The 138,518-nt window shown below is 32.8% G+C and overlaps 10 protein-coding genes and 3 long non-coding RNA genes across 27 annotated transcripts in view; 8 read left to right on the top strand and 5 right to left on the bottom strand.

Annotated features, from left to right (window-relative positions):
* Window positions 1-1,583: 1,583 nt before the first annotated feature.
* LOC108477665 (uncharacterized) lies at window positions 1,584-7,539 on the bottom strand. Of its 2 annotated transcripts, none has more exons than XM_053023247.1 (9): window positions 6,390-7,539; window positions 5,748-5,793; window positions 5,560-5,638; window positions 5,406-5,451; window positions 5,235-5,333; window positions 4,082-4,150; window positions 3,649-4,003; window positions 3,388-3,536; window positions 1,584-2,950 (listed from the first exon to the last, which is right to left on the bottom strand). In XM_053023247.1, the coding sequence occupies exons 1-9, from the start codon at window positions 6,846-6,848 to the stop codon at window positions 1,943-1,945; spliced, it is 2,310 nt and encodes a 769-aa protein (XP_052879207.1). In that variant the 5' UTR covers window positions 6,849-7,539; the 3' UTR covers window positions 1,584-1,942. The 2 variants fall into 2 exon arrangements, with proteins under 2 accessions (XP_052879207.1, XP_017635670.2); XM_017780181.2 differs by having other exon boundaries at window positions 3,655-4,003.
* A 5,872-nt stretch (window positions 7,540-13,411) lies between these two features.
* On the top strand, window positions 13,412-18,976 carry LOC108479923 (alpha-1,3-mannosyl-glycoprotein 2-beta-N-acetylglucosaminyltransferase). 2 transcript variants are annotated; one of them, XM_053023259.1, is made up of 19 exons: window positions 13,412-13,670; window positions 13,823-13,873; window positions 14,010-14,097; window positions 14,215-14,277; window positions 14,999-15,033; window positions 15,114-15,190; window positions 15,290-15,335; window positions 15,490-15,552; window positions 15,706-15,772; window positions 15,852-15,920; window positions 16,024-16,093; window positions 16,219-16,280; window positions 16,589-16,679; window positions 16,767-16,860; window positions 17,363-17,425; window positions 17,521-17,559; window positions 17,643-17,813; window positions 18,365-18,490; window positions 18,682-18,976. In XM_053023259.1, the coding sequence occupies exons 1-18, from the start codon at window positions 13,662-13,664 to the stop codon at window positions 18,479-18,481; spliced, it is 1,275 nt and encodes a 424-aa protein (XP_052879219.1). In that variant the 5' UTR covers window positions 13,412-13,661; the 3' UTR covers window positions 18,482-18,490; window positions 18,682-18,976. The 2 variants fall into 2 exon arrangements, with proteins under 2 accessions (XP_052879219.1, XP_017638265.1); XM_017782776.2 differs by having other exon boundaries at window positions 13,413-13,730.
* Window positions 18,977-44,067: 25,091 nt separating this feature from the next.
* On the top strand, window positions 44,068-49,435 carry LOC108479792 (glutamate receptor 3.2-like). 10 transcript variants are annotated; one of them, XM_053023162.1, is made up of 9 exons: window positions 44,068-44,196; window positions 44,304-44,529; window positions 45,076-45,293; window positions 45,512-46,667; window positions 46,785-46,854; window positions 46,954-47,231; window positions 47,978-48,009; window positions 48,112-48,506; window positions 48,682-49,435. In XM_053023162.1, the coding sequence occupies exons 2-9, from the start codon at window positions 44,501-44,503 to the stop codon at window positions 49,159-49,161; spliced, it is 2,658 nt and encodes an 885-aa protein (XP_052879122.1). In that variant the 5' UTR covers window positions 44,068-44,196; window positions 44,304-44,500; the 3' UTR covers window positions 49,162-49,435. The 10 variants fall into 10 exon arrangements, with proteins under 10 accessions (XP_052879122.1, XP_052879120.1, XP_052879118.1 ...); XM_053023160.1 differs by having other exon boundaries at window positions 45,512-46,854; XM_053023161.1 differs by lacking the exon at window positions 44,068-44,196 and having other exon boundaries at window positions 44,237-44,529.
* A 2,644-nt stretch (window positions 49,436-52,079) lies between these two features.
* Window positions 52,080-54,805, bottom strand: LOC128285565 (uncharacterized). Its single transcript, XR_008276027.1, has 3 exons — window positions 54,701-54,805; window positions 53,664-53,735; window positions 52,080-52,275 (listed from the first exon to the last, which is right to left on the bottom strand). It is a non-coding gene; the product is annotated as an uncharacterized LOC128285565 (long non-coding RNA).
* A 2,461-nt stretch (window positions 54,806-57,266) lies between these two features.
* Window positions 57,267-60,995, top strand: LOC108478522 (mitochondrial phosphate carrier protein 1, mitochondrial). 3 transcript variants are annotated; one of them, XM_053023361.1, is made up of 7 exons: window positions 57,267-57,689; window positions 58,200-58,549; window positions 58,626-58,669; window positions 59,311-59,525; window positions 59,615-59,739; window positions 60,176-60,277; window positions 60,824-60,995. In XM_053023361.1, the coding sequence occupies exons 1-6, from the start codon at window positions 57,552-57,554 to the stop codon at window positions 60,228-60,230; spliced, it is 927 nt and encodes a 308-aa protein (XP_052879321.1). In that variant the 5' UTR covers window positions 57,267-57,551; the 3' UTR covers window positions 60,231-60,277; window positions 60,824-60,995. The 3 variants fall into 3 exon arrangements, with proteins under 3 accessions (XP_052879321.1, XP_052879320.1, XP_017636471.1); XM_053023360.1 differs by lacking the exon at window positions 60,824-60,995 and adding an exon at window positions 60,611-60,804; XM_017780982.2 differs by lacking the exon at window positions 60,824-60,995 and having other exon boundaries at window positions 57,271-57,689; window positions 60,176-60,528.
* A 2,564-nt stretch (window positions 60,996-63,559) lies between these two features.
* On the top strand, window positions 63,560-67,666 carry LOC108478355 (calcium-dependent protein kinase 26). The gene is made up of 8 exons (XM_017780807.2): window positions 63,560-64,229; window positions 64,463-65,477; window positions 65,653-65,796; window positions 65,897-66,049; window positions 66,332-66,447; window positions 66,643-66,810; window positions 66,955-67,179; window positions 67,338-67,666. Exons 2-8 carry the CDS (start codon window positions 64,724-64,726, stop codon window positions 67,458-67,460), a joined length of 1,683 nt encoding a protein of 560 aa, XP_017636296.1. The 5' UTR covers window positions 63,560-64,229; window positions 64,463-64,723; the 3' UTR covers window positions 67,461-67,666.
* A 4,647-nt stretch (window positions 67,667-72,313) lies between these two features.
* LOC108477316 (uncharacterized) lies at window positions 72,314-73,604 on the bottom strand. Its single transcript, XM_017779818.2, has one exon. The coding sequence runs from the start codon at window positions 73,361-73,363 to the stop codon at window positions 72,890-72,892; it is 474 nt and encodes a 157-aa protein (XP_017635307.1). The 5' UTR covers window positions 73,364-73,604; the 3' UTR covers window positions 72,314-72,889.
* A 6,763-nt stretch (window positions 73,605-80,367) lies between these two features.
* Window positions 80,368-81,852, top strand: LOC108477134 (cysteine protease XCP1-like). Its single transcript, XM_017779588.2, has 3 exons — window positions 80,368-81,138; window positions 81,251-81,391; window positions 81,472-81,852. Exons 1-3 carry the CDS (start codon window positions 80,437-80,439, stop codon window positions 81,685-81,687), a joined length of 1,059 nt encoding a protein of 352 aa, XP_017635077.1. The 5' UTR covers window positions 80,368-80,436; the 3' UTR covers window positions 81,688-81,852.
* LOC108477666 (exopolygalacturonase-like) lies at window positions 81,503-83,805 on the bottom strand. Its single transcript, XM_053022609.1, is given in 7 exon segments — window positions 81,503-82,292; window positions 82,390-82,618; window positions 82,690-82,979; window positions 83,103-83,279; window positions 83,350-83,381; window positions 83,384-83,489; window positions 83,611-83,805. Coding segments are annotated over 7 exon segments (1,257 nt in total). The 3' UTR covers window positions 81,503-82,064.
* An 11,569-nt stretch (window positions 83,806-95,374) lies between these two features.
* On the top strand, window positions 95,375-96,566 carry LOC128285156 (uncharacterized). The gene is made up of 2 exons (XR_008275581.1): window positions 95,375-95,534; window positions 96,338-96,566. It is a non-coding gene; the product is annotated as an uncharacterized LOC128285156 (long non-coding RNA).
* Window positions 96,567-101,164: 4,598 nt separating this feature from the next.
* Window positions 101,165-102,989, bottom strand: LOC128285111 (uncharacterized). Its single transcript, XR_008275523.1, has 3 exons — window positions 102,851-102,989; window positions 102,335-102,408; window positions 101,165-101,451 (listed from the first exon to the last, which is right to left on the bottom strand). It is a non-coding gene; the product is annotated as an uncharacterized LOC128285111 (long non-coding RNA).
* Window positions 102,990-108,735: 5,746 nt separating this feature from the next.
* Window positions 108,736-110,396, top strand: LOC108478798 (expansin-A20). Its single transcript, XM_017781256.2, has 3 exons — window positions 108,736-109,245; window positions 109,325-109,643; window positions 109,737-110,396. The coding sequence occupies exons 1-3, from the start codon at window positions 109,110-109,112 to the stop codon at window positions 110,041-110,043; spliced, it is 762 nt and encodes a 253-aa protein (XP_017636745.1). The 5' UTR covers window positions 108,736-109,109; the 3' UTR covers window positions 110,044-110,396.
* A 19,177-nt stretch (window positions 110,397-129,573) lies between these two features.
* The window catches only part of LOC108479436 (brefeldin A-inhibited guanine nucleotide-exchange protein 1), a 9,481-nt gene continuing 536 nt past the window's right edge, over window positions 129,574-138,518 (top strand). The window contains exons 1-11 of one of the 2 annotated variants that reach the window (XM_017782019.2): window positions 129,574-130,929; window positions 131,649-131,966; window positions 132,647-132,980; window positions 133,177-133,602; window positions 133,850-134,142; window positions 134,586-134,859; window positions 135,581-136,083; window positions 136,224-136,545; window positions 136,622-136,982; window positions 137,430-138,112; window positions 138,209-138,518. The exon at window positions 138,209-138,518 is cut by the window's right edge and continues 536 nt beyond it. In XM_017782019.2, the coding sequence (XP_017637508.1) occupies window positions 129,875-130,929; window positions 131,649-131,966; window positions 132,647-132,980; window positions 133,177-133,602; window positions 133,850-134,142; window positions 134,586-134,859; window positions 135,581-136,083; window positions 136,224-136,545; window positions 136,622-136,982; window positions 137,430-138,112; window positions 138,209-138,518 (4,879 nt within the window). In that variant the 5' untranslated portion in view covers window positions 129,574-129,874. Of the gene's footprint in view, window positions 130,930-131,648; window positions 131,967-132,636; window positions 132,981-133,176; window positions 133,603-133,849; window positions 134,143-134,585; window positions 134,860-135,580; window positions 136,084-136,223; window positions 136,546-136,621; window positions 136,983-137,429; window positions 138,113-138,208 lie in introns of those variants that run through there. The other variant, XM_053023110.1, reaches the window with a different exon arrangement.

The raw sequence follows: 138,518 nt of genomic DNA, 5'->3' as shown, positions 1-138,518 counted from the left end.
AATTTGAAATTTAATATTTTTTTCATTTATTAAAATAGTTAAACGTCAAAGACGAAATTTGCAATTAAACCAAAAAAAAAAATTGTAGTTTCGATTAAGCCAAAACTTTCATTGATTGAAACAGCTAATGTACTACTCGAGTTATGATAATCTACAAAATATTTTATTGATTAGAACAGCCAAATTTGTGTAGTTGAAGCCTTGAAGGTTTTATGATAATCTAGAAAATGTATTTTTATAAATCCTTTCTTTCTCGAAAGTTATACATGTTTAAAAATTTTAATTAAAAATTATATAAAATTATAATTAAAATGATATTTTTACATATTAAAATAACATATTTAAAAGTATTTTATTAATTATTTTATTAAATTATTAATCATATAAAATTATATAAAAATATTAACAATGTTGAGTGTTTTTCGTATGTCCCTTTAGATAGGTTAATTCTATGTATTTATATGATACAGTAACTGTTGACATACTAAGTAGGTATCCATGCATGATAACATGTACCATATCTTAAGGTTAACATGTGTATACATGAAGTGGTTTCGCATACACAAGGTTCACACCATGTGTAGGTAAACCCATATTACGTATTACGCGTCCTCATATTGGACTCGCCATATTATAAATGTGCGAACACTACACATGTGCAAACCCATACAACGAACTAACCGATCTGATAATAGTTAATATGATAACAAATAGCATTAAAAAATAATGGTTAAAGTTTTGCATCAACATCTCAAGTTTAAACCTTATTAATATAATTTTACTGGGCAATTCACTTTGTATTCAATAGTTATGAAAATATATAAAATTATATATAATCATAACAACACTAGAAAGATTCGTTTAGATTTGAATCTCAAAAAGTTGTATCTTACCTTTTTCTTTAAATCATTTTATGGTCAACTTTGAAGTACCATTCTTTTTCATACTACCAAGAAGTTGGATCACAATTAGCATAACTCAAATCCAGGTCACACCTGAGGCAATGAACACCTTTAACCATCAAGTCATAACATAAGATTCATAAAAATTTTAATTTTAATCCTTATGCTCCACTTAAATTTTAAATTATATAATAACCGGCTAAAATTTTAATCTACATGACAATATTATTTTATTTCTCTCTCTTTTTTAGGTATATCAAAAAGCGAATGATAGTATATCTAAGCAATCAAAGATTAATAGGAGAACATGAAACAAGTCAAGTACTTAAGATCATAGTCTATGCAAGCCACAGCAATTCAACATGCATTTACATAAGCAAGGAAATAAATTTCAATGAAATTAGTATGATGATGAAATTCAATTCAATGGTAACTTTATGCAATTATCAAGTTTCATACATAAAGTATGATGTTTTAGCTACCCATTGAAAGTAAAGACTTAAATCTTGAATGGTAATGCATTGATTTTGTAGCATAAGACTTAATTTTATATTATTGAAATTCAGTAAATGTGTAATTCATCCTGGCATGAATGGATACAATAATAGACACAACATGGAAAAGAAAATCAAGACACAGTACAAGAAATGTCATGATGAAACAATACGAACAGGACAAATATTTCAAAATCTATAAAATATAAATTATTAACATATCATAAATCATCTTAAACATCATTATCACACGATACAATACACAAATTGTTGAGTCTAATATATTGCTCTATGCTGTCCATGGCATTCATGTTCATTGTCAAATACAGCCTGTTCATTTTCATCTAGGAATGAATTAAAGACTACAATCATGGCTTCCAATGAAACCACTTTTGCTTATGCGCCTAGGAATTAGAATACACTAATCTGTACAAGAATAATCTATAAGCTTCAGCAGCTCCCATTCAACTGGACCTGCATTGCACCTCACCATTCTAAGGTTATCTTAATTGAAAGAGAAAAAATAGTTAATGATATCGATTATGCTCAGAGCTGCAAAGCTAAATCTGGGTGAGCTGTATCGGCTCGACTTGAACTTGGTGACCCAGGTGACTGAAATCTGATATTAAGATCTGGTGGAACTGAATCTGGTTTCTGTTTTGGTGACAAGCTTGAGTCTGGTTTTTGTTGTGGTGATAACATGGACTCCAGTTTCTGATGCGGAGATAATTCTTCCCATGATGGTGGTGGATGAATCCTTGATCTCGGGGTTGCCACCATCTCGCGCCTGGAATTTGGTGATGGAGAGCTGGGATTCATTGTGCATGAATTTTCTGATAATTTAGGGTTGTTTGGGTTCGAGTTTGCGTTTGCTGGATGCGCGAAGTTAGTTGCATTCCTCGAGACTGTGTCAAGCCTCTGAGATGACTGGAAACTGAACCCAGGAGGCCTGGCAGTCCCAATTAGTTTCGCCATATGAGCTGGGAGGTTAAAGCCATAAGCACCATTATTATATCCATTCATGCCAGGATGAATAGGGAAGGGAGGCCTCGGCTGGCCTGCTCCTGCACTGCTGTTTTTCATGTTAAAACCAGTATTGGAAAATCCCTCACTGGCTTCAGTCTTTTGATTCCATGATTCCGGAGATCTTTTAGCAGCTAAAAGGGATGATGTAGTAGTGGCAGAAGCAGGTATAGGTTTACTTGAATGGCCACCTGAGACAGATTGGACAGAAGGAACATGCTTCTCAGACAAATTATCTGCTTCAGGCTTGTCAGATTGCTTATCTTCTCGGGTTTCCGGGGCATAAGTTTCAGTGGAAGAGTATGAATTTTGACCAAATGTCTTCTGGCCTGGTGGAAGCGAGAGAGAAGGTAGTTGTAAAGGTCTGGGTACTGGAATATCATTTTCCCCAACCCATCCAGGACCAAAATTTACTCCAGCTGGCAAACACTTTTCTATCCTTTTAGAAGCAATTTTCCAGGCAACAGGACCAAGGTTTGTAGCAAATCGAGCTAGACTTCGTGTGTAACCATGCTCGTAGTATACCCCCACCTGTTTCAAATGGAAAGGAAGATATTAAACAAACACAGGCCAAACCTGGGATTCCCCCCCCCCCTTCTTCTGCTCCACCAGGAAGGATAGAGCAGCAAATCATATGGGCAGTTGTAAACAGTGTAAATGCAGTTTCCCAATCCGCATTCAGAAAATTGATGTAATTGGAAATTGTGAATCATACAGTTCACTACTTTTCTCTTTCTTTTTTATCGTTTATGATATCCTCAGATCCCAACAAACATGCAAAAACACACACTTCCACCACCTAGGGAAGAAAATAAGTAGCATATCCATGTTACCATTCTGAAATTATATGGCCTACACATATTCTGAAGTTTTATTTCATCATTAATGTTTCAAACTTATAGCACCGAGGAGCTTCAGTATCCTACTCGAAAAAATTAAAGATTATCATACAAATATAGAATACGTACAGTCAGTAGCTGCTTCCTCTCTCCATTAAAAGTATTCAGAACGGATGCCTCTCGTGCAGCAGATGATGGATTATAAGTGTTACGTCTATTCTCATCCAGCACAAAATGCTTTTTTCCATGCTTCATCATATAACCTACTAAAACAGAACCTGCAATAAAAGATGAATGCTTCAACAACAAGGGATATATAACAAGGGTGAGAACTAATGAGAACAATAAGAGAAGCAACCCAAAAAGGAGAAAGTTCTAAGACTGTTTTACCTATACCTTCATCATTTCTGTCAGATTTGTTTTCAGTGAATGAGCCTGAATAAACATCATTGTGAGAACTATAAAATTTTCCAGAAGAATCTGCAAAATTAGACTTGTCAGAAGCAAGAGGTCCTCTCCTCATATCATGATTGGACCATAGGGTATTCTCTTGACCAGTAGCAGGGGTGGCATCTGAGGCAAATTCTGAAGCAGCACGCTCCAAGGAAGGTCTGCCTGGCTGCTTCTTGAAATGTTTGGTTGGAGGTCTACCTCTCCTAATCACCTTTGGCTCTGCTTCATTATCATCACTATCTTGCCGTAAATTATCAAAGCTCTTTTTCGCTAGCTCTTGTATAGATCGTGCCTGATAACAAAATAAAATCTTCAGAGATAACATAAAGTTAACCTCAAATATAAATTAGAAGTAGGTTCCTGACCATACCTGTCGAAAATATATAGTATCAGGAGCATTATACTGCATCGCATTTGAACATATGAGGAAAACATCGTTCTGCAAGATAACAAAAGGAAACATCTATTCACAATATGCCAAAGTTTTAGCTTTTAATCGAGAAAAAACCAAAGCATCAATCACGGATGGCTGATTAACCAGTTTCAAATAAAGTATTAAAATTGCTTCAGCAAAAGTTTATTTGAAGTAACAAAAACAAAGTGAATATCTGAGTGACATTTTTCCTTTCTTTTCTTTTTATCAGCTTGGCAAGCTTTGTACGTAAACTATAGAAATCACCAAAAACACTGCCATCAGTGGATGGCCAAAAAAAGAAGAAACTAAATAAAAACATGTTCAGCTTTCATCCTTTTCCTTTTTCACACTTCATATGTCGCATCTATTATGAGAACAAAGAAATGATACCTAAAGTGAAGCAGGCAAGTTTAAGAAAATGACTAATAACAACAACATAACACCCACGAGTTTCTTGCATTCGCATAAGCTTGCCTTTTTATAACCAAAAGAAGGTGAACATTATAGCATATGCATTAAATGCAACCCAATACTATCAAGTAATTTAAAAACATGGCAATAACAGAATTTTGCTTGTTTGCCCTGCATTCAGGTTAAAAATGAAAATGTTCCAGCATGCTGAATTGCTTCTATCACCTTAAAGGAGTTCACCATCAATGAAGGCAACCAATCAAACAATAAACATGACGCAGAAAGACAAAGAAACACATCCCAAACCACATATGTGCAAAACAGGATTCACATTAAGCCCACTTGTTATGCTAATTGCCTTAATTTAATCTCTGAGAAGAGATAAAATATTAGTGTATTTACAATTATTAGTTTAGATTACCATCCATCACCTGGCAAATTAATAAGATCTCAAAGTTTTTGGAATAACTACTATTACGGAATCATGAAACATATAGGAAGCAAAATATTGAGACAAATACAGCACCGTCTTTTCCAACTGCCCTGTCTACCAAGTCCAAACTCGGAAAGCCAGTGCAGGATTGAACAAGAAAAAGGAATCCAGCTAAGAAGACAACAAAATCAGCAAGGTGCTAAGATAATTAAAAACTGTAGAAGATAGGAGGCAAAAGAACAAATGACGAACATGTTAACCAACCTCAAACTGTTCTAAGTTGGCATAAGCACCACTAGCAAGTTTTTTCCTAATAGTTCCAAAATCCATAGGATGCTCGATGACTTCATGGTAGTCTGGCAGCTGCATAAGTGAAACATAAACCAAATAAGAAAAAGAAAGCTTAACAACAACAAAGATATTTGCAGGTCATACCTCTTCAGGATCCACGGGCTCCGAAAACACGCCATAAGTGTCCTTCCTGAAAGTATTCAGTTTCAAAAGCAGCACAATTGAGACAAGTGGTCATCAAAAAGCTACATGTAATGTAAGAAATCAAACCAAATATCATAGGAGCTTATTGAAATACTTCTGAAGCCTGTCTAGAATGAACAGTAACAGCTTTTTGTCCGGTAAAGGCGTTGAGGGTCCAGAATCCAACTGACCACCTACACATATTGACATTGACAATGGTTCATAATAAATAACTTAAAAGCTTAAAATTCCCTACAAAAAGAAGTGCTTTTTAAGCAAATGGGTATCGGATCATAAGCAAACCTTGGCTATTACTTGCTGGGTTTGCACCAGAAACAGACTTATCTTCCTGAAAGTAAATCACAAATATAAAAAAGAATACTACAATTAGTATATGAACAAGTAACTGGCTTTATTTCCTTAAGTGGCTGAGGAACCACCACGCAAAGTAGCTATGAAAAAGCAAAGTAGCATAGCATTCAAACTTCATTGTCCCAAAAAGGCAAAATACAGTTACAATTACTGAAAAGAAAGGACAAAATCAAACTTTTAAAAACTATCACAGTCAAAATAATTATTATTTTTCTCTGTGAGTACAGACCCCAATTAACAAAATAATTTTTTATCAAAAATATATTTTATTTTATTTTATTTTTTGTAAAAAAACAAAAATAAGAAAAAGGGAATCACAAAAATTCAAGGTAGAAATTAAAAAGAAGAAAAAAATAAAGTCAAAACCCACAAATTTACTCAAAATTGTAGAAAACCCCACCAACTCTCCGGCCCGAAATTCAAGGAATCTTAATTCCGTCAAAAAAAACATAATTGGCGCTTTTTTTTCAAAAATCCGTTAAAATAGCCAAAACTAAAATGAAAAAAATACCTAAAGTTTTAAGCTTTTTTTCGTTTTAATTTTTCCATAGAAAACTTAAAAATTTTGCAAACCTTTTTGGAATCAGCAATTCCGGATCCGTCCCCGATTGAATTGATTTTCCTCTTCTTGTGACTCGAGCCCGCGTTACTGTCCTCGCGATTCGAATCGGAGCCGCGGGATTCGGAATTAACCGGCGATTTTTGCTGCGAGGAAGGCAACTTGAGAACGAGCTTCATCTTCTTCTCCCGTCGTTTTTTTCGGGCCAATTCATGCTCCCCCAGCTCTTGTTCTTCTTCTTCGTCGGCGTCGTCTTCTTCGTCGTCGTCATCGTTATTCCGATGTCGGCGGGTTGATCGACGGAGAGAAGTGGCAGTGGCAGAGTCGTAATTAAGAGTAATTTGAGGGGTAGAATCATTTCTTTTGGTGTTGTGTTGATTTTGCTGTTGTTCTTTAAGGTTCCGTTTTTGGAGATCTAAAAGAGAAGGTCTCCCTTTCTTCTTCTTCTGCTTCTTCTCCACTATCTTACTCATAGTTTGTTTTTTTTTTTTTTTTGGTTTTTTTTTGGTTCTTGGGCCTTTTCTTTTCTTTTTCCCCCCTCTCTCTTTTTTTTCCTACATAGAAATAAACCCAAAAGAATACAAAAATGGTGCACAATGCATTGTCTTTGGTCTTTTACTCATTTCTTTTCTCACGACCTTTGCGGGATTGGCACGTGAAGTGCACGCGATACAGACTTAGGTGAACACGTGTCGAGACAGGATAGGTAGATGTGCCCCCTTTGAGTTGAGAGTGGAGCTCAACGACAAGTCAACAAAAACAACACCGAAAGACGGTCCTTTTTTTAAAAAAAGTAAATATTTTCTCCTTGCAATTTTGTTACGCGGTGGTGGCAGTTCCAGGAAACGGGTAACTCTTTTTTTCAACCAAATTTGACCGTAAAATTTTCAATGGAAAAGTCAAACAAGGAAAACCTCAGTGATGTTGTCCGATCATGGCTGCAATTGCAAAAGATCGTAACGCCTTGTTTGTTTTATTCTGATTGGGGTCCTAAGAAAATAGTGGGTCTTTTGTTTTTGTTTTTTGCCACGAGGAAGAGATGGAGATTGGCTTTGCCTTTCACAACAAATGTTAGTGGAAAACTACGAGCAGAGCAGAGCAGAGCAACCCACTGTTGATTCAACAATTCACGTTTCATTTCAATGCTTGATTTGTATTTCATCAACTGTGATCTGTTTTCTATACTTGGTCCTGAGTTGTGACTGCAGTTTCCTGTCTATCGCCTTGTCCATTATATTGAAACAAACAGTAATTATTGGATGTATGTGGGGGACAATTGTAGATTTATAGCCTCTCCAATTTCATCCTTCGCTGCAATTCAGGGGAGTTGGTATTTAAGATCATTTTCTTTTTAATTTTCACTACAAATGGGAAGTAAACATATTCGTGAGTCGGGGTTATTTATCTACAAATTTCAAGGTTTTAAATAAAAACATTAGGCCTATAATGGGTTTGGACAAAAAATTAAGCTCGTTTAAAATATGGGTTAATCTCAAGTTTGAACATTCAAGGCTTGAGCTCGACTCGACTCATTTTTAAATTTATAATATTTTATATATTATGTTAATTTATAACATATAAAAAAAAGCATATACTAAATATATAATACTACTATAATATAAATATTAAAATAATATTAAGATGACAATTTAAAATTTTTCAATAAATAAAAATATATAAATTTATTAAATATTAAATTAAAATAATATAAACATTTTTACGAGAATAATATGTGCAAGCCTAAAATGGGTTTAGGTTAGTCTTGGACAAAATATTAGGCTTATATTTTGAGCTGGATCGACCTTCAATAAGAATAAAATATGTTAATATTTTGCTTAGACATGATCTAACTTATGAACACCTCTAGTGAGAAGTAAGGGTGAATGTTCAATCAAATCGAGTGACAAAATTTTGAGTTAATCTAGTTGACGAGTCTTATTTTGTCATCTTAACTCGATTTAAATTTTTTTCGAATCAAGTCGAGTCAAATCGAGTGAAATTGTTCGAGTTAAATTTAAAAATTAAACATATTAAATTAAAATCTTATTAAAGATAACTAATTTCATGTTAGAGCACATAAAATTGAAACCATTTGTATTTGAAAACATTTTTAAAGTAAAATAATAATAATAAATACTTTAGTATGATAAACTTGAATCATTAATTAACATATTTAGGTCCCAAAATTATTATTCTAGAAAATTTTAAATTTTTTCATATATTTTTTAAAATATAAATTTTGGAGTTTTATAAATATTTTAAATTTTTGTAACTTTTGTTGAGAGAAATATTAATTTGTTAATTTTCAAAACTTCACATAGAGCAAAATGATATTTACATTAATCATTATTGAATTATTGAATTGTAAAATTTAACTTGATTCAAACTCGGACCTCGAATTATTTATTCTAATTAACTTGAAAATTTTGAATAACTCAATTCGATTATCTCAAAATTTAAAATTTCTCTTTTAATTTTTTTAATTTAAATCGAGTTTTACTCACCCTAATCAACAAAGTTGAAATGGGATTTTTAATCTGGATCAGATGTAAAAGCTCCAATCGCTAACGGATGCTGTGGCACGGTAAGAAGAGTTCTAGCGTGCCACCATTTTCAACGTGATTGAGTTAAAAAATATGTCAATACTATCTGATTCAAGCATCAAACGTCTGCATAGGTATTGAGAATATCTAACTTTTCAAGATGAAATAACTACATTTTAATAATAAATTTAAATTAATATTATAATTTATTTATCAACGTAATATATAATGTATATTAAAACATTGAAGTGTTATACCAAGGTTGATTAAAACCTTGATAAGGTTAGGCTCGATGGCATGACTAGGAGGCACACTATTACTCTAAAAGAACGTCATGATGTATAAAATCCAAACTTCTCATATTCGCGAGTACAGTTAGAACATGTAAAAATATTAAAAGAGGGAGTGAGCTTAATTACTCAGTAAGCAATCCGAAACAAATAGTTCAAGGCATATTCTATGTCAAAACTATAATAAAGATAAATTAATCATTTCTAATTACCAATAGACAAAAAAATAACTCTTTTTTTTTGTTATGGTCACCATTAACCTCGGTGGCAAATGTCAAAAATTATAATTAATCTCAGTGTCAATGGGTCGAAAACAAAAACTACAATTAATCCAGTGACAGTGGGTTGGAATAAAAACCAAAATTCACCCAAATAGCAATTGGTCAAAAACCACTATTCTAAATAGGTGGCACAATTGAAACTAGTTTTTAAGCACAAAATATATGTCGACATGACCAATATTTAAACCCTATTAGCAGGGTTGAACATAGATCTGGAACAAATTTAGAATAAGGAAAAAAATTACCAATAATTAAATTTGATCATGGCCAGCCCAACCTGGAGGCCCGTACCAAAGATGGGAGGGTTTGGCATGGGCTTGGACAAAAACGAGGTCCATTTTCTAAATAGAAAGGGCATCAGATAAGCTTTTTTTTGCCTGGCCTAACCTGAATTTGCAAAAAAAAAAAAACCTAATATTGTTTCCACTATTTTGGTGTTGTTTTGCTGCTGTTTTGCTGTTATTTTGCTATTATTTTATTGTTATTGTTTAGATATTGTATAGTTCATGTTTATTGTTATTTTAGAGACATTTGCTTGTTAAGTTACACGTATCTTAGTTTTATTTAAGCATAAATATTAAATATTTTTAATTTATTTTTATTTGTTGGGAAACATTTATTTTAATATTTTAGTTATTTAATGTATTATATTTTTAAATTTATTTTATATAAAAATAATAATATAAAAATTTAATACGAATTAAACACCAAAGAAATGTCAAGCTGCTTACCTGGTCTACTAAACCAACACATGAGCAATGATTTTCACAAAATTCCAAGTAGCCTAATATTTAAGAATGAAACTTAAAAATTAAAGTTGATGAACAAATCAAAGGCTAAGGTCTTACAGAGAAACTATCGACTTCGCAAAATAAAATTGTTTAATTTAATTTTAAATTTTAATATATTTTTATTATTTTGATTTTCAAATTTTTCATTACTTTTTAAATTTTTTTGATAATTTTTCAAGTTTTCATAATGTTTAATATTATTTGCAGTTTTTTATAAATTTTAATTTTTTAAATATTTTTACAATTTTTATTGTATTTTTTAACTTTCATAAATTTCTATAATTTTTAAATAAATTTCACTTTTTTATTTTTAATGATTTTTTACATTGGCAGTCAACAACCCATCATCGATCAACAACTATATTATTAGTTAAGAGTGTACATATGGCATGTTTTGATTAGTTGATGATTATGGGTCAAAACTTTTAACCAAACAAAAATTCAAGTACTAAAATGAGAAAAAAGAAGTTTAGATACCAATATAAAAAAATGAATATAATTCAAGAGTGAAATAGTAAATAAAGCCTTTAAAGGAAGCCAAGCTATTACACTATGTTTGGTTGGGGGAAGAATAAATTACAGCCTAATTCGACGAGTCCACCACCAAATTTATGTTTAGTTGGTTGTAATAGCCTATTACGGCATGCATTGAATTAGGATTTATTCTAAGAAGTGGTTGTATAACCATTCTCTTCCTTCATCACTGAATAGTCATTCAACCCGGTGGAATAGGGAGATTTTTTTCCCATTTTCAAATTTTTTCCCTCATCTTTACCTAAAAGATGAAGACAATGTAACTAGAACTATCATCGTTCTCCCTCGATCTCACTAGTAACTTTCTTTCCTTTTAATCTCTACACTTCCTTTTTTTTTTTTCCTTTGGTTGTAGAGGAAAGCTAGGTTAACTGATTGAAGGCATCATCCTCCATTCTTTCTCTTTTTCTTTACGTTTTCTTTTTATTCCTAGATTCTCTCACCAATCTCTCACCTCTCCAAACTCCATTCAAATCAAACCTAAAAGGAAAACCAACTTTTTAGGGATTGTTCTGTCACTTTATGATGGTATTTTCCTCTCTTTGTTCTTGGATTTGATTAATGAGTTTCTTATTATTATTTTTCATCAGATTTGATAACTTGGTTTGGGACTTGAACTCTCTCCAAAATTTGATTCTTTTCTATTGTGTTATGTTTTTAAGGAAAGATCTCACTGCATTTGTTTTCTTCAAGTTAATAATTTAAACTAATACTGGTTGTATTAGAACCATGGAACTGTCTGGTATCTTGAACAAAGCAGGTAATAATTGGATAATGCTCCAAAAAGAGGGTGCTTTGCCATAGGTTTTGATATGATATGAAGCTAATCTAAGAGTTTTGTTGTGGAAGTGGATAAAAATGGATCCACCCTCCATTTTTATGTTGGAAGGTCTCAACTTCCTTATGCTATTACAACATCTATTCAATTCAACCAAACATAAGAATCTTATTACAACTCTATTTCATTCCATTAAATCAAACAATTAAATTATTGATTATAACTCTATTTCATTACAACCCTATTCTATTCCCCCAACCAAACGTGGTGTTAGTGTCTTTGGTTGTCATGATTAGCTAACCAATCCAGTGAGCTATACTAACTCATGTGCTTGGTTCACTTGAATATCATTGAACTGAGTAGCCTATTATAGCCAAATCACGAATAATGTTGCAATAACCATTTAGAGCTCACTTATAAGAATAACCTATTCAACGTTACAAGAAATAGTTTCAAAAAATTATTTTCGAAACACCCACAATACCAACATTCACAAAACTCAAATCTTAACAAAATATCAAACCAAAAATAATTCATAACTTCTCTCTCCCAATATTTTGGTTATGCATGTAAAGGAAGTTTTGTGTGCTCAAAAATTGCATAACTGAAAGAGGAGAAGAAGAGGAAGAACATAAAAACAATCTAGAGCTTTCAATTTTTTTTTCTGTTTTCAGTCAAATTTGTCAGGATTCTAGGGTGGTGCCGCCTATGCACCACCCTCCACCTGTTTGGATGTACCATTTTCGTACATAATTTTTTTAACATGCCATTTTAATAATTTTTTTAATTTTTTATAATATATAGGTAAAAACCCAAGTAAATAACATACATAAAATTTACTTTAATAAATATTTTTGGTAGAAAAAACAATATAAAGCGATTATAAAAAAAAAACACACACACACATCTTAAGAGCTATGAAAGCTCTTTTTTATAAACTAATAGAAGTTCTTGGACCGAAATCGGAGGTTCTTAAAAAATGACTAAATTTGAAGGATCAGATATTGTAAGCCTTGCCATATGATCAGCAACTCTGTTTTGGGATCTATGAAAATAGTGAATACGCACCTTCCATTCATGATTAATAATATCATGAATCAAATGTAACTCCACCATTCTGCTATTGACAAATCCACTAATCAACAATGATTTCACTAGAAGTGTATTATCACATTCGACCTCAACCTATCACAATCCTTTCCTACATACAACACACAAACCGTTATTATTAAATAATTTATATTTATTATACTAAATATAACTTTAGACAATTAATATTAAATAATTAATTTTAAATCCTTATAATTATTATTTTAATAATGACATTTTTAATATAATTGTAAAAATATTTTAATCGATTATATCTTTAAAAAGTTGATTATAGTTTTATACATTACCGAATAATTTAGTTATCTTTAAACAGTTGATAATAATTTTATACATTATCAAATAATTTAGTTAGATGTAAGATATGAACAATATAATTAAAATATTTTTATTTAAGAGTAAAATTATCAATTTAAGTGATAATAGAATTCTATGAATTATTTTACTTAGGTTAGGTTTGGATAAATGGAGTAGTGTTGTGCGTAACGGTATGCTTAACTTGCTTCTTGTCTTGTGCTATAATATTGTTATAATATTTAATTTCACTATCACTATTATTTTTACATTAACAACAAATAAACAAACCGTCCATCTAAATCCACTCTTAAACAAATAATTTACTTTATTCTATTCAATGAATTAAATATGATAATATTATTGCCCATTTATTTCAATCTCACCAAGTAAATTATTTTATTGGCGAACCAAATTGGTAGTAAATTTTGTTGAAGGAAAAGTAGAAGGCTCATGTTAGCCAAGTCTGCGTAAATTGTATTCAACCCCCTAGTCAAGGAAAACACAGTTTTTTTAAAATAAAAACAGAAAGGGCTTCCCAAGTCTAATATTTCTATTCACTGCACATTTTCTTCTACAATTCAATAAATGAATTGAAGATTGAATTACAATAAAAAATCAGATCGAAATCTGTAAATCTTCATCTCAGACAGAGGAGATTTATAAAAATGGCTAAGGTAAGCTGCGATTTCCGGTACCTTCTCATCCCCGCTGCATTCGTATTCATATACATCCAGGTAAATTTACTATACTTCTTTATATCTTCGAAATTCAAAATATTTCTAATTTACTTATATGAATTTATATGCTTCTTTCGAAACTTTTGTAGATGCGACTTTTCACCACGCAATCTGAATATGCAGATCGAATGGCTGAAGCGGTTAGTAAGCTTAGGTTTATTGCTCCTTTTAGCTCTCTTAAACTTCAGCTTTTCTTTTTTATAAAAAAACTTTGTAAAACTTAAGGAATATGAACAAGAGAAGTCTTGAATATGGTGTCTTTTTCATTTTTGGCAGGTCGATGCAGAACACCATTGTACGAGTCAAATTCGACTACTAATTGATCAAATTAGTATGCAACAAGAGCAAATCGTGGCCCTGGAAGGTGTGAATTTCCATAATATAATCCTTTATACATGCTTCTTTTCAGTTGACAAGGTCGAATTTGATATTGATTTTCATGGTATTCAACCCATTTACTATGATCTTGTTACAATTTCAGAGGGGAAGAAGCGAAAGGATCAGGAGTGCGCACAATTGAAGACTCTTGTTAATGATCTTGAAAGTACTTTCTTATCATAATAATCTGTTTATTTCTTGTTGCTTCCTACTTGATGCATAGCTATTACTATTTTATTTTGCTTGATTGCAATCATATATTACTTTAGAAGATCTTCTGTGGTTCCTAGGCATATATAAAGGCTTTTCTTTATAGGAAGAATAGAAAGGGATAAGGATGGGAAAAAAGCTTTTAATCTATTGGTTAGGTTTTATAAACTATTTTTCTACTTTGTAGCTTAACCATTGGAGTTCAAACTTTACCATCCTGACCCATTTCTATCCTTCTTACCAAGCAAAGCCTATGTGATGTTCAGGTCATATGATCTTCAACGGTTGTGATCAATGTAATTATTGAAGTTAAATTACGTGACTGATTTGCTGTTTATAAAGATGTTTAATTCCGAATAAACTTCATTACCATTTATAAGGTTATTATCCATGTTATCCCACTGAGTGTGGCTCTTTAACTGGGTCTTGATGAAGCCTGTTCTGCTCCTTTGTCAGTGCAGTTTGGTATTTATTTCCTTCTTATTCTCTAATATTTTTTTGCTAAGCAGCTTCAAAATTGTTCTAAACTGTGTAGTGATCTAATTATTTATTGGGTTTTCATGTCTGTATCTACCCATCTTTCTTTAGTATTTTCCCTTCAACTAAGGTTTTTCCTTTTATTTGGTGCTTGGAATGTTTATAGACACTTGGCATTCTTTCTTTTTTGGTTGTTTCAGAGAAAGCTCTTCAAAGAGTAATTGACAAAACAAAGGTTCGTGACATGGGGAGCATTCTTATACATTATCTCTACAAATTACCACGTGTAATAATTGAAACAATCTTCGGGTTTAGGTACCTGTGGCAGCTGTAGTAATCATGGCATGCAATCGTGCTGATTATCTGGAAAGGACAGTTGCGTCTGTCTTAAAGTATGTTCATCTTGACGCTTGTTTTCTTTTTTTTAGCTTCTCCTGTTTGACCTGACAGTAGCTAATTTTAAGCTGTCTTACTTTGGCTTAAATCTGCAGGTATCAGAGCTCTGTTGCTTCAAAGTATCCACTTTTTGTATCTCAGGTATTAAAATTTTTAATCTTATTTTATATTTGCATTAAAAGGTTTGTCCATTTGACTTGATTGTCACTTTATATATCATGCACGATAGACACTATTATTATTTTGTTGTAACTAAAAAAAAGCAATGCTTCTAATTGTGATAGTTTCTTATCAGGATGGATCAGATCCAAGGGTTAAAACTAAGGCTTTGAGTTATAAGGAGCTAACTTATATGCAGGTATATTGTGTTTTGTCTGTCCCCCTTTTTGTCTCCATTGGAGAAGTTTATTTGGATGAGTCCTTTTCCTTTTTCCCTACCCTATTCATATGATTTGCCTTATCCTTATTTATCAAAATCAATCCAATGAATGCTTACTTCAGCTTCTTTCAGCACATAGATTATGATCCGGTGCATACAGACCGGCCTGGGGAATTGATCGCATACTACAAGATTGCCCGTAAGGATTGTTTCGCTTTTTTCCTCAGTATTCACATGGCTTCTACTAGTTTCTGCTCTTATACATTTGGTTTCTTAAGGTCACTACAAATGGGCATTGGATGAGTTGTTCTACAAGCACAATTTTGACCGAGTAATAATACTTGAAGGTGAAGTTGTCTTCTTTTGGATTATTGCTTCAAATTTCTTCTTTTTAAAATTTCATACAACAAAATGAATATCGTGCTGACTGAGAATCACGTTTGAAGACAGATGATATGGAAATTGCCCCTGATTTTTTTGATTACTTTGAGGCAGCTGCTGCCCTTCTCGACAAGGACAAGTGTGTTTCAAGAATGAAATCTGGCTCTCTCTCTTCTTCTTCTTTTTTTTTTTTTTTAAATTTTATTTGAGAGTTTGCGTTCATTTTCCCTCCTTTTTCACCGTCCTATTATTAAATTATTGTAGGTCAATTATGGCTGTTTCCTCATGGAATGACAATGGGCAAAAGCAGTTTGTGTATGACCCATGTAAGTTTTTTCTCTCAATGGAATTTCTTTTTGAGGAAAACAATCAAGCTGAATGCATTTTTATGTTACAGATTTGGTTGGTTTGCTAGAAAAGTTGTTTGTTCTAGCTTCCATGACTTTTGATGTTCTATGCCATCTTTTAATCCTCCCATATGATGCTTACCTCAAAATTTGGGCTGCTGTGACTATGAGACACAGATTTTAAGTTTATCCTGGCCTCATTTGGATGTTTGCTTATTACCAGGCATCCATCTCCCTCCCTCCCTCCCCTTTCTATTTCCTAATTTGCTTGTAATTGTTCCATACAGATGCACTTTATCGCTCAGATTTCTTTCCTGGTCTTGGCTGGATGCTTACTAGATCTGTATGGAATGAGCTATCACCAAAATGGCCAAAAGCATATCCTTCTCATTGTTATTTCATTTTGCATTACACTAATGCACATTGATGTAGTTTTTCTATGAATTTTCCTTGACAAAAGTTCACTTACTGGGATGACTGGTTGAGATTAAAAGATAATCACAATGGTCGACAATTCCTTCGTCCTGAAGTATGCAGAACATATAATTTTGGTGAGCATGTATGTATCACCTTGTCATTTAGAAGATTTCTTGTTTGAAATTGTTGTGATGACAACTTTTATGAATGTTGTTAGCTTTGATGAGAATGTTTGCTTGGTATGTGTCTTCCTTGGGGATAGGAATTAGGTAGAACATGAATGAGGCACACAGTCCATATGTTTTCTGTGCAGAATTTTATGTGCTATGATTCTATTTCATTGCTTCTGAAAGAATGTACAGTGAACTTGGACAAATATAATGCCTCTATGGCTTCAGTATTTTTAGTTGAAGAGTTTCCTTCTTCAACTTTTGGAATGGCTTGTTTTCATGCTTAAAAAAAATTGAGATCCCCCAAATTAGGTGTGTTCTCATCCCTCTTTAACACTGCATAGGCGCAACTTCAGTAAATTTAAAGTTCCTCAAGGCTGTCAACATTTTCTGGCTCTTCAGGTGGATCTTTTTACCTCCATCTTTTATGACTTTGGGCTCATTTTGTGTTTTTCAACCTTTGATTTCAATCAGGGTTCAAGCATGGGGCAGTTTTTCGAAAAATACCTTGCACCTATTAAGATGAATGACGTCAAGGTTGGCATCAACATTTTCTATAATTTTTTATGTAAATGTTCTGTATATTGTTGTCATCACCATCATCTCAATGCTGTTGCTTTTTTGTGTGAAAGGTGGACTGGAAGTCACAGGATTTGAGCTACCTAACTGAGGTAAAATCAGTAGAACTGGTAACTGCTTTTTCTAGGTTCCAACTTTACAATTGTCTTGTGTAATTGTGTGTTCTCCTTTCTAGGAAAAATATGCACAATACTTTGCAGACATTTTGAAAGCGGCAAAACCTGTCCCTGGAACAGATCCTGCTCTTATGGCATCTAATATAGAAGGAGATATACGTATTCAGTATAGAGATCAATCAGACTTTGAATACATTGCACAGCAATTTGGAGTTTTTGAAGAATGGAAGGTAAATTATTCATCTGATAATTGGGGTATCTTTCTTTTCTTTATTTGCGAAAATGCTGAAGAGTTTTTGATGACAATAGCTGAGAAATGCCTGCATTATGGTACCTGTCACTGCAGCTGATACTATATTTTTGGAAAGTCATGTTTGGTAACACTTCAAAAGTTTGTTTTTTTTATGAGTTTTATTTTCTGAATACAATTTTAGCCTATTTAGTGGCATCTGGCAATTGCATATAGTCTTTGCCATGAAGTTGTATTGTTAGTTTTACCTGATCATTTCAACGTAACAAGAGATATCTATGGTTGTTCATACTGTCAAAATGACATCTCTGCCCACTCTCATTTCTCGTGCCCTACAAGCATGTAGAATATAATAATCTTACTTACACTTTCATATGATGCATGTTAGGGGAAAAAGGGCCTCTACTTAAACATCACACTTCTACTTCTGTTGTTGCAGTACAAATAAACTGCTAGAAATTCTCACATATCTAAGATTGATTGTATCCATTCTTTCCGATTCTCTAAAACTTTTATTGCTTTGTTATCCAGGACGGTGTACCAAGGACAGCGTATAAAGGAGTAGTGGTTTTCAGGTACCACCCACCAAGACGTGTATTTCTGGTTGGTCCTGACTCTCTACAGCAGCTTGGGATTGAAAATGCTTGAACTGAAAAGGTTAGCGACCATGTCTGGTTTTGATTGTTTCCATTTATTTTATGATCACACAGTAACTGAATTTGGTATAATAGCAAATTTAGGAGGAATTAGTGACATACAGAGTTTCAGCATGTTTTAGTTTTTGAAGTTGAAAGTTTGTAGTGATAAAGGTTTGTGTCGTAATCTTTGGTTTTGTAATGTGTGGTCAGTGATCCTGATGAAGTATTTCCAAATGTTGGACGGTAAAGAGGTTCCTGCCGACTAAATATTAAACAGTCAAATTTTCTCCCTTAGGGAAATTGATGTGAATACATCCGCACTTGCGCAAGCATTCAAGATTCTTACATATAGTTAGCACAAAAAAAGGCCTTTGGTTTTTTGTAGGTTAAATGTTTTGATACGATGATTTTATCTTATATTCATCCAGGTAGAAGTATGATAATATCCCAAAAGGTTATTTTCTGGTGAAACCTTTAATTTGAATAAAAGAACATTAAGAATGAATCATATTATTTATTTTGAAATTCCAAGTTATAATCTAAAATATTGTTTAAAAGATAGTTCTTTCCGAGTAAAATTAACCATTTTCTGAACTTTTTCCTTGATGTAAAAATAATAAGAAAACTGGTTAAGGGAACAGCCAAGTGCTTACTCCCCATTCTGTAACAACTGTGATTGGTTGAGCAAAATTACCGGCCTTTTGATATCTGTAAACCATAAGGAAATCCATTATAGCCATGCAATACCCCTCCTCCTGCGGCACCAATCATGTTATCCCCTACCTAGCTGTTTGAATTTTTTTTTTTTAATCCTCCAAGACTTGGTTAGAACTCCCCTCCCCAGTCTGTAGGTGAGGCCCAACCCTTGTTTGGTATATTGGATTCAAAGTATAATGGTAGGATTTCTCAGCAAGGTTTCCAATCCAAGCCATAGCCACAATAGTTACATCCCTGCTATTGCTATGCTCTGATTGTTGAAGATATGCTCTTTGTTGTTTTGCCACAATACGCAGCAAGAAATAGCAAACGGGATACTCCATTCTCCACCTTTTATACTAATATCACCAATATTCTGGATATTCCAAATAATCGACTCCTTAATCAACCCCAGCTCCACATAACACAGCTTCATTTGACATTCCCTTTTTACTCTCTCCATTCGTTAGTAGCCGAAGAAATGCTTAACTCAATGGGGACTTTTGCATCACCAAATTATTTGTCAATTCCTGTCTTTTTGTCTTCAGTTACCATTCGCTATATTCTTATAAGTTTCTGCCACCGAAAATCGATCATTAACGGTACAATTCCACTTAATATTGTCCACTCCAGCAATATCTGATGGCGGCTTGATCCCTGCTATGCGCATAAGTATTCATTGTGGCAGATTCGTCCTAAACTTACGCCAAACCCAACTAACATCCGCATCAACCATGTCTTGCACCACAGTGTTCTACTTAACTGGTTCTCTGCCAATAAAGTGATTCTTCAGTGGTTCTACATCGACAATCTAATTCTTCTTCCAAAAGTTCTCAAGACTCCTAGTTCCACTCTGGCAATTACATTGGCCAAACACTAGATAATGATATCCAAATATATGAACATTTGGGTTGTGCAATATTCAATGAAAAACTCCTAATGACATTGTATTTATTTCGCAGACACGAACTCATAGAGCTTCACCATTATTTAGAATACAAGCCAAGTTTGAGAAGAAAACTTTATTTTGTTCCTTTAATTTCCCAAAGGCCCCCATTTTCAAGTGGCATCCAACAATTCTCCCATTTCACCAAGGCCAACTTCCTGTTGTCCTTCGAAGATCCCCAAATGAAACATCGTGCTAGCTTATCAATCTCATTACAAACACCAATGGCTGTGTTCATAAAATAGTTCAGAATAGCTACCAAGACAACTTTAGCAAGCGTTACTCTACCTGTCATAGAGAGTTTTTTAGCATCCCACCCATTCAATTTCTTCCGAACCCTGTCACCTATAAATTGCTCAGTAGTTGAGGGGATCCTTTTATGATGTAAAGGAACTCCCAAGTACATGCCCTGGTCATCAACTCGAGAAAACTCCAGTTTTCGGCTAATTACCTGGCTAAAGAATCTTCCCTGTTGTTGGAAAATTACACCTAAGTCTTACTAGCACTCACTTTATGTCATGAATATGAATATCGGCAAAATAACTCCAAAGTTTGATTTAGAACCTCAACTTGGCCTTGATCTGCTTTACAAAATAAAATTAAATCGCCTGCAAAGAATAAGTCCGATATTAACGAACTCCTCCTGGAGAAGCCAGTTGGCTACCAGTGGTTGCCAATCTCTCCATCCCCAACACGAATAAGTATGAGGATAAACGATCTTCTTCTCAAATGCCTCGCGTAGATTTAAACTCAGCAATTACCTCACCCTATGCCAGGGGATTCTCATTGTAAAAGTCAAGATGCATTGCATTATCACTCTACTCTGAATGTTCAGTAAAATCACATCGACCATCAAGTCTTCAATAAAATCTCATCAGATTCAGTTGTATGCCTTCTACAAATCAACTTTTAACTTCCATCCATTTACTTTGACCCTTGCAAGTTCGCATGGTGTGGATTACCTCTTAAGCAATCAACATAGTATCAGTACTGTTCCTCCCAGCAATAAAGCTAACTTGATCATTGGTCTAAGCTGATTAACAATCATCTTGGTAATAACTTTATAGAGCACTGAACATAAACTGATTGAACGATACTGGGTTAATAATTTCGCACCTACAATTTTTAAATCAACAATAATATTCGGTCCAATTTTTCCCCAAAGAAGATTCTCTATACTAAATCGCATTCACTTGGTCCAATAATACTCTATTGAGACTAAAAAGAACTTTGCATGAAATCCGCCAATACTAGGGGCTTTAAGAGGGCCCATGACAATCTGGCTTCCTCATCCATGGCATCGGAAGTTAATGCACCCAATTATGAATCTATCAAAGTTGGAAAAAGACTTGGAATAGGATACAAGTAAGAGACATTACCTTTTGCAGTCTATAGTTTTTGGAAGAAATCAATTGCATGTGTTTTAAGGGTGTCACTATCAAAACACCATTCATCATTATCAAGACAGATAGCTTCAGTATGGTTAAACCTCCTCCTAGCTACGGTGTGGTAATGTTTCAATCTTCATTAATCAACAACATATTTCTCGATTTTTGCTTCCAAATTAGTTCCTCCTGATATAGAATCTCTTCAAGTTCAGCTCTAACAATAATTTCCTGCTGACAAAGGTTCTCAGAATCATTAATTTCCATTGCTTTTTGAAGCCCTTTTAGACGATTCGTGTTTTTTTTTTCTTCTGAACAAAATATTACTGTAAATGTTCTTATTCCAGTCCATAGTTGATTTTGTGAATTTTAAAAGGTTTGCCATGATTTCCTCTTTAGGATCCTAGCTAGGAGCTAGCTAGGAAGAAACTGGAAGGGTTTTTCATCTTTTTGCCGCCTACTAGAAGCCAAAAAGATGAGCAAAGTTCAATGATCATATTTTAGTTTGTAGAGAAGCTTCACAGTAGGGTCTGGCGCAGAAATCATTACAAATAGCTCTATTTCGTCTTTCATAAAGATTTCCTCTATTAGGTTGTGCTCAAAAATGATTTCTTGAAATATCTTGCAACTCATAGCACTGACTCTAGCTCCCCATTATTTTTCGAGCCATTAAGGGTAGAGTTGAAGTCTCTACAACTAATCCATGCTTCTTTCATACTGAGAACAATTAAATTTAGGCATTCCCATAGCATTTTCCTTCGCACCTTTTAAGGGCTTGCGTAGACAATGGTAGCAAAGAAACTATACTGTCCAACACATTTTGTAATATGCAGAAGGACAAATTGGGGGTGATTGATGACAATCTACACCTGTACAAAATCCTTCCAAATATCACCTACAACTTCAACGCCATGACATCTACTAACAACATATTAAGCTCTTTTTCCACTAGGCAAAAGTCTTGAACATGACCATAACTACCACAATCAAGTAGAGACTCGTATTCCACCATTTGCAATTTATCATTTATTTTAATTTTCGAAACCCAAGGAGATCTTAGATCAATGCTTATGGTCATCCTCATAATTTGTTGCCGATACTACAATCAGTTTTGATGACTTGACCGATAATATTGCTGGTAACCGCCTTGTACTGGCTTCTGATAATCCTTGCAATCAATCCATACCATTACCTAATGGGGATACTCTTGAGTTGTTGAGAAAGAATCAAAGAAGACGACCATGGCTGCACTATAAAATATTGTTACTAACCCACACATAGACCATCCATTAAGACTTTCGTATAATCATCAATATCTTAGAATTTCACCAGGTCATTCTCTAAGTTCATTAGCTGAATCAATATTTTTAGGCTTTCAAAAGGCCTAAATTTTATCCATCATATCTGTATTCACATCTCCTACTTTTAGATCAAAATCCTTATCCTCATGAGGAACATCCTTACTCTTGGAGTTACCCATAAATTTGTCTTTAAATGTTACAAGACTGGCTTTAGCTTGATCAAATCGCCGCATCCTCTACATCTGGCAGCTCCTCCTTAGTGGAACCTTTTTTAAAATATCCATATCCTTGACAGTTTTCTCTTTGTGAAAAAATGGGTAAACTGTAATTATGAGAGTTTTGGTTTTGTGAATTATCAAAACATGTGAAAATTTAGGGATGAGGTATTCGTCCAGAATGAAAATTTGACTCAACACTTAATATTACGTCAAGTTTTAAGTCTAACGAGACAAAATATATAATTAATACGTGACTCTTAACACTATAAAATAATAAATAGTACATGTAAAAAGTGTTAGCATCCGTAATAATAAGGGGAAGGATGAATATTATATTATTATTGAGTGTGAAGTATAATTACTCCTAGAAGCTTAAGGGCTTTGACTTTAACATTCTTATGAAAATAGGTTACAGACACATGATCACGATGCTATACATTGATTGGTGTTGAAATCATTATGTAATATATATTCGGTTAATCAAATAGAATAACTAGTTTAAAGCATAGCTTACCATATAATTTCAATTAACTTTAATATATTTTCACAAAGTGAAAGTTTAATCGCAAGACACTTTCATTTATGCAATTGATTTCCAATATTATCAAAATCTAGAATATTTTTAGAACATTTTAAAAATATTTATTGTGATTTCATACTTATAATTGAAAGGTTGCAAGTGATTCAAAAGTTATATCACTTGGTTACTAACCAAAAATTCTCACCATTCGAAAGTGATGAGTTAAGTTTCTTGTTATTAAAACTTATGTTACTTGAGTATTCAAGTAATATCTAATGAATAATCGTATTCATTGTTATTATTAATAAATGACAATCGTTCAAATTGAGACCTAATCGTTTAGGGTTGCTCATATAAAGGTCTAACCTTAACAAAAGTGCTCAAATGAAGGTTAAAATTTTCAAAATGGTCAATTAAGGACCAAACCATTTCGAAAGTTCTCAAATAAAGGTCGAGCCTTTTTGAAAATGGTCAAATAAGAACTTATCAAATATCATATGTCATGTTTCAAATTATGTTTTTTTTTATTAAGCAATTATGCATTCTACTTTTGGATAAATATCATAACTATAAATGAACTTTGATCCAATGTGTAATGTCATTCATTGAACTTTTATTTTGTGCAGTTTTATACTTGAAATTTTAATTTGATTCAATTTTCATAAATCATAATAACATTATTGAATTAGTACCATTTTACATTGATGCGCTGCATACACAAACAATTATATTAATCCAATATTATTAAATGTACGTATTTATTTATTTCTTTAAATGTGTACAATTGAATCAAAATAAAAGTTTCATGGATATATATGAACCACAATTTAAGTTACATATATATAATTGCATCAAATCAAAATTCATATATCAAATTGCACAATGGACCAAAGTTTATGTATAAATTTAATATTAAACCCTAATTTTAGTTTTCTTTTTTCGAAAAATCTAATTTTAGCATTTAACCCTCATAAATTAGTGATGTCACCGGTGGCGGAGCCAGGGGCTGATAGGGACTCTGATCCCCCCTAAAATAAAAAATTTTCCACTTAAACCATTCATAATTTATAAAATTTTAAATTAGTACTGGTAAAATTGTACTTTAATTCCTCGAAAATAATAAAAATTTAATTTAATCCTTTAAAATTATAAAAACATATACTATTAAAATGATAAAATTATATTTTAACTATCATAAAATATATAATTTAATTTTAATCTCTAAAAAAATTTTAACTCTAGATATCATAAAGGACTAAATTCGAAGTTAAATTTGCACATGTTAATGGTGAAGCTAATTTGGGTATGAATGCGGGCCATGCTCTGCCTAATTTTGCACATCCCCTTAGTGGGAATTTGGGACAACCTGCTTGTGAATTTTTAGCCATACTCTAATGTTTTAACTACCTCCTACTTTTACCCGAGAAAAAATCCTTACTTTTTCCATTCCTTTTTTAAAAGAAAAATCACGTCACTAAACAGACTGGAAACGGCGGAATCCAATAAGACACGTACCTTTTTGGGAATCAAAAGGTTAAATAAAATAACACAGTTATTTTGTTGGAATTTTAAAAAAATTACATTTACTTTTTATTATTATTTTGATAAAATAAGATACCAAACACTTTCACTTTCTTCTCCAAATAAAAAATATATTATTTTGACGATAATAACAAAATATTTTTATTTGAATAATTTTAATTTTATCATATTTATTCTTTTTATACAAAATTTAAAATTATTTATAGTCTCTCCTTAACTTATAAATAAGAAAATAATATATTTTATATACTCGAACTTATATCTCGTATATTAACAAGAATGCCAAAATTAATTCTATTAAATTGGGGTAAACATTGTACTGTATATAAAAATTTGGTGGTGGTAGTGGAGGTTCTACAAACTTGCTTTCCATGGGGGGAACTTCAAGCATCACCATTTCAGTGGACCACCGACCCACGTTCACAACGTCTATTCTTACTTTCTTTTTTTCTCTTTTAACGTTACCCATGATTATTTGTTTTATATATACTAGATTTTAGCATTTGAGGGAAACGAAAAATAATATCTAAATTATATTTATATAAAATTAATAAAAAATATATTTATATATTATTAAGACAAATATATGATAAATTTAATTATTAAAAGTGAGCCATATAAATGCTTTTTAAAATTTTAAAGTTGACACAATTGTATTATTTAAATATGTAATTTTATTATTTTATTTATTTTTAAATTATTATTTTATTTAAATTTAAATTTATTAATATTTAAAATAAAATTCCAATTGTATTAATCAACTTCAAAATTAATAAGATTTAAATACTAAATTTTAATTTATTTATTTAAATTTCAAATTGGTAATTTTTCAATTTAAATATGTTAAAAATAAAATAAAATAAAATAATATATATATTTCATTAACCTAAAATTAATCTCTTAGATCTTAAGCTCTTAAATTTGATCTTTTGATAAAATTAGTTAAGAATGGTTATATATATTTCATTAACCTAACATTTAATAATTTATGTATAAAATCATACTAAATTAATGTATGAAAGAATGGTTATATAAGTTTAAAATGATACCTTGATTGCTTAGTGCACAATCTCAATGTCCGAAATCTGACCATAGACCAATCTTGGTTTCTCTAAGACTAGATATTTTTAAAAGTTGTAGGCCTTTTAGATGTCTAGACAGTTGGATGTTACAATCTGAGCTTAAAGGACTTGTTAAGGTGCATTGGAGGAATGATAATGTGCTATGGGAATTTATTTGTAAGGAAATGGAGCATAATTACTAAACTGATTCGGGTGTAGAAGACTCTTGATTTAAGATCGTCGGTTAGACTTCTGAAATGGGAATTGGAAATTCGCCAGGAGATTGAGGAAGTTCTAAAACATGATGAGCTTCTATGGTTCCAAAAATCCAAAGCAAATTGGCTTAATTGTGGCGATAGGAATACTAGTTATTTCCATAACCGCACTTTGGCAAGATGCAAGCGTATGATTAAGGAGCTTAAGATAGGGAATTACTGGTACTTCAAAGGGAAGGAGTCGAAAAATCATGCGATGGAGTTTTCCAGAGAACTATATTCTATTGATTACTCAATTCATGGAGTCCTCTCTTGTCATGATGTGTTTCCTAAAATCACATTGATATATAAAGATGGTTTGCTCCTCACTGCATGTAATGCGTAGATTTATAGAGCAGTTTTTGATATGTCTCCCTTGAAGGCCCTTAGTATCGATGGTTTCCATGCTAAGTTTTATCAATCTAATTGGGATATTGTAGGCCAATCAATTTGTTGTCTTGTGCGTCAAATTCTGGGTGGGAAACCATTAGATCCCTCTTTAAACAAAACTTTCATAGTGCTTCTGTCTAAGATTAAGGGTCCAAAAAGAATTAACTAATTTAGACTTATCAGCTAATGTAACATGGTGTATAAAATTGTTACAAAAGTGCTGGCCAATAGATTGAGACCTTTGATGATAAAGTTTACGTCACAGAATCAAGCAAGTTTTTTTCAGGAAGAAGCATATTGGATAATATTGTTGTGGCTCATGAGGCTATACATTCCATGAGGGGGTTTAAAGGTAGCAAATTTGGGATGACCCTTAAGATAGACTTGGAAAAAGCATATGATAAATTCATATGGGATTTCTTGGAGGATACCCTTTATGAAGTAGGCTTACCATTATTATTGATCATTGTAACCGTGAATTATGTGTCTTCAACCTCGTTTCAAATTCTGTGGAATGGTATAGTCACTAATGCTTTTATGTCGATATGTAGAATAAGGCAAGGTGACCCTCTGCCACCTTATCTTTTTTTATTATGTATGGAGAGACAAGGACATCTCATTGAAGAACCAGTAAACCGTGGAAGTTGATAGACCTCAAGTATGGTGCTACTTGAGAATTTGGGTATTTATCTTAGTATGCCTCTATTGCATAAAAGAGTCACTACGAGTTTGCTCGATTTTATAGTGAGTAAGGTTCAAAATAAGTTAAATGGGTGGGAAGCTCGGAAGCTTTCTTTACCAGGCAGGATAACATTGGCAAAATTAGTTCTGCTTGCTATCCCTAACTATTTTATGAGCACAGTACATATTCTGGTTTCTATTTGCAATGAGATAGAAAAGACTGCCTGTAATTTCATTTAGGGTTCAACTTCGGAGTCAAGGAGAACACTTGTCCCATGGAGTGATTATTGCAGATCGATTGAATTCGGAGGGCTGGGGATCTAGAGCTTGGTTGATCAGAACATGATTTTTTTATGAAGTTGGGGTTCCAAATTTTAACCAAAACGGACGCTTTGTGGGTGCAATTAGTTAGGAGCAAATATAAACTTTATAAGGTGTTGTCGAATACCATTACTAGAAACAATTGCTTTTACATATGGAGATTTTTGGCAAAAACGTGGCCGAATGTGATAAAAAATGTGTTTTGGTCATTAGGAGATGTGTGCTTGACAAATTTCTAGAATGATGTTTAGGTTTGTCAAATCAGTCAACTAAGGGATTTTTTTCAAGGAGTTGGACAACCTAATGATACTCTACGTGTGTGTGATATGGTAACGACTAGTGGCGACTGAGTTGGTCTCATTTACGTAGTTTTCTTCCTGATAATATTGTTACTTATATTGTCTCAATGGTACATTTATCTAATGATGTGGGTAAGGATAGATTAGCCTAGAAATGGATGAATAAAGATATGTTTTCTAGTGCGAAAACCTACAAGAATTTGTACCAAAAGGACGCAAGTGGACCTTCTAGTTGTTGGCAGTTGATTTGGAAAGTAAAAACACCCCAAAGAATTCAATCGTTTTTTTGGATCTTCTGGAAAGATAGGCTTCTGATGAATGGAGGACGTGTGAGGAGACATATGTCAAATGAGTGTTACTGCCCTAGATGTGGAAGTGTCTTGGAGTTGAACCTCCATGCTATTCGAGATTGTTCTTTTCTAAAGCTGTTTGGCTCTTTGTGCTACCAATCTCTTCTTGACGAATATTTTTCTCCTAACTGTATAGAGATTGATTATTATAGAATTTAAGGAATTCCATGAACTTGAGGAGGAGGACTTTGAGTAGCACTCTTTCTTTTCCATAATATGTTGGTTGTTATGGAAGAACCGCAACTACTTTATTTTTGCTAATAGTAATAATTGTGTTCAAGATCTTGTGGATATATGTATTACTTGTGTAACACCCCTAACCTATCTCCATCGCTGGATTAGGGTTACGGAGTATTACGACACATATTAAAACAATTTACATTATTAATATATTCATTAATTAATTTAAATAACAACATTCGAATATACATTTCATTCATAGCAAAATAACATTTACGGGCATTAAAATGAGCTTAAGGGACCCTAAAAATAGGTTGGAAACAATCAGGGGAAAATTTGAATCAAAACAGAAAAATATGCAAAAATTTAAAACTTTTGGAAACAGGGGTCACACGGCCGTGTGAAAGAGGCTAGCCTGTGTGGCTTCAAACACGCCCGTGTGGCTACCCCACACGCCTGTGTGCTTAGATCGTGTAACTCATTGTGACCATGTGAAAAATCTTCCACTTAAAATTAATAAGGCACATGACCATGTGTCACACACGGCCGTATCGATAAGCCCAGGCCGTGTGCACCTTAAAAAGCTTCAAAAACAAGATATACTTTCATCCAAAACTTAGGTACCAAGCTAAATCAAAACCAACCATTTCCACATTTTAAAAACACATTTAAACAAGCCTTAAACATGCCAAAACAATCAACTTAAGTGCCTAATCAGTGTGTCCTCATTGACACCACAATTTAATTATCAACCTCAATTCACATGACACATCAACTAATTTGCATTCAAACTTAAGTTCATATATAAAACTCATACCAAACTTATCATTTCTTCTTATTCATTCACATTCATTCCTACCATAATTTAAAGACTTAAGTAAGGTCTATATCAAAAGAAAAACTTTATATAAACATATTCACACCAAGATTAAAGGCACATACAGAAGTAAGCTTATACTAAGCTTAATACATAACATTTGTAATAAGTATCCAAGCATATACAAGTACACCTATTACATATGAGCTTTATACATTCCATTTATAACCATAACCAAAACATTCAAAAACTACCAAAATAATTGGTGGATAGTGTGATAGGCTCCGACAAGATTCCAGCTGATTGAACTTTTCGATGATTTATAAAATAGAGGGAAACAACTACGTAAGCATTTGATGCTTAGTAAGTTCGTATAAAAGAAACTTAAACTTATCATTCTTTAATATTTAATCATTCAATCATGCTCATTAAATCATATAGTACTTGACTTTCCTAAACACCACAATTCACATCATTAGTAAACAACTTAACAATTCATCATCTATGAAACATAGGATACCACAAGAAATGAGTTACATTTACTCATATTACTTCACATATGTGATTAATGCCCTTATTCATTCGTTTTCATAGCTCATCTTACCATTTCATAAAATCGTCAATATCCATAATTTCATATCTAAACCTTTCTATTAATTTACTTACCCGTTGAACTGTATATGTAACACCCCTAAACCATCTTCGTCGTTAGATTAAGGTTACGAAGCATTACCAATCAATCAGAAATCATTTAACATCATAACATTAAATAGATTAATCTTATTCAAAATCATATCAAACATATAGATTTCATCCTTAAATCAAGCCTTCGAGGCCTTAAAAATAACTTGGAAGCAATTCGGGACTAATTTGAAACAAAAAAGAAGTTTTAAGAAAAAGTTACTAAAATGTGAAAACAATGGTCACACGGCCGTGTGACATAAGCTCAGGCCGTGTAACATTTAAACAAAGGGACACACGGTTGTATCCCAACTCCTGTCCTCACTCGTGTAACTCACTGAGTAGGGCCACACGACCGTATCGCAGGCCGTGTAACTCTCTGAGTTACCACACACTGCCATGTGCTAGGCCGTATAACTCATTGGCTCGAAACACTAAGAAATTTCAAATGACACACGATCATGTGACAGCCTGTGTCCCAAGCCGTGTGATCCCAAAAATTGACCTAAAATCAAGCCATTTCAAGGCCAAATCATGATTAACTAACCATTCCATTTAAGCACACATTCAAGGAATTTAAACAACATTCAAACACAACTAAACATACCATTTCAAACATCCTAATTTATCTAACCAATATGCTATTCAAAGGCACCACAATTGTACCAAAACATCTTTAACCTAAACATGCCAATATTGTCATATTCCAAGCATAAAAACCTAGTTCAATTACCCACCAAAGGATATCACATATGACCAATTACAAGCCATTCCAAACATACCAAAAAAGACCTTATATACAAGCACTTAAAAGTGACCAAATGACATAACTTGGTAAGACATTGAAGTTCACCAAATCAAACATAACTTCAAAAGCTTAAACATACCAAAACATCCATTACATATTCAAGAAATACCATTACAAATATCCTATACATGCCATTATTAACCTTGGCCAAAATACTTAAAAACTACCAAAATGGCCGCTGGATAGTGTGATAGTTCTCCGACGAGCTTTCAATCAGTCGAGCTTTTGATTATCTATAAAACAAAGGAAAGTAACTACGTAAGCAACGAGTGCTTAGTAAACTCATATAAACTTAAACATAACTTACCATTTCATTTGCACAATTTATAGCATAAGCATAATATCAACCAAACCATAAGCTTAGCATAAGCCTATACAAGCATCATCAACTCCCAAGTTAGTATACTTGTTCATGGTACAAATGAATTCAACCATAATATATCTAGATTTCGATATATATACATCATTTAACTCATCAACTTTTTCATAAAATCATGATTCATTCTATTTGCATACTTACCATTCATTTCCTTTTCTTACCCGTTGAACCATCTAGAATTGCATCGGATACTCGGGAATACTCACACACATTGTGTGCCTTTCTATATAACCATAACATTTCTTTTACATCAATGCACACACGAACAGTGAAATAGGTCTGCTTACACGAGCTGTGGGCTAGAATGTTAGCTACACGATGTTGCTCACACGAGCTGTGAAGAGTTTGCAACAAATGCAGGACCTCAGCTATTGATAGGACATTCAAGACCAGCACCTGAAACATGAAATCCCTAATGACATGTCATTCGTATCTTAAGAATTTTTAAGGCTCAAACGGGATTCATTATCCGTCAATTATTCATAACATTTGATACATTTATATTCAAATTCGTTTATATTAAAACAACATAGCAATTAATCAATTTAACTAACATTAATAAGATCATAGTTCATACGAACTTACCTCGATAATTAGGGTCGTAGTAGTAGAGTCGAACTAATCTTAAGCTTCAGTTTTTCCTTGATTTAAGTCCAATTGTGGTTTATTTTGATCTAAATAAATAATTTCATTCAATTAAGTACTTCTAGTATTCAATTTAATCCATAATTCATATTTATGTAAAATTACAAATTACCCCTAATACTTTAACTTTTCACAATTTAGTCTTTAAACTCATATCTTGAATATTACACATTTTAACCTAAATCCATGTTAACCAACGTTACAAGGGACCTTGAAACAACCATTATTATCAACTTTTCACAATAAAACCCATAGATTTACACTTTTAATAATTTAATCCCTATTTACAATTTCATAAAATTTACTTAACAAAACATGTTTATTTTACAAAAAGATTAATAATCTATCAAATAACTTTAAAACCTATTAAAAAACAACCATGGTAAGTCCCTTAACCTTTAAAATTTTTGTAAATCAACCCTCAGGCTAGCTAGATCAAGTTAAAATGAACTCAAAAGTATAAAAATTATTGAAAACATGATCGAAATCACTTACCATGCAAGCACCTATGCTAGCCGAACCTTCAAGCCCTAAAAATGGCCATTTCTTTCTTCAATTTCGGTGGAGAAACTAAGTGAGGAAGATGAAACAAATTTTGTTTTATTTAGTTTAAGTTTATTTATTAATTTACCATTTTAACCTTGGTTATTAACTTAAAATTTAACAAAATCTTACCCATAAATGTCCACTAACATTAAGAATGGTATAATTACTATCTAGATCCTTTATATTTCCTTTCCATAGCCATTTAGCCTTTTAAACTAATAGATACTCACTTTTCCACATTTTACGATTTAGTTCTTTTTACCTAATTAACCATGTAAACTTCAAAATTTCTTAACAAAACTTTAATACGACCTTAAAATAATCCCGTAGACATTAAATAAATAATAAGATAAAAATACTCTTGTCGGAATTATGGTCCCAAAACCACTATTTCTAACACCACTGAAAATAGGTTATTACAATATAGAATAACATCGGATACTCAAGAAGACATTTCTATATAACCATAACATTTTCAATGATACTCACACGAGTTGTGAAATGGGTCTGCTCACACAAGTTGTGGTTCGGGATGTTAGCTACACAATACTTCTTACATGAGCTATGGAGAATCCATAACAAATACAAGGCCTCAACCATAGGTAGGACATCCAGGACCAACACTCGAACATATAATTCTTAATGACATGTCATTTGTATCCTAAGCATTCTCTAGGTTCAAACGAGACTTTTGTCGTCAAGTATTCAATTATCAAATTATTATCTAATTAATTGTAAATAATATAACATTAACAAATAATCAACCAAAATAACATTTAATAAATATAAAATTCATACAAACTTACCTCTACCACAACAGTTGTATCAACAAAAGTCGAGAATTAATCTGAGACTTTCACTTTTCCTCGATTCAAGTTCGATTGATTCTTTTCTTGATCAAAATAATAATTTTACTCAATTAAATATTTCAATTGACTACAATTATCCAATTCAAGCCTACAATCCATATTAATATGAAATTACAAAACTACCCCCCAACTTTTTAACTTTTTTTATCGTTTAGCCTTTAAATCTAAATCTTATAATTTAACTAATAAACTAAAATATCATAATACCCAAATATTCTTAAGGTTCCAAATAGCCCTAACTTTTATAATTCACAACATTAACCATGAATTTTACTATTTTCACTATTAAGTCCTTAAACTTTAAATTCATCAAAATTACTTAACAAAATATGTTTATCTAACAATTAAACTTAATAATCTATCAAAAAAGTTCACAAATATTATTAAATAATTCATGGAAAAACCCTAAATTTTTTTTATAAATTTACAATTCAACCCTCGAGCTAAGTAGATTAAACTAAAACGAGTTCAAAATATAAAAATCATTAAAAACGGGGTTTAAAAACCTCACCATGCACCAAAGGAAACTTAGCCGAATTTTCTCAAGCTCAAAAATGGTGATTTTAAGCAAACAGAAGCAAATGGAAAAAGATGATGGCATTATTTTACTTGTGCATGCTTTTATTTATTGTTTTACTACTTTACCTTTTAATTAACACTTATAAAATAATCAACCCATGTACATCATTGTCCACCACCAATATAAATGACATAATTACCTTATAGATCTACCAACTTACATTTCCAAGGCCATTCAATCCATTTAATTAGTAGAATTTAACTTTTGCACTTTTTTCAATTTAGTCATTTTTACGTATTTAACCATTTAAACTTTAAAATTTCTTGAAGAAAATTTAATATGACTCTAATTTAACCCTATAAAACATAAGTAAACATTAAAATGTTTACTCACTTGTCAGAATTGTGGTATTGAAACTACTTTTTTTGACACCACTGAAAACGGGCTGTTACAGCTTGGGCAAGGAGTTACATATCGAAGGACTCACAGAGACCTTAACTAAACACCTTGGTATTGGTGAAGTACTGGTCACCTCCGGAGCCAAGATGGATTAAAATGAACATGGATGGCGCAAAGTATTTTAGTGATGATAACGCGTGTAACAGTCCGATTTAGACCCTAATTAGAACAGTGGTTTCGGGATCACGAATCCGAGTTGGAAAAATATTTTAAAATTTTTTTCTGTGTTTAATTTGTATGAATTTATATCTGTGAAATTTTCGTGATTTAATTTTGTTGTTTGAGTGTCCGATTAAATAAAATGACTTAATCGCGTAAAATAAAAATTTGGTAACTAAAAGTATAAAGGACCGAATTGTTATTGGCTTACTAAAAGGAAGTCTTTAAGTTGTAAATTGCCCATTCCCATAATAAGTGGACGGTAAAATGCATGGATTATATAGTTTATTATTATTATTTCATTAAGGTTATTTAAGTAATTTATTTAATAAACATATAATAGTTAAAATAAAGTTATGAAATTCATTATATTCATTTGTTGTTTTGACCGAAACTTAAGAAAAGAAAAGAATAAAGAATAAAAGCTAGGGTTCGACCTATTTGGAGCTCAATCAAGGTTCGATTTCTTGTCGGTTTTTGATAATTTCTACGTTTTTTATATCGTTGCTTAATAATCTTCAAAACCCAAGCTTTGATTTTTGATTTTGATGAATATTTTGAGTTGTGTCATTGTTGATAGCTTGTGATTTTTGTTGTTTGATGATGAAATATGAAAGATATTTTTTAGATTAACATATTTCGTATTGGAGTTTTTGATGATTTTGAGTAATTAGGACTAAATTACAAAAATAATAATTTGAGGGACTAAAATATGAAATTGATAAAATATATCGACTTGTATGAGCATGGGTACCATTCGGCCTAACATGGGTGTTGTGAAATTTTGTGTATTTTGTGTTTTGTGCAATAGGGACTAAATTGTAAAAATTGTAAATGTTAGGGGTAAAATAGTAATTTACTTATTTATGTGTTTTTGGACTAAATTTAATGAAAATATGTTAGAATGAGCTTAATTTGAATATGTTTAGATCAAGAACCAAATAAATCAGATTTAGACCGGGGAAAAACGAAAGTTGTCGACTAGCAACCCCGTTTCGTTTTATGACGTCCGAGGTAAGTTTATAAGCAAATAGATATGCCTAAATGTAGTTAAATGTTAAGTATATATGCTGGTATATAATGTATGAATTTATACATGTAAATGCTGAATGTGAATAAGCTTAGTAACTATGTTTGAGCGTTCATTTTGACCGAGATACGACGTCCAAAAGCCCCGTATGAACTTTAGGAATAGCTAGGATACATATGTCATGACATAGGATTCCGATATATGTATGCGAGTAAGACCATGGCATCGATTTGTGATTTTTGACATGTGTTTATGAGTAAGACCCTGTCCGGGACAGTGGCATCATTTTGTGGCTACATGTAAGACCACGTTTAGGACGTTGGCGTTGTACGATTTATGTGATTATCCGAGTGTCCTATCCAATTCTGAATGGTTCATCGGGAAAAGGTAATAGTGTACAGATTGTATGATACGAGCTAAATGGCCAAGTATGAGTTAGTTTGATAATTAAGAAAAATGAGGTAAGTGTAGTCGACCTATTGCACATTATTAAATAAGTGTAAATTTTGTGTATGTGTAATTATGTGTATTCGGTTATGTGATTAAAATATGTACTTGAGACTATATTATGATTTATGAGTTTATGAATTTACAAGCATGTGAACTAAGAACCTAGTGGTTATTCGGTCTTGAAGGTAAGATAATGAATTGTAAATTTGATCATACAAGCAATTCGGATAAAGTGATAATATAATTGTATACAAGTGTATACAGTTATATATAAGTAACATAGATGTATTCGTGCCTAGAATTAAATGTGAATTGATACAATAATTCTAGTTTAATTTAGTTAAGTTGAATAGTCAATGACTTGTTGATTTGCTTATGACTTACTAAGCTTTGAGAGCTTACTCCTTGTGTTATGTTTACTTTGTTTTATAGATTTTGAAGTCAAGCTACAAGTTCGAGGATTGTCAGCCAAGCTTATCACACTATCTACTGCTTTGGTACCTTCAAACTAAACTCAAGTTATGGCATGTATAGGCTGGTTTTGGAGTTAGTTATTTTGGAAATGAATGTATACTTAAGCCATTCGAAAATGGCTAAATTTTTAAGTTGGTTTTGGATGTGTTTTGGTTGAGGCTATTTTTCTCTATTTGAATTTGGTCATGCATGATCATGGTATGAGCTCATTAGGGTTAATGTGTTGTAAGTGAATCAAACTTTAGCTAAGATTATGTGTGTTTTGTGCATTGAAATAATTGATGAATTTAGGCAGCACCTACGGTTAATTCGATTATAACTTTTGCGTGAGTATAAACATATATATATAAAGGGTTGTTACATTTGTTAAAGTGTTGTTATATGCGTTGGTACCAGGGAATATTCGACCATGTCTTAGTGTGAATTGGATTGATTTTGTTACAGGCTTTTTGTGTTATGTATGGTTGCTTGGCATGGCTCACTAATGATTTATATTTTGATAAACTATTTGTCGCATGAGTTGAATTAAAATATAATGTCTAGGTTGGTGAGTATTTGGCCATGATGCTTAGATTGTTTTGGAAACTATGATGCTTAGATTGTTTTGGAAACTATGTTATATATCTATGAGATGATTATAATGGACAATATGTAAGAGTAATTTCGGTTTGTTAGATATGCGGTACGTGTAAGACTAAATAGTACAAATATGATGCATTGAAGATATCCTATATGACCGAATAGGTGATTACATTGTTGGTGGTGTGTATGTATTTCTATTCAAGGTAGCTTGATATGTGAAATGGGTGTACCTTAGTTATGATATGCGCCTAAGGTGATGATTTGAAATAGTTAGGTACATGGTTTGGTTTCGTTATTGAGTATAAGGGTTAGGTGCTTTAAAATGTCTTTGATGTTTGAAATGATTAAACAAAAATTATTTTTGGATATTAATATAGTACATGAACATATTTGTCCAATTGGTAATGATTAAAAATGTCCCACGTATGCATGCTTTATAAGTTATATAATATGTAATATTTAACCTTATATTTTGAATGTACTTGAGCATTTTATTTGTGTATTGGCCAATTAATTTAACGTATAATATGTGATAATCAAGGCTGTAATACAAATGCTTGGTATTATATATGAAATATGTTTGGTGTAATTTTTTATGTACTTAAAATTTTACTACATATAACTTTGAGTTTTCATTGACCTTGTATCATGATTTAAATCATGTGTTTAATGTTTAACAGATTTATGTTTTAGTTGAGCGAATATTACATATGCATATACGTGAGTGTCCTAAATTTAGCGACTCGTCTGGAATACCTCGTAATCCTATTTCGGTGACGATTACGGGTTAGGGGTATTACAACGCGTCAATTGCAAGTGTATTTAGAAATGTAGGTGGAAAATGGTTATGTGGTTACTCAATGAAAGTAGGCAAGGATACGATATTTTATATTAAAGCTCGAGCATTCCTTGAAGGTCTACACATAGCATGGAAGAAAGGTTATAGACAGTAGGAGGTCGAATGCGATAATGCACTTCTTGTAGAGTCCTTACTAGCAGGCAGTGCTTCCGATAGTAATTTGGTAGAGTTATGATTAATCAATGGTTTCTCAAACGAGATTGGAAGATAAGAATTCGAAACATTCCTAGATCTCAGAATATTGTTGCTGATCAAATGGCAAAATGTGTATATTATACTCCACTAGGCTTGACGATTTTTGAGGATCCCTCGATTTCTATTCAAGAGATCTTGAAGTCTGAAAGTGCTATCCTTAACAGGATTGTTTAATTTTATTGTTGTCACTTAATGTTGTTTATTTTATAATAAAAAAAAGTTACAAAAGCTATGAATATTGTTGCTACCTTAAGTTGCTTGTTTGCTTAAAATGAAAATTACAATGGAAGTGCTAGACTGCAATAGCCACTACGCCTTGGCACTGCGAAAATTGTGTAAACAAAAACATAAAGATCACTAAGGATTTGTTTACATAGTTCAATTTCTCTACATATGCAGAGTCTAGCTCGATAAGTAATTCCATTATTTTTTTTAAGGTAAAGTAATTCCACTATCTTTGTTTACAAATACAACAAGTGATTCACGCTCTATCACTCCTTAAGTATAAAGATCCCACCTTTGTACCTAAAGACTAGAACACTCACCGCTAAATCTTCTCCCTAAGAACGTGGGTAGTAAGCAATTAATAATGTTTACAATAACAATTTACATTCTCTCACAAAAATAGCTCCTCAATGAACAAATTAGAATGCACTCAATAATCTCTCATACAAAATCTAGACAAACCTCAAAAAATATATTCAATTTTGGCTTGTTAACATAGAATCTAAGTGAATACAAAGTAACTATTTGAAAATAGATATTACAATTATAACTGTCAAAAGCACAATCAATCAAATATATGATTTCCTAAACATAACACATCTCGATCGATCCTCTATGTTCCAAGGGTTGATTTATTCACTCGAATCCAATTCAATCTTCAAAAACCAAGAATTGGTTTCCATAGATGGACCAAAGCATCTTCAATAACATAGTAGATTAACAGGTCCACAAATTTTCTTTATTAAACTGACAAACCAAATAAGGCAAGTATTTACACCACCTCAGTGACAGTTTGTAGTTGGCATTGCTGAGTGCCGCTTGGCATCAATCAACTCATCTTACCTCAACAATCTCCCCCTTTGGAAATTTATTGAACAAAACCAAACAATACAATAAGCTAACTACCATAATTAACAACAGCTCCTCTACAACAAAATTCTCACTCTATTTAGCTCAACTTAGAACATAAAATAGTAGCTTTAACTATCAATGTTATGTCTAAAATTAGGACTCTAGTTTTAGACTATTTAAAGCGGCCATTGTATCCCTAATTCAATTGTAACACCCCTAACCCATATCCATTGCCGGAATAAAGTTACGAAGCATTATCAATAATTTTTTAATTTAAAACATTCGTTTACAGTAATTTATAAAACACATAATATTCCATTCAAGCACATGCATATTGTTCTTTTTTCGAGCCTTCGAGGCCTTAGAAAAACTTTAGAAACGATTCGGGACTAAATCAAAAACATTTAGAACTTCATGGAAAAAGATAGAAAAATTCATACTACAGGGGTCACACGGCCGTGTGACTCGCCCAGTTAAGACACACGTCCGTATGGGCATTCAAAGTAGGGACACATGGCCATGTCTCAGCTCATGCCCGTACCCATATAACTTTCTGACTTGGTTCACACGGTCAAGCCACAAGCCCGTATGTCAGGTTGTGTAACTCTTGAAATGCAACCTTATAAAAAACTACAGGGGACACACAGTTGTGTCACGTGGTCGTGTGTCACACACGGCTGAGGCGCACGCCCATATGGCCAAGACATAGACTAATTTCAAGCAATTTCTTTTACTCATTTCAAGTTCACACTTACAAGACATTTGCACATACAATCAAGCTTTCAAACATACCTAAAATATGTATAAGAAGACCAATTCAATAGGTCATTTATCCATACAACCAATATGCCAAAAGGCACCTCAAACATAATCATCAAATCAACCTAAACATGTGCACATTTACCATTTATCATCTATTTTGTTTCCATGCCAAAACTTATCACAATTGATACATATCAACCATACCATAATAAATTCATACCATATCAAAATAACCTTACCATTTGGACCATTCCTTTCATGCATCATAACCACCTAAATGACATAAACCAACCATTTCCAAATAGTACTAAATAACCGATATTTATATATCATATTTACATCATGCACGTTTAGTTCAAAACCTTTCCAAAGTAAACTATATCTTGACTATGTTGAGATCAACTTATCACATACCATTTTGGCCACTTAAAGATACATCAAAATAAACCAATTTTAGTCATTTCAAAACATGCATCAATTTGACCATAAAAACATCAATGATCAAGACATCAAATGGCAAAAGCACACCAACCATATTATCATATTTACAAGCCAAACATAACAACTAGTTCATCAAACACAAGTCCACCTATACATGCCATTATAACCTTGATCAAGATATCAAACCTACAGATATAATCGCTGGATAGTGTGATGGATCTCTGGCTAGCTTCCAACTTGATCGAACTTTCGATAATCTATAAAGTAAAGGAAAGTAACTACGTAAGCAATGGATGCTTTGTAAGCTTGTATAAACTTTAAACATAATATTCCATTTCAACAATGAACTTTATAGATTAAATATAAACCTATATCAATGCCTCAAGATTTATTAACTACATAACCATCAACTCATAAATGAGTAAATCTATCAACATCATATATATATATATTTATCATTCCTAACATCATAGGATTTTATAAATCATTATACACCGTCATTAACTTTTTCATAAAACTATGAATTACTTCATTTACTTACTTTCCATTTCATTTACTAGGCATAAACTTAAATAACAACATCGGTTTACTATTTAGTATATTTATTCACCTCATAGGTAAGGTCATCCATAACATACGTAATTTCTCATATATATATAAGTACACTATTCAACTCATCAATCCCTTTTTCATCATATCACATTTAATAATGAACTTACCCTTTCATTACCTTTTCTTAACCATTTCATTTGTATAATTCCAGATATAAGCATAAACATCAATCATAATCTCAAGCTTGACATAAGCCTAATCACCATAATCAATACACAAGTTAGTGCCTTTATGTATATAACTCATTTGGGGTCAATCACATGATAAACCATTTTATAAGAAAATACATCTTTGAATCTTACCACCCTTTTCATGAACATAAGCATATTTCCATTTGGTTACTTACTATTTCAATGTATACCATTAATATTAAACACGACATAATGCAACCATAAGCTTAGCACAAACCTAAGCATCATCCACAATTTCAACTAATGAATATATTTATGCTCAAATCAATATTCAATAAATAACAAAATTTTCAAATTTATTAAATAGATTATCTTACCGAGATTTTCCATTCGAAGAACAATTTACGGATAATAGTACATCGTCAGATAGATCGAACACACAAGGCAAAAGTTCATAAGAGCTAATCCAACCGAAATACGCCAAACAGAAGCTCATAAGAGTTGGTCCACCCAAAACACACTAACAGAAGCTCATAATGAATAGAAGCTCATAAAAGCTTAACAGAAGCTCATAAAAGCTGAACAGAAGCTCATAAGAGTTGATCCACCCGAAACACGCCAAACAGAAAGTATAATGCGAGAGTTCGCAACAAATGCTGAACCTCGGTTTAGTTGGGTAATATACAAATATCTGCCTCTAATACCATCTCTACTCCAAACCCCCGTAATACACCAAAACATGATTGTACTCTATCTCGCGTTCATTTCAAACCGAACATCAAATTCAATATTATAACTCAAATAATGATTCATTTCCAATATATATATATATATATATATATATATATATCATGTAATACCAATCACCAATTTATATAAATATTAAATTTTAACCGTACGAACTTACCTAGATAAATTGCAGAAATATCAAGTATAGGGGCATTTTGGTAATCTTCCATTCTCCTAGATTTTTCCCTAAAGTTTTACTTTTATTCAATTTAGTCCTTGAGCCTAAAACATGCAAATTAACCATTTTTACTCAAAATTGAGCCTAGACGAATATTTATGGCATCCAAAACAGCCAATTCATGAAACAATTTCACATCAAATCCTTTTACTTTTACTTTTACTATTTTAACAATTTAGTCCCTAATCGAAAAATTCATAAAAAATCACTTAATAAAATACTTTTAAATAACAAATAATATTTAAAATTCATCATTTAACATCTAAAATCACAAGGTTCATCGATGGAAATATTCAAAATTTTTAACAGTTTCAAAATCGAAGGTATGAGCTAGTTGGACCTAGTTGCAACGATAAAACATAAAAAAATTATTAAAAACGGGGCCAAAATCACATACCATGCATGAAATTTCACCATGGCCGAAACTTAGCTTCATGCTTTCATGGACATTTAGTTGTTGAAGAAGAAAACAAAAAAGATGATAAAAATTTAGCTTTTTGTTTTTATTTATTTTAATTTAATTTACTAAATTACCATTTTAACTTTGGTTAATAATTAAATAAAACACCAAATTCATGTTCATAATTGTCCACTAACTCCTTGAATGGTCTAATTACCATTTAAGTCCATTTTCCTTTATTCAATTAACCATTTAATCACTCAAATCAAATAGTGATCAAATTTTACATCTTTTACGATTTAGTCCTTTTTAATTAATTAACTATCGAAACGTTAAATTTTTTCAATGAAACTTTAATAACACCTTAATAGCACTCCATAAATATTTACAAAAATATTTACGGCTTAGTTTATAGAAACGAGGTACCGATACCTCATTTTTTAAAACCACTTGACCTTAGGGTCATACCATTTGAACTTAATAAATCGCTTAATAACATAAATTATCAAATCAAAAGCCTTTTTAAAATCATATTTCATTTGTAAATATTAAATAATAATATTTACGAACTTACTTATCTGATTTGGTGGCCCCGAAACTACTATTTTCGATACCATAAAAAAACATGTTGTTATATCGATATTCCAATTAAGAGGCAATTAAAGATGATGTACTACATGGCTTTTTGGGGGGGGGGGGGGACAACAAGATGTAGTCGCATTCATGGTAACTATGGAGATAATTTTGTATCCCTTTTGAGAGAACTTTATGAGAGTTAGAGTTTTATTTTCAGGGGATGGATTTGTACGTTTAGTGCATTTAAGTTTTTTTTTTCATATTATACTCATGTTTGTTTACTTATTAGTGAAAAATCGAAGCCTCATTTGGCTGTGATGTTTTATCCTATTTGGAGAATTTTTTACATAAAATATTTATATTCATTCCTTTTTATTTTTATTATCTCGTTATTTATACGGGTTGATACTCCATACTCACCTTATCAAATTTTGTTAAGTTTTCTTCACGTTTTTGACAGTCAAATTGTGGTATAGGAAGCTAAACCACACGTTGCGTGACTTGCCTATTAGTGCATTCTGAAAACAAAATCTCAATCGAAAAAGGTGCTCAATTTCTTTAACCAGTGTGGGGGCAAACCTCTTCCCTAAAACCACCACCAGTTGACTAATTTCCTTCCATTTTCAATTAGCTAAAGTCGCATGACAAAGAGGACCTACCATTATACCATAAAGAATTTTATGCTCTAATAAAATACTGACAAAATTGGAAGATCATAAGGCCAAATGTAACTTGTACTGCTTCCTAGAATTCTAAGCATTCTTCTTGTTCCTTACAAATTAGAAAAATACATTTTTGAAACCTCTTTCTACACTACTATCATTACTTTGATTTTAATCAATGAATCATAATTAAGACTTAAAAACCTTAGAAATCCCATGAACCCCATTTAGGTTTAAGCTTAGATAATCCATACAAGTGGCTTCCTGTCACTTTCACAATTTAATGGCCACTGCCGTTGTTTTCAATCCCCAGGGGGTCACTAACTATATATATTTGATGGTTTATATATTTGCTTAGAGGTGTTTCTCCACGATAAAAACTCTACTTTGTAATATTATTTAATTAATTGTTGTCTTCATTTAGACAGTCCCTTCACGTACTGACAACCGACAACTAACGGAGAAAGGGAGACACACTCGGTGAGTCAACTCCACTCTCGAAACCCACCATAAAAACCAACTTATTCCTTTTCTCTATCTTGAAGTATCGGTGTTCATATAAAATAATGGGTTATTTTTCTTTTCAGTGACGAGCACCTTATCCCTCAGTGCTTTTTTTACTTTGTGGACAATCACGATTCTCTGTCCCATTTTGCTGTTCCACTTACTGTTTCCATTGGCATGTCTATCATGAGCTCTGTGTATATTAAGGGTTCTTGCCTATCCATTTAGGAAGACTGGTGGTAGTCTGTTTACAGCCTCTTCTTCTGAATTCGACCTCCATATGTCTTTGCTTCGAGCTTGTGGTAACTGGTGGGTATTGGTTCCCTCGTGAATTTCCAGAAACCTCCTGAACTTTTACTTTTGCCGCTTTGGTTGCTGCTAATGTGGGTATTTATTGCTTTATTCAGTTTGCTGTCGCTAAAGTACGAAATTTCATGCTTTCTTGTTGTGTTTGTTGCTTTTTATAGCCTTAGTCCTCCATGCCAGAACTTCAAATGGGTTTGGCTTGTTCTTTTTTGACACTTTCTTTCATAAACTAACATCTCTAAATTGAATTTTGGTTTCTTAGCCCTTTGGGTTTGGTTCTTTTTCTTCTTCTTCTTCTTGTTACTTGCCTTGGAACTGAATGATTCTCTTTACGCCCTGTGGATAGTAATTTTCCCGTGACCTTTTGGATGATCATTGTTAGTCTGTTAATCTGATTCTAGTATTGGTTCAATATGACTGTCAATTAGTAGACAAATTTGAGTATTTCATTGATTCATTTTGTATTTGATGCTAGAAAATATATGGTGAGTGGTTAGTCTTGTCATTCATTGCAACCATGAACCTGGTTCTGCTTCTGTCAACTTTCAGTCTCTTTATTGGAGTGCTTTCAGAAGAGGGTTTGAATCCTGGTATTATGAATGTTGGAGCTATATTCTCATTCAACACCATTAATGGGAAAGTTGCAAAGGTTGCAATGAAGGCTGCCGAGGATGATATTAACTCCGATCCAAGTGTTCTTGGTGGAAGGAAATTGTCTATACAACTACATGATTCTAACTTCAGCTCATTTCTAGGCATTATTGGAGGTATACTAACTGTCAAGTCTCTTTATTCTCCTCTTATCTTTTAATTCTTTTTTTTTTTTTTTAATTTCGTTCAAATCCCATTGACCTCTATGTTATACTGTGAATTAGGATAAATGAAATTACTTATGATGAATCATTACGGATATTATACCTCATTCATGCAGGAGTATATTCATGGGGAAATAATGATATTATTTGAGTTTCTTTGCTATTCACAGCACTGCAGTTTATGGAGACAGATACCGTAGCAATAATTGGTCCACAAAGTTCGGAGATGGCCCATGTTCTATCAAATCTTGCAAATGAACTCCAGGTTCCGCTATTGTCATTCACGGCTTTAGATCCGAGCCTGAGCCCTCTGCAATACCCTTTTTTTGTTCAAACAGCACCTAATGATGAATTCCAGATGACTGCCATTGCTGAGATGGTTAGCTATTTCAGTTGGAGTGAAGTGGTTGCTATTTTCAGTGATGATGATCAGAGCAGAAACGGTATAATCACACTAGGCGATAAACTTGCTGAAAGACGTTGCAGAATTTCTTATAAAGCTGCGCTTCCTCCGGACCCAACGGCCAAAAGAGTTGACGTTTTGAGAGAATTAGATAAGATTCAAATGATGGAATCTCGAATTATTGTTCTGCACTCTTTCTCGAGAACAGGTCTCCTGGTCTTTGAAGCGGCCAAGAGCCTTGGAATGATGGGAAAAGGATATGTTTGGATAGCTTCTACTTGGCTGTCCACTGTTCTAGATTCCTTTTCCCCACTTAAACCGGAGATAGCAAACTCAATCCAGGGAGCACTTACACTTCGCCCTCATACACCTGATTCGAAAAGGAAAAGAAATTTTATGTCACGTTGGAACCAGCTGAGTAACGGTTCTATTGGGTTTAACCCTTATGGTCTATATGCCTATGACACTGTTTGGATGATTGCTCGTGCATTAAGGTTGTTACTGGACCAGGGGGGCAAAATTTCATTTTCCAACGATTCAAGATTAGATGGTATTAGTGGGAGCACTCTAAATCTTTCTGCATTGAATACATTTGATGGAGGGAAGCTGTTGCTTTCGAAGATATTGGAGACAAATATGACTGGTCTGACGGGCCATGTCCAGTTTAATCAAGACAGATCCCTGATAAATCCTTCTTATGACATTGTTAATGTGGTTGGAAATGGGCAACGACTGGTTGGATACTGGTCTAACCACACTGGTTTGTCCATTGTGCCACCAGAGACACTTTATTCGGAAAAGCCTAATCGGTCAAGTTCAAACCAACATTTAGACAAGGTGGTATGGCCTGGAGGAGAAACAGCAAGACCTCGAGGGTGGGTTTTTCCTAACAATGGAAGAGAATTAAGAATCGGAATTCCAAGGCGAGTTAGTTACCGAGACTTTGTCTTGTTAGTCAATGGCACGGATAAGGTGCAAGGATATTGCATAGACGTTTTCCTTGCTGCAATTAAATTGCTGCCATATGCTTTTCCATACAGGTTTATCCCATTTGGAGATGGCCATAAGAATCCAAGCTATTATGAGCTTGTCAATAAAATTAAGTCCGGAGTAAGTAGACTACAATGAAAACTGCATCTGTTTTCTTAAAAGATAAAATGATTGATTAATTATTTTTTTTTCTTCAGTTCTGATATTGTGTTTCTGTAGGTCTTTGATGGCGTGGTGGGTGATATTGCCATTGTGACAAACCGAACAAGAATAGTTGATTTCTCTCTGCCATATATAGAATCAGGGCTGGTTGTGGTAGCTCCAGTGAAAAAGATAAGTTCGAGTGCTTGGTCCTTCGCACGGCCATTTACTCCATTGATGTGGGCAGTCACAGCTGCATTTTTCCTCATTGTGGGATCAGTTGTGTGGATACTTGAGCATAGAAGAAATGATGAATTCCGGGGCCCTCCAAAGCAGCAATTTATCACAATTTTGTGGTGAGTACATAAACATATGAGATTTATCTTTGTATGGATATATTAGTATATGGCATTCATAAATGAAGAGAAAACACAAAATTTAACATCTGTTGACTGTCGTAATCACCACTCCCTCCCCCTCTTTTATGAAAGGACTATAAAACCTGGAATCTAACTGCAGATGAGTGATTCAAGTTCACGACTGAGGGTCATTCTAAATGTTAAAAGAAAATCAAGCATGATTTGAGCAGTTGCAAAGAAGTTCTTACGACATAGTGGTCTCTAAAAGATGCATACCGATGTAACCGCTCTGCCTCTCCCTTCTGATTACAACCTTCAGCACCCCTTTACTTGCATGTCTATCCTGTGTCGAAGAAGCTCTCCGAGAGCTTCCTTATCTTTTTAGCATTTTCTTTTGCTGGAGTGATGAAAGCATGTAATACCACAAAATTATAGGAGAAAACATGCCTGATTCTCTCACACTCACCTTTACCCTTTTAGCCTGTCAATGTATTATTTCTTCTATTTGTTGTGAATGTTCCCATTACCTGTGAAATTATGGATGTTCTTTTTTCTATACTGAACAAGAAGCACATGTACAATATATCTATGCTTTCATCTTTATTGTGAGAAATAATAGGTGCAAATTCAATAGATAGACAATTAAATGCAAAACATGCTTTCTGTATCTTTCCATTTGACGGATAACCTATTCATTGCCCTTCAGACCCCTTACCTGCCATGCTCTATTTTTCCCTTTGCAGGTTCAGCTTCTCTACAATGTTTTTTTCACATAGTAAGTTCTTTCCATTTTGGCAATGTCAGTTGCTTTTACCAAATAGTTTAGTACTCAGAATCACCCATCATACCAACTCCGGATATTTTCAACTTTTTTCAGGAGAAAACACAGTGAGCACACTTGGACGCCTAGTACTGATTATCTGGCTTTTTGTGGTTTTGATCATCAACTCAAGCTATACTGCAAGCCTGACATCATTCCTCACAGTGCAACAGTTATCATCACCCATCAAAGGGATTGATACCTTAATTGGTAGCAATGAACGAATAGGCTTCCAGGTAGGATCTTTTGCTGAAGGCTATCTGATGGAGGAACTCAATATTCCAAAATCTAGACTCGTTCCACTTGGATCACCAGAAGAGTATGCCCTTGCCCTTGAGAGGAGAAATGTAGCTGCAGTAATCGATGAGCGACCATATGTGGACCTCTTCCTCTCAGAACACTGTGAATTCTCTGTTAGAGGCCAGGAGTTTACGAAAAGCGGATGGGGATTTGTGAGTTATCTCATATCTATATTTTTAACATTGAATTGAAAGTAATTTTCAACAATGTGCACACTAAATGCAGAATTATGCCATGATAGAACATTTAATGTAAAAAGTTTTCAAGTCCCTTTCTTGATTCTATTACATGCAGAAAATGATCTCCAATGGTTTTTATGATTTGTAGGCATTTCCTAGAGACTCGCCATTGGCCATTGACATGTCTACTGCCATTCTTTCTCTATCTGAGAATGGCGAGCTTCAGAAGATTCACGACAGATGGCTGTCAAAAAGTGCTTGTAGTTCCGAGAATAGTGAGGATGATATTGAACAGCTCGACTTAAAAAGCTTCTGGGGGCTATTTGTTATATGTGGAATTGCATGTATGCTTGCTCTCCTTGTGTACTTCTGGTTGATGTTCCGCAAATTCAGCCGGCTGCCTCCCGAGGAACTTGATACTACTAGTCCTAGTACCTCCCGTTCCACTCGTCTTCAAACATTTTTGTCATTTGTTGATGAGAAGGTAGAGAAACCAAAAAGCAGCTCAAAAAGAAAACGCGAGAGTATGTCTCGAAATGGATATCATATAAATGATGAATCGCCCCATAGGTCTGGGAGGATGTACAGGAACATGTCCCAGAATGGTGATAGTTGGCTTACTCAATAATTTGGTCAGTTCTAACTGTATACTTCTCTCACATTTCATTTCATCCTCAGGTTGAAAAAGAATCGGCTTTTGGGTCGATTCCCCCCCCCCCCCAACTCTCTCCCTTTTCTCTTCCCTACCAGTTCTCCTGTATTTTCTGGTGAATCCAACCGTCTATACAGAGGCATTAGCTTAAAAATGTAGCATATGTGAGTATTATTCTTAAGAAACAGTGCAAAACCTATGTTTCTAAACTACAGCATATAGAATAGATTACTGCACTTCTTTCTTCAAATCTTACTGAACGCAAATCACCATCCCCTCTTCCCTTTTGTGTTGAGATTCGAGGTTCCTGACAGCCACCATTGCCTCAGTCTACTAATGTCAGAATCCAACGGTTTACGGAACTAGTGAAGCAAGAGTCGTTTCCCTGGAAATCATCTTATCAGAGACGTTACATTTAGTCCCATCCCATAAATCAGCTTTGATAGGTATTTGGCTTAGCAGATGAAGTTTTGCCATGATGTTGTTTCGTTTCTAAGCAGCAGCTATGCCTGTGGAGACAGATATCCTCTCTATTGAGAACACTGGAAGCCTCTCCATATCCTTTATTTCAGGCCATCAAAACTCTAGTTAGAAATAGATTTCAAGTCAGGCCTGCTCTGCCCCCACAAGAATCAATATTCCTTCCTACATTTAGGCGATCCAATATTAGATTCAAAACAAACTACTCTAGCAAAGGAACATATGATAAACAGGTGATCCAGGGTCTTATATTCATTTCAACACAGGGAAACAACTCATATCAATTGCTAAGATACTTTAGCCAATATCATACTCGCAAAGGACACAATTTGCGCTCAGCTTCCAAAGGAACATTACAAATTTAAAGGCAACTTACTGTTACTACAAAATTTCGGTGAGGATAATCTCGAACACACGAGCGGAACATGAACAACTCAAATAGAAAACAAAAAAGTAAGGCAAGGCTCCAAGGTGTATTAAGCCACTATCTTGAGGATACAATGAAGCCAATGACTATTTGTGGTTTATACTGACAAAAATAATTCACTAAGCGCTGAGTAATGTATAACAAGAAAATCAATTTCTATAAAAAATTACTGAAACAAATTCTACAGTAATTTTTTTATAGAACAATCTAATAATATTAGAAGATGGAGCAAAGATAAAATTTTAGAACTTGTTAATATAATTTCTAAATGAATTCTCATTTTCATGTCTCTCCATCTAAATAATAATATTATAACTATTTAAGTAATATTGTTTGAATAGTTATAATTCTTTGTAAAAATCGAGTGATATAATTCTTCACCACTAACCAAAATATTTGAAAATACCATTCTACACCTTCATAAGTTCAAGAAGCCTAAAAGATCTCTGCAAAAATTGAAGAACTTGAAAAATTCTAATGAACTCCATACTCATTTTGAAGAAAGCCAACACGACCTTTGAAGCAATTCACATTCATTCAATATCAAGTCAGCTTAACTGAAGAAAAGAATCAAAGGATGATTTCTTTGATTTTAAGAATTTTTCAAAGATTATAACTTTCTTTTTAAAATTATTAATAAAATTTAACTCCAATTTTTCAAATCAATTTTCGACTTGAAATTTATGTGTAAAAAGACAAATACCAAGTTGTAGTATTGCAAAGTCATTGAAAATGCTTGACATTTAATTGCATCTCAAGCTCCCAAAATATTCATATGATTATTATAGTGCCCCAAATGATCTTTGAGGTCCCTTTAGTCATTTTATACATCTCCTTAGTAGAGTTGGTTAAAGGGTAGATTTAGATTGAGTTTGCTTCAGACTTAGATTATATAATGTTATATTATATCATATAATATAATATATACAATATTAATAGTTTATGTATATGCATCAATGATTAAACATTATAATATAATGTAATACTATATATTTTTATTATATTCTATAATATGATAGTAGTACATTATATAATAAATATTATAATATATTATTGTTTATTATTATATTGGTTAAAATACGCTTTAAGTCTTTATACTTTTCATATATTTAAAAGTAGCCCTTACGCTATATTATATAATGTTATATCACATCATATCATATCATATCATATAGTATATACTACATTAATAGTTTTTATATATGCATCAATGGTTAAACATTATAATATCACGTAATACTATATCTTTTATTATAATATATATTATAATAATAATTATTATATATAATAATAATAATGCATTCTATGTTACTTATTATATATTATTATTTTTGTTAAAATATCTTGTAAGTCTCTATACATTTCGTATATTTGAAAGTTAACCCTTTTACTATATTATATAATGTTATATCATATCATATCATATATTAATAGCTTATATATATGCATCGATGATTAAACATTATAATATCATGTAATACTATATCTTTTTATTATAATCTATATTATAATAGTTATATATTTATTAATATTTTTAGTAATAGTTATATATTATAATATTATTTTATGTATTAATAATATACTAATTTAGTGTATCATTTAAGGTTAAATTAGGTAATCGGTTTCATTTCGATAATAATTATATAATATATTATATTACTATTAAATTTTAATTTCATAGATTTTAATAATTATTATATATTTATCAAAATATTTTACATTAAATTAATATTTTTAAAATTTTATTTCACTTAATAATTTAATAAAAAATTATTATTAATTACTTTTCCTGTAACGTCCCCTAACCCTATACCGTCGCCGGAACAAGGTCACGAGACATTACCAGTCAGTACAGTCCAATTTCAGTCATTAATTAAAATAAATATTCACACTCATCCTAGTTTTAAGATGTCGTCCCTTTAATGGGCCATCGCGGTCCAATATGAACAGTAAATTCAATTCGGAACTAATTTAGAATCACTACGAATTTTTAATAAATTTCAAAATTCATACTATATACCATTGCCAACCATAATTTACTTATTTCATCAATACTTTTACAACCTAAATGACTCTCATTAAACATCCTAGGTACATGCCATTATCAATACTCAACATACTTTACCTCATTGAATTCGGGATCGGCTTGGGATGCTGATTCAACAGTCTAGCCTTAACTTAACCTGCGCACGGAAACAAACCGTACGCTAAGTATACACTCAGTGGTATTTCTATAATCTGAACACTTAAGAAATTATAAAACTTATTAATTTATATATATCGAACTATTCAAACTCAATGAGTATTCAAACATTCACTTTCTAACCAATGTTTTAGTCTACTTTAAATTTCAAATCATTTATTAATTTCAATAGAAATTAATCAATCAAGAATGTTCATTAACAATCGAACAATTATTTATTCAAGAATCGATTATTCGGTAACAATCAATTATTCAATAATAACCAGTTATTCAAGATTGATCAATTGATCGGTTATCCGAACGATCAATTATTTAGTAAAATCGATATTCAAGAGCAATTAAGTTATTCAAGAATGATCATTTATTCAATGACAATCGGTTATTCAAGAATGATCATTTATTCAAGAATATTCATTATTCAAGAATCTATTATCCAAGAAGATCAATTATTCGGTAACAGTCAATTATTCAGAAATAATCAGTTATTTTATACATTTATTTACCCCTATTAACATGACTCGGACTCAGACGAATAAACAGATCCAACCAACACACCAGTACGGCACATAGTGTCTCATCGGTAAAGCCAAAAATAAAGATAAAGAATAAAGAGCAATACGGTACACAGAACAAATCCGGAACAATAACAGTAACAGTAGCAATATTCAACACACAAAGTGCTGAATCAATAACGGTAATAAGATAAAGATTCGACACACAAAGTGCGAATCAAGTGATAAAGATAAAGATAAGATGAGTCGGCACATAAGTGCCTGATCAGGAAGCCGGCAAAACCCGTACTCTTCCATATCCTATGGCATGCCAACTATATTCGACTAGCCCGACTAGTTAATAGGGTATTTAATTCAATTTTTAATATAATTTCTATCTTAGTTCAGTATCAATTATAATTCACTTTCTCAATTCAATAATTCTTTCCTTAATATACCATTCCAATAATTACATATATTCACACATTTTCACAATCTCATACATTTTCATTCAATTCAATATATATATATATATATATATATATATATCTCAATTATTCACATTAATTCATAATTTAATACAATTCAATTCACTTTTCATTTTCATATAATTAAATTCCACAATAAACACATGTTCATAACTATTTCACCACATTTTCATATCAAATCATTTCAATAAAAACACAATACCAATAATTCACACTTTAATTATTTACCATAACATTCAATTAAAATACAACAATTATTAATTAAATTCACCCTTCAATTTCAATCAATGTTCATTTTATTTCAAATAATTTAATCAATGCACCTACCATACATAATAAATAATAAATACAATAATTAAATATTAAGTTCGGGTTATAGAAATACAAACCGTAATTTTCGAGCTAACTCCCGTTGACTTTGTCTTGTCCTTTCTTAGCCGAGATTTCCGGTACCACATTGACTACGAAATTAATACAATTCATAATCATTAATACATTACTAATTTATATCTTGAGTTACAGAATTCTAAATTAAGATCCGCTAATTTTTCCTGAAACTAGACTTACAAATCTTCTTACCATAAAATTTTCAGAATTTTTGGTTTAGCTATTAAGTACAGTTTATTCTTTAAATTCACCCCTATTCTGCTGTCTGACAGTTTCGACCCTTCTTCACTAAAAATTAATTATCTCACAGTATAGAATTCGGATAATATTCCTGTTGATTTCTCCTAAAAATAGACTCATTAGGGATTTTAAACATATAACTTTAAGCCTCTAATTATTTTTCTCCAATTTTTGGTGATTTTCCAAAGTCAGAACAGGGGAACCCGAATTGATTCTGACACTGTTTCACAAAATTCATTATATCTTATAATTTACAATTCAATTGCTTATACCGTTTCTTCTATAAGAAACTAGACTCAATAAGCTTTAATTCCATATTTTATTCATCCTATAATTAAATTTATACAATTTTTGGTGATTTTTAAAACTTAGACTACTGCTGCTGTCCAAAATAGTCTTAGTGCAAAATGTTGATTTCTACTTTTAATTTCAATTTAATCCTAACTATATTCACTTACTTTTCTATCTTAATTCATACTTTATTAATTCATACTTTATTTCTACTCAATTTTAACCAAACTTAGACATAATTATCTATTTTCATCATAAAACCATAATTTCGAAATTCTTTCAATTTAGTCCTTAAAGCATAAAACTTATGAATCACTTTACAATTCAATCCTTATTTCATTTCTAACTTGAATTTCTATCAATTTAGCCCTTAATTCATCTTTTTATTCAAAAAGAACAATATCTAGAAATCTAACAACTTTCAAAATTTTCACTTAAATCAAGTAGTATTCATCTCTAGGATTTCATAAACTCAAAATTTACAAGAAAAGGGATTAAATTGACTTACCAAATTACCTTTGAACCTTGAAACCCGAAATTTTCCTTTTTCTTTTTCTTTCTTTCTTTCTCATCTGTTTCTTCTCTGTTTCGTTTCAATTTCATTATGTTTCTTATGTTTCTTTACTTATTTATATAATATATAATATAATATAATATAATATAATATAATAACAATTTCTTATATTTTAAGTAATTATTTAGTTGTATTACAAGTGTATGTATTTAATTTATTACACATGTATTTATAATTACCATACAATTATTAAAATAATATTATAATATTATTAATATAAATTACAATATAATAAAATAATAATATAGTCTTATTAAATAATACATTCATGAAAAAAAAATCTAAGAGTTTTATCCACATTTGCCGCCTCATTTATGGGACTTGGTATATTTCCTATATGGTCCCTTTAACTTTTCTTTAATTTATAATTAAATTTTCACACTTAATTCAATTTAATCCTTTCTACTAATTACTTTTAATTAAGCTAAATTTACCTAATTAAAGTCTAATTAACCACTCAATTGACTTCGTAAATATTTTTAATAAATATTTATGAATCCATTTTAAAAACGGAGACCCAAAAATTCACTTTCCGATAACCGTAAAATTTGGGTCATTACATTTCCTATTAATAAAATTTTAATATAAATATGGCATGCTTATGAATACATTTTCAAAAAATAAAGAATTTTCATTTATTTATTTATATTTTATTTTTATTTTAAGTAATATCATAAAATTATATTAATTATTAATGTCTATTATGGTTGTTCAGTTATAAATTCAAGGTTTCAGTTGGATTTATTTCGGGCTCGGGCCAAATCGATCTCAAACTCGAGTTTGTTATGGGCTTAAGTTTTCTCAGGCTCAGGTTTTGTCGGGCTCAAATTATATTCGGGCTTGGATCTTTTATGAGCTCAGGCTTTTTTGGACTTGGATCACTATGAGCTCGGATCAACACAGGTAGGTTTTCGGGATCGGGCCTATTTTGTTAGCTCTGCTCCTTAGGCAGCTTAAATGTCGAAGACATGTAATAAGCCACTACCTTCGACCCCAGAGACTCATTGGAACAATGCAAAGGGAATTTGAAAGGCATTGCATTGCGAAACTCTCGCATTTTTTTCCCAGTGCTTGCATCTAATCTTCAAACAAATTTTCCTATCTTTACGGATTATGTTCCAATGGTTGATACGTGGGATTTATCGGATTTACACTAGGCTATTGATTACGACGTCTATTGAGAAAAGACTAAGCTGTCTCTTCCTATTGGACATCGAGTAGAGGTTTCTACTATTGAGGGTCTCTATTTGCTCTCAACTCTTCTATGATCTTTTATTTCTCTGTTTAACTTCTTATTGGCGCTCTTTCTACTGTAAGTATAATCTTTGTTCTGTAGAAAGTTGTTCTTCCAGCATTCTCATTCTCTCTTGCATGTTAGTGAATTGCTGCGAGCTACAATAAGGGTATTGGGAAGTTCACCTCGGGGAGCACTGGTATTACCTTGGTACATTAAGGGTTCAGTTTGATGGCACTAACCATAATATCTTGGAGAAGGATATTTGGGATAATCCTTATAATAAGGACAGTGAAGGCTATACACACCATAAGGGTTATAAAGACGACTCAGTTGCGATTGCGGTTGAGTATATTGCTATCCGACATTGATTTGAGGTTTGTTTTGGGTAGTCTATGACTAGGTTTGAGTTTGTTGTTGATCTTGCTCTCTTTTTTTCTACTTTTGTGGGTACACCAATGGTGGAATGAGCTATGTTTGGTCCATGCTCACTGTACCAATTGTTAATACAGGAAAGTGGCGTAAAAGAGGATGTGGTGGAGATCAAAGACCATTCACCCTATTTGGGTGGAGAGCCTAACTATGTAGGTGGTAGAGATGGTAAAAGTAGTGAGCGAGACGGATGAAGGAAAAGAAAGAGTTATAGAGAGGATGAAGTGTTAAGTGAGTGAAGGCTGAGGAATGAGTAAACGTGCCTCTCTTTGAGATGAAATGGGGCTTATATAGGTTGATTTTGCCGAATACGTGATTACCTCTAATTAGTTGGTTGGTCCCTTCTAAGATCCTTGTTAGGTCTGCAATGTGATATCACTTAAATTGCATGGTATGTAGGTGGCAAATGATGGTTATTTTATCAAAACAACCAAATTGTTAAGGGTAGTTAGCTCGTATAAGTTTTAGCAAAATAGTATATATTACAAAATCAAATAGCGAAACTTGATCGGCAAAGTCAGGAGGCTAAAACATCGGAGGTTGTCTAGCAATAGAACTACTACACGTGACAAAATATATTTAATTTTTGAGCAATATTTTATATAATTTTGATTTTATTAATTTTAGAGTAAGAAGTTGAATTAAATCCCACATTTGAGTTGATGAAGAAAGAAATGAAATAAAAGAGGTATTTTGTGAAGGGCCCACATATTTAGAGAGTTGATATGGTAAGGGTAAGGTGGTAAAATGAGGTAGAAGAGATTCGATTAGGGCTTCGCGGGCTTTCCTAATTAATTTCAAGATTCACTTTTAGGTAAAGCAGAAGGAAAGCATCGCAGCTGAATTAGATTTTGGACCCTGTATTTTGGAACTGTAAACGTGGAAGCATTCCAAACAATTAAAACTAAAACATGGAAAAACCACCAAGTTTTTAGTCGTCAATGGCCCCCCTGCTTAATATTCTTTCACACCTCACTAACGTGCTATTAACGCACTCCTTAATTCCCTGAATGCCCCATTTTCCTTTTACACAGCTGATCACAGAAATGTGGGTTTTTTGTTCCTCCTGAATAACACAGTTGCGCATTGAGAGTTAAGTTTGAAAGAGAGTAAAACAAAATGAAAAGGGCGGAGAGGAGTTTCCGTGAGGAGTTTTCACCTGGGTATTATGGGATTTGTACTGTTGGAGGAATGCTTAGTGCTGGGACTACTCATCTTGCTGTTACACCTCTTGATGTCTTGAAAGTAAATATGCAGGTGGGTTCGTTTTGTTTTTATTTTTGATTTCAAACTGTTGAATATTATGATCTTAATTGTTTTCTCTAAGAATGTCTTTGAGGTTTTAAGTTAAGCTGCCTTGTTTTTAACCTTATGCTTATGCTTATATCTGTATGTGTATCACCCACGGTCCATATGCTTCTTGTGGACTTATGGCTGCTACCTCGTCTTGCTATATTATTGATTGGTTAGTGGAGAACATCAGCTTTTAAAAAGGGGAAATTTTGGAATGTCCCTCAAGGAAAGAGTTGTGTAGCAACCAGCAAGTTTGCTTGCCATGGTAGAACCATTTCACATAGCAGTAGAGAAATAAAATTCTTATATGTTATGTTTGACCTTTATGGCAGTCTGGTTAGCTCAAATATAGAGACAGCAAGTGCGTTTTAACTGTTGTATGTAGTTTCATTGTACTTCTTGGTCTCCTCAGCTTCCCACCATCTTTTATTCTTTTAAGGTTGCTTATGTAATTATTTTCTTTGTTTTTTTCAGGTGAATCCAATCAAGTATAGCAGCATATCATCAGGATTCTCTGCCCTTTGGAGAGAGCAGGGGCCATCTTCTCTTTGGAGAGGTTGGTCTGGCAAGTTATTTGGATATGGTGTTCAAGGGGGCTGCAGATTTGGTCTTTATGAATACTTTAAGGAGCTTTATTCCAATGTTTTGGCTGATCAAGACAAGACTTTCATATTCTTTCTCAGCAGTGCATCTGCTCAAGTATTTGCTGATGTGGCTCTCTGTCCTTTCGAGGCCATTAAAGTTCGTGTTCAGACGCAGCGCACTTTCGCTAAGGGTTTGGCTGATGGATTTCCTAAACTTTATAAAACAGAAGGGCTTGCTGGGTATGTTATGCTGATGCCTGAATCTTTCTGTTTGTCCTTCATCAGTAATTTTTTATCCATTTCAATTTGATTGCAGCTTCTACAAGGGACTTTGCCCACTTTGGGGCCGCAATCTTCCATGTAATGTTAATACTCCACTGCAATTTTAGAATTTTTAGTTGATTGTTCCTACTAGTAACAAATTTAAGAGGTGTTTCCCGGTGGTTATGGCACTGGAGAGCCTTCTAGTCTATCTTGATATGCCCTCAGTTAGTTTGTAAGCTTAAGCTGACAAATCGCGAGTTGCAAATATTATGCTAATCAGTTCTTGGTTCAGAATTCTCTCACTATTAGATTTGTAATTACCAACTAAACACGCCTTGCCAATATTTTCTATCTATTTGCAGTTGAGATGACAAGATACTTTGGCTAAATAGTGAAGATAATAATAGTGACATTGCATGTTTGCTGGTCACCTGTTTTATGAATACTCTTAAGTCACCTTTGTCTCTTTTATAGGAGTTTAAGAACATGGACTTTGAGCTTTACATTTCAGAATGTGGTTTAAAGCCAAGCTAGAAAACATAGATTTATAGGCAAAAAGGATATTTTCTCAGTTAACATTATTGTCAACAAGCAAGTTGCTACAAACTCATCTGAGTTTAGTGTTGACTGATTACTTGCGCACCTATATAAGTCTATTTTGGCATGTATTAGGATTGCAAATTCATAGTGCCTTTTATTTCTAACCTTGTTTCTAAATATGATGTTCTGATTGGCAGTCTCGATGATAATGTTCTCAACCTTTGAGCATTCAGTGGACTTTATCTATGGAAGTATCATTAAACAGAGAAAACAAGATTGTTCCAGGGCTCAACAACTTGGTGTCACATGCTTAGCAGGGTATGCAGCTGGAGCAGTTGGTACTGTAGTCTCTAACCCAGCTGATGTCGTTGTTTCTTCTCTTTACAACAAAAAGGCTGAAAACGTGTTGCAGGTAGGGCCCATTAGAAATGTGTTTCTTCAGCTTAATTTAAGTACAAGTTAAAATGATTAATATGGGTTATTCAATATCATAACTTTCAGGCTGTTAGAAAGATCGGGTTTGTTAACCTTTTTACTAGAAGTCTTCCCGTACGCATCACACTTGTTGGACCTGTTATTACTCTGCAATGGTTTTTCTATGACACTATCAAAGTGCTTTGTGGACTGTAAGTTTTTTCATGATCTCCAAATTCAGAAATCATTAAAAGAAAGAGTATTAGGTTGTATTCGCTTTTAGACATAGTAAATTCTGATTTTCTGCTTCATGAAATTTATAAATTCTTATAAGAGGATTGAAGTGTTAGTGTTTCTTTTCCTTTGACAAGTTTGCAACAAGGATCTATGTTGCTCCAACTTTTCCTTTTACTTGAAGTTCCAGTCTCTCACACATTTGGATACAGGCATAGAGATATGACCCTCCAAAAACTTGGAAAAAAAATTAAACATGCCCATGTTGGACACATACCCCTATCCAACACTCACACCCCAGTCCGAGTAGCATAGATAAGGATGTAATGTGGTTGTAGATACCTCCTTAGCACTGAGCACTGATCACTGATCACTTTTCTTATCCTCATTGTTCTAACAATGTGAATATCTTAGGCCTACTAGCGGAGGACTCAATAGACAACTTCAAGAAGCCAATTTATCATCTTAAGCGCTTTGGACAGTGGAGGGAAATCTATAAAGTTCCATCAGGTCAAGGTATGCAAACATCAAACGTTAACACTGCCTACAATGTTAGCATATGATACATTAGTTAGAAGGGTATTTACATATAAATCTTCAAAAAAGTTGTACAATGTCTTAAAATTGTTCTTTCAATCATTGGACCCCTCCCCCGGTTTTTAGCTCTGAGGGGGTAACATTGTTCTGTCATGATGAGTTCTACACTTGCAGTAATGGCTGAGATTAAGGATTCAAATAACAACAGACTAGTTTTATGATGTTGACAATCATGTGATCTGAATTTTTAGTTTCAATGATCAAAGTTCAGTATTCTTGAGTATAAAATGAAAGTAGTCAATAATATTGCAGGATCCTATAGATTTGGTTCAACGTGAAGTGCCTTTGTCAATTGCCATGCATGCTATTGTACGTAGTATTAGTAGCCTTGACTCGAGAAACTACCTACAACATAAACCAGCCTATGGAAATGGAAAGTAGATATATGTCAATGGATTTTTCCCGTCATTTAAAAAAAAAATGTTAATTTTATCAAATTAAACCTTTTTTTTCCCTTCTGTATAGTTGGTTTGGCTCGGCTGGAACTTCTATTCTAAAAGTGCTATCTGACTAAAGCTATTCTGGAAGTGCTTTAAAGCAAAGTGTAAATAGTATTTGACAATATTCACTAAAAAATTGCTTAGGCTGTATTTTGTTGTTTAGTTATTAATTAAAAATGAAATATTTTATGTGGAAATTTTTTGGTTAAATAGAATAAAACAAATTAAATCAATAAATAACGGACAAATTTAAAAAAAAAAGGTGAGATACTATACTTTTCAATTTGTTGAAAACATTCATTGAATAAAATATTAAAAATATAAAAATATTTACAAAAAAAATCAGTTTAATTAATTTGTGGATTAAACTTTTATTTCAAATTGATATTTCTAGTAGATTTTAATACAATCAATTTGATCGACTGATCTAGTTCAATTACGATTTTTTTTTTAAAATCTACATGAATATATCTTCAATTAGTTGAATTTTTCAAATAAAAAACATTATATTTTATAAAATTTTAAAATATTAAAAATAAAAGAGTTAATAGGTAGTTAAAACATAGATGTGTGTTTAAAAATAATATATAATAAATAATGAAATATATGGTTTGAGACTAATTAATAATAACATATGAAATATACACGATATTAAAATGAAAAGAAATAGACTATATTGTGAGTAAAACATAATTTAAACACGTAAATATATCAGATTAAGAATATTAAATGCACTACAATTATTTATCCCGGTGTTGTAGTCAATTTTTAGTTGGTGTCGAGTGAACTTGTGACACCAACTCAATCAACAACAACATTTTTACTACGTATACAAATGATGGAGGTAATATTGTGTGCATAATAAAATAAAAGTGTATATAAAAAGTCAAATAAAACTTTGGTTGAGGGATAAATTTAAGGTTTTATTCCATATTCATATTCTTTATTTTTATTAGTTTTTAATTAAAATAATTAAAATACACTCAAATAATATAACTTAATTTAAATATGAAATAATATTTTAGTAATATAATAGTATAGACAAATATCAAAGTTCTTGGGTTTTAAGCTTTGGTAATCTTTTTTCGACAATTTCTTTGGTAATCTCGTTTTACATATAATATATACATTTTTTGGTGAATTATAATATTAAGATAAAGCCCAAAAACAAACGTAATTAACGCAACTTAAACTCAGACTATACTAATAGCGATTAACACTTTTAAATATATATATATTATTTGTGTACCATAACTTGAATCTAATGCTTTGATGTTTCTTCAATTGTATTTTTCTTCTACAAATGGATGCAGGAGTAAACTTGTTAGGCACGTTTGCTTAAACTTAAATATAATAATGAAACCCCTTTTTTTATTATTAATTTGAGCTTTTAAAACAATGTTTTTTCCCCATTTTCTAATAATATATTTATTTTAAAAGATACAAAATTACGTATTTATCTCAATAAATTAAAAGAACATCCTTTTAGGAAAGAGACAACTTGAAGATGATGGCATGGCAATGACCACAACAACGTAAAAACTTGGTAAATAAGGAAACTAAAATGAAACTATAGATTGCTAGTGTTGGTTCACCTTACATTTCAAAAAAAAAAAAAAAAAAACTATTTTATTTTATCAATGAGAATTCAAAGTCTTTTAAAATTCAACCAAAAAAGTCTTTAAAATATAAATTTTATAATAATCAAATATTATATATTAATAAAATTGTGAATCCAATTTTTTTCATTAAAAGGAAATAAAATCGAGAGAAATTTTGGAACTAAAAGAGATGTTTCCTTTTTTTTTTTTTCATTAACGTGTGCATTTAGGAGATTTACCAAAAAGATAAAAGAGTATTAGGCTTGCTAGCTACGTTAAACTATAAAAATAGTTACTTTTGTTTGACTCAGATTACATTTTAATTATTTATGTTTGAAATTTTATGTTTTAGTCACTTACATTATCAGTTTGTTACAAAGTGGTTACTCTACCGTTAAACTCCATTACCTCCCTAATGGCAATCTAAATAGGTTTTAAATGTCAATTTGGATGTCCAGTTGCTAGGATTAAAATAGGTTTTTAATCAAATAAATTTAATTTAGGCTGCCACATAGGACATCCAAGTTGACATTTAAAACCCATTTAGGCTGCCATGTAAGACCACCGTTAGGGAGGTAATGGAGCTTAACGATAGAGTGATCACTTCGTAACAAAAAGATAACATAAGTGATTAAAATGTAACATTTCAAACATAAGTGACTAAAATGTAATCTGAGACAAACAAAAATGACTATTTTTATAATCTACTCTGAACTTAAATGTAATAATGAAACCCTTTATTAGTGTTAAAACAATTGATAGCCCAATGTAAGTGTAGATAGAGTTGTTCATGAGTTGGGTCAGGTTAGATTTGAGTCAGGTCAAGTAAAATTTTAGGTTCGCCTTTTAGGTTCGGGTTCGACCTAACCTGAAAAATAGGTTTAAAATTTTATCCAAGCTCAACCCGGATGAAAATGTTAAAACTCGAGTCCGGTTTGCCTGTATTTAAAAATTGTAATAATAATAAAATAGTAACAATATAAGAACGAAATGATAACAAAATAATAAAATAAAAATAATTTATTTTTTACAAATTGAGGCGAAACTTAGTTGAGAAAAACTTGCTCAACTCATTTAAAATCAAATTTTATTTTTTTATGCAAGTTTATTTTTGAGGCATATATTTTATTCCTTACCATCTCAATTTTCAAACGGATTTGACATGGACAAGCGTAGTGTGGGTTAAACTGCATGGTTCAAAGCCCAACTGCAAGTTTTAATATTTTTCTAAGATTAGATTTTGTGTTCTTTCATTTCTCCACAATATTAGTCGGAAGATATTTGACCAAAACAACGTTTAAGACAGACATGTCGTAGCATTTTCACACGGCGTGAGTGTCACGTACCAATCAACAACCTACAAACTCCAACGTTGTCGTGAGCTATGAGCAAGGTCAACCATGAATCCCCCTGTTTTGCTTTTCTGGTTTCCTTACCCTTTTTACCGTTCCTTTGCACTCTTAACACACACACACTGATTTGATTTGATTTGATTAAAAAACAACAATGGCTTCTTTTCGTTTCGTTTCCTTATGATTCCGTTTGAGGAAGAGGAAAAGGAAAGGTGGGGAAGAGAGAGTGGGAGAGTTAGCTGGCTGTCTCGTATCCCATGTTTCTTACCAACAACATTAACCCCAAAATTAACAACAGAGACATAACCAAAAATTCAAACTTTAAAAAAAAAAAAAAAGACCCACTAATAGGCAAAAGTTGTTGTTTTTGATCAGTTATATTCATCCATTTTAAGGATTTCCTTCTTTGTCTCTCCTTCTATCATCTCTCTTTCTTCTTTTTGTTTTCCAATCCTTTCTTCATTTCCACTCTTAACTGGTACTTTATCTCTCTTTCCTTCCTATATTTGGTTTTTTCCCTTTTTATTGAATCCTTGATTTTTATGTATGTTTACATCTTTCTCAGTTAATCTCTCTTTCTGATCTGTGAATTTGATTATTGGGTTATTTTCTTTGATAGGTGTCCTTTGTTTTTTTCCTTTTTTGGGTAGGACTTCAATGATATATACATGTTGAAAGATGGTGACTTTCGTTTATTTCTCTTTTCTGTAGAAAACAGAGTGGTGGTTTTCCCTCTTATCTCATGTGGGATTCTTTTGAAGTTTAGATTTGTGAGGGGTTTCTACATGAAAATCATGTGACGTTAGAAGATTTTCAAATTGTGGGATCATCGAAAATTTACGTTCTCTCTCTCTCTCTCTCTCTCTCTCTCTCTCTCTCTCTCTCTCTTTCTTCTTTCATTTTCAGTGTAATTGATGAGATTATATTATTGCATGAGAAAAAGAGTATTGTGGGGGAAATAGGGATTGTTTGATGGGAAACACATGCCGAGGATCCGGCCAACTCCATCAGGGCTTCAGTGAGCCCGAGGAACGTTCTTCCAAGCAGAGCTACGCTTCTTCAGACCATTCCACCTCTGATTATTCCCGTTCCGGCTTAAATGATCAACAACTTGCTCCCCAAGTTATCCCCAAACCGACCACAAAAGATGCCAATTTTGTTACCACTGTCCCCCCCAAGAAAGAGAACTCCATGAAGCGTGGCTTTGATCACCATGTTTGTCATGTTCTGGGTCATAAGACCCCCAACATCCGCGACCTATACACCATCGGTCGCAAGTTAGGACAAGGTCAGTTCGGGACTACTTACTTATGCACTGAGATTTCGACCAGCTTCGAGTATGCCTGCAAGTCCATATGCAAAAGGAAGTTGCTTTCAAAGGAGGACGTGGAGGATGTTAGGAGGGAGATTCAAATAATGCACCATTTGGCTGGCCACAAGAATATTGTCACCATCAAAGGTGCATATGAGGACACTTTATATGTGCATATTGTGATGGAGCTTTGCTCTGGAGGTGAATTGTTTGATCGAATCATCGAAAGAGGGCACTACACCGAGAGGAAGGCGGCTGCGCTGACAAAGATCATTGTTGGGGTTGTCGAGGCATGCCATTCACTCGGGGTTATGCATCGCGATTTAAAGCCTGAGAATTTCTTGTTAGTTAACAAGGATGATGATTTCTCGCTCAAGGCCATTGATTTTGGACTATCAGTGTTCTTTAAACCTGGTAAGCAATTAGTTCTGAGATTTCTTGTAGCACATTTAAGGCACCACTTATTTTTAACACCTAACCTTAATGCATACTAGTTTATGGCTATATGTTGTGAAAAATGCCTAGTAAATGGTTACGGGAAAGAACATATTCAAGTTGTTTAACATAATGTGGTTTGCATATACTCCAGACCAAATTTTTACTGATGTCGTTGGAAGCCCGTATTATGTTGCCCCAGAAGTACTCCTCAAGCATTACGGACCAGAAGCGGATGTATGGACTGCAGGAGTTATACTCTATATATTGCTAAGTGGCGTCCCACCATTTTGGGCCGGTAATGTCGATGTTTCTTTTCTTTGGTTCTGCATCAACAATGAGTTTTCAAGCAGTTCTATGTGTAATAGGCTTACAACTTTCCTCTGTCTGTTCTTTAGAAACACAACAAGGAATATTTGATGCCGTGTTAAAAGGAGATATTGACTTCTATTCAGACCCATGGCCGGTAATATCTGATAGCGCAAAGGACTTAATACGGAAGATGTTATGCTCTCAACCTTCAGAACGGCTAACTGCTCATGAAGTAGTATGTATGTAATACATATTACCTTCCTATATATTGATGAATGTTTTGAACCGATAAAAGAGATTAAATAGAGGAATCTTTTTCTTTTGCTGCATTGCTGAATTGTAGTATGATCACGTAGAGATGCATAAAGTTGCTACGTTGCTTCATCCTGGCATGCTGCGGTTTTCTGTTTCATCGATCGCAGCTAAATTGTTGTTTGAAAATGTATCCCAAAGTACATTATTTTCTTTAGTGAAATAAAGATCAAAATTGTTAGATATCATTTTCTTTCTGAATTGTTTAGGTCATCCATGGATTTCCCAAAACGGGGTTGCCCCAGATAGGGCACTGGATCCTGCCGTACTTTCTCGACTCAAGCAATTCTCGGCAATGAACAAACTAAAGAAGATGGCTTTACGGGTAAGTTTCTCATTATATATGCTTGTCTGATACAGTTACTATATGCATACATACATACATGTATAATCTGTTTGTCTCATTTAACAGAGTGCACCATTTTTCAGTCAAATATTTATGCAAAACATGCGTGTCTTTAAAGCTAATGTCGTAAAACCCGTTCTGATAGAGGAAGTTCTGTGCTTTCTGTACTATCAGGTAATAGCTGAAAGTCTATCCGAGGAGGAGATTGCCGGTTTGAGAGAAATGTTTACAGCTATGGATACTGATAACAGTGGAGCAATCACATTTGATGAACTCAAAGCTGGTTTACGAAGATATGGCTCTACCTTGAAGGATACTGAAATCCGAGACCTTATGAATGCAGTTAAGTGCGTTTGGATGCTGAAATCGTTGTATTTTCGTACAAAGGCAATATCGATTCAATGTGGCAACCATGCTTGTTATGTCATTGATGTGTTAACTGCAAATTTGCAACATATTCATCTGAGCTATTTCATTTGTTCTCAGGCTGATGTCGACAATAGTGGGAGCATCGATTACGGGGAGTTCATAGCTGCAACGGTTCACCTTAATAAACTAGAGCGTGAAGAACATCTTGTTGCGGCGTTCAAATACTTTGATAAGGACAACAGTGGCTACATTACGGTCGATGAACTTCAGCAAGCCTGTGCCGAGCATAACATAACAGATGTTTTGCTGGAGGATATAATCAGAGAAGTTGATCAAGATAATGTAAGCCATCTTACCCTTGATAACCGGTTGAGCAGGGTACCGATAACAATGTAGAATTTCCGATCTCCTCTTCACTGTCTCACCATTTGCAAATCCTAAATCGTTATAGTAGTTTATTGATCAAGTTTCAATGTCCCACTACTTGTGCTTTATTTCAGGACGGAAGAATCGACTATGGCGAATTCGTAGCCATGATGCAAAAAGGCAATTCAGGAATCGGAAGACGAACCATGCGGAACAGTCTAAATTTGAGCATGAGAGATCCAGTAGGTGCTCAATAATTTTGTCAAACTCCATTTTATTCCCCACCTTGAATATTTATGTTTGACCCTCGCTAAATTATATCAAATTTCATTTTAGCCCCCACATTAAATATCTAAAGTTATTCTAATTTCTTTTGGCTCCCAAAGTTGTTTAATTTGACTTCCTTTTATAGGATTTGTAATCTTATATGATAAAGTTATTAATAATGTTAGTTTAAATCTCATTAATTTTATTTTGTATCCAATTTCATTAATTTTATCAGTTTAATATCTCTATTACATTTTCAATTAATTAAATGGATATATTAATATTGATTCGGTATTTATTTTATTTTATTTCTTTATGCCAGTAAGCTTACGTTTTTATTTTGTCACATAAAATTCTTATGATAAAGTTATTAATAATGTTTGCTATTTCTTCAATTTAATCCTTATGACCAAATTCTCCAACTTCACTTAATCTCTCAACGAAGCCCAAAACCAACGTAACTCCCAAGCTCTAAATTTAGCAATACTAGAATGGCTTCTCACTTTACTACCATCTAAAACAAACGATCTAATTAAAATACAAAGAAAATTATACTCACCTCAAAGTATGGCTTAAGGCATGGAGGAGAGAAACCATACAACTTTTGTTTTTCTTTCTCTTGCTATCAAGACCGAATTAACTAGCTTTGCTCCCCTCTTCACTTGAATGGGCTCTCAAAGTATTTTGATTCCTTGCTAAAACACTCATGAATTATTTCACCATATGGCCATGGAAGCTCACGGCATAGACGACTGAAACCAAGCAAAATTTCCTTCCTTTCTATTTTCTTTTTCAAACGGTGGAGAAGTACACTCACTCATCCATCTTTTCTTTTAATCCATTTATCATTAAGTTTTTTATTCTTAATTAATAACAAATCAATGGTCATGATTTTTAACTTAAGTCACTTAGCGGAAATCAATGGCCATTATCATGGTCTTCCACTAATTCATTTTTAATTTTTGGTTTAATAACACACTAAAGGCCATGGCTAATTATTAACAGGTCCCTACTCAAATCCTTAATCATTTCTCTCTACTTTGCTCACTTCACAATTTAATCCCTCTATTACTTTTATATTCTATTTAATTAATTACTAATATTTTTGTTTTTTAATCTTGCACTCGCTTCGTAACTTCTTGATCAAAATTTTAGATGACTCAATTTAATAAATTCAGCCCCGAAATTGAATTTTCTAACACCAACAAAAACCAGGTTGTTACGTAACATTCATAGCTAATTCTTTGACAATTCTCATCAGACAAAAATTCTCACTATGGCTAAACTACCCATAGAGAAAACATAATAAAAAGTCTTTCATACTGGACTCATCATGCACTCAAGGCACGACTCATCATAGTGATCGTCCTAGCTCCCAGGCCCTAGGCTCAATTGCTATATCTATGTTCCCACAAGACTAGTAGTTGTCCACCAACTAGTTAACCTGATGCACCATCGTGTCTCGATGCCCCTCCTACAAAGCATCATCTCTTGATCCCAAAGGCAACCCGATGGACTTTGGGTGGAGGATCCAACATGGCTTAAAGAAAATCAAAGGTTCGACCTCATCTTTCTGGCAACAGCGCAATATGGGGCTCGCTAGCCCAGAACCGTCCCCGAGTTTTCTCTCGAGTAGAAATTGAACATTCACTTGCTTGATGACCGCACACCATGGCATCTCGCTTGCACCAAGGAAATCCCACCAGCTAGCCAAGGTAAGAGGGAGGTGGAGAGTTGACACCTTTCTACCCCTTAAAGAACTAAATAGCTTTTATAGCTATGCTCCCAAGTAGCATTGAAATGTCTAAAATAGAGATAGTTTTCTTACCTGGCACTCTAGGGCCATCTCATGGGCATTCTCCAAGCACTTTTGCCCCAAAACTTGGGCTCTTCGTTGTCTCAACTCGTCGCATGGGGTAACCATCCCCCCTTGATTTCGTCTGCTCATGGTTCCCTATCATGTTTCTTACTCGATGCTTCTCACAAGACGCTTGCCTCTCAAGGTCCACCATCGGGAAACGATCGTCCCAAGTCTTTGGCCTCGTCCAATCCACCAAGCGGGATGTCATGTTGGCATTGTAGCCACAATGCTAGATCATGACACCATTGTAGACCTGCCTTAATCAAGAGATCCCAATCCATAGCTAATTTTTTTCTTTTCATGCACAATTCTTATCGAACAATGACTCCCACCATGGCTTATCTGCCCATAGAGAAAACAAAATAGAGTCTTTCATATTGGAAATGTCATAAGCTTGGCGATTATTGGGCAACACAAATTTTTCTTACATTTCAAAGTTTGTCAAACATCCAACCTGATTTTCACTCGCCTATAACGATTAATCCCTCTACTCATAGCTTTCACATCATAATCAACATAAGAACCAATGAAATTCCCGAATTACTTCACCGTAGATTTAAACGTAAAACTTTGTGAAAGTCATGTATTTAGACCTAAAATTCAAGAAAAAAAAAACATAAGATCTATGATAAATTGTTCTTTTTAACCAACTTGTAGAACACAATAAAATAATTATTAAAAGTTAAAAAGGAACTCCAGCCACCACCCTATCAAAACCCACTTCATAATATAACCAAAATAAAAACCTTTTCTCCATTATATCAATGATAGTCACACCTCCAATGGGATGATAAATATTAACTAATATACTGTACAACAATTGAAAATGAATAATAGTAGCGGTGTAAAAGCTTCTACCAAACAAAACTCAAAAGTTGGCTTCGAATCATTTTCCCCCAAAATAACCTGTCAAGCTTCCTCCTCTCCCTTCCTCAATGTTCAACCCCACTAATTCTTGGTCCATACCTATTATCACCACTGGAATACAACCACAATAACAGACTTGAATATATAATTAATTGAATTATGCCATGAATTCAACCTATCGAGTAAATTTTGAAGACACTTGTTTTAGAAATTCTTTTAAAGTAATAATAATTTTGCTTTAGGTTTTTTTTTCCCTGCATGAAAATGCTATCCTATGAACATATGAAGTTATAATTTGTTTTTTCATCTAACATTTCTCTTTTCTATCTTTTCCTTTTTTCGAATATATTGTTGTGAAGATTGATAGAATGATGAAGATGATGATTTAAGTGATTGTGTTCAATATTTTTAATATGATTATGTAGAAAGAATTAATTACAATTACATAATCATTTTTAATCATATACATCAAATTTTTAAATTTTACAAGTAATTAAGGGTTTAACAAGTGTATTGTAGAATATAGTAAAAAATTAATTACATTTTAACTCTTTTGTATTAAATAATAACTCATAAATTTTTGGATTTGTATTTGCTATGCTAGAAGTATAGCTTTTTAATTCTACAAGTAAATTTTTTTGAAAAATAGTACTTTTATATATTTATTTTTAAAATATTTTTACTATATATGTATAAAATACTTGTAATCACTCAATAAGTCTAAAATTTCTTCGACAATGTATCAAATATTTTCGCTAAATATTTATTTTTCCCATCAAATAAACCATATTTCTTCTCTAATCTTATTTTATTTAACCAAATCAATTTAATTTTACAAAATTGCATATTATCGGACCGTTTCACTAATCACGTAGCTTTAAAATCGGACAATCTTAAATCTCAAATTTTGATCGAATAAAACAACTAATTACATAAATTTTTTTTTTTTTGTTTCCCCATAGTCTGGATCCAACTAAAAGGCTTGTTGTGTTAGTTGGCATGAACTAACATCAAACTAGAATACACATGTAGCACATGCCCAACTTCATCGCCACCAAATTATTTCCAGACAATACACAATTTTAAAAAAAAATTACAAGTAAAATTATTATTTTATGCATTAAACGCGGTTAAGGTAATTTGATTCTCATTTTATATAAAATAAATTAATTTGAATTTAGTTATTTAATTCCGTGAATAATCTGAAAATATATTGATAAAAATAATATAAAAATTTGTTAACGTTGAATAAAATAATGCTACTCTCACAAATTTCATACTTTACTCTTCACCGACGGCTAATCAATGAGTCCCTATTATGGAACTTGGTCGGTGATGTGACTTTATATTTGTAAGAAAAAAAACCACATTTAACCACCGACACTTTTTTTTCTTTTTATTTATTTATAAAATACCGAAACTCCTTGTATTCTCAAAGCAAAGGCTTCTTAAATTATAATTAACAAATAAAGACGTCGTCTTGCAAGGAAATGAAGAAGCAAATTTACATGAGAAATATTGTCCATTACATTAATGACAGCAGTGGATAATGAAAGTACACATGGTTAATTGGCATGTCAAACGGTGCTGCCAAATAATTGGAATTCTACTTTTGTCTCTGCCGTGCGTGCCACCCACCCAGATTTTACATAACTACTACACCTGTGTGTCTTTAAACGGTGCTGGCAAAAAATATACATATAAAATAGATTATTTATAAGAATAAATCGTTTTAACTATTTATAAAAATAAAAAATATTTTTAATATTTTTAAGTTTTATGTATATATTTTATAGTTTTTATAATTTATTTTATTTAATAAAAAGGCTAAATCGTTTTAATGTCGTGATTTTATATTTTTTTACTATTTTATGATCATAATTTTTAAATATTTAAAATAGTGTTGATAAATTTTAATAAAATTATATAAAAAATTAAAATAAACCATTTTATCACTTAAATTATTTAACGAATTTCAATTTTGCTCACCAAAATTTTTAATATTTATAGGAAATGGAAATCCTTATACGAACCACTAAATCTATGTTATATGGAAGGTATTTCATTCTTTTGAATTGCATTTCGTATGATTCTTGTTTTGTAGAATCAATATACTTTGCAAAAGGAAGAACTAATATATATATCAATATTGCATTAGATACATACATAAATAAATAAAATGATTATGCAATTGAAGCTGAAAAAATAATGAAATTAAAAAAACAAAAACAAAAATTACACTCTAATGACATCTTGGATTGTAGCCAACAGATGCTGAGTGACACAGTGAATTCACCCTGTTTCTGCAACTTTCCTCTCTGAACTTCGAAGGTACACTCCATAGCCATATAGATTGTAATTATTGGAGTAAACCAACAAGGAGGAGTTTTTAACTCTGCTCTTCCAAGCAAAACCATATTATATTACATAACAAGTTAACTACATGCTATTGTTTATCTTTTTCACCAATCACTTGGATTATGATAAGAAAAAGGAAAAGCTGACAACTCAAGAAAGAAGAAAACAAGAGGCAGAAGGGGGCGGGGGGAGGGGGGAGGTGGGGAAGAATATATAAATCTAGACTCTGATGATGTGATGATCTGAACCTTGAAGCACTGCATTGCTTATTTAATTTCCCGTTTAGGACTTTCTTCGAACACCTCCATTGAAGCATTCCAAAAATCCAAACCATCAACCGTAGATTTTGTTTCCAACTCCGAAATTCTTGGAGTAGGATAAAGAATCGTACCTGCAAGTTTGTGGGAGGCCAACTTTGTCAGATCCCATGCGTTTCTTGATCTCGGATCTTAGTTTGTAGAAAACATGCCTCCAGCTGCCTTTGTTGTGGCATCCTAGAACCCTAGTTTCTTCTTCATTCATTTCAAGGTCTTGAGCAAACATGGGTTTTCTGGAAAGAACCCAAGACCATCCCCAGTCCCACCATTTCCTGATGGAGCTACCAGCATAGTCTCCCATGGAAGACAAAGACTTGGATCTGGGGAAGGACCATGACGGCGCTGATGGCGAAGAGATGGAAGGATGTAATTTAAGAGACAAAGAGGAAAGCCTTCTTCGTAGGGCTGGTAATGGCGCTTGCTCTTTGGATTGAGTTTGAGAGAGGGGGATTGATCGGCTCTTTTGAAAGCTCTGCATAATGGAGCTCATTGGTGACTCTCTAACAACAACAAGAAGAAAGCACCCAATGGAATTGAGGTGAAATGAGAAGAAAAGAAGAAGAAAAGAGGGTGATTCAAGAGAGAGTTGAAATGTAGTGTTCACAACCCGTCACTTGCCGATTTATTCTTTTTTAAAAATGGATGATGATGACATTCAATTTGAGAAATTACTCTTTTTTCTTTTTTGTGTTCAATGGGGGATGACTTAAGTTCTGAAAATTTAGATGTTGTTTAATCATTAATCATGTTAGATCCACTGTCTTATTCATTTAATATACCATATGCTTAACTTTTTCAATACAATCCTGGAATTTTATTTTTTAATTAATTAATTAATAATTTTTCAACTGAGTTAAAATTTAATTAACATGTTATATTAACTTAATTAATCATGATTTAATAACTGTATGCTTCGTATCGTTATTTAATGATATGTAGATATAATAATTGTTCATGATTGTAATTTCTCGTTTAATAAAATTAAGAAGTTAGAAAGGGTTAATAACTACTATATATGATTATCATTTTTCATTTTAAATTAGTTTTCAAATAATCATAATGTATGGTGTGATGATTGCTCATCTTATCCCTTAACCTCACCGTTAAGGGATCAATTTCTACCCATAGAAATGAAGCATATTTCATGACCAGCCATTTACCTCTTTAAAGAGTACTCGCAACAAAAGGATCACTTTCAAGAAAAATATCTCTCAACTATGTAGTAAAACATGTTAATAATGCAGAAAGTAAGGAGAATGCCAACCCTTGCATATTGTACAACTCCTTAATGATGTGTTGCCATCTTGTTTATTCTTCAGCTTTAATAATAATGGTTCTGAGTAGGCTAAAAACTTGAGCTTTTTTGCCCTTTTGGTCAATAAAAGAAAGCTTGACTAATTAAAAAAATTGCTATGAAATAGATTATTCAAAAAAAGTTTCCAAATGTTTGTAGTGAGTTGGAAGTTGAAACCATGGTTGGGATGTGGGTTGGAAGGTCTTCATCTTTGTTGAATGCTTTCTTCTTTTCAAGCAATTTGGAAGCGAGAGCTAACTCAGTTTGCTTATATGTATACTAATATTATTTAAATTTAATTATAATAATATATAAAATTATTATCAAATATATTTTTAATATTGAAAAAAACTATTATATATTTTATTTATATTTCCTTCAAGAAAAATAAGTTCAATTATATAGAGAGATAAATATCAAAATTATACATAAACTTTCAACTAATATGCAATTTGATACATGGAGTTTGATTTCGTGCAATTATACATATTAGACTTTGATTTTGATTCTAGAATTTCAAAATTGTTATTTGCAAGCAGAACAAAAGCAGCGCTAGAAACAATGTTGAAGACCAATGCCAACTACTTCAGGCTCTGAGTATGAACAAGGTAGAAAAACAATGAACACTCAATATGTTTTCGTAGTTTGGTTTCCTTACATTTATGAGGCTTTTGTCTAGAGAGATAATCCACTATTTTAGCAATCATACAACAAGTGATTATAACCTCTAACACTCACTAGATTAGACTCTTCAGTTTTGTATTTAAGATCTAGACAACTCTCCTCTGGCAAACTTGATTTTTCACAAAATGCACTCAACTAAAACGTTTCTCAATGAACAATAATAAGTGTTCTCAGTTAAGCACATTATCTATACAAATACAAGTCTCAATATATAAGGAATCGGAACTTGCTAACATACTACATCAATAACAATCAATCTTCCCATGAAACTAATAAGACAATATGCGTAGAGAATATCTTCAACCAACTCAATATAAGACTTGAATCTCCAGGATATACAAAATGACACATCATAATCCACAAGCATTTTTTTACATCCATATTAATTGAGTACAACATCCTCCGATTGCAATGTACTCGACTTTTGCAGCGGGCAAAGAGATAAAATTATGCTTTTTTGTTATACCAAGAGACTAGATACATGCTCCTCAAATGCTTTTTGGATCATCCAAATTCCCTTCCTAGTTAGCACCAAACCTACAAGATTGTGATTAGTGTTTTTAGTGAATCAAATGCCTAAAATTAATGTACTAATGACATATCTTGTAAGTCTCTTAACTCCTTAGACTCCTTTGGTAAAGCTTGATATCTTGCATATATTATAGCATTATGACAAAGATTAGGTTTGTTGGTTGTAAGATATAGTAAACTTCAAATCATTATTTTGTACATGGCCAAATTTGTTGGCACACCGTATTCATCCTTGGTGATTTTGTCATTTAACCCAAACTTTTTTAACGATCCACAAGCATATTTTTCTTGACAAATGAAAGTGTAATCATTAAGTTGTTTAAAAGTTAACTCACCTACTATGCTCATCTCAAATTCAATTTTCACGAGGTTAACAAAATCCTCACATGCTTTAGAGGAGATTGAACCAAAAATTATATAATACATTTTCAAGACAACCAAGCCAATATGCACATTAACAATTTATTGAGTCATTCTTGTACTCATTCATAAATCATAGGTAGTAACACCTTTTACTCATGTTTATACCAATTCATTCCAACTTATAATATTATGGTGCAAAGCATTTTCAATCCATACTTACCAATAATTCCCTTATAACACATTTATCACTATACCTAACAAGTGCAATATGCTATCCACTTAACTAATGTATTTAGCATTTCATTATCTTTAGCTTATGCCATTTATCTTTTTAACACTACTAGTACGATTCCTTTATTTCGCATTGGGTTGATTATTTGTGTGTGTCAAATTATAGAGTACAAATTGAAAGGTTAAAATATACAAATCGCTTGGTAATCATGTAACAATAAAAATAACATTGAAATGTTGTATGGACTTTTTTCTTAAAAACATTCATTCTAACTCGTCATAATAAAATAAAGTTTTTATTGGAATATTGTTCCTAAGAAAAATTGATGTCGTATTTTGTTTAAAATAGTTAATAATATTAAATATTTAGACTAAATAATGACATTACAAAAGTAGAAAAATCAAATTATGCACAAAAAAAATAGAGTATATAGATTTAATACCAAGTTTTAGCAATTAGGCCTAAAATTTTATTAGGACCCAACCCGTCCCATGAAAAACTCTAGTGCCAATGCCACCGGGAATAGACGACACAGGTCAATACTCATTATATGTTGGAGATTGAAGATCACCATGCTTTTCGAAAATCTTATAACCATTAGACGTAAAAATTCTATGGTACTTTTAGAAATCTAATCTCAATTTATTCTTTAAAAATCAATTTTAATGGGTTGGTATTGTTATTTTTAATAAAAATTTTATAATTGTAAACTTTTTATAACTTTTTATAAATTTTATAATTTTATAATAATTTTTAAAATTTAGAAGGGCTTAATTGATTTTTTTTAATTTCTTACTAAGTCTTTTTTGACCCTTTAAAGTTATTTGTTTCAAAATTTTTCTAGTTTACTTTCAATAAAAGAGTAGGGATCAAATTGAATAAATGTGTAAAGGTTGCAGGCTAAATTTATTATTATACCTTATATATAGACACCAAAACAAACATTTAATGATGCAATTTTAATGAGGGCCTATTTTTGTTCACTCATCTAATGTATAAAGACTACTTTTTCTATTTTTTAGTAGAGGGGTTAAAATACAATCGAGGGTATAATGCAAAGGGATTTTGTAATACTTTTAACTTTAAGAAGCCATCACCTTTCTTCTCTTTAAAATACTTTAGTAATTCATTTTGTTTTTTTTTTAAATTCAAATATTTTCTTTGTTGGTGACGTCAAACTTTCAAGTTGGTTGCTAGTCACAATTTCTTCAATAATATTTTTTGATTATTTTTTTGTTTTTTATTTTAGTCCACAATATCATGGTTTTTGTCTATGTTTTCAAAGTTTTGTTTTGTCTACACTTTCGTAGTTTTTGTTTTGTCCTTTTTATTTTCTCTTAAAATAATACTGATTTTAGTTTTTAGTTCCTAGTCATATTTCTGATGTATGTATGGGATTTATCAATAAAAGTTTGTTGCCAAATATATTAGGAACTATTCTCGGAGAGCCTTATCATGATACAACACAATGATGGTGCTTGGAAAATTGGAATATGATATAAGGTGGAAAACAAGTCATCTGATACTTGGCTTTTTGTGCATCACTAATGTGGTGAATCTCTTAGGGCTCTTAGTAATGATTTTTTTGTTGACTATAGTTTATTGTCTGGTAAGGATGATGGCGAAGCTAAGATGCAATTTTCAATTGTTTGATTAAAGTAATGCATCTACGGTTTAGTCAAGGATACAATTTCTCCTTTTTGAAGATTATTTTGCAAACATAGTATTAGGGCATTAGTTTGTAATGTCTTATTTATCATTTGTATTATATGTCATATCTTTATATTCTTAGAGTTCATAGTTCTTATTAATTAAAGTATTTCTTTTTAAATATTCTCAAATTTTTAAAAATATTTTTCCTAAAACAAACGGATGTTAATACAAGATAAAGCAACTCATACTACCTTGTAGTGGTATTTTAATTTGGCATAATTTGGCCCTTCAACTTTATAAAAAAAAAGAAGTCATTTTAGCTCTTTATTTAATTTTTCGTACTTTTTAGCCTTTAAACTTGTGTTATTTGTGAAATCACTCTAAAATGGATAAAAACTTTAACTTTTGTTAACTTTGCCAACGTGGCATTGCCATGTGGATGCCATGCCAATAATTAATTAAGTTTTTAAAATTTTAAAAATTCAAAAAATATATAAAAAATATTTTAAAATTAAAAATTATAAAAATATTTTAAATTTTTAAAAAATTAATTAATTGTTGACTCGACATATGCGTGATTTTTCATATGGACGCTATGTTAGCAAAATTAACAAATGTTAACTTTTTCATTCATTTTAAGGTGATTTAACAAACAATGCAAATTCAAGAGTTAAAAATGCAAAAACTTAAATAGACAAGGATGAGAATATTGGGTGAGACATGGACAAATATTGGTTTATTTAATTAGGTTACATATACGTTGCATTTGATTTTATGTATTTAATTTTAATTAATTTTTAAATAATATACTTTTATTATTATAAATAGTTTTTAATTCATTATTTAAATTATTAAATATAATTAAAATATATTAACTTTTTAATAATTCAAATATAATAAAAAGAAATTTTAAATACCATATTAAAGATTGATATTTACAAGTTGCATCAGATTTTTGTATTATGAGGGACTATGTAAGTGATTAGTGGGATTGTGAAACGAAAATGCTACGAGGACTTGCGAAACAATTTTACATATTGACTTGGAGTTGTAAACGTTATGGAGAAAATCCAAAAATCCACTCTAGGTTTCCCTTACTAGTATGTAACGTGACTAAAAAAAAAAATCAAATTTCGATTTATATAAATAATAAAAATTAATATCTATTGTAAAATAAACTCTTTATTATTCAAAAAAAAATTGGTGATAAAAGAAGAAATTACAAGAAAACAAACTACGTCAAAAAGCACAAATCCCCGTATGGAGACATTTTAAAAACTTGTAATCCTTGGTTTTCTAAATGAGTCAACTTGGCTAGGCTATCAGCTTCCTGATTCTCTTCTCTAGGCATGTGATAAATATTCTAATGGCGAGTCAGAGATAATAATTGAAGAATTTTCCTAATCAGAACTGAACTGGATCGACACATTATCAAAACCTCAATCAATTAAGATGCCTGAACCATCCAATATACCTCTCAATTCTACTTCAAGCACTGAATAATTCTCCAAAAACCTATTAAAACCAATGAATTTACAGGGAGTATCCAAATTTTATTTTTTAATAGTGAATGAATTGACTATAATAATTTGTAAATAATATATAATTATTTTGTAGAAAAATATTAAAAACATTTAAAAGTAATTTTTACTTCAATTACAATTATTTTAACTAAATTTTTTAAGTACTAAATATAAATAAATTATAATTATTTCTAAATGTGTAATTATCACAATTTTTGTTAAATTATAATTCTTAATAAATGTATAATTATTATAAATTCTATTTTATAGTTTTTTTGTTAACAATATTAGATTAAATATTATAATTATTTTTAAATTTGAATTTAGTAATATGATAGAAAATAAATGGCGTTATCATAAGTATAATTTTTTTTTAAACTCACCCTCCTTTTGCCGGATTGTTGCCAATGTAATAATAAAAAGCTAATTTTTCAAGAATTTTAGACCAAGCTTCTGATAAACTTTGAATTTCGGCTAACCCAACACTAACCCTTCGATATATTTCTTGCTAAAAGTATCATTGATCCCATTGATAACGAGTAGGACCAAATAATTCGATGCGGGTAGTTGTTGAACCATACCACTTAGTTCCAGCAACAACAAAAGTTGCAAAAAAGACAACAGCTATACTACTGAAAAGGACGGTTTCAATATTTCTCATACATAATCTTTTGTATAAACGTTGGGGCGGACAGACACTAAGATAGAATAAGCCTGCTATTATGCCCAATGTCCCACTGCAAAATGATGAGATGAGCTTTTATGTATATTTCTATTATAATAGAAATGTAAATTGAGTAAAAGAATTTATAAAGAAAATTGAAATTCAAAGGAACTAGTAGGTAGCAAGCAGATGGGGTTGCTGAATGGATTTGGACATTTTATTTCTAAAATGTGCTAAAACTATGAACAGTTGGGGGGCATGTTTTAAAGAAAAAAAATTAGAGGAATTTGCAGTCCAACAAATAATGAAGGCGCTGTCGTGAGGTATTCAATTTGTGATTGTTAGAGTGTGCACGCAAATCAAGACTGCTTGTTCACAACATTTAATTTAATGAAAACATTATAGCATCCAATCCTTTTGACGAAACTTATAAAACTTGATGAGCTATGCTTCAATCAAAAGCCTGTCAAATGACTCAATCGTAAAGCCTCAATTTTCCACTCCCATTTTTTCTTCACTTCAAAGCAACATACCATCTGCTACTATAAATGTCCACGCAACAATCCCACCCTCACATTCACTCACTGTTACATACTACGCCATACAACGAAAAGAAGAAATGGTTGTATCCTTTCTTTCCAAACTCTCTATTCTAACATTCACTGCTTCAGTTTTAGTAGTTTCAGCTCTGGCTCATGATTTCTCCATTGTGGGTTATTCGCCTGAGGATTTGAGTTCCAGGGATAAACTTATTGAGCTCTTTGAATCATGGGTATCCAAGCATGCCAAATTCTATGAATCCTTTGAAGAGAAGCTGTTGAGGTTCGAGGTTTTCAAGGATAACTTGAAGCATATCGACAAGAGGAACAAGGAAATCAGCAGTTACTGGCTTGGGTTGAACGAGTTTGCTGATTTGACCCACGAAGAGTTCAAGAACAAGTATTTAGGACTCAAACCAGAGGTTTTCAAAAAGAACCGATCACCACCAGAAGAGTTCACTTTCAGAGACGACGTTGATTTGCCCAAGTCTGTCGATTGGAGACAGAAAGGAGCTGTTACGCCAGTCAAGAATCAGCGTTCTTGCGGTAGCTGTTGGGCTTTCTCAGCAGTGGCGGCTGTGGAGGGCATAAACAAGATTGTAACGGGGAACTTAACTTCCTTGTCCGAACAAGAGCTGATTGATTGCGATACAAGTTTCAACAATGGTTGCAATGGAGGTCTAATGGATTATGCATTCGAGTTCATTGTCGCCAATGGTGGACTTCACAAAGAGGAAGACTACCCGTACCTTATGGAGCAAGGTACCTGTGAAGAAAAGAAGGTATAGAATAGATACATGCATGATCATATATCATTTTCATGAAAGCTACACCCTGAATTATTTTGTAAGCAAAAGGATTATTTGATTAATCATGTCTATGGTTTCTCTTCAGGAGGAAACGGATGTGGTGACGATTAGTGGTTACAAAGACGTGCCAGAAAATGATGAGAAAAGTCTATTGAAAGCATTGGCTCATCAACCCCTAAGTGTAGCCATTGAGGCTTCTGGCAGAGATTTCCAATTCTATAGTGGGGTAAGCTTGTTTTCCCATAATTGATTATCATAGAATTTGTTAACACATTGGTAGCTTGTAATTTAAATCTGAGTTTACAGGGAGTATTCAACGGGCCATGTGGAACTGATCTAGACCATGGAGTAGCAGCAGTTGGGTATGGAACATGGAAAGGTTCAGATTACATCATTGTAAAGAATTCGTGGGGACCAAAATGGGGAGAAAAAGGGTACATAAGGATGAAGAGGAACACTGGAAAACCTGAGGGTCTCTGTGGTATCAATAAAATAGCTTCTTACCCTACCAAAAACAAGTGAAGAGCTCTAACCTCAACATACGGGTTCAACCAAAATGTGTTTTTTCATTTTATCTTTTTTCCAGACTCGCTTGTATTGATAAAATTTGTTGGCCCTTCTTCGGTCATGTTCCTTGGTTAATAAAATTATAAAAATGGCTCACACTTTCAATTTCGCTTCAACAAATTGGAGCAAAATGCCTCTGGATTATAATTTTTCTCCAATAATTAACAGTAACCAAGATTCAGCATCCAAGTTCACTTGTATCAAACTATCCAGGCAGGGATAGCTAGCATTAGTCAACTGCACAAACTGCATATATATACGCGCTACATATATTTGCTAATTTACTGCAGAGTTACTTTAAAATATATATCAAAATTGCCTTAACATGAAAGCTAAGCACATGGTGGTGGGATTTGGGTGCCAATGTATTTAGCCCTAACATTTTTACAAGTGGAAGTGACTTGTTTCTCCCCAGTTGCCAACTCCAAGTGAACATCTTCAAGGTAAATATCCTGGCAAGGAATCCCTTTGCTACATTCTAGTGCTACGGCCACTGCAGATAACGACGTTCCCTTTATTTTCTTGAAATAAATGTCACTCAGTTTCACTTGAGATGGTCCCTGCACTCAACTCATTTGGTACCCATTTCTTTTTTAGGTCAGTTTCTTTTCAGATATTTTAGAAAGTGTAGGTAGTTTCATAATCTGGAGAGTTTACCATTGGTGTGCAAGATGCAAATGGACAATATGCTTGATCGATAATAATTGGATTGGTCACGTTTTCCATGTTAATGTTTTCGAATGTCATGTTGGTTGCTGCGCTTCTGCCAGGCGAGTTGGCCCATGTTTTGATCCTAATGCCATTTGAGGTCCCTATCATGGTGCAATCTCTAACCACCAAACCACTTACATCACCTTCATCCTTGTATCTTCCGAGACTTCCGACGCTGTTAACAAGCACTCAACAAAATTAACATTTCTTTAGTTTTGTAAATTGAAGCAGAGACTAATGGAGTACCTGATGCCATGACCCGGTCCGCAGCTGATACTTGTTATGGTGACTTGAGAATTCCCTTGACCTATTGAGATGCAATCATCACCTGTACCTATAAGTGATCGCGAAAAGTAGACACCGGAGCTCCGCTGAATGTGGATACCATCAGTGTTAGGGCTATCTGCTGGTGCTGAAATCTTGATTTTGCTGCCCTTGAAGTTCTTGCATTCGACAAGAGCCATATGGAAGAACTTGCTGTTTACTGATGTTATGCCTCTTACAATCGTCCGATTCATCGCCAAAAACTTCACATTCTGTTGAAAAAGAACTTTTTCTTCATCGGTTTTGTAGGCTAATTCGAAGCTTTGGGGAATAAGATTGTTGATAACATGGACAATTTGCAAACATAGTTGACGAGCTAAATGAATGAAACATACAGTTGGAAGAAGTTTGCAATTGAAGTCTGTGGAGCAGCTATTGTAAGGCCAAGCTTTGGCACCCTGACCATCAAAGGTCCCTCCTCCAGTCAAGGTTAGCCCTTCTATCCATCGAAATTCAACCCAACCAGCACCATCTCCGTATTTAAACAAGTTTGTTGTTGCCTTGAGATAACCCTGGAAGCTTCTTTCTCATTCATGGTAAAAAAAAAATAAGTGGAAAATTCAGAAAATGGTAGAAGAATACCTTCATATGGACTATTATTTTAGACACATTTCGCAGGGGCCTGCAAATTTAAGTGGACCAACCAAATATGTGCCTTTGGGAATCATAATATCTACCTCACCAGTAGCCTGACATGCTTTGTTCCATACTGATAGGAAGGCCTGGAAACTTGAAAGTAACAAGTTAAACAAAATTATAAATGGGAAAAATAAAATAACATACCAAGTATTGAAGAAGATATGCAGGTGTTTGAATGGAGAAAGAAAGAGAAGGAAACAAAACTTTGGTGTCATCAGTGAGTCCATCGGCTTGAGCACCAAATGTCTTGACATTAAAAAAATGAGAGGTTCTTTGGTTGTTATATGGTAGCAGTTGGGCATGTTGAGATCCTAAACCTGCTGTTGTTGCTCCTGCAGGAACACCAGTGAAGCTAAAGGAGGAAAAGAGCAAGAGTAATTTGAAGGGGTCAAGGCTCATGTTAATGCAGAATGTGTTATGTCCTTGCTGTTGAACACTGCAGTTGAGTAAAGAGGTAACTAGGTTGGTTTGAACTCACCATAACTGCCGCTAACTCCCTACCACTACTTCTCAACTTATTACCCTTAACCTTGTTGATCAATATCCAACCCTAGAATTTGCTCGGTTAACTCCTAGTTTAAATTCATTTTTGGACGTAAATTCCTCCGCTACTTCAAGTGGGCAATATCTGTCTTGCTCGCATGAGTTTTTTTAACAACATATCATAGAGTTAATTGAAGTAATCATTTAGATTTTTCAGACAAAATTTTCCAATATTTTTCTTAGGATATAAATAAATAACAAATCGGTGCCCTCGTTTCACTTGGAGACATAATTTGATGTTAGATCTGGAATATAATGAAACTTAACCTCTACTATAATTATCAGTATCTCGTTAGAATAGGTTTGCCACCCTTCTTCACCTATTTGCAATTTTGTTGGCTACAACCTCGCCCAAATGCAATACTTCGTTAACTATGGACCTTATAGACATATGCATACGAACACGTGGAATACCTCAAATTTACCTCGTCAAGGACAAATGTTTAATCAGTTTTTGAATGGAGCACACGAACCTCATCAAGTCTATGTCAATCCTATTTCCACCCATTTAGAAGGTTAATATGCTCCTTAAGTAGCTAATTGTGAGAAGATAACTGTAGCCCACGTGTCCCTATAAACCCTACCACTTGGTATGTCAGCCAGACTTGTATTCCCAACTCAGCACGTCCTTATAAACCCTATAGTGACACTAATGAGAACTGGTATTGTCAACAACTTAATGTAAAACACTACATCCCCCATCAAACATACACCCAATATCAACATCTAATGAACAAATTGCCTAGATTCTTAACTCGAACTTTAACTTTTTCTACCAACAATTTTTAAAGCTGCAAGAACAAATGAGAACCCTAAGGGACTAAATTCTTGTGAAGTGGCCATCCATGCAATGGCGAACACAGATCACACACCTGCGAGCTCATCAAACGTGCAAGCTCACTAAAACTACGAAGTTACCAGAGGTGCGAGCCCTGTTAGGCGAGCTTCTACATGTGAGCCATTTCTCTACAAGTTGCCACTGAACAATGATTTTTTTTTATGAGATGTTTTGGTTGCTAATTAGACTAAAATCAGTCAATAGAGAGGCAAGTTGTATTGTAGAAGTTCTAAGATTTTCCAAGTTGTAATTAATTATTATTATTTTCAGCTTATTTAAGCATAGTTGTTCATGTAAACTTATATGTTGTAATGAAAAATAGTAGTTCATAATATGTTTTACTTTTTTGTTCTATTTTATTCCCCTCTATTTCAGTACATTCTCTCATCAAATAACCATCTTTGAGGGCCATAACCTTTGTTTTTATAAAAATGTCTTCAGCAAGCTTTTCATCACCTCCACCCTGTTTTTACAGGAGAAAACTACCATATTTGGGTAGTAAAAATAAAAACTTATTTTCAAGCCTTTGATCTTTAGGAGGTTGTAAATGCTAAAATAGAACTACCAGCCTTGAGAGCAAATCCAACACTTGTTTAAATGAGACAACACAATGAGGAATGTAAAAAAAAATATATAAGGCAATGTCTTGCCTACAAAACGATGTTTCAACTGTAATTTTTACAAGAATTATGGCTTATAAAACTCCTAAACAAGCTTGGGATAAGCTCAATGAGGAGTTCCAAGGTTTGCAAAAGATAAGGTAGCAACAGTTGATTAATCTCAAATGAGATTTTGAAAACCTCAAGATGAAGGAAACTAAGACTGTAAAGCAATATTTAGACAGAATCATGGTAGTGGTAAACTAGATAAGATTGTTAAAGGACCAATTCGTGGACAATCGAGTAGTTGAGAAGGTGATTACCACACTTCCTAAGAGATATGAATCAAATATATCCTCACTAAAAGATTCGAGGGATCTTTCAACCATCTCACTCTCTGAACTAATTAATACTCTATATGCTCAAGGAAAAAGAAGGGCAAGCAGAGAAGAGGGGCACGTTGAGAGAGCCTTTCAAGCTAGAAAAAGAGAAGGCTCGAGCTCCTCAAATCAGAAATGAAAGAAGAGTTGGTCAGATAAAAAAGAAAAGTAAAAAAAAAACAGTTAAAAGAAAAAAATATCCATCGTGCTTGCATTGCAAGAAGTTAGGTCACCCTGAGAGAGTCTGTTGGTTCAAGCCTAATGCTCCATGCAGAAATTGCAAGCAGTTTGGCCATGAAAAAAGGGTGTGCAAGAATAAGGGGCACGTATAACAGCAAAATGTGTAATGGCCTAAATTCAAGGTTATCGGAACAATGGTTTCGTAACCATAGATCCGATTTAAAGAGAAATTTATTTCAATATTTTTGCTTGAAAATTGATATGATAGGAAAATCGTATGAAAATATTGATAGAAAAATTTTACCAATTTAGTGAATAGATAGAAAAAGAAATTATTGAAGAAATTGGGTAAAAACAAGATATCAAGACCTCTATCTCGTAAAACCGAGTCAAAAATAATTTCATAAATATTTATGAAATGTTATTAGTGTGGTATTAAAATTTCGTTAGGAAATTTTAATGTTTGGGTAGTCAATTAAATCAAAAGGACTAAATTGTAATAGGTGTAAAAGTTGCTAGAGTGATTAAATAGCTTAAGAGTCTAATGAGAAAGGATTTAAAAGGAAATTAGACTCAAAATTTATTCAGGCTGGACGACAAGGGTATGAAATCAGCAGAAAAATTGATAAATTAAGGGTAAAATTGGAATATTGCAAAATTAACTAAATAAAACTAGGACTAAATAGGAAATATCTAGATTTATCTTCATTTATCTTAAATTCCAGCAGCTAAAAATGCCATAGGAGGGTTCTCTAAGCTGGTATTTCATAATTTTTGCACCCAGTGAGTTAATCCTTGCCTTTTTCTTGTAATTTTTGTGCTTCTAAGACTTTTACAACTAGGTCCTACTATTAAATTCATTAGTTTTTGATTTCATGGATGAAATTGAAAGTCACCATGGTTGAGTGCTGTAATTTTATGATGAAATAGAATTAAATTAAATCTTTAATTTGTTTATGAGATGATTTTATTTGGCAATTTCAATGGAAATTGATTTTTAGGACCTAATTGTGAAAATGTTTGGAATTAAAGTCTATTGCTGAAATTCTGATTCCTAAAGGTTGTAAACTAGTTTAAGGTGATAGAATAAAATGTTAATTGAGAAAAATAAGCTCAATTGAGAGGCTAATTGAGTAGGGACGAAATTATCATTTATTAAAAGCTTAGGGGAAAAATGGTAATAAACAGCTTGCACTAAAACAGTTTGGACAGCAGCAGTAGACTAACTTTGAAAAATCACCAAAAATTGTAGAAATCGAATTAGAAGATGAAAAAAATATGGAATTAAAGATTATTGAGTCTAGTTTCTCATAGAAGAAATATTGTAAGCAATGGATTTGTAAATTTTGAGATATAATAAATTTTGTGAGACAAGGTCAGAATGAATTCGGGTTCCCCTGTTCTGACTTTGAAAAATTATCAAAAATTGAATAAAAATAATTAGGGACTTAAATTTATATGTATAGAATTCCGAATGGGTCTATTTTTAATAGAAACAAACTAGAACATCATTTGAATTCTGTATAAAGAGATAATTTATTTTTAGTGAAGAAGGGTCAGAACTGTTAGACAACAGAACAGGGGTGACTTTGAAGAATAAACTATACCGATTGGATAAACTAAAAATTCTGAAAATTTTATGGTAAAAATATATATGAGTCTAGTTTCAGGTAAAATTAACGGATCTTAATTTGGAGTTCCGTATCTCAAGTTATAAATAATTTAGTGACTATGACTCAAGTAGACACCTTTGAATGAACTATAAATAATAGTTGAATTATAGAGAATGTTGCATATGAACAAGAAATGTATTAAATTGATAATTAAATTTATTTATTTAGATCCGGAAGATTCAAATCTGAAGCTAGATCGAGGAAAGGAAAAAGTTCGGGATTAGTAGATTTTATTGTTTACAAACAAGTATCAATGTAAGTTCGTAACTTGAATTATATTCTTAAATGCTCGAGATTGTATGTTATTGATGTGAATATGATTTGAGTGTTCATTGTATGAAAATTAATGAAACATTGATATATTTGATAAAATGAGAAGAAATTCGTTTGAATGAAAGGAAAATTCGATGGATCTCTGAAAAGGAATTGACGGTAAAAGGATCTAGCCGGACGGGTGATCCTATCTTGATATAGCCCTCCCGAAGAATATGTGTAAAATGGATTTAGCCCGGACGGGTAATCTGAATTAGGGTCTAAATTTAGCCTGGACTGGTAATTCAGATTCAAGCTCATTAGAGTAATTGTCATTGCAGGGGATTTAGCCTGGACTGGTAATCCCGCTACAAGGTTGAGGTTTGCGGGAGTGTGCTCTCTGAAATGGGTATGTGCGCACATGAATATGAATTGACGGACCCAGAATTGTACACTAAAAGTGTACCTCTGAAAATCCATCGAAATTTCGATAAATTCAACGGGATAAATTTGGAAAAATAACAAGGAAATGGAAATCATGGTATTGACGAGCTCATCAATCATGGTATATATATTATTGATACATGGAAATTATTGTACTAACTTGAATGTTGAGTTTGTGCATGTTAGGGTAATAATGCATTGAATGGATATATGAATGTTTATTATATTATATTGAAAATATTAGGTAAGTATAATTCTTGTTATATGAGCTTACTAAGCACAAAGTGCTTACCCCGTTTCCTTTTTCCCTGTTTTGTAGTGTTAAGAGCTCGGAGGTCGGATTTGGTCGGAGACACATCACACTGTCAACCTTAGGATTTCGGTATATAAAGAAACTTTATTTTGGAAATCAATGGCATGTATAAGCTAACAAAGTAAATGTTAACGTGAAATGAATGTAAAGTTAGCCATTAGTATGGTTAACAAACCTGGTTTTAGATATGTGATGACGTTATCTTATAAATATGCATGAATTTATCTTGAAAATATGTTGAATTGATTTGGTTGATGTGGATTGGTCTCGATTTAATATTGCAGGGAAAGTTAGATATTTATAAAGGGGCTATATTGAATATATAAAAAAATTTAATTAAGTAAACTCGGTAATGCCTCGTACCTATTTAAGCAATGAATACGGGTAGGGTATTACATTTATTGGTATCGAGGTAATGCGGTTTAGCGGTTCTAGGACCGATGTAGCAAATACGGGATTAGCTATACATGCCATTTAAATTATTATTGATAGTGTGATATCTCCGACCATTTAAAATGTGTTTTTCTTATAGTAATGTCATCCGACCGAGCTCAATCTGAGGAAGTTGGAGTCATGCTCCGCTTCAAAGACAAAGAGAATAAACTAGCGGCGAAGGCCGAGACGAGGGTCGAGGGAGAAGGCAAAAATAGCCTTCTTTCAAATGATGAATGAATGGTTTAATCAATATTTAAGAACTAACCCTGTAGTGTAGTAAGTTCAAGCTCCCCCTCCTGCTCCTCCACCGGTTCCCGAGATCCCACAAGGCAGTCTTGAATCATCGAAAAGGGAAAGCTCCAGTAGATAAAATTCGAAAATATGGGGCCAAAGAATTTCAAGCAGCAGTTGATGATGATTCCGAACGGGCTGAATTCTGGTTAGAAATTATCTTGTACACCAGAAGAATGTCTGAAATGTGCCGTCTCACTGCTAAAAGATACAGCTTACCATTGGTGAAATACTAAAGCTTCAGTTGTTCCGAAGAAGAAATTACATGGGAATTCTTTCGATGAGTTCGAAAAAATATATCACCAGAGGTTTCTCGATCGAAAAGAAAAGAATTTCTTGAGTTGAAACAGGTAATGATCGAGATCTGAATATGAAAGAGAATTTGTTCGATTGAGTAAATATGCTCGAGAATGGGTACGGTCGGTGAAATGTGCAAATGATTCAAGAAGGGTTAAATGAAGACATTAAACTCTGATCGAATTCTTGAAATTCGAGAGTTTGCTACATTGGCAGAGAGAGCTTATAAAGCAGAAGAATTGAGCAAAGAAAAGAAACAGGCTGAGAGGGAAGCTCGAATTTTTAGTAAAAGACCGATGGAAAAATCCCAGTTTTCTGCTTCAAAGAAATTGAAGAAATATCAGGATCGTTCTACTTCAGCTATTGGGTATTCGGGCAAAGAGCGAGATTCTCAATGCACTAATCCAAGGCCTTCTACTCCATCAGTGACCAGTGTAGGCAGTGTTGGCAGTGTTGGCACTCCTAAACCGAGATGCCAGTACTGTAATAAAGCTCATTTTGGTGAATGTCGATTAAAGAGCGGGGCTTGTTACCGGTGTGGTTCTTTTGACTATTTCCTCAGAGATTGTCCAGAAAGGGGTGAAAAAGAAGCTGAACAGATATCGAAGCTGAGTAATCCAGTTTCGAGAGGTAGACCACCTCGACCATCCGGTAATGTCAGTGGTTGTCGAAGAGCTACAAAAGATACTGTAGGTAGGCCTGAAGCACGAGCACCTGCTAGGACATATGCCATTCGTGCCAAAGAAGATGCCTCAAAGACCCGATGTTATTCTTGGTACATTTTCTTTACTTGATCTCGATATTCTTGCATTGGTGATCCCGGTTCTACGATTCATATATATGTATTAAACTTGCAATTATTAAAATTTATCTGTTGAACCTCATCAATTTATGGTTAAAGTCTCGAACCCCCGGGCGAGTCTGTGTTGGTGGATAAAATTTGTAAAAATTGTCCACTGATGGTAAGAGGTTATTGTTTCCCGGCTGATTTGATGTTACTGCCATTTGATGAATTTGACGTGATATTGGGTATGGATTGGTTAACCCAGCATGATGCGGTAGTAAATTGTAAACAAAAATATATTGTGCTAAAATGTCAGAATGGTGAGTTACTCGGGTTAAATCGATCGACGAGAGGGTTATCGATATGATTTCGATAATGGCGCATGAGGTATGTCAAAAAGGGGTATGATGCTTACTTGGCTTATGTACTCGACACCAAGGTATCTGAGTCAAAGATACAGGCAATTCCAGTGGTATGTGAATTTTCCGATGTGTTTCCAGAAGAATTACCAAGATTGCCACCAGAAAGAGAAGTGGAATTTTCTATAGATTTGATTCCGGGAACTACTCCGATCTCCATAGCTCCGTACCGGATGGCTCCTATAGAATTAAAAGAGTTAAAGACACAGTTGCAAGAACTTGTTGACAGGGGTTTTGTCCGACCGAGTCATTCACCTTGGGGTGCTCCAGTTCTGTTTGTGACAAAGAAAGATGGGTCTTTGAGATTGTATATCGACTACCGGCAGCTTAATAAAGTAACCATAAAGAATAAGTACCGTTACCGGATTGATGATTTATTTGATCACCGAAAGGTGCTCTTGTGTTTTCAAAGATTGATCTTCGATCGAGTTATTATCGATTCTGAGTAAAGGAGTCAGATGTGCCAAAAACAGCCTTTAGAACTAGGTACGGGCATTATGAGTTTCTAATTATGCCGTTTGGGCTAACTAATGCACCTGCAGTATTCATGGATTTGATGAACTGGATATTCAGACCGTACTTAGACAGATTTGTAGTAGTATTCATTGATGATATTTTGGTTTATTCTCGGGATGAAGAAGAACATACAAAACATTTGAGAATTGTGTTGCAAATTCTGCGAGAGAAGCAGTTATATGCTAAATTCAGTAAATGTGAATTTTGGCTTCCAGAAGTGGGTTTTCTAGGACATATTGTATCTGCCGAAGGCATCAGGGTAGATCCAAGTAAAATCTCAACTATTGACAATTGGAATCCACCGAAGAATGTATCTGAAGTTAGAACTTTCTTGGGTTTAGCTGGTTATTATCGGAGATTTGTGTAGGGATTCTCTATGATAGCTTCTCCAATGACTCGATTATTGCAGAAAGATGTAAAGTTCGAGTGGAGTGATGAATGTCAACAAAGTTTCAACCGATTGAAAGACCTATTAACGAAAGCACTGTATTAGTGCAACTGAACCGGTAAGGAATTTGTTATTTACAATGATGCCTCATTAAATGGTTTAGGTTGTGTTTTGATGCAAGAAGGTAAAGTAATAGCCTATGCTTCAAGACAACTTAAACCACATGAAAGAAATTACCCAAGACATGATCTTGAATTAGTCGCTATTGTATTTATATTTGAAGATATAGCGGCATTACTTGTACGATGAGAAATGTCATATTTTTACTGATCATAAAAGCTTGAAATATTTGATGACACGAAAGATTTGAATTTGAGACAGTAGCAGTGGCTTGAACGATAAAGGACTATGATTTGATTATTGATTACCATCCACGTAAGGCTAATGTTGTAGGCGATGCTTTGAGCCGAAATCTCTGTTGCTTTTCTGAGCTATAAATACCGGTTATTATTGATGATGATGGTTTAATCCTAGCTGAATTGAGAGCTAAACCGACATTTTTACAGCAAATATGTGAAGCTCGGAAGAATGATGAGAAGTTACTGAGTTAAACGACGCAGTGTGAGTCGTAATGATTACGAATTTGATTGGTTCGATGATTGTTTATTATTCGAGGTAGGGTATGTGTACCTCGAATTTGAGCTCATCTGAAGATTCTACGCGAGGCCCACAGTAGTACTATGTCGTACATCCGGGAGTAATAAAATGTATAATGATCGAAAAAGATGTCTTGGTGGTCGGGAATGAAACGTGATATCTCCGAGTTTGTATCAAGGTGTTTAATATGTCAACAAGTTAAAGTTGAACATCAGGTACCTTCGGGGTTACTTCAGCCAATTACTATACCGGAATGGAAATGGGAAAGAATCACTATGGATTTTGTATCGGGCTACCTTTGTCTTGAGGAAAAAAGATGCTATTTGGGTGATTGTTGACCGATTAACAAAGTCGACTCACTTTATTCCGAATGACGTATGGATTATTCTTTAGATAAACTAGCTGAACTGTACATATCTGAGATTGTCAGGCTACATGGAGTGCCTGTCTCCATTATATCAGATAGAGATCCCCGATTTACGTCTCGTTTCTGGGACAAATTGCAAGAAGCCTTGGGTACTCAGTTGTATTTCAAAGATTGCATTTCATCCTCGATGATGGTCAATCTGAGCGTGTAATTCAAGTATTGGAAAATATGCTCCGATGTTGTATACTAGAGTTTGAAGGTAATTGGGAGAGGTATCTACCTTTGATTGAATTTGCTTACAATAATAGTTATCAGTCTAGTATTAAAATGGCTCCGTATGAAGCTTTGTATGGTAGAAAATGTAGAACACCGTTATATTGGACAGAGCTCAGTGAAAGGAAGATACATGGGGTTGATTTGATCCGGGAAACAGAAGAAAAAGTAAAGGTTATTCGGGATAGTCTAAAAGCAGCTTCCGATCGTCAAAAATCATATGCCGACCTTAAACAAAAATAGATTGAATTTCAAGTCGGTGACAAGGTATTTCTGAAAGTGTCTCCTTGGAAGAAAGTTCTTCGATTCGGTCGAAAGGGTAAATTGAGTCCAAGATTTATTGGGCCCTATGAAATCATAGAAAGAATTGGACCGGTCGCTTATCGATTGGCATTACCACCGGAACTTGATAGAATCCATAATGTTTTTCATGTATCTATGTTACGACGATATCGATCAGATCCTTCACATGTTATTTCTCCGATAGAAGTAGAGATTCAACCGGATATGACTTACAGTGAAGAACCAGTCAAGATATTGGCACGGAAGACAAAAGAGCTTAGAAATAAAAATATAAATTTGGTGAAAGTATTGTGGAAAAAGCACGGGATTGAGGAAGCGACATGGGAACCGGAGGAGGCAATGAGGAAACAATACCCAAACCTCTTTACTGGTAAGATTTTCGAGGATGAAAATCCTTAAAGGGGGGGAGAGTTGTAATGGCCTAAATTCAAGGTTATCGGAACAATGGTTTCGTAACCATAGATTCGATTTAAAGAGAAATTTATTTCAATATTTTTTCTTGAAAATTGATATGATAGGAAAATCGTATGAAAATATTGATAGAAAAATTTTACCAATTTAGTGATTAGATAGAAAAAGAAATTATTGAAGAAATTGGGTAAAAACAAGGTATCGAGACCTCTATCTCTTAAAACCGAGTCAAAAATAATTTCATAAATATTTATGAAATGTTATTAGTGTGGTATTAAAATTTCGTTAGGAAATTTTAATGTTTGGGTAGTCAATTAAATGAAAAGGACTAAATTGTAATAGGTGTAAAAGTTGCTAGAGTGATTAAATAGCTTAAGAGTCTAATGAGAAAGGATTTAAAAGGTAATTAACTCAAAATTTATTCGGGCTGGACGGCAAGGGTATCAAATTAGCAGAAAAATTGATAAATTAAGGGTAAAATTGGAATATTGCAAAATTAACTAAATAAAACTAGAACTAAATAGGAAATATCTAGATTTCTCTTCATTTCTCTTCAATTCCAGCAGCTAAAAACGCCATAGGAGGGTTCTCTAAGCTGGTATTTCATAATTTTTGCACCCAGTGAGTTAATCCTTGCCTTTTTCTTGTAATTTTTGTGTTTCTAAGACTTTTACAACTAGGTCCTACTATTAAATTCATTAGTTTTTGATTTCATGGATGAAATTGAAAGTCACCATGGTTGAGTGCTGTAAGTTTACGATGAAATAGAATTAAATTAAATCTTTAATTTGTTTATGAGATGATTTTATTAGGCAATTTCAATGGAAATTGATTTTTAGGACCTAATTGTGAAAATGTTTGGAATTAAAGTCTATTGCTGAAATTCTGATTCCTAAAGGTTGTAAACTAGTTTAAGGTGATAGAATAAAATGTTAATTGAGAAAAATCAGCTCAATTGAGAGGCTAATTGAGTAGGGACGAAATTATCATTTATTAAAAGCTTAGGGGAAAAATGGTAATAAACAACTTGCACTAAAACAGTTTGGACAGCAGCAGTAGACTAATTTTGAAAAATCACCAAATATTGTAGGAATCGAATTAGAAGATGAAAAAAATATGGAATTAAAGCTTATTGAGTCTAGTTTCTCATAGAAGAAATATTGTAAGCAATGAATTTTTAAATTTTGAGATATAATAAATTTTGTGAGACAAGGTCAGAATGAATTCGGGTTCCCTGTTCTGACTTTGAAAAATTATAAAAATTGAATAAAAATAATTAGGGACTTAAATTTATATGTATAGAATTCTTAATTGGTCTATTTTTAATAGAAACAAACTAGAACATCATTTGAATTCTGTATAAAGAGATAATTTATTTTTAGTGAAGAAGGGTCAGAACTGTTAGACAACAGAATAGGGGTGACTTTGAAGAATAAAATGTACTGATTGGATAAACCAAAAATTCTGAAAATTTTATGGTAAAAATATATATGAGTCTAGTTTCAGGTAAAATTAACGGATCTTAATTTGGAGTTCCGTAGCTCAAGTTATAAATAATTTAGTGACTATGACTCAAGTAGACACCTTTGAATGAACTATAAATAATAGTTGAATTATAGAGAATGTTGCATATGAACATGAAATGTATTAAATTGATAATTAAATTTATTTATTTAGATCCGGAAGATTCAAATACGAAGCTAGATCGAGGAAAGGAAAAAGTTCGGGATTAGTAGATTTTTATTGTTTACAAACAAGTATCAAGGTAAGTTCGTGTAACTTGAATTATATTCTTAAATGCTCGAGATTGTATGTTATTGATGTGAATATGATTTGAGTGTTCATTGTATGAAAATTAATGAAACATTGATATATTTGATAAAATGAGAAGAAATTCCGTTTGAATGAAAGGAAAATTCGATGGATCTCTGAAAAGGAATTGACGGTAAAAAGGATCTAGCCCGGACGGGTGATCCTATCTTGACATAGCCCTCCCGAAGAATATGTTAAAATGGATTTAGCCCGGACGGGTAATCTGAATTAGGGTCTGAATTTAGCCTGGACTGGTAATTCAAATCCAAGCTCATTAGAGTAATTGTCATTGCAGGGAATTTAGCCTGGACTGGTGATCCCGACAATACTCTATGAGTTTATATTGCAGGGGATTTAGCCTGGACTGTTAATCTCGCTGCAAGGTTGAGGTTTGCGGGAGCGTGCTCTCTGAAATGGGTATGTGCGTACATGAATATGAATTGACGGACCCGGAATTGTACACTAAAAGTGTACCTCTGAAAATCCATCGAAATTCCGATAAATTCAACGGGATAAATATGGAAAAATAACAAGGAAATGGAAATCATGGTATTGACGAGCTCATCAATCATGGTATATATATTATTGATACATGGAAATTATTGTACTAACTTGAATGTTGAGTTTGTGCATGTTAGGGTAATAATGCATTGAATGGATATATGAATGTTTATTATATTGTATTGAAAATATTAGGTAAGTATAATTCTTGTTACATGAGCTTACTAAGCACAAAGTGCTTACCCCGTTTTGTAGTGTTAAGAGCTCGGAGGTCGGATTTGGTCGGAGACACATCACACTGTCAACCTCAGGATTTCGGTATATAAAGAAACTTTATTTTGGAAATCAATGGCATGTATAAGCTAACAAAGTAAATGTTAACGTGAAATGAATGTAAAGTTAGCCATTAGTATGGTTAACAAACCTGGTTTTAGATATGTGATGACGTTATCTTATAAATATGCATGAATTTATCTTGAAAATATGTTGAATTGATTTGGTTGATGTGGATTGGTCTCGATTTAATATTGCAGGGAAGGTTAGATATTTATAAAGGAGCTATATTGAATATAAAAAAAAAATTAATTCGTAAACTCCGATAATGCCTCGTATCGTATTCCGGCAATGAATACGGGTAGGGGTATTACAAAATGCTTATGCACAAACAGCAGAAGCTAATCAAGAAGAATTTATGTTCGTTGCCTCTTACAAAGTCCAATTCACTGCACCATGCGAACCCTCCAACAATAAAAGAAAGAACTAGCTTGTTAATAATGGTTGTGCAAGTTATATGACTGCAGATGCAACCATCATCAGAAGCATTGACACAAGTTTCTATTCCAAGGTGAAAGTTGAAAATGACCAGTACATTAAAGCAGTAGGAAAGAGAGATGTTTTGATTAAAACACTATCATGTATTAAACTTGTAACTGACATTCTTTTAGTTCTTGACATAGATCAAAATCTACTAAATGTAGGTTAGCTACTCAAGAAGAGATATTCTGTGGTATTCAAGGACAATAAAGGTTTAATCTTTGATCTTAGTGGATGTGAGCTCATATCAACAACAATGGCTGATAGAAGTTTTACTGTTAATTGGAATTTGGCAACTTTTGTTGCTTATACCAGTTTGCTAGATGAAACCAAATTATGGCACAGGAGAATGAGACACATTGACTAATATATTTAATTTAAATGTCCAAAAATAATTTGGTTTGAAAACTTATCAAGCATTGCTGATCATGAAGATGTATGTGAAGTGTGCCAGCTTATAAAACATGCGAAGCTTCCATTTCTAGCAAACAGTGCATAGAGAGCTAGTGAAAAGATACATTTAATACATATTGCCATTTGCGAACCCATTAAAACATGTTCGTCAAATGGAAGTAGGTATTTTGTGGTTTCTATTGATGATGTACTATTGGGAAATGTGTTCATATTATAATAAACATGTAATTGTTTTCTATTTATTTGAATGATAAATAAATAAATAGATAAAGTTAATTTCATATTTCACTATTATGTCTTTTGTATTTCTGTCTTTCATATTTTGCATGCATAGTGAAATTGTGAAAAGAAAATATTAACTCATTGATTGTCTAAGTTCAACTGATGATAAGTGGCATTGTAAGAATGTTTACATTGCGAGAAAGACAACTTACTTTAGTAGATAATCTAAACAAGTCCATAATCCTATAAAAGAATCAAAGTAAGCATTTGATTCAAATATTGAGAAGGATTATTATACCATCTACAGTTCCAATTGAGGAAATGGCTAGTCTTGGCTATCAGAGCAGTTAACTCCATAGGGAGAGACAAAAATGTATTCATTGGCAGAATGATACATTTGACTGGATTCAAGATGAATTAATTCTAAATTTGTTTGTAAATTAATTCACTTGTGACGTTCATGGTGTGATTTACCTAAATCCTAAGTTAGTCACTGACCATACGTATATAACTCATGTATTTTGATATAAGTGAAGGCTTATGCTCCAAAGATGATCGAGCTGATAACCAGTATGTTGGGTATATGACTTGTGTATGGCATGGCTTTACTAGCAATAGTGAAATTTATGGCTTAATTAAAGAGTTATAAATATCCTCTCATTGGCATTGTGTGAATTGATAAATATAGAACATGATAATGGGTTGCTAGTTTTTGAACAAGCAATTTATCAAAATCATTTGTTGACAGTAATCATATTAATCATTAAGAAGACATAATAGTGACAATGAGATAAAATAGGATTTTATTGAGTGAACAGATTTAACTCAAAGGATTAATGATATCATATGAGGGTGACACACACATGACGAGGTCATTTGACAAAGTAATTAGATGAATTATTTTCGTAAAGAGTATACGATAAAGAGTTTTCAATCATGGTACTTTTTGTGGACTGACTCCATGATTAAGTAATTACAAATTATCAAAACAATACTTCTGGACATAATTGTAATTACTAGAGCTTTTGTATATGTCTGGTTGGTCCCTCCACTAGCTCAACAAAAACTCGATCGAATTGCATTTAAATCAGAATAAATTTCTACAAATTTAGAAATAATTTAACTGAGTCGATTTATTCAATGTAGAATTAAATTGGGTGGTTGTAAGAATTGTTCAATTAGAGAATTTGGTTAAAGAATTTTCTTGAAATATTAATTTGGAAAATCTAAGTGATTGTTGGGAAAATTAATTTTGATAAAGTAAAATTAAATTAATCAAATTAATTAAAATTAATATGATATTTTTAGAAATTAATTTTTAAGTCAATGGGTAATTGAACTTGAAATTGTAAATTGCGCTCGAGAGCCCAAAACTGATACCAAGACCCAAAAACTGGTTGAAACGGACTTGGTATGTGAAACCGAGCCAATGGTCCAACCGGTGGCTGGACCAGATCAGTCGAGCTGTCACTGGCCCGGACTGAATCGGTAGAAATTTAACCAGCATGAGGTGCCAGTGACTACGACGGTGGCATTCTGGTGGCTAGAAAATGGTCGACGACGATAGGTCTTCGACGATTGAGTAGTGGAGGAATCACAGTCCTACTAGGACTCTACTAGATAATTTGATTTCAGATTAATTATTCTAAAAATAATATTATTTTAATAGATTTAATATTTAATTTAATTTAATACTTATTTGAATAGTATTTTATTAATTTAATATTAAATTTAATATAATATTTATCTTGATAAGTATTATATTAATTTAATATTAAAGTGATTAAGTTTAATCATAGTTGAACTCTCTAAATTCTCCCTATATAAAGAGAGCACTGTGTCATTGTTTCACACATTTAAATTCAAGAGAAAATTGTAGAGAGAAAATTCTCTAAAAAAATTATTTCAAAAAATTTCTAGAGATATTTTTCTTATTTACAACTTGGCCTAAAAGTTTAGAGAAATTATAAAATTACCCCACTGGTAATTTTTGTGAAAAATTTTATGATTCGAAGCGAGTCCACACTCGACAAATGTGAGCTTGAGGATAGCAGAAGAGACTACTCGGTCGAAATGTTTATCCTAGACGAATCGAAAAGTTACAATTTTGATTAAGTATTTATTACTTTAAATATCACAACCAAGTACTTGTTTTGGAAATTTGTTTTTAAAACTTTGGTTTTTCCCTAAATTTATTTTTCGCTGCGTTTTTCAAACCCAATTTTCCAACATGTACAACGTTCTGTTGGGTGTACCATATGAAGAAAAAGTTCGAAGTGGCTCAAATCTTCTTCAAGTTTAAAACTATGGTGGAAAATCAAATTGGTTGTAAAATTAAAATGATAAGGTCAGAGAATGGGGCAAAGTACACTTCAGAAAAGTTTCAAAAAATCTGCGAAGAGGTTGGTGTCCATCATCAGTTGAGCAATGTGTATACTCCACAACAAAATGGAATAAGTGAAAGAAAAAAATATAACAATAATGAATATGGCTCGCTGCTTGTTGTTTGAGAGCAAACTGCTAAATGATTTTTAGGTAGAGTAATAAACGTTATTGTTTACTTGCTAAATAGACTGCCAACTAAAGCTGCTGAAGAGAAGACACAATTCGAGGCCTGGTATGGTTTTAAACCCCCTATTTCTCACTTAAGAGTGTTTGGTTGCACATATTTTGTTCGTGTTCCAGGAGAGAAAAGAAACAAGTTGGACAATAGATAACAACCAAGGAATTTTGTTGGATATTCCAGTGTTAAGAAATGTTATAGAATTTATAATACTTTCTCCAAGAAGATGATTATAAGTAGAAATGTAAAGTTCGATGAAGGGAAAATTTGGAAATGGAATGCAATAGAGGAGGATATGTGTGAACAATGGGGACTGAAACTCGATCTGCAACCCACTGGAGATCAAACTGAAAATGAATTAGTTGATGACCATCCTGTGCGAGGGACCATGTTGATCACTAATGTCTATTAAAGGTGTAATATGGCGAAGCTGGAACCAGTCACATTTGAAGAAGCAACCCAGGAAATTGAATAGCTAAGTGCCATGAAAGATGAAATCAGCATGATCAACAAAAATGAAACATGAGAGCTGATAAATCGACCAGTTCATAAGAAATTAATTAGAGTTAAATGGATGTTCAAGACTAAGATGAATCCTGATGGTTCAATCAACAGATACAAAGCCATATTAGTTACGAAAGGGTTTGGCCAGCAATATAGAGTGGATTTCATTGAAACCTTCACACTTGTTGCGAGGTTAGATATCATAAGGCTATTACTAACTCTTACAGCTCAAAAGGGTTGGAGAATACATCAAATGGATTTGAATTCAACCTTTCTAAATGGTTTTGTAACACCCCCTAACCCCAAACCGTCGTCGGAACTAGGTTATGAGGCATTACCGGACATATCAGACAACTTACATATAATTTATAATTAATATAACTTTCATAGTATAATATAATAATTAAGTCCCTATATTGGACTCTCGAAGTTCAAACACGTATTAAAAGTAAAACGGGACTTGTTCGAGTGTTCCGGAAAAATATTCGTTTTTTTTCATTTTTTTTATAAAAATTTCGGCAGCATTTCTGCTTATTTTTACCTAAAACCCCCTGCAAATTCAAACCAAAACAACCAACACCAATGTTTCACATTCATATAACTAATATTTATATCATTAACATAATTTTTAACTTAATAACTATCATAGCATCATTCAAAATTGATTAAAAACTTCATTCATCTAAATCTTATAATTCATCATTCACTACCCAAAGTAATATACATATTCAAGTGACTAAACAACACCTATGTACATGCGACCTTTACCCAAAAGAAAAATATACATCACCAAATTTGTGTTGGAGTCGGGAATGTTCTGGATGCTGAGCCAAGACAATTGACTTCTACTAACCTGCGCAACGGAAACAACCGTACGCTAAGTATGGATATACTCAGTGGTATTACCATAATTCAAAATATATCATCAATAATAAAAATATGAATATTAAAATACATAACAATTAATTTCTTAAATACTAATTCATTTTTTATTTTTATTTTTATTTTCTTTATTTCATAATAACAATTCAATTTAATTATTCGTCAATCAATGTATTTTTCACAAACTTGAATTTAAATCACTTATGAACATTTAGCTCATACTTTTCTCTTTCTATCACAATTCCAATTTCTATTCATAATTCAATTTCTTTTACTCATTTCAATGCCTTAAATTCACATTTCAATTTTTCACCCTATTAACGTAATTCGGACTTTGGCGGATGCACGGATCTAACCAAACACACCAATATGGCACCCAGTGCCTCATCGGATAGTTTGGAGTAATAGTTGACACCCAGTGTCTCATCGGCCTAGCCGAAGTAAAGTTGGTACCCAGTACCTCATCGAATCTATCCGAAGAAATATAGTGACACCCAGTGTCTCATCGACTCGAGGTCGAAGCATCCATGAACACTTCTAATCCTATGGCATGCCAACTATATCCGACTCAGCCCGATTAGTTAATAGGGTATTCAATTCACTTTCTCAATTCTATATCACTTTCAATTCACAATTCAAATCACCATTCATTTTTCAATCAATACACTTTTCAAATAATCACATATTCCATAATTCACTTATTCAATTCAATTTGATTCAATTTGCATCACTTCCATTTTCACTCAATATTCATATCAATTTCACATACTTACCTCAAGGCTTACTTACCATACATAACAATTAAAAATTCAGCAATCAATACTAATTAAAATTCGAATTATAGTAATACACACCTTAATTCTCCCGTTTTTGTCCTCGATGACTTTCTCCTTTCCTTTCGATGCTGATGCTTCAAGTTCTTTGTTGGCTACGAAAATAATAGTAATTTACATTATTATTTACAGCATTAATTATAATAAATAATTAAATTTCTAAACAATTCCTACCTTATTCCCAATTTAATCCTAACTAAACTTAATTATTTTCTTAATCCAATTCACTCTCTTTTTCTATTCAAATTTTGTCTAAACTTATATTTAACAATAAAATTTCCAGCATATTTCCCTAATTTCGAAATTTCTTCAATTTAGTCCCTACAACACAAAACTTATAGTCTTGTTTACAATTTAATCCTTTAATCAATTCTAGCTTAAAATTCATTCAATTAAAATCCTAATTCCATAATTTGTCCAACATGAACCCTACTTGAAAACACATGAACTCTTGAACTATCAACTTAATTTCATCAAAATCTTGTTTTAAAGCTTCTAAAACATCAAAATTAAATAGAAAGGACTTAAATGACTTACCAATCAAAGTTTTAAACCTTAAACTTTTAGTTTTTCCTTTTTTCTTTTCTTTCCCCTTTTCTTCCTGCTCTGTTTCGAATGTCTCTGTTCTTTCTTTTCTTTGTTTCTTTTTATTTCATTCTTTTATTCTTTTATTTACTTTGTTTATTTAATTAACATATATTATAATATATTTATTTTAAATATCTATTAAGTATTTAATTATATACACACAAGTGTATACCATCAATACCATACATTTGTCACCATTTTTTACACAAAATTTAATAATTTAATTAATTATTTTATTACAAGTGTACATATATCTATTTGTTACAAATGTACCAATATTTTTATTACAATTATCATTATTCAATTTGTTTGTCAAACAAAAATCTCATAAATTAATTATTTAATTAATAAATATCTTTAACTTAATTTAAAAATAATAATAATAATAATTTAATAAAAAATACTAATAATTAATAATAATAATAATGATAATAATAATAATAATAAAATCTTAGATTTTTTTAACACATATGCCGCCTCATTTTTGTAAATGGTTTAATTACCATTTTAATCCTTTTTATTTTCTATTACTTTAGAATTTAACTTTTACCCTTTATTCAATTTAGTTCTTTTTACTAATTTCTCTAAATTAAGCTAAATTCACTTAATTAAAACCTAATTTGACACACCACTAGACTCATAATTATTTTCGAACTTATTTCACTAAGACGGAGGCCTTATAGCTCACTTTTCCGGTGCCCGTGGATTGGGTCATTACAGGTTTCCTAGAGGAAGAAATTTATGTCGATCAAATTTAAGGTTTCGTAGTGCCTAGATGCGAAGCAAAGGTATACAAGCTGAAGAAAGCTATGTATGGCCTAAAACAAGCACCAAGGGTGTGGTATGAAAGGATTGGCAATCATCTAACAGACTTGGAATTTGAAAGAAGTGTCACCCAAACTACATGTGAAGAAAGCTGGTAATGAAACTCTTTACATTATATCATTTTATGTTGATGATTTATTTGTGATTGGCAGCAACAGTGAACTAATTGTAGATTCCAAAGAGCAGATGCAAGTGAAGTTTGAAATGCCAGATTTGGAATAAATAACATACTTCTTCGGTCTAGAAGTAATTCAAGCTTGCGATACAATTTTTATAAACCAAAAGGGGTTTGCGATGAAGATTTTGCGAAGATACTGTATAAAGAATTGTAAACCAACAAACACCCCTATCGTACAAGGTGAGAAGTTCGTCTGCAATAAAGATGTTGAAAGAGTTGATGAAACAAGCTATAGAAGTTTGGTTGGATGTTTGCTTTATTTGATTGCATCCAGACCTGACATAATGTTCGTTATAAGTTTGTTGTGAAGGTACATGCATTGCTGCAATGTGAACCACTACAGATCAGCCAAAAGAGTTTGTTATAAGTTTGTTGTGATATGTAAGAGGAACTCTAAGCCATGGAGTGAAGTTTGAAAAGACTGAAAAGATCAAGTTACTTAGGTACTTTGACAGTGATTGGGTTGGGTCTATTGAAGATCTGAAGAGCATTTCAGGTTAGTTCTTCATTCTAGGATCCAGTGCTTTTTGTTGGAGCTTAAAGAAACAGGAAACAATACCACAATCAACTACTGAAGCAGAATATGTTGCAGCTGTTGTAAACTAAGCCATTTGGTTAAAGAAGCTACTAAATGGTTTGAATTTAAACCAATGGGAGGCAATAGAGATAAAGTGCGATAATCAGTTTGCTATCGCAATTGCAAAAAATCCAGTGTTCCATGGAAGAACAAAACACTTCAAAATCAAGTATCATTTTGTGAGAGAAGTGGAACAATATAAGGAAGTAACTTTGTTTCATTGCAGTTCGCAAGATCAGTTAGTAGGCATTCTAACAAAACCTCTTGGGAAGATAAAGTTCGAGAAGCTACGATATGATACTGGGGTTTACAGCATGGAGGATAAGGAGGAGTGTTGCAAAGTGGCAATCCATGCAATGACGAACAAAGATCGAACACCTACAAGCTCATCTAAAACTGTGAACTCATCCAAAATTGTAAGCTCATCAAATGTGCGAGCCCGCTAAAAATGCGAAGTCACCAAATGTGCTAACTTTGTTAAACAAGCTTATACATGCAAGCCCTTTCTCTGCAAGTTGTCAACTTGCACTGAAACGATGATAATTTTTTATGAGATATTTTGGTTTCTAATTAGACTATAATCAACCAATATAGAGGTAAGTTGTACTATACAAGTTCCAAGATTTGCCAACTTGTAATTATTCATTATTATTTTTAGCTTATTTAAGCATAGTTGTTCATGTAAACTTATATGTTGTAATAAAAAATAATAGTTCATAATTTGTTTTACTTCTTTGTTCTGTTTTATTCCCTTCTATTTCAATATATTCTTTCATCAAATAACCAACATAAATGATGTAGCAAGAGCAACAATGCCAATAATACCAAGAATAACTCTACCAAAATATTAGAATAATAAGAGAGTAAGGAGCATGTCAAAATCTCTCAATTTCAAGCCCAACATGATGAAGCTAACCCCTGCCCCAAAATGCTGACCACAACAAGTTTTTCCCTATCAACAAGAAGCTTGGCATGATGAAATGGAGGCATTAAGATGAGTTATTCAAGCTTTAAGGCATGGTGTTGAAGAAATAGATTAGGTGTCTTGTTCCAATAACCCCTTCACGCTTAAGATTGTAGTTGTTAACTTACTGCAAAGATTGTAGTTGTTAACTTGCTGCAAACTTTCGGATTCCCTAAAGAAATTTATGAAGGGATAAGGACCTAATCAAGCACTTGATCCAGAACAATAACTATATAAATATTTTAGGAGCATTTGATGTTTTAAGTGCAAAGCCTTCCCCCACTGCATTGAGGGGAAATGTGAAGAATTGGTATTTGCTTCTTTTAGAAAGTTTTGTTTGTAACTTCAAATAGTTTGTTGACAATTTTTGAGTAACTTTCATGCATACAAAATGGTTTTAAAAACACCTATGACTCTTCTAAATGTTAACTTCTTTATGGGTAAACCAAAATCGAAAATTTGTAGTTATAAATTTGGATTATAATTGTCAAGGAAGTTACAATTATAATTTCACAAATCCATATCTCAATTTCATTAAATTTCTACAGAATATGTTACCCATGCTATATACATTACATTTGAGTTAACTAAACATTCCATGTATTAGAAATAATTATATATGCAATTAATTTTAAATTAGATTAAAACAATCTAACATAATTATTTTAACCCAAAAATCAATTTTTATTATTAAAATATTATTTATTTAATTAAAATTATTTTCTCAACTCGGTTTTTATCTATTAATAAATACTATAATTAAAACTCACGAATATTCATCCAATAGAAATGTAGTGGGAAAATAAAGAGAGAGATTAAAAAAGCTATTTCCACGATCAATCTCAAACTTGTGGCTATTTTACTAAAATAATCCAAAAAATTTTGATATTTACAAAAATGACTCAAGTTCAAAAACAATCACAAAAATAACCTGAAATGAACAGTAAAATTGAGTTTTGGCCTGTCAATGGCCGGCACCAACTCGTATTTTGCACCCATGATTGCCAAATGATTGTGTTAGGTTTTAAAAAATTAATTTTTTTAGTTTTGGCCTATCAATGGCCGGCACCAGGGTATTTTTTTTAAAATCGTATCATATTGGTATACTAAATACGAGTTTAAAAAAAAATTTTGGGTGCTGGCCTGTCAATGGCCGGCACCTAGTACAACAAAAAAAAAGTTCGATTTTTTTTCAAAAAAATTTTTTTTGCTCTTTAAAAATACAAGTTAAAAAAAAATTTTGGGTGCTGGCCTGTCAATGGCCGGCACCCAATACAATAAAAAAATTCAAATTTTTTGTCAAAAAAAATTTCTCTCTAAAAATACAAGTTTTAAAAAAAAAATTGATGCTGGCCTGTCAATGGCCGGCACCCAGTACAACAAAAAAAATTCGATTTTTTTTCAAAAAAAAATTTCTCTCTAAAAATACGAGTTTAAAAAAAAAAATTTTTGGGTGCTAGCCTGTCAATGGCCGGCACCCAGTGCAAAAAGAAAAAGTCAATTTTTTTTCAAAAAATATTTTTTTTGCTCTCTTAAAATACTTGTTTTAAAAAAAAATTTTGGGTGCTGGCCTATCAATGGACGGCTCCCAGTACAAAAAAAAATTTGAATTTTTTTTCAAAAAAATTTTTTTTTCTCTCTAAAAATACGAGTTTTAAAAAAAAAATTGGTTCTGGCCTATCAATTGCCGGCACCTAGTACAATAAAAAAAATCGAATTTTTTTCAAAAAAAAATTTTTTCTCTATAAAATACGACTTTTAAAAAAAAATTTGGTGCTAACAGGCCGACACCCAGTACAACAAAAAAAATTCAAAATTTTTTCAAAAATTTTTTTTTTTGCTTTCTAAAAGTACGAGTTTTAAAAAAAATATTTTTTGGGTGCAAAAAAAAAATTGAATTTGTTTTCAAATTTTTTTTAAAACTCGTATTTTTAGAGAGCAAAAAAATTTTTTTTTGAAAAAAAATTTGAATTTTTTTTGTCATGCTGGGTGCCGACCATTGACAGGCCAGCACCTAAATTTTTTTTTTAAAACTCGTATTTTTAGAGAGTAAAAAAAAATTTGAAAAAAAATTTGAATTTTTTTTTGTTGTACTGGGTGTCGACCATTGACAGACCAGCACCCAAAAAAACTTTTTTTTTTAAAACTAGTATTTTTTTAGAGCAAAAAAAATTTTTTTGAAAAAAAATTATAATTTTTTTTTGTTGTACTGGGTGTTGGCCATTGACAGGCTAGCACCCAATTTTTTTTTTTTTAAAAGTTGTATTTTTAAATAGCAAAAAAAAATTTGAAAAAAAATTAAATTTTTTTTTTGTTGTACTGGGTTCTGAGCATTGACAGGCCTGCACCCAAAATTTTTTTTTTAACTCGTATTGTTAAAGAGCAACAAAAATTTTTTTTGAAAAAAAAATCGAATTTTTTTTGTGTTGTGCTGGGTGCCGGTCATTGACAGGCCAGCACCCAAAAAAAAATTTTTTTTGAAACTCGTATTTTGTATACCAATATGGTACGATTTAAAAAAAAATACCCTAGTACCTGCCATTTACAGGCCAAAACTAAAAAAATTAATTTTTTAAAGCCTGACACAATCATTTGGCAATCATTGGTGCAAAATACGAGTTGGTGCCGGTCATTGACAGGCCAAAACCCAATTTTACTGTTAATTTCAGATTATTTTTGTGATTGTTTTTGAACCTGAGTCATTTTTGTAAATATCAAAATTTTTTGGATTATTTTAGTTAAATAGCCCAAATTTGTTTAATTTTTGTGTGGCAAATAATGGCAAATTGTGCCAAAGTGGTGGCAACCAATTCGGGCAACAATGTCTCACAGTGGCCCACTTTAGCTAATTATCGTTCTTATCATCCCCGCCGAATTCAACTATCAATATCAACATTTTTATTTTTTTTTAAATTCCAATGATTATATCTATATAAACAATTTTTTTATTTTATTTTAAAAAATATTTATGTCTTTTTTAACGATAAAAGCATTAGTAAAATAAAGACAGCAAAGAGTAGTTGGAAAAAACCATTTTGACCCTTGCCTCACAATGAAAACAGAAACAAGGTTCAGTGCAAATAAAAACAACATTACAGCCCATTGCATTTTGTTGATTGGTAAAAATTTAGCCTTGGATATATGATACATGAGTGGTGAGAGGTTCCCAATCCCAACAGTCAAAAAAAGATGTGAAGTCATTGTCCTTTATTATATTTCTTGCATAAAAAGAAGAGAAATGGATGTATGTATCTTGACTTTGTTTGAGTGCTTGCTTTGCTACAAATAAATCTAAACTTCCATACAATATTTTTAGTTCTTTCAACACTTTCTGCGTTTCATGTCTGCCACCATCACTAAAGCCTTCTACCCTCTTTTAACTCTCTACCAAAATGCAGGAAAGGTACCACTCTCTTTTTTGGGGTCTCCAAATTTAATCTCACAATGTGAACCATGGACTTCCATCCTCTGCTTGTCTTTTTGCCTACGATCAAATTTTCATACTTACAACGCTATAGAGCAAAGGACTTTGAGGTCCTTTGCTAAGGGTGGAAGGCTTTCTTTACCCTTCTTCTAACAACAATCCCAATAAAGAGTTAAAAGCAAAGAGAACCATATTGAAGCATAACTCAAAAGTTCACTTCAGAGAGATCGTTTATCTCAAATGGGTACCCTTCAACTTCATGTTTTCTATTTGATTCTACTGCTAACAATATCTTCCCAAGTCATTTCCAAGCAGGGAGAATGGAAATCAGCTACTGCAACATATACCAAACAAGCAGATGCATCAATCATCACAGGTACTTTTTACTTTTTTTGCCATTTCCTAGCAATGCTCTTTCAATTTCCAAGTTAAATATCAGTCACCTGATCTTGCAGAAGGAGCTTGTGGTTATGGGGATCTTCATAAGGCCAGCTATGGGAAATACAGTGCAGGACTTAGTACCATGCTGTTCAACAAAGGGAGTACATGTGGAGCTTGCTTTGAGGTCAGATGTGTTGACCATATCTTATGGTGTCTCCAAGGGAGTCCCTCAGTCATCCTCACAGCTACAGATTTTTGTCCACCAAATTACGGGCTTTCTTCAGATTATGGTGGGTGGTGTAATTTCCCCAAGGAACACTTTGAGATGTCTGAGGCTGCATTTGTTGAAATTGCAGAAAAAACAGCAGAAATTGTACCTGTTCAGTATAAGAGGTATATAAAAACATATCTGACTCCAACTATAACAAAACTTTTTACCATAAAAGAAACTGAAATGACTGTTTTTGTTTGCAAACATTTGAGTAGGGTGAAGTGTGAAAGAAGGGGAGGGATGAGATTCAGCATGAGTGGGAGTGCTCATTTCTTTCAGGTCTTGATTACCAATGTGGGATTGGATGGTGAAGTTGTGGGAGTGAAAGTGAAGGGCTCCAAAACAGGGTGGATGCCAATGGCAAGGAATTGGGGACAAAACTGGCACTCCAACATTAATCTTGTGGGACAGCCACTTTCTTTTGAGGTAACAGCGAGTACCGGAAGGACGGTTGCATCTTACAGTGTTGCACCAGCGAATTGGCAGTTCGGTCAGACGTTTGAAGGGAAACAGTTCAAGTAAGGGAACTTTTTTTTTTTAGAGATTTTTATGTGTTGAAAGATGGTAGAGAACCATTGGTGTTGATAATTTACAGTTCTATCTGTAATGAAGAGGTGTACAAGTGTAAACCAGGAGTTAGTAGGAGATGATTGAGAACATCTCCAGTCATGCCATGAAATAAGCATGATAGTCAAAAGAGGAGAAAAAAGTGGCTACAAAACAGAAAAAAGAAAGTAAAAGAAACATGAACTGAAGGTCCAAATTGTGCCTTGTGTTTCCTATTTTTAAAATTAATATTTTTGAAAGGTCATACTTCCCTACTCATATCTCAATAGTTGGAATGCAAAATTATGTTGTGCATCTGTTGCTATAAAGTTTAAAAGATGCCCAAAACATGCATAGGGGCTTTAATCTTGACATTGCCTTTTTGCGGCTATTTTATTAAAATAATCCAAAAAATTTTGATATTTACAAAAATTACCTATGCTAAAAAATAATTACAAAAATAACCTGAAATGAACAGTAAAATTGGGTTTTGGTCTGTCAATGGCCGGTACCAACTCGTATTTTGCACCCATGAATGCCAAATATTTGTGTCAGGCTTTAAAAAATTAATTTTTTTAGTTTTGGCTTGTCAATAGCCGGCATCAGGGTATTTTTTTTTAAAATCGTATCATATTGGCATACAAAATACGAGTTTAAAAAAAAATTTTGGGTGCTGGCCTGTCAATGGCTGGCACCCAGTACAACAAAAAACAAAATTTGATTTTTTTTTCAAAAAAATTTTTTTTGCTCTTTAAAAAAACAAGTTAAAAAAAAAAATTTTGGGTTCTGGCCTGTCAATGGCCGGCACCCAATAAAACAAAAAAAAAATTCGAATTTTTTTCAAATTTTTTTTTTACTCTCTAAAAATACAAGTTTTAAAAAAAAAAAATTAGTGCTGGCTTGTCAATGGCTTGCACCTAAGACAACAAAAAGAAAATTCAAATTATTTTTCAAAAACAAAATTTTGTTCTCTAAAAATACGAGCTTTAAAAAAAAAATTTTTGGATCTTTGGCTCATCACCGGCGGCACCCAAGTCTAACAAAAAATTGAAATTTTTTCAAAAAATTTTTTTTGCTCTCTAAAAATACGAGTTTTAAAAAAAATTTTGGGTGCTGGCCTGTCAATGACCGGCACCCAGTACAACAAAAAAAAATTGAATTTTTTAAAAAAAATTTTGAATTTTTTTAAAAAAAAATTTTGCTCTCTAAAAATATAAGTTTAAAAAAAAAAATTTTTGGGTGCTGGCTTGTCAATGGCCGGCACCCACTGCAAAAAAAAAAAGTCAATTTTTTTTACAAAAAATATTTTTTGCTCTCTGAAAATACTTGTTTTAAAAAAAAACTTTTTTTTTTGTGCTGGCCTGTCAATGGTTGGCACCCAATACAACAAAAAGAATTCGAATTTTCTTTCAAAAATTTTTTTTTGCTCTCTAAAAATAAGATTTTTAAAAAAAAAATTAAGTGTTGGCCTATTAATGGCCGGCACCCAGTACAACAAAAAAAAATTCAAATTTTTTTTAAAAAATTTTTTTTGCTCTCTAAAAATACGAGTTTTAAAAAAAAAATTTGGGTGCTTGCTTGTGGACAACAAAAAAAATTCAATTTTTTTTCAAAAAGTTTTTTTTGCTCTCTAAAAATACGAATTTTCAAAAAAAAAATTTTGGGTGCAAAAAAAATTTTGAAATTTTTTTCAATTTTTTTTTTAAACTGGTATTTTAAAGAGCAAAAAATTTTTTGAAAAAATTTCAATTTTTTTTGTTATCTTGGTGCCGACCATTGATGTGCCAAGACCCAAATTTTTTTTAAAACTCGTATTTTAGGGAGCAAAAGAAATTTTGAAAAAAATCAATTTCTTTTTGTCGACTGGTACCGCCATTGACAAGCCAAAGACCCAAAAAATTATTTTTTTTAAACTCGTATGTTTTGTAACGTCCCCTAACCCTATCTCATCATAGGAACAGGTTACGAGACATTACCGATTATCTGATCTAATTCTGGTCATTAATTAAAATAAATATTCACACTCATCCTTGTTTTAAGATGTCGTCTCTTTAATGGGCCCTCGCGGTCTAATATGAACAGTAAATTCAATTCGGGACTAATTTAGAATCACTACGAATTTTTAGTAAATTTTAAAATTCATATTATATACCGTTGCCAACCATAATTTACTCATTTCATCAATACTTCTACAACCTAAATGGCTCTCATAAAACAACCTAGTTACTTGCTATTACTAATACTCAACATACTTTACCTCATTGAATTAGGGATCGGCCTAGGATGTTGATTCAACGGTCTAGCCTTAACTTAACCTGTGTACGAAAACAAAGTATACACTCAGTGGTATTTCTATAATCTGAACACTTAAACAATTATAAAACATATTAATTTATATATATTGAACTATTCAAACTCAATAAGAATTCAAACATTCAATTTCCAACCAATGTTTTGGTCTACTTTAAATTTCAAATCATTTATTATTTTTCAATAGCAATTAATCAATCAGTAATGTTCATTAATACTCAGAACAATTATTTATTCAAGAATATCGGTTATTCGATAATAATCAATTATTCAATAATAACCGATTATTCAAGTCGATCAATTGATCGGTTATCCAATAACGATCAATTATTCAAGAAAATCGATATTCAATAACAATTAAGTTATTCAAGAATATCATTCATTCAAGGACAATCGTTATTCAAGAATGATCAATTATTCAAGAATATTCGATTATTCAAGAATAGTCTAATATCCAAGAATCAATTATCCGATAATGATCAATTATTCAAGAATAATCGTTATTTTATACCTTTATTTACCCCTATTAACATGACTCGGACTCGACGGATACATGGATCCAACCAACACACTAATACGGCACATAGTGCCTCATCTATCAAGTCAAAAAGCGAAGCGATAACGATAAAGAGGCGATGCGGCATACGAGTACCTCATCGGAACAAATTCGAGCAAGAATAAAGAATGAGACGGTAACAATATCCGACACACAAAGTGTTGAATCGGTAACGGTAACAGTAACAATATTCGACACACAAAGTGCCGAATCGGTAACGGTAACAGTAACAATATTCGACACACAAAGTGCCGAATCGGTAATGATCGCGATGGCGATATAAAGAATCAAACACATAAGTGCCTAAAATACGGCACATAAAGTGCCTGATCAGTAAAGCCAATAAATCCCGTACTCTTCCAATCCTATGGCATACCAATTATATCCGACTAGCCCGACAAGTTAATAGGAAATTTAATTCGTATTTCAATTTTACTTAATATTCATATTTACCCCTATTAACAAGACTCGGACTTTGGCGGATTTATGATTCCGACCAAACACACCAAGATGACACTCGATTGCTGAACACTTCCAAATCCTATGGCATGCCAACTATATCCGACTCAGTCCGACTAGTTAATAGGGTATTTAATTCACTTTTCAATTTTCAGTTTTCAATTAATTCATATTTTAATTAATTAACTATATATATTCAATTCAATATAATTACATTCACTTTTCACTAACAAATATTCAATTTCACAATAATCAGATTTTTCTATCAATTTCATCACACTTCCGACTACATATATTTTCTAATATAACAAATATTTATTATTCAATTTCCACATCTATATTCATTTCAATTCAAACATTCACATATATTCATAAATCAATTCAATATAATCAATATTCAATCCAATTCAAATAATCATCTCAAAACACCTACTACATATATATATTAAATAATAAATCCAACAATTTAAGTATTAAGTTCGGATTATAGAAATACAAACCGTAATTTCCGAGCTAACTCCCGTTGACTTTGTCTTGTCCTTTCTTAGCTGAGATTTCCGGTACCACATTGACTACGAAATTAATATAATTCATAATCATTAATAGATTACTAATTTATATCTTGAGTTACAGAATTCTAAATTAAGATCCGCTAATTTCTCTTGAAACTAGACTCACAAATCTTCTTACCATAAAATTTTCAGAATTTTTTGTTTAGCCATTAAATACAATTTATTCTTTAAATTCACCCTCATTTTGCTGTCTGACAGTTTCGACCCTTCTTCACTAAAAATTAATTATCTCAAAGTACAGAATTCAGATAATATTCCTGTTGATTTCTCCTGAAAATAGACTCATTAGGGATTCTAAACATATAACTTTAAGCCTCTAATTATTTTTCTTCAATTTTTGGTGATTTTCCAAAGTCAAAACAGGGGAACTCAAATTCATTATGATATATTCTAACAAAACTCATTATATCTCATAATTTACAATTCAATTGCTTACATCGTTTCTTCTATAGGAATTTACATTCAATAAGCTTTAATTTCATATTTTATTCATCCTCTAATTCAATTTATAAATTTTTTGGTGATTTTTCAAACTTAAACTACTGCTGCTGTCCCAAACAGTCATAATGCAAAATGTTGATTTTATTTTTCATCATAAAACCATAATTTCAAAATTCCTTCAATTTAGTCCTTAAAGCATAAAACTTATGAATCACTTTACAATTGAATCCTTATTTCATTTCTAACTTGAATTTCTATCAATTTAGCCCTTAATTCATCTTTTTGTTCAACTTAATCAACACATAAAAATTCATTAACTTCCTAACTTTTGATATAATTCATGTAGTACTCTTCTCTAGAATTCTATAAACATCAATACTGCAAGAAAAGGGATCAAATTGGCTTACCTAGTAAAGCTTAAGGCTTCAAAAACCCTAATTTTCCTTTTGTTTTTCTTTCCTTCCTTTCTTTCCTCTGTTTCGTCTCCTTCTCTGTTTCTTTTTCTTTTGTTTTACTTTATATATATATATATATATATATATATAATAACAATAATAATGACTTTATTAAATATCTACTTAATATCAAATATTTATTTTACACTTAGGCACACATATATTATTACATTTGTATTTTATCCTCACCATACACTTGTCATTTTACATTTATTTATCATATAAGTATATTATAATATAATTATTTATTTAATAAATATCTTTCACTAAATAATAAATATCCATTTAATATCAAATACATATATTACAAATGTATGTATTTTTTATTAATATATTTGTACCAAATCATTACCATACACTTGTCTTTATTTAATCTATTCATCATATAATATCAATTTAATAATAATAAATACATTAATTATTTACTTAAATAATAAGTAAATACATACATGTATTACAAATGTATGTATAATACTTATTACACATGTATTTTATTTTTGCCATACACTTGGCACTCCTTTGGCTTATTTACTTATTTAGTCCTTTCAATTTCTTTATCCTATAACTAAACTTTCACACTTCATTCAATTTAATCCTTTTATCTAATTATCCTTTATTTAAGCTAATTTGCTTCATTAAACTTTAATTAATCACTCTCTTAACTTCGTAAATATTTTTAATAAATATTTAAAATCTATTTTTCGAAACGGAGACCTAGAAATGCACTTTTTCGATAATTGTAAAAATTGGTCATTACATTTTTAGAGAGCAAAAAAAAAATTTTGAAAAAATTCAATTTTTTTTGTTGTCTTGAGTGCCGCCATTGACAGCCAAGACCTAATTTTTTTAAAACCCGTATTTTTAGAGATAAAAATTTTTTGAAAAAAATTCGATTTTTTGAAAAAAATTGATTTTTTGTTGTCTTGGGTGTCGGCCATTGTGCCAAAGACCCAAATTTTTTTAAAACTCGTATTTTAGAGAGCAAAAAATTTTTGAAAAAAATTTGATTTTTTTGTTGTCTTGGTGTCGGCCATTGTGAGCCAAGACCCAAATTTTTTTTAAAACTCGTATTTTAGAGAGCAAAAAAATTTTTGAAAAAAAATTCGATTTTTTTTTGTTGTACTGGGTGTCGGCCATTGACAGGCCAAAACTAAAAAAATTAATTTTTTAAAGCCTGACACAATCATTTGGCAATCATTGGTGCAAAATACGAGTTGGTGCCGGCCATTGATAGGCCAAACCCCAATTTTACTGTTCATTTCAGGTTATTTTTGTGATTGTTTTTGAACCTGAGTTATTTTTATAAATATCAAAATTTTTAGATTATTTTAATAAAATAGCCCCTTTTGCGGTCCTGAATTTTTATTTTAGTTTTATATATATATATATATATATATATATATATATATATATTTGTCTCTTTTAATATTTGAAATTGTGCTATTTGTTAAATTATTTTAAAATAGATGGAAAAGTTAATGTGTGTTAATTTTCTTGACGTGATGTCTACATGTATACCACATTAACAATTAACTAATTTTTAAAAATTAAAAATATTTTTATATGTTTTTAAAATATTTTTTTATTTTTGAATTATTAAAATTTTAAATTTTAAAAAATAATTAATGCCACTTAGCAAAGTTAATAGATATTAATTTTTCTATGCATTTTAGGTGATTTAATAAACAATACAAGTTTAATGACTAAAAGAGATGAATAATTAAATGAATGGTTAAAATGACTTTTTTTGTAAAATTAGAAACTTAATAAGTCATTTGTTTTATAGGCTTATTGGGACAATAAATCCCATTCAATGATCTTTTAACCCATGCTAAAATTATAATTTGATCCCTTTGAAAATTATAATTCGAGAAAATTTTAAATCTAGTTAGGATGATAAAATAAAATTCGTCAACTTAATTAACTCAAATTTTTTTCACTCGATTCGATTCGATCGAATGCTCACCCTTAATACTATACGTCGATAATGGTAGTAGGAATGATCGCAAAGCAATAAGAAAGAAAAATTAGAACACGCAGATTTTACGTGGAAAATCCTTATCGAGAAAAAACCACGGGCAGAGGAGGAGAAATTCACTAATGTTGAAAAACAACAATACAATAGGTTTTCGGCTATGTGTCATTTTTAAGTATTAAAAGAAGTATAGTTTTATACGGATTCAACTTGTATGACAAGGTCTATACCGATGGTTGAACCGATCAGGTCACCAATTCCCAGTTTGATCAAATCGTCCAATTCGATCAAATAAATTATTAAAAAATTAATAAAAATATTTAAAAGTAGAGAAATCGATTTACTTGGTATGTATCAATTCAACCCTTATATCTAAACTAGTACCTCGACTGATTCTCGATTCGACTGGTCAATTCAGTTTGGTTATAAAATATTGGTTTTGATTGATGAAATAACTTTTTTGATCTTATCAAGTCAGAGCAAGCAAGTGGTGAAGTCTGAAAACATAATTAATCACTATCGTCTCGACCTTGGGAAGGCAAAATTCAAACATTACTGATATTACCAAAAATTACAAAGGAAGAAGGAAGGAAGAAAGAATTTTTTTTTTTTAAAAAAGAGACAAATAATGTAAAAGAAAAAAGGAAATAAAAGAAGGCCCTCGGACCTTCACCCCCACATATCTCCATTTTTGCCTCTCTATTTTATTTATTTAATAAGTGAGTTGCACCTTGAACTTTTTAGGCCGAATCAAATGAGATTCAAATCACACAACTCTAACAATCTTGATGAAGAATTGACATATATTCATAAGTAACTCCAGAACTTAGAGAGCTAAATGAACCTATTAGAAAAATCGATTTAGAAAATAGTGTTCTTAGGTACAGTGGAAGTTAACTTTTTTTTAAAACAGAGCCTTGTGATATTTATAGTAATAAACTTTTAATTGAAATAGTACTTGTGCTTTGTACGAGGCAGTCTATGTCATTTCTCATCTTTCTACCGATTGATCTTCTTCACTCCTCAAACCTCGAATTGCTTTGATATAAACTTTCATACAAGCCTTCCAATAAATGTAGTGACTAGCCTTCAACTTGGAGGTCAGGAGGTTGATGATCCTTCAATGGCTTGTGAATAGTAACACTAGGAACCTCCATTATTATGTTAAGTGGGAAGCTCTAATACCAATTGTTGACCTAAAATAATTATTAAGTAACAAGCTAAGTCCTGGCCGAAATGATTGGGAAAGTTGACACATTCCAAGCACTGCGAAGGATAGAACAAAAATAGGAACACAAAGATTGTTTACACAATTCGCTTTCCTTAAGTTTGTGGGACCTAGCTTAGTGAGAAATGTCCACTATCTTCAAACACTTACAGTAAGTGAACCTAAATCTATCACACCTTAATGACAATTTCCTCACTTTTGCACATATGAAGACTAGAACCCTCACCACTAAAGTCTCCACCTGAAAACGTAGCTTGTAAAACCACAACACAAAAGTTTTACAATCACATGCACTCATACAAATAATGTTCTTCACTTAAAATAGATTAAGTTATTTCAAATTTAGTACGTCAACGTATACAAGTTTCTCAATTATATAAAAATTTTCAGACTTACTAACATAACAAAGATCTAATAATCCTCATTAACAACAACTAAACTAGTTAAATACAATATAATATTAACAACCAAGGTAAATAAAGATTGTTGGCAGCTAAATTTTTAACGTTCCAATTTGACCCAACTTCCTTGATCCAATCCAGTTCTCCAAATATGTTTCTTCAAGTGATATGATCTTTATTGATGAGCTAGATATAATTCACAATTTCAACTCGCTCAGTCCAAAGACATGATTTAATAAATTGCCAATATTTTAAATATGAAAACTGCTTGTTTATCGCAATGTTTTAGGAAGTGGGCACTTCCTGGTATGCACATCTGAAACATTCCACATTTTTCACCAAACTATAAGATTTATTCATAATAATTTTTGAAATCTTTTTCACCGTATGATTATTATAAAACATATTTAAAACACATAAGGTGTAATTATAAAATAAAATATTATAAGTGTCAACACAATACTATAATGATATATAGTCATGATAAATCATTAAATTTCAATACTTTACCAAACTAAATAATTAATTTAAATAACAACAACTCATCAATTAACTTAGGAATATTACCATTAATTAATCAATTTTAATTAATTATCTATATTGAAAATATTACAAATTTGTAAATTCTTTCATGTTATTCAAATTACCGATGCAATGATAACATGAATATTTTTATATTATAAAACTTCAATAAATAATTTCGCTTATGCTAATAAAATTTCATAGTTTCAAGAATGCAACTAGAAGCCTAAAAAAAAAAAAAAAACCAAATCATGAATGTGAGATATAACATGTTGAAAATCTCAAATCGAGAAATGACTAAAGAATCACATGTAATATTTTTACTCTTTTAATAGAAAATTTCATAATAAAACCAAATTGCATCATTTCACCATTTAATCTTATCCTCATAACAAATTAAAAACAAAGTTGTTAACAGTTGTTGATTTATTAGAATTACTTGGGTTTTGGCAAGTATCAAAGAATTACCATTAAATATGAGTGGGAAATGCATATTGGTTCCAATTGCTCTTGTTTATACAATCATATATCTTAAGATTAATAACAAAAATTCGTTATCCTTAAATAAAACAAATTAATTTAAATATGATGCATTAAAAAAAATTCTATGAATCTTAACATTTATAGTGTTATAGAATATCTCATAGCTTGAAATCCGATCCGACCTTGTGAATCAGAATCCAACTCGTAACTAATACCCGTAACTCAAATTAGCTCAAATTACAAAGACTAAGCTAGAGATGTATCATGTATGGCGGGGCGTGACACATCATTCGGTTTTCCAAGAACCAACTTAACCTTGGCTCTGATATCAAAACTTGTAACACCTATGCCCAACCCGATCTTTGGATCCAGGTAGGGTATGTCATAACATAAAACTATTCGAGTTTGACAAAAACACTTGAAATTTTTTTAAAGTATCGAGGTCTTGGCGTAAACCTCATTATGACAAAGACAAAACAAACAAATCAGTAGTACGACAAGTAAAAACACCTTTAAATGACATTTGGCGGAAGCCTTATATAAGTTTATAGATTTTATAAATCAAAAAATGAATTATTTATCATACAATAGTTTCAAGTGCATCATTGGCAGTTAAAACAATGTTCAAAACTATTTGGCGTATATGTCAAAAGCCGATATCATAAACCAGATTTCCTTAGATTAAAATACATATTTCTAGAGTTCACAAAAAGTTATTAAATAACAATATCATGACAAAAGTTGCAAATCATTACACAGGTTGATTATAGAGTAGATCTATGCGTCACTCCCCAAAAGGTCATGCATGATATAGAATTAAACAAATGACTTACTATTAATAGTTCTCTAGTGTATTCCCTTCAATAGAATCTCTACCTTTAGTTACCACGCTTGAGAAGGAAAGGATAACAGAATAAGTTCAAACGAACTTAGTGAGTTCCATAAAGAAAACACAATTAATATACAATGATACTACTAATGAACAAGCTTTAATACCGTAAGGATACCTAACTTTCAGAGAGGTTCATACACAATAATCATAATATGCCCAATGACGTTTACAGAATATGGACAAACTCAATACACCAACTTAACACGACACATAGGCGATTACTATCTGCCAACTTAACCATAACTTATATGTAACCTATCCTTATGTCAGCCTCGTATCCAGAATTCATATTCAAAGTCATATTGATAAATTATATTCATATGTACACACACCCTTAACTCATATAATTTTTGTTTAGTCGAGCATGTTTTCTCGTGATCTGCCAGTTCGGTTTGTAATATAGTTGCCCTACCGGAGCCATCACAAACATATCCTCTTTCTTCATCATCACATCGCACAAATCACATATCATATATTACATATCACATATTGATGGTACTGACTTGTGCAGTAAAGAGGATGTTCAGCATCGAAACATAAACAGACCATACCACACTAATAACGCTGGTTGAACACCATGAGATCAAACATCACACATGCATTGTTGAGAAGGAATACTTACCTTACACAGTTCATACAATAATAGAATTTACAATACAAGGAAGTAAAAAGGAACTCACCAGAAAATTTAGTATAGTAATCTACTCAACAGGTTCTTTGCCTTTGTTCTTTGAGACTTTCTTTAGTTTCTTGAGCTAAAGAGAGACAAACATATCTATCGGATCATCATACTATCGAAACTTAACATGCATGCATGAATCGGTAACATCCAACCCAATCGGTATCATGTAACTCGAGAATCAAAAGTTTCCTTCCTCAAGAACAATTTAAAACTTATGCATCTTGTAACACCCGAACACGAGACCGTTGCGATTGTCGGACACGAGGGGTTAACAAGCCAAAACCACTTATGGCACCGACCAATTTGACATTCCGAGCAAGTGGAAAACTGCGTCATTGTCGCCTTTAAAAGCATATCTCGAGTTTCACAACTCGAAACCGATTCTGTAAATTTTACCGAATTTAGACTCATATATCCATCCATGGATTTATTTCTAGAATTTTTGGTCGGGCCAATTGGTACAGTTTATTAGTTAAAGTCGCCCATGTTACAGGGGTCGACTACAAGGAAGTAAAAAGGAACTCACCAGAAAATTTAGTATAGTAATCTACTCAACAGGTTCTTTGCCTTTGTTGCTGAGACTTTCTTTAGTTTCTTGAGCTAAAAGAGAGACAAACATATCTATCAGATCATCATACTATCGAAACTTAACATGCATGCATGAATCAGTAACATCCAACCCAATCAGTATCATGTAACTCAGAATCAAAAAGTTTCCTTCCTCAAGAACAATTTAAAACTTATGCATGCTGTAACACCCCGAACCTGAGACCGTTGCCGGTGTCGGACACGAGGGGTTAACAAGCCAAAACCACTTATGGCACCGACCAATTTGACATTCCCAGGCAAGCTGGAAAACTGCGTCGCTGTCGCCTTAAAAAGCATATCTCGAGTTTCACAACTCGGAAACTGATTCTGTAAATTTTACCTGAATTTAGACTCATATATCCATCCATGGATTTATTTCTAGAATTTTTGGTCGGGCCAATTGGTACAGTTTATTAGTTAAAGTCGCCCATGTTACAGGGGTCGACTACACTGACCTTCGCGCGTTACAACTTGAATATCTCTCTGTACAGGGTTTCAATACTGATACCGTTTGTTTCCAATGAAATTAGACTCAAAAAGGAATCTGCACATATAAGGCATGACTTCTAATTCATTCTGGATAATTTATGGCAAATTTTCAAAGTCGTGACAGGGGACCCAGAAACCATTCTGGCCCTGTCTCACGAGAACTTTAATATCTCTCGGTATACTGATCATATGATCGTTTAGTTACTTTCATATGAAAATAGACTCGTCAAGGTTCGATCACATAATTTATTCACTATTTAACACCATATCTACAAATTTTGGTGATTTTTTACATCCACGTCACTGTAGCTGGCAGCCTCTGTTTTTAAGGTAGGCTTTACCTATATTGTAGTTCCCATGGACCAACTATAGTCTAGTCATACCTAGGTCCACATATGATCATATTTAGCCATTCCAATGGCTGATCATGTGGCCAACTCTCTCATTCCAAACCATAATCACATCATGAAACCAAATATAATTACAAACCACATATGGTCAAATTCCATACTCCACTTTTACGAACCATTTTCGCATGGCCGTACACATATACATCACAAGTACTTAAAATAACCGAGGGTAGTCCTATACATGCCATATCCAAAACTCAACTAAAGGAGTACCAAAAGGGCTTTGATAGTGTGGTTGACTTCAACTTCTATGATCCCGAATCCGATCGCTAACGAGCAAAATCTATAAACAGAGAAACAAAGAAACGGAGTAAGCAATTTATGCTTAGTAAGTTTGAGCCATAATATACACACAACCAAAGCATAGCATTCAAGTAGCTAAACAATAATTCATATGCACAATTTCTCAAAGACATGCTTACTTCACAATCCCAACTCTTATATTCATACACAAATAACGGCCTAGTTAATGCCGATAGCTCATTTATCATTAGAGCGAATATTCAGATGCGCATTTACTCATAGTGTGCAAAGCACACACAAAACATACCTTGTTGTTGGGAATTTCACAAGTGCATTAACTGAAAATTTTTACAGCAAGCTTATAATTTTCAAATCACATACCTTCGAGTTTAACTGGATATAGCTACTGTTCAAACGCCGGGACATAGCCGGTTATGATAACCCGCACAAATGCCTTGGGACTTAACCGGATATCACAACTCGCATTAATCGCTTTCGGGCTTAGCCCGATATCATATCTCGCACATTTGCCTTGGGCTTAGCCGGATATCTGGTCGCACATTTGCCTTGGGCTTAGCCCGGATATCACAATTCGCACATTCATACACATCTTTGTTTCAATATCATAACAAAACTTTTATGCACAATTCACTTAATAAGAAATATCATTTGGGCTCAATGGCCACATACAAGGGCACAATTTCGATTGCTTATTACTTCATCCAATCGAATCAAAATCTAAGTTCGATACTCGAAAACTTACCTCGGATGTTGTCGAGCGATTCCGATGGCTATTCGACTACTTTTTCCTTCCCTTTATCGGATTTGGTCCCCTTTGCTCTTAAGCTTAATTTAACAAATAATTTGATTCAATCATTTGAGTATCGAAAAGAAGAACTCAAGGCACTTAGCCCACATCTATTCACTAGACATTAAAGTCACATAAGTACGAATTCATGAATCGACTTAACACACAAAGCCTTCAACATGCTTACTCATGGCGAACAACACAACCTCTTAGGCACTCATTCATGGCCGATTATGCATGTTGATGTTGAGGCCAATTACATGTTTAACACCACACATGAATGGCACACATTTTACTAGCTAATGCTTTACATATTGTAGCTCAATACTTATAATATAGCATCAAGCACTCATATGGCGGATTATACTTAGCCATACTTGCACCAAATCAACAATAAATTCCAAGATTTTCACATCACATGTGTACTAGGCCGAATGTACTTGCAATTTCACAAACATTCTTCAACAATTTCTTCTTTAAACAAACATATTTATCATTTACTTCATAACCAAATCATCATGTGCAAACATGCATACACATATAGGTGCATGGCCGAACCTCAAGGTGTTCATAACCATCTAAAACATAAATTTTACCAATCAAGTAACAAGCATAAATCATGCTCATGAATGCATCATGGCGAATACATCACATTCATACCCTTTCAACTTCGGTCATGGTTAAACAAAGAACTCAATGTCTTACTCAAGATTGCTACAAAGAAATTTCAAAAGTAGTCAATCCATCATTGCATGCATCATTATCAAGCTTCACATTTAGCATGCAATGGCTTTAACACAATATCAACCTTGGCCTAATACCAATTCCATGGCATAACAAGGATTTGAACCATGGCTAACATGAACATCAAGTTAGCAACTAAAACATGCATGAATCTCATGACACAACTTCATACATACCTTAATCTTGATGCAAGTATAGCCAAATCTCCTTCTAGATCTCTTCTAAACCAAAATGGAGCAAAATCCTATCTTCTTCCTTAGTATTTTCGGCCAAAAGGAGAGAACAAGGATGAACAAAATTTTTTCTTTGCTCTTCTTTCACTCACGGCAACAATGGGAGAATACCACACCCACACACATTTTTTTTTTGTTTCTCTTCCCACCACTAAATTTTTATCATTTCATCACATCATGCATTATCAAAACATGTCATAACATGTTTTTCCTTGCCCATAACTCCTTGTCATGGCCGGCCACTATGCCATCTTTGGGGAATTTGACATGCAAATCCCTTAATTTTACATGCATTATCAACTAGTTATCACACATTTCCCCATCATACTTTCAAAGTTTACTACTAGGTCCTTTCTAGTGAAATTCACCTTTATAACACTAAATCGAATCATCAAAAATGCCACACACAAATTAACACATATCATAGGCATCAAAATAAATTTTAAATTATTTTTATGCCTCGATTTTGTGGTCCCGAAACCACATCCCGACTAGGGTCAATTTTGGGCTGTCACACATGCATTACTATAGACACATAATTTCCTTCAATAATGACTTAAAGGTTTACCAGAAATTACCAGTAATCTGGTGATAAGAATGGTGTTAGCTAAATGCTTGAACTCCTTGCTATTGACTCTAACTTAGAATTTCTAAAGCTTCAATAAAAATGCAAGGAAGAAGAAGCAGAAGCAAAATGTACAAACATGCTAGCCTAATGTCCTTATATAGTAGAGACAACCAATAAAAAAACTTAATGGAAAATCAGAGGATCCCACAATCACTCTAGAAATTTGAGAAGTATTAATTAAGTATCAAATTTTCTATAGTATCCTAGTTCGATTCTAAATAGGTTTCAACAAAACTTTAACATCACTTACCATGTCATCGTAACATATACTAACTATGGAATCAAACTTACTAAGCTATGAACTAACGAGTTTGCCCAAAACATCTAGGGTTGGCAGATAACTTAACAGAAGAGTCTGCCAAACCCTAGAGTTCGCCAAAACTTAGAATTCACCAAATGGCGTATCCCACCAAATACACCACACAAAATCAAATACTCTACTAATTTACTTGTTAACTACCCTAAATAAATACTCGCCAAACAATAACTTGAAATATCCTTCGGGTAGGTTGTTATAGTTCTAACCTTTTATAGATAATGTAATATCCTGATTTTGGGCCTAGTCGGAATAGCGGTTTCGTGACCACAAAATCCGAGATAGAAATAATTATTTTATGATTATTTTGAGGTCTATGATATGATTGCATGATTGTGTGAAAATTTCGTGAAGAAATTTTATGCATAAAGTGCTTAAATTGAAATTAGGGACTAAATCGAATAATTTGTAAAACTTGCATTCTAGAAGTTTCTAGTATGAAATTGTTTTGAAATATTAATTAGGAGGTCTTAAATAGAAATTTTACCAATTTCTAAGTCTATGGACAAAAATTGGACATGGATGGAATTTTTGGAAAGTTTAGTAGTAAGGGCATTTTGGTCATTTAGGGGTAAAATGAATTAAAATACAAAATTAAAAGCCAATTTTGCTCATCTTCAACCCCATGGCCGAATATAGCAAGGAGAAACCATGGCTAGGGTTTTTCAAGCTTCCAAGCTCGATTGTAAGTCCGTTCTAGCCTCGTTTTAATGATTTTTACGTTTTTGGAGTCCCGGTAGCTCGATTAAGCTTATGCTAGCAATAATTCAACCTAGGGTTCATATTTGGAAAAATACCCATAGGTGAAATTTGTGTATTTTGGTGTTTTATGATAGAATATGAGGTTTTAAATTATGTTAGACAACTTGTACTACTCGGTTTTAAGTGAAAACGAGCAAAAGGGCTTAATCGGTAAAAATACCTAATAGTCATAAGTACATGTTAGAGTGAGAATTTGATGTTACCATAGAAGGGAAAAATGATCAGCATGTCATAAAACATAAGAAAATAGGCTGAAGTTTAATTTACGAGCTTTGGGGCAAAAGTGTAAATATGCAAAAGTTTAGGGGCATTGTAATTTTGACAAAATATGATTTTGGGTCAATTTGAATAATGTGAGTCCTAATTAGACTATATTTTAAATGATAGATCAAGGAAAACTAAAATTCGGGCTAAAATGGGGAAAATACCAAGTTGTGGACGAAATGGTAAAAGTAGCCATTTTCGCATACGAGTGTTGACAAGCCAGCTCGGAAATCGGGAACGGTCGGAGGCACACTCACACTATCCGTATACCATCTTGGCATAATGGCTTGTATATTTTGAGTATGGCATGTATAGCATTATAATCATTTTGTATATATGGTCTTATGATATGGTTATTGAGTGGTATGGAAATGCTTGGTAATAATTAGCCATTGGAATGGCTAATCATGATCATATTTGGTGTTATGTATGCTAAATTGCTAGCTAATCGATGGAAACCATGAAATAGGTAAAATTTACCATAAAATAGATTCAGACAGCAACAGTTATGTGAGTTTGAAAAATCATTAAAAATAGTAGAGATACAATTAGATGATGAATTAAATATGGAATTGAAGAATTATGAGTCTATTTTCATATGGATGGAACAAAACAGGTATATGAGTTATATTTTATGAGATGTTTAAATTTTTGTGAAACAGGTCCAGAGCGATTTCTGGATCCCCTGTTCTGAATTTGGAAATTCACCATAAATTGTTCAAAGATAATTATAAGTCATGATTTATATATACAGATTCCTTATTGAGTCTAGTTTTATTAGAAACAAACGGCATAGTCATTGAAACTCTGTACAAGGAGATATCTGATTAAGTAATACACAAGTGGTCGAGCAGTTGAACCTGAAACAGGGAGACTTTAACTAATAAACTGTACTAATTTGCTAGACCAAAAATTCTAGAAAAAAATTAGTAAATAGATATATGAGTCTAGTTTTAGGGAAAATTTACGGAATTGGATTTCGAGTTTTGAAACTCGAGATATGAATTTTAAGCGACTGTGACGCAGATTGCTAGCTTGACTGAAAATTTTAAAAATAAATTGTTTGAGCTGTTTAAGTAATGAATTAAGTCTGTTAACACCTCGTGTTCGACTTCGGCGACGGTCTCGGGTACGGGGCGTTACAGATAAATTCGGGGAATAAATCAAAGTCCGCTAACCTAGATTGAGAGAAATTGCCCCAAGATGATCAGGGAGTTAATGTGTTTATTTTCTCTTTTAAAATACCTCGACAAGATTGGGGCTAATATATGAAATATAGTAAAGAAACTCACCAAGTTCATACAAAATTATACAGGGTTTGACTTGTGGTTGTAGGAATTACAAGATAAGGAGCTCAAGAAATGAACCGAGCCAGACCGTGTTAGACCAATGATCTTTATCAATAGGATCATGCACATAGGAAGGGGCATCCTCAGAGGCTTTGCCTCGAGATCCATTACATTTTATCTAAGTAGAAAATTCAGAATCTAAAATTTTAAGTTAGTAATCTTTTATTTAATTTAAGGTTTCGATTGTAAGAGTATGTATTAATAATTAATAAAGTTAGCATTTAAAATTGTTAAGTTAAAAATATGTGTCTAGTCTAATCCGATCTATTTGTGGCACCTTGTACTTGGATTCAACGGCCGGATCGGGTGAGGGTGTTACAGCGACCGTATACTTATACGATTTTAAGAATTTTACAATTCACCGATTTAAGATCGCGACCTTTTATTTATAAGATTTTCAGAATCTTACAGTTTGCCAATTTAAGATCGCAACCATATACTTATAAGATTTTCGAATCTTTCGGTTTGCGAAATCCTTTGCCCACACACCTTATCGGTCTCCCTTGTCAACTCCCATGATACACTTCGCAAATCTAAACCACCAATTCTTTTAATGTTTTTCACTAATCTAAGTTGGGATTTTGTCAAATCATAAGACAAATTGTTAGATTGCTCATAAAAAACAAACTATGATCCCTTGCAGATTATAAAATACACAAATATCACCTACTTTGAGATGCTACAAAGCACTTTATTACTCCTTTCATATGAATAGCCTAACACCAGAAAAGTTTATATATTTGAGAAGTTAAGTTTCATGTTATACATTTATATGGTACTATGTACTTCGCAAACTTGAAGCTGGTCGCAGCTCGTGAATTATAAACAAAACAAAAAAGTATAATAGAAAGCAAACATGTCAATCATTTAAGCTTGCATAAAGTCATAATTAATTTTTATACTTCATGCTTAATTCAAAGTTGAGTACAATTAAGCATTCAATTACACGGATAACGCATGCGATTGTATCTCAGAAGAGTCATTTTATAATTCTTTTTCGACAAAGTGGGAGACAAGTTGTTATAGAATACCTCATAACTCGAAATCTGATTCGATCTTGTGAACCAAAATCTGGCCCATAACTGGTGGTACCCTCGCAATCTCGCGAGGTGGACATTGACATAGAACTCCCCGCAACCTTACGAGGTGGAACATCAACTTTTTGCAAGGTAGAACACCTCGCAATCTTGCGAAGCATTACACCAGTCCCTCGCGAGGAAGATATGCGAACACGCCTAGAGGAACACACGAGCATATATGATGACACCTGGGTGTGAATCCTATTAGAAAGACACGTTTAGGATACGTATTAAACCTAAATGAGGTACGTGTCATCCTGAGTTATATGCATGGCACTTAGCTACCTCTCTAACACGTCACATCAAGAGAACCATGTTTTATAAATAAGGAAGAATTACTCCCAAGAAGAGACAACAAAAACAAACCTCAAATATAGATACTACATAGAATGATTGTTTTGGTAACATATTATAAAAGAAAAATCTAGAAAAGAACAAAGAACAATAAAGATGTAGCTTCTTGTTGTATTCTCCTTCACGTACAAGTATGGAGGGTAAATGATAATTATAAAGCCTACAAAATTAGAGATAAATACAAGGGATGAATGAATAAAAAAGGTAAATAAATGATTTATAACATGTTTAAATTCAAATATTAGTATAAAATAAATAGAAAAACCGGGTCCTAACATTTCGAACCGAATCCGATCGTCACATGTGGGAGTGGGAGTAAGTAATAGGGTATAAAGGCGGGTTAAATAGGCGCCTGTCGGCTCGGCTGCTCAGCCTTGGACAAATCAAATTAGCCTTTCTTCCATTCTACCCTCTCCCAAGTATTAGTCGTTGTCCAAAATTCAAAGATTAGATTAGAAGGGCTTTCATCCCATTGCTTCTATCTCACGCATTTCGGTTTCTAATGACTTTTGCATTTCAACCACCATTCCCATCAGATCTGCAACTGAAACCCAATTGCGACTGATGTCAGCTCCCCAGATGCTCGGCGGTCCTTCCCGGTGCGGCCGCGTGCTCGGCCCATCCCTCGACAAGATCGTCAAAAACGCCGCTTGGCGGAAACACTCTCACATCGTTTCCTCCTGCAAATCCGCCCTCGACAAGCTCGACACCCTTTCCAACTCCGCCTTATCCGATCCCTCTTCTCCTCTACTCGGCCTTTCCTCTTCCGACGCCGACTTTGTCCTCAATCCCATCCTCCTTGCTCTCGACTCCAATTACGCCAAACTCGCTGATCCCGCCCTCGAATCCCTGTTCAAGTTATTCTCCCTTGGCCTCGTTCGCGGTGAGATTGAGAGCAACATCCCCAATTCCATCCTCTATAAAATTGTCCAAAGTGTGTGCAAAGTTGGTGGCATTGGCGACGAATCGATAGAGCTTGCTGTGCTACGTGTTTTACTCTCCGCCGTTCGATGCCCCTGCGTTTTGATCCGTGGTGATTGCTTGCTTCACGTCATTAGAACTTGTTACAATGTATATTTAAGTGCTTTAAATGGAACCAATCAGGTCTGTGCTAAGTCCGTTCTAGCTCAGATTGTGCTTATTGTATTTACCCGAGCAGAAGAAGATTCCATGGACGTTTCTACCAAAACAGTGCCGGTGAGTGAGCTTTTAGAGTTTACTGATAAGAATTTAAATGAAGGGAGTTCAATTTATTATTGTCAGAATTTTGTTAGCGAGGTTGTGAATGCTAGTGAAGGGGTTCCAGATTTGAAGTTTTCGCAGCCAATTACTGGTCCGGAGTTGCAAAATGGTGAGTCTAAGGTGTCGAATGGGGAAGAGAAGGATGGAGTTGAGGAGGAAGAGACGAAGGAAGGGGTCGAATCGAGTTCTGATGGTGTTACTAGTAAAATTAGGGAGGACGGATTTCTTGTTTTTAAATATTTGTGCAAGTTATCTATGAAATTTTCGTCACAGGAGGATCCTGACGATGAGATCCTTTTGAGAGGGAAAACAGTGTCTTTGGAACTCCTCAAGGTGATTATGAATAATGGGGGTTCAGTTTGGCACACAAATGAGAGGCAAGTCACCATACTATGTTCACGTAGGATTTTGTTATTTTATTTCCTTGAAATATGGACTTATTATTTGGTTTATTTAGTTGTTATGGTTATTTGCATTTAGTTTGGGCTTTATCTTTGGTAGTTATCAGATTTTTTCAGATAGTTGTTGGCATACTAGTACTTTGATTTTTGTGTTAAGAACTTAAAAACGGTGTGTTTGCAAATCTTATCTAGATGCAGATACCATATAATTGAGCAAATAAGAACGTATTTAGGCGTCTTATTCAAACTCTACCGGGTCACATGTCCAAGACCTCAATGTGGGACATCACTTGGGGTCTTGATTCTCCAAACATAAGGGAAACTTAAAACCTGAATGAATGTCACACAATGTTTCCAAGTCCCGCTGCTGATTCTGTGCCACATGACACCAAATATACCCTTTCTTATCGAGTGCTTATGTATACTGGGTACTGCTATTTTCATGAATCTGAAGAATGTCTGTTTAGCTAGTTCTTTTATGCTTATGTATAGTACAAACACACACAAAACAAAAATCTCACTAAAAGAAAATCAGTTCTTTATGAATGTGTGAGTGTGCTATTTATTCTTTATCTTGCAATTTTTTTGATGTTATGTACTAATTTGGATAAATAATTCACTTGCTCCCCCCCCCCCCTTTTTATGGTCTTCTGTTAAATTTATTCTAGTTTTATATGCTGTGATATGTCATGCAGGTTTCTTAATGCAATTAAGCAGTATCTCTGCTTATCATTGTTAAAAAACAGTGCTTTGTCAGTGATGTCAATTTTCCAGCTCCTGTGTTCTATTTTTATGAGTTTGATCACAAAATATAGATCAGGGTTGAAAGCTGAAATTGGAATTTTCTTCCCCATGCTAATCCTCCGAGTTCTAGAGAATATTCTCCAGCCTAGTTTTGTACAGAAAATGACCGTCCTTAACTTGCTGGAAAAGATTGTTGGGGATCCACAGATTATCATTGATATATTTGTGAACTATGACTGCGATGTCGATTCACCAAACATATTTGAAAGGTATTTTTTTTCCCCATTAATTTTTGTACAATGTGTTTGACATGAATGCTGGTTCTATGTCCACAAGTTTGTCTATCATGTGAATTTTCACCAAACATATTTGAAAGGTATTTTTTTATTAATATTTCTTTGGACAAAGTATTGGATCAGTGCTCATAACAATGTCCTCTAGTTTGATTACTATGTCAAGTTTTATATAGAAGTGTCCATCTAATCATATGTGAAATCCTGTATGAATTTGGTACGTGCTTCTCAAATTTTGTGAAAGAAGGGCTGGTCAACATAAAAATTAACTCAAGCACCTGTTCTCAGTTACTGTTCTCAGAACTTCCTTTAGCTTCGTTTCACATTATTTTTATTTCTCATTATCTTTTATTTATTATATGAAACTTTAGTTAAATGTATTAAATGTCTAATGATCAATTCATTTGTTAAATTGTATATAATTTGAAACCTTTTGCAAAAAATTGCAAAAAGCAGGTCAATGTAGTAATTAGTTATTGACCAAAAAGAACACAGGAATTAACTTGAGCACCAGTCATGTGTGATGTTCTCAGAGATTTCTTTAGCTTCTTTCCTAGTTTATATATTTTTTAATTTCTCATTATCTTTCATTTCTTAATGCAGTGTGCTTTAGTAAAATGTATTAAAACTCTTATAATTCCATCAGATATTTGCAGGATTGTCAATGGCCTTCTGAAAACTGCTTTAGGGCCTCCATCTGGTTCAACCACAACTTTGTCTGCAGTTCAGGATGTTACTTTTCGGCATGAATCAGTGAAGTGTTTAGTTGGCATCATTAAGTCAATGGGAGCTTGGATGGATGGACAGCTGGAGATAGGTCATTCTGACTCACCTAAGAGCTTTGAGAATGACACTTCAGCTGAGAGCCATTCAACTTCAACTGCTGAAGATGGAACTCTTGCTGATTGTGAGTTGCATCCAGAAATGAATTCTGAATTATCAGATGCTGCTACAGTTGAGCAACGCCGAGCTTACAAGATTGAACTCCTGGTTAGTTATTGCTTTAAGTTTCATCAAATAGCAGAAACTTGTTTGGTACCCAAATTGTCACAGAGAGGGCTGCCTTATAATTTGTCATATTTTTTATTGAATTCTATTCTTTTATGTATTTTTAGGCAGATAAATTAAATCTAGTTTTCTCCTTCTTCACAAGCTTAGTTTTAGTGATTATTTTACCGGTATGCAGAAAGGCGTCTCATTGTTCAACAGGAAGCCATCCAAAGGCATCGAGTTTCTTATAAACACCAGGAAGGTTGGCAACACTCCAGAGGAAGTGGCATCTTTTCTAAAGAAAAACACTACTGGGCTGAATGAAACCATGATCGGCGATTATTTGGGTGAAAGGGAAGAATTTGCTTTGAAAGTCATGCATGCTTATGTAGATTCTTTCAATTTCAAATCTATGGATTTTGGTGAAGCAATTAGGTTCTTCCTACGTGGCTTTAGGTTGCCAGGCGAGGCACAGAAAATTGACCGCATCATGGAAAAGTTTGCTGAGCGCTATTGTAAATGCAATCCGAACTCATTTACTAGTGCAGATACTGCCTATGTACTGGCATACTCTGTCATAATGCTCAACACTGATGCTCATAATAACATGGTCAAAGATAAGGTTTGTTTGTCAAACCTATTTTTGTTTCTTCAGTACATCGCTGAGTTATGAACTTTTGCTTTGCATGCTTTCTTAATATGTACTTGTCTTTTGAGGGACCTTTCTGATCTATTCTGGGGCTTGTAAGCCTTTCAGGTGCTTTTAATTTTCCTGTCAATAATGGAAAATTTTTCTTGTACAATTGTGATTAGGGTTTTAGTTGTACATAGATAATCTCACAATTGTTATATGTTGCTTCCACATTCAGATGACTAAGTCTGATTTCATCCGAAACAACCGAGGAATAAATGACGGCAAGGATTTACCTGAGGAGTATCTTGGTGCTCTTTATGATCAGATTGTGAAAAATGAAATTAAGATGAATGCTGATTCTTCTGTTCCTCAAAGCAAGCAAGAAAACAGCATAAATAAGTTATTGGGTTTGGACGGTATACTGAATCTGGTTAGTTGGAAGCAAACTGAAGATAAGCCATTGGGTGCAAATGGTCTTCTTATAAGACATATTCAAGAGCAGTTTAAGGCAAAGTCTGGAAAATCAGAGTAAGTTTTTTAATCTAAAATGTTTTGCTCTGTCGAAGATGACTGGTTGGGCAAGGAATAGTAGAACTATGGCTCTTGTTTGGGTTATATATTGGTTGTCTTGAATCATAATTTTCCTGCATACCATTACTGAGTGCCAGATAATTTCTTTTACATATTTTTGTATATGATAAAAATTGTAATGGTACATTTTTCTGCATGCCCTAGGTTGTGATATGTTAGGAAAGTAAGTCTTTTGATCTTAGTTGATGCTAACATAAAGACTTCAAAGTGAACTTGCATAATTAAACAAAGAGAATTAAGTTCTTGTACGCTTCTCTATATATGTTCTTGCCAGATTGCTTCTGTTTTAAATAGATCTTTGTTCTTTTATCATCCTAATATCCCAGAGGACCTACTACATAATATTTGTTAATAGAGCCTTTTTTCATTCTCTCTTGCAGGTCTGTTTATCATGTTGTTTCAGATGTATCAATCTTGAGGTTTATGGTGGAGGTCTGCTGGGGACCCATGCTGGCTGCATTTAGTGTCACTCTTGACCAAAGTGATGATAGACTTGCTACCACTCATTGCTTACTGGGCTTTCGACATGCTGTGCATGTAACTGCAGTATTGGGCATGCAGACGCAGAGAGATGCTTTTGTCACATCTGTGGCAAAGTTCACTTTTCTCCATTGCGCTGCAGATATGAAACAAAAGAATGTTGATGCTGTAAAGGTAAGTAGTATTTGTTCGCACATGATAAAAAAGAAATGGAATCTTACCCCTGGTATTCTCATATGCTACATCACAGGAAGAGTTGTAATTGCTGTATCAGCCAATCTGAATGTTTGCCCTTATGGACTCTCTCCACAGATGTGATAAAGTTCATTTGTGTGGACTAGTCTTTTATGCATTTTAGTTCCTTTTTCTGGGTATTAACTTGTTTATGGAGCATTGATAATCTAGTAGTTTTGAAATCAAGTTCAAGGATGCCTAATGATGTTCGGTTTTTTATTGCTCTTGTGGTTTTTGTTTGACTTTATGTGTTATAATTTTTAGCTATTTGAAATCATAAGCATTACTTTTTTGTACACTTAATATTAACCATGAGTAAATTTATCGGTCATATGCCTGATATTAGTTTTATCATTGATAAACAATAAGTTGAAGCAGGCAACTGTTGTGGCCATGGGGTTAGTCATGGTATTGATTGAAAAAGGCAACCTTTTGAGGGCTGTGTTATACACGCTTATGAGACTATGCATGCAAAATAACCATTTAGCCTAAACTGTGATGGATGGATGATAGTTCCTTTTTTTCTTTTTGTTCGGCAAAATAGGTGAAAAAGAATTAATGCATTAAATTTTTGTAGCCTGTTGCCTGCGTATAATATAATTTTCTTTCTGTGAAATGTTCTTTTTATATCTCACTTGTTGAAACATTTTACTTGATACAGGCAATAATATCTATTGCCATTGAAGATGGTAACCATCTTCAGGAGGCCTGGGAGCATATATTGACATGCCTGTCCAGAATTGAGCATTTGCAACTGTTGGGAGAAGGTGCCCCAACTGATGCATCTTTTTTATCTGTGTCAAACACTGAAACAGATGAAAAGATGGCAAAATCTGCTGGTCTTCAATCTCTGAAGAACAAAGGAACCCTCCAGAATCTAGCTGTAATGGCAGTTGTCCGAGGAGGTTCTTATGATAGCGCCTCTGTTGGAGTCAATAATTCTGGGTTGGTATCTCCTGAGCAGATTAATCACTTCATTGCAAACTTGAATTTATTGGAGCAGATTGGAAGTTTTGAGTTGAATCATGTGTTCGCACATAGTCAAAGGTTAAACAGTGAAGCAATAGTGGCATTTGTGAAAGCCCTTTGCAAGGTGTCTATATCGGAGTTGCAGTCTCCAACAGATCCCCGTGTTTTTAGCCTGACAAAACTAGTTGAAATTGCGTAAGCTTCTTACCTTTTTCTTTTAGAAAATTTCCTATAATATTAGCTCCATTAAGACCATGTGTTTACCCTTACAGATAAGGTTGCTCTAGATTTCTCCTGCACATATATCTCCCTTATTCTACAATGTGCTATTGCAGGCATTACAATATGAACCGCATCAGATTAGTTTGGAGTCGCATGTGGAATGTTCTCTCTGATTTCTTTGTTTCGGTTGGATTGTCTGAGAATTTATCTGTAGCAATTTTTGTAATGGATTCATTGCGGCAACTTGCTATGAAATTCTTAGAACGTGAGGAGCTCGCAAATTACAATTTCCAGAATGAATTTTTGAGACCATTTGTGATTATTATGTGGAAAAGCAACTCTACAGAAATAAGGGAATTAATAGTTCGGTGTATTTCTCAGATGGTCCTCAGCCGCGTCAGAAACGTGAAATCAGGATGGAAAAGTGTTTTTTCGGTATGCTAGTGGCTCATCTAACATTTCTATTGTCATGCAGCTCCAATATTCTTTTCACACAATTCTGTTCTCTCAGGTGTTCACAGCTGCTGCTGCTGATGAGCATAAGAATGTTGTCTTGCTGGCTTTTGAGACAATGGAAAAAATAGTGCGAGAATACTTTCCTTATATAACTGAGACAGAGGCTGCTACATTTACTGATTGTGTTAGATGCCTCATCAAGTTCACAAATAGCAGGTTTAACAGTGATGTTAGCCTTAATGCTATTGCATTTCTGCGGTTCTGTGCCTTTAAACTTTCCGAGGGAGGACTTGTTTGCACTGATAAGAGCTCTGTTGATGGTTCATCTGTTTCAACTGTAATTAAGGATAATTCAGGTGTACAAAGTTTCACGGATATTGATGATCCTGGTTCTTATTGGGGCCCTCTGCTAACAGGTAATTGGCTAGTTTAGTTCCTTGCAAATCCTCAAACATTGTTACTACGTTATGCAGTATGGATGGCATAATAGGCTATTTGTATGATCGAATTCTTAGGAATCAAAACTAAGCTGATTATATGGTTCACATGACATGTTTGATGGATGGATACTGTTCTCTTATTACTAGCATGCTGTCAGTCTCTCTTTTTAATTCCCATGTCAAAGATGCATTTTTGGTGTTCAAATCATTGGACAATATCTAATTTTCATTATTAGTCCATTAAACCACTCCCTTTTAGGTTAGGCTCTTATTGACCAAGTTAAATGCCAAAAGCAATTTGTAGCCTGCTTTGTCCAATCTTGTCTCTTTGAAAGGCAACATGAATGCTATCACTGTTAGTTTTTGACATTGCAGAAAACTGCGGTTGGTTTTGAAGTTATAGAATTTGTTATGTTGTTTCAGGTTTATCAAAACTAACATCTGACTCAAGATTAGCTATTCGGAAGAGTTCGTTGGAAGTGCTTTTCAACATCCTGAATGATCATGGTCATCTTTTCTCACAGACATTCTGGCTTGGTGTTTTTAGTTCTGTTGTTCTCCCTATATTTGATGGTGTTTGTGAAAAGAGAGACAAGGCTCTACAAACTGAGCAGGATTCACCAACTACAGAATCTCCTCATTGCGATGCAATTACATGGGACACTGAAACTTCTGCTGTGGCATTACAGTGTTTAGTAGATTTATTTATTAGTTTCTATGATGTATTGAGGCCCCGGCTATCAGATGTGGTATGCATACTGACAAGATACTTAAGAAGTTCAATACAGGGTCCTGCAAGCACTGGGGTTGCAGCATTGTCTCATTTGACAGGAGAGTTAGGAAACAGACTTTCAGAAGATGAATGGCAAGAAATATTACTAGCATTAAAAGAAGCAGCCATGTCTACTTTGCCAGGGTTTAAGAAGCTTTTGACATCCATGGATGACATCAAGGTGCCACACAATTCTCAATCCTATTCTAATACTGAAACTAGTTCTGATCATGGATTGACCAATGATGATCTTGAGGATGATAATCTACAAAATGTGGCTTATGTGGTTTCGAGGATGAAGAGTCATATTTCCGTCCAGCTACTCATTTTAGAGGTTCTGTTACACACTATATTTTTGCATGCAAATAATAATTCATTACAATGCTATAGTCATGACATAATCGTATGTGTTTTGGCTTAATCATTTCAGGTCGTGACTGATATGTACAGAACACACCTACAATTCTTGTCAGCTGCCAACATAAATATCATTGTTGAGATATTTTCTTCCATTTCATCACATGCTCTGCAACTGAACTCTGAGACAACAATGCAAAAGAAAATACAGGTAGCATGCTCAATCTTGGAGCTCTCAGAACCTCCCATGCTTCACTTTGAGAAGGAGGCTTATCAAAATTACCTCGACTTCCTCCAATATTTAGTCAAAAAGAATCTGTCCATTTCCAAGGAGATGAACCTAGAATTACTGCTTGTAGCAGTGTGTGAAAAAATAATGAAAA

The sequence above is a fragment of the Gossypium arboreum genome, chromosome 12 (genome assembly GCF_025698485.1).
Source record: "Gossypium arboreum isolate Shixiya-1 chromosome 12, ASM2569848v2, whole genome shotgun sequence".
NCBI classification, from domain to species: domain Eukaryota; kingdom Viridiplantae; phylum Streptophyta; class Magnoliopsida; order Malvales; family Malvaceae; genus Gossypium; species Gossypium arboreum.
The sequence above is the reverse complement of the archived record's forward strand: the minus strand, read 5'-3'. Positions and strand labels throughout refer to the sequence as shown.

Coding starts and splice junctions, on each gene's coding strand:
- LOC108477665 (XM_053023247.1), bottom strand. CDS start 6,848: ATGAGTAAGATAGTGGAGAAGAAGCAGAAGAAGAAGAAAGGGAGACCT. Junction 5,794..6,389: donor GAATTGCTGATTCCAAAAAG/GTTTGCAAAATT, acceptor ATTTACTTTCAG/GAAGATAAGTCTGTTTCTGG. Junction 4,151..5,234: donor CCAACTTAGAACAGTTTGAG/GTTGGTTAACAT, acceptor GTTATCTTGCAG/AACGATGTTTTCCTCATATG.
- LOC108479923 (XM_017782776.2), top strand. CDS start 13,662: ATGGCTAAGGTAAGCTGCGATTTCCGGTACCTTCTCATCCCCGCTGCA. Junction 14,278..14,998: donor TCTTGTTAATGATCTTGAAA/GTACTTTCTTAT, acceptor TGGTTGTTTCAG/AGAAAGCTCTTCAAAGAGTA. Junction 15,336..15,489: donor ATCCACTTTTTGTATCTCAG/GTATTAAAATTT, acceptor GTTTCTTATCAG/GATGGATCAGATCCAAGGGT.
- LOC108479792 (XM_053023156.1), top strand. CDS start 45,044: ATGAACCTGGTTCTGCTTCTGTCAACTTTCAGTCTCTTTATTGGAGTG. Junction 47,232..47,977: donor CAATTTATCACAATTTTGTG/GTGAGTACATAA, acceptor TTCCCTTTGCAG/GTTCAGCTTCTCTACAATGT. Junction 48,507..48,681: donor CGAAAAGCGGATGGGGATTT/GTGAGTTATCTC, acceptor TATGATTTGTAG/GCATTTCCTAGAGACTCGCC.
- LOC108478522 (XM_053023361.1), top strand. CDS start 57,552: ATGAAAAGGGCGGAGAGGAGTTTCCGTGAGGAGTTTTCACCTGGGTAT. Junction 57,690..58,199: donor TCTTGAAAGTAAATATGCAG/GTGGGTTCGTTT, acceptor TGTTTTTTTCAG/GTGAATCCAATCAAGTATAG. Junction 59,740..60,175: donor ATCAAAGTGCTTTGTGGACT/GTAAGTTTTTTC, acceptor TGAATATCTTAG/GCCTACTAGCGGAGGACTCA.
- LOC108478355 (XM_017780807.2), top strand. CDS start 64,724: ATGGGAAACACATGCCGAGGATCCGGCCAACTCCATCAGGGCTTCAGT. Junction 65,478..65,652: donor ATCAGTGTTCTTTAAACCTG/GTAAGCAATTAG, acceptor CATATACTCCAG/ACCAAATTTTTACTGATGTC. Junction 66,448..66,642: donor TAAAGAAGATGGCTTTACGG/GTAAGTTTCTCA, acceptor CTGTACTATCAG/GTAATAGCTGAAAGTCTATC.
- LOC108477316 (XM_017779818.2), bottom strand. CDS start 73,363: ATGAGCTCCATTATGCAGAGCTTTCAAAAGAGCCGATCAATCCCCCTC.
- LOC108477134 (XM_017779588.2), top strand. CDS start 80,437: ATGGTTGTATCCTTTCTTTCCAAACTCTCTATTCTAACATTCACTGCT. Junction 81,139..81,250: donor GTACCTGTGAAGAAAAGAAG/GTATAGAATAGA, acceptor GTTTCTCTTCAG/GAGGAAACGGATGTGGTGAC. Junction 81,392..81,471: donor ATTTCCAATTCTATAGTGGG/GTAAGCTTGTTT, acceptor CTGAGTTTACAG/GGAGTATTCAACGGGCCATG.
- LOC108478798 (XM_017781256.2), top strand. CDS start 109,110: ATGGGTACCCTTCAACTTCATGTTTTCTATTTGATTCTACTGCTAACA. Junction 109,246..109,324: donor AGATGCATCAATCATCACAG/GTACTTTTTACT, acceptor CTGATCTTGCAG/AAGGAGCTTGTGGTTATGGG. Junction 109,644..109,736: donor GTACCTGTTCAGTATAAGAG/GTATATAAAAAC, acceptor ACATTTGAGTAG/GGTGAAGTGTGAAAGAAGGG.